At 45.0% G+C, this 142683-nt stretch overlaps 1 protein-coding gene across 1 annotated transcript; it reads left to right on the top strand.

The window, feature by feature from the left end:
- The first annotated feature begins 23019 nt into the window (after positions 1–23019).
- Positions 23020–103299, top strand: CATSPER3 (cation channel sperm associated 3). The gene is made up of 8 exons (XM_060238329.1): positions 23020–23130; positions 29169–29322; positions 49622–49861; positions 68377–68559; positions 69443–69583; positions 71569–71688; positions 81537–81694; positions 102687–103299. Exons 1-8 carry the CDS (start codon positions 23021–23023, stop codon positions 102802–102804), a joined length of 1224 nt encoding a protein of 407 aa, XP_060094312.1. The 5' UTR covers position 23020; the 3' UTR covers positions 102805–103299.
- Positions 103300–142683: the final 39384 nt, after the last annotated feature.

Below are 142683 nucleotides of genomic sequence, written 5' to 3'. Positions count from 1 at the left end.
GCGGGGCACTGTCTAGCGCAGGTCGGCCTCGTTTCCCGCCGGCTCCAGGTCCCAAGCCTCCTCCCCGAGCTCCTCCAGTGTTGTATTATCCTCGTCTCGCACCGCCGACAGCGCGGTGCTGCTTCGACCCGACTCTTTCGGTTTCCCTGCTCGCTGGGTTTTGGGCGGGGGACCCTTCGCAGTGGGCGCGGGGGCCTGGGCCCTCTCCGGGCAGGTAGAGGCCAGGTGGCTGGGGTCCCCGCCCAAAAGTCCAGCACCGGCCCCAGGGCCGACGGGGCCGGCGGGGCCACCACCGGGAACCCCAGGGCCTCCACCCCTGGGATCAAAAGTCAAAACCCGGGAGCTACACGCTACCTTTGACGGGAGCGGAGATAAGGTGGAATACTTCGTGATCCAAGCCAACAGATACATGCGCTACTGGGGAACGTCCTTCCCCGACGAGCATAGCCGAGTGGCGTACCTCGGTTCCCGGCTGGAGGGCAAGGCGCAGATGTGGTACGTAACCCTGTTCGAGACCCGGGGCCCAGAGGTAACTATGGTGGCCGGATTCCTACAGGCGCTGTTATCCCAGTTCGAAGACCCCCTGCGGGAGACCCTGGCCATCGCCGCGATCGAAGGGCTCCGCCAGGGGGGCAAATCCATCCGAGAATACTCCCTGGAGTTCAGGAACCACAGCCGCAAAATCAAAGGCTGGAGCGAGGCGATGAAAATCAGGGCGTATCGAAAGGGGCTGAACCCCGGGATCCTCGACCGGGCCCTGCAGCAGGTCCGGCCAGACACCCTGGTCGAGTGGATCCAACTGGCGGGAGAGATCGAAACCAACATGAAAGAGGTGGCGATCCAGCGCCAAGAACTACAGGGGAAGCCCAGCCGAGAGACCAAGAGTGCAGCCAAGCCGGAGGCGAAGAAGACGGGGGGAGCAACCCCAAAGCCCCCCTCCGGGGCGCGGAAGTGCTACCAATGCGGGGACCCCAACCACCTGGCCTCTACCTGCCCGGAGAGGGCCCGGGCCCCCGCGCCCACTGCGAAGGGTCCCCCGCCCAAAACCCAGCGAGCGGGGAAACCGAAAGAGTCGGGTCGAAGCAGCACCGCGCTGTCGGCGGTGCTAGACGAGGATAATACAGCACTGGAGGAGCTCGGGGAGGAGGCTTGGGACCTGGAGCCGGTGGGAAACAAGACCGACCTGCGCTAGACGGTGCCCCGCGGCAGGTCCGAAGGAAGCCGGCACCACTGAGGGTGAGAATAGCAGGGGAACTAATGTATATCCCATTGACTCTGTTGAACGTTGGGGGAAAAAGGTTTATCCACGCCCGGGGCTTAATAGACTCGGGGTGCATGCGGGAACTAATCACCCCGCGGCTGGTGGACCTAATGGGGATAGGGCGAGAGAAACTGCCCCGACCCCTTGAATTCGAACAGATGGATGGAACTAGGATGAGGGGAGAACCTTGCACGGAGCAGTCCCGGGAGATACTAATGGGGGTGGAGGACCACTGGGACATGGAAGTATTTGTAATAGCCCCCTCCTGCTCCTTTGACATAGTGTTAGGGGTGGGCTGGCTGGCTCAACACCAACCCGATATCCAGTGGGGCGAGCACACCATAGACTTTACGGATCGGAGGTGCGTCACTCACCTCTGGAAGGAGATCTGGGGCCCCCGACCTCCCCCCAAGAATGAGAAACTTTGTGTGACAATAGAGGTGGTGAAAACCGTCCCTAGGGAGTACCGAGACCTGAAGGGGGTGTTCAGCGAACGGGAGGCGGACGAGTTGCCCCCCCATCGGGCCACTGACTGTGCAATAGAGCTCCTGCCCGACCAGCCACTGCCAAAAGCCAAACTGTACTCGATGGGGTGGGCGGAAAAGGCTGAATTGAGAAAATTTCTGGACAAAAACCTCCAACGGGGGTTTATTCAACCCGCGACGGCCCCCCACGCCGCCCCGGTACTGTTTCGAAAGAAAAAGGATGGAAGTCTTAGACTTTGCACAGATTTTCGCGGGATAAACGGGATTTCTATGTCAAATGCCTACCCCTTCCCCCTAATCAAAGACTTGCTAAGCGCAGTATCGGAGGGGTCCATTTTTACCAAACTGGACCTGCGCAATGCCTATTTCCGAGTCAGGATAAGAGAAGGGGACGAGTGGAAAACGGCATTCAACACTCCTTTGGGGCAGTTTGAGTATCTAGTGATGCCGTTTGGCCTTCAAGGGGCCCCGGGAGTGTTCATGAACTTTATCAATGAGGTCCTTCGAAAATTTTTATATAAGGGGGTGGTGGTTTACCTGGATGACATCATTATTTATTCGAAGGACCTACCCTCCCACGTGAAACTGGTCCGGGAGGTGCTGAGCACCCTACTTCAAAACAAACTGTATGCCAAACTCTCAAAATGTGAGTTTCACAAAGAGGAACTTGACTACCTAGGGTTCCGAGTCTCGGGGAAGGGGTTGGCCATGGATCCGGCTAAGGTCCAGGCAGTGTTAGAGTGGGAACCCCCGAGGACACGTAGACATCTCCAATCTTTCATCGGATTCTCCAATTTTTATAGATCCTTCATACAGGGATTTGCTAAGGTGGCCCTTCCCCTCACCGATCTGCTGCAGACGAAAGGGAAGGGCCCAGAGGCAAAAAAGCCAAACGCTAAACTTAATTGGACCAGCCAGTGTCAAGAGGCGTTTGACAAACTAAAGCGCCTCTTCACGAGCGAACCCGTGTTAGTGCACCCTAACGAACTCAAACCCTTTGTGGTGCAATGTGACGCTTCCGACACGGCCGTCGGAGCCATACTCATGCAGAGAGACGAGGAGGGGCACCTAAGACCGTGCACCTACATCTCACGGAAATTCTCCGGTGAACAGAGAAATTGGTCGGTCTGGGACAAGTAAGCCTACGCCGTCACGTTTGCACTAAAAACATGGCGCTCCTGGTTAGAGGGAGCCCGAGTCCCATTCGAGATCTGGACAGACTACAAGAACCTAGAAGCCCTAACCGGGCGGCGGAAACTGACAGGGAAGCAAATCCGGTGGGCTGGGTTCTTCGCCAAATTTGATTTCACCCTCCGCCATATCCCCGGAGCCAAAAACTTTTTGGCTGACGCTCTGTCCCGGCAACCCCAACACGAAAGCGAGAAGGAGGAGGTTATAGACTCACTGATCTCCCTGCAGGCAGTGGCGGGGGCAGTGCAGACTCGATTGAAGTCAAAAACCCCAGCTGCGGGCCCGTGGGGGGGAAGCAGGCTGATTGCCGAGACTGAAGTGGAGGGGGAAGGGCGACCAGAGGGACTGACCAAGGGAGAAGGGGGGTTCTGGTACCACGAGGGGAAGCTCTATGTCCCCGAATCCCTCCGGGCGGAAGTGCTACATCACTGCCACACAAGCAGACTGGCTGGACACTTTGGCTACGTAAAAACTTTGCACATGGCCCACTGTCAGAACTTGTATCTTTACTGCTGGTTCCCTATAATGTGACCAATGCTGTAATGTATTCTTACTGTGCCTTAGAGCTGCTGTGTTACTGAACCAAACTGACTCCATGTTGTAACCCTTGCTTGACCCAAAGTGCTTGAATAGTAATTAACCTTGCCCCACTGGTATCCAAAATATTTGGGGCTGTAGAATGAGTTATGTTATGTCTCTGCACATTCTCACACTGGGACCCTTTGAAGCCGAGCAGCATGGCCTTCGGAGTAGGGAGGCATCCTCTCTACTGATAGTGATGGTGAGAAGACAGATGTGCCTGTAATGGTGTGAATTGTGGCTTTGTGAGATGTTTGCTTTACGTGTATAAAATTGTGCTGGTGCTGGCTCTCGCCATCACTGTTATCTTGCCTTTTCCAGTGCTTAGTTCTCTTCAATAAAATCCTAACTTTGTAACCAAGTATGGGATCCGTTTGAAGTTCTTAAGTTCTGACATTATAACAGTGATCCCATTGTTCGTGGCTTATCTGTACTGGAGGCTTGGCCCGATGGCGGCAAAAGTGCCAGACGACGGAGAGCCCACCACCCCAATAGAGGACCCGCCGCTCGACCCAAATGTGACGGGGGTTCGGCGCAAAATTAAGGTCCCGGCGCCTTTCTCGGTCGACGCCGCGTTCCCAGCCCCGCGAACCTGGAGCCCGCGGAAGTCCACGGCAGCAATCGACGCCGCGGAGCAGCGGTACCGAAGCATGTTGGGCGAAGGGGGAGCCGGAGACGGCGACGGCGACCAGGAGGAGGGCCCGGAGCCCCGAGGGGGAGACGACCAGATCCGGACCCTCCGCAACGACTTATTCGACTGGGTGCGGGAGATCCACGACGACGTGCATCGATCCCGCGTGACGATGGCCGAGGAGTTGCAGCAGAACCTGGGCGCGATCTACGACCAGCTCCGCACTTTGCAAACTGCGGTCCTGGGAGTCCCGATTGGAGGGCTACCACTGGGGCAACCGCCCGTAGCCCCGCCGGCTCCGCCGGCCCCGGCCCCGCCAGCTCCGGCCGCCCCGGCCCCGCCGGCTCCGGCCGCCCCGGCGCCGCCGGCTCCACCTGCCCCGGCACCACTGGCCCCGGCTGCCCCGGCGCCGCCGGCTCTGCCCGCTCCGGGGGCCCCGGCGCCACCCGCCCCGATCCTGCCGGCTCTACCGGGCCCAGCGCCGCCGCCGGGGGCGCCGCGAGCCCCGGGGGGGGCCGAGGGTCGAGGAAGGGAGTTGAAGATTACTTTCGATGGGAATCCGGAGGACGTGGAGTATTTTACCATACAGTGCGACACGTTCTTCACCCACTGGGGTGCGGACTACCCGACCGAAGCCAGCCGAGTGTACCACATCGCGTCCCGACTGAGAGGTGCGGCCCGCAAGTGGTACGTGGGGCTTTTCATGGGGAGAAAGCCCGAACTAGCTACGGTGGCGGGGTTCCGGCACGCGATGCTCCGCCAGTATGGCGATCCTCTACGGGAGGAGAAGGCTGTCGCCGCCCTTCAGCGCATAGAGCAAGGCAACCGCTCCACTCGCGAGTATGCCACCGAGTTCCTGGGGTACTGCGCGGCAGCGAGGGGATGGAACGAGGTCATGAAATATACCGCGTTCATCAATGGTCTGAACCCGAACATCCTCGACCGCTGCTACAGTCAAGGGAGACCCGACACGTTGGTCGGATGGATCCAACTGGCCGGAGAAGTGGAGACCAACCTCCAACATGTGGGGATGCGACGGCAGCAACTGGCGAAGAAGGCGGCCAAGCTCACACCGACTAAATCCGAAGGGAGGAAGGCCCCGGCGACCTCCACCCCGTCTCCCGCTCGCAAGTGCTTCAAATGCGGAGACCCAAATCATCTCGCTGCCAACTGCCCAGTGAAAGCGGGTTCCACCCCACCCACGGCGAAGACAACTACCCCGGGGCCGAAAAAGAAAAAGAGCGGCCGCTCGAAGGAGCCCAGCCGGGGCTCTGTCGCCACTTCCTTGGCGACTGACGAGGATTTTACCACCGACTTGGCTACAATGGAAGAATCGACCGAGGAATCGGACGACACCGAGTCGGCGGGAAACGACAGCGACCTGCTTTAATGGGTGCCGCAAAGCAGGTCCAACAACAGCCGGCACTCCTCACGGTGAGAGCAACAGGGGGTTTACTATTTATGGCCGTTACCCTCCTCAACCCTAACCTAAAGAGATTCATGCACGCCCGAGCGCTGATCGACTCCGGGTGTAACAGGGACCTGATTACCCCCCGCCTAGTTGAGGCGTTGGGATTAGCCACCTGCCCCCTACCACAACCGATGCAGTTCCAGCAGATGGACGGGGGGCCCATGAGAGGGGAACCATGTATTTTAGAGACTCAGGCAGTCCCGGTGGGAACCGAGGAGCATTGGGGGATTGAGACTTTCGTAATTGCCCCCTCTTGCTCTTTTGACGTGGTGGTAGGCTCGTCTTGGCTCGCCCGCCACCAACCAGACATAAGGTGGGAGGAACAAATCGTCCGGTTCCCGGATTGGAGGTGTGAGCATCACCACTGGCGCCCCGAATGGGGGCCGCACGCTCCCCCCCCCAAAACATGCGGGCTTGCCTCACTCTCGAGGAAGTCGCCTCAATCCCCAAGGAATACCAGGATCTAAGATTAGCGTTTAGCGAGAAGGAAGCGGACGAGCTACCGCCCCACCGCCCTACGGACTGTGCCATTGAGCTGATCCCAGGGCAACAGCTTCCCAAGGCGAAACTGTACTCCATGGGTTGGGCGGAGAAAGCTGAACTCCGAAAGTTTTTGGACAAGAATCTTAAGCGCGGCTTCATACGGCCGGCCACTGCCCCCCATGCCGCCCCCGTCCTCTTCCGAAAGAAAAAGGACGGGTCTCTTAGGCTTTGCACAGATTTTCGTGCTATAAACGGGATTTCCATGTCCAACGCCTACCCGATCCCGTTGATAAAGGATTTGTTGAACACCGTAGCAAAGGGAAAAGTATTTACAAAGCTTGATCTCCGAGACGCGTACTTCCGCGTCCGCATCAAAGAGGGGGACGAGTGGAAGACAGCATTCAACACCCCCCTGGGACAGTTTGAGTACCTAGTCATGCCCTTCGGACTGCAAGGAGCCCCTGGTGTATTCATGAACTTTATCAATGAAGTGCTACGGGAATTCCTGTTTAAGGGGGTGGTGGTGTACCTTGATGACATCATTATCTATTCACAAGATCTAAAGTCTCATGTGCCCCTGGTCCGAAAAGTGTTACGCACCCTTTGCAAACACAAACTGTATGCCAAATTGTCAAAATGCGAGTTCCACAAGACCGAATTGGACTATTTGGGTTTCCGGGTGTCGGGGGAGGGATTGGCCATGGACCCCGCAAAGGTCCAAGCGGTACTAGACTGGGAGCCCCCTCGAACCCGCAAACAATTACAAAGTTTTATCGGGTTCGCTAACTTTTACCGCGACTTCATTAAGGGGTTTGCCACAGTCATGCTCCCCCTCACGGAACTCCTCAAAACCAAAGGGAAGGGTGACGAGGCGAAAAAGCCAGGCGCACGCCTAACGTGGACGCCTGAATGCCAAAAAGCTTTCACTGAACTGAAACGCCTCTTCACCTCCGAACCCGTGTTGGCTCATCCCGATGAACTGAAACCCTTCGTGGTCCAATGCGACGCCTCCGACGCCGCAGTGGGAGCCATATTAATGCAGAGAGGGGAAAATGGGGTGCTCCGTCCATGTGCCTATATCTCAAGGAAATTTTCCAACGAACAGAGAAATTGGTCGGTCTGGGACAAGGAGGCGTTTGCAGTCATGTTTGCCCTAAAAACCTGGCTCTCCTGGCTTGAGGGAGCGAGAGTGCCCTTTGAAATCTGGACCGATCATAAAAACCTCGAAGCCCTCACCGGGCGTCGCAAGATGACTGCAAAACAAATCCGGTGGGCAGGTTTCTTTGCTAAATTTGACTTTGTGCTGAAACACATCCCGGGCTCAAAGAACTTTTTAGCAGACGCCCTCTCTCGCATGCCACAACACGACAGTCTCCGGGAGGAGGTAGTGGACTCATTAATTTCCCCCTCAGCCATCTCGGGGGGGGTCACTACCCGCTCCGGCAGGCAGACCAGCCCTCCGGATTCAGATCTGCTGCCTCGATTCCTCTCAGAATATAACCAGGAGGCCGACCGCCCCCCTAACTTGGTTAAAGCCGAAAACGGGCTCTGGCTGCACAATGAAAAAATCTATGTGCCCACTCCCCTCAGAAAGGATGTCTTGGAGCGCTGCCACTCAAGTCGCCTGGCCGGCCACTTTGGCTATGTCAAAACCCTCAACTTACTCACCCGCCAGTTCTGGTGGCCAAAAATTAAAAAAGATGTATCGGAGTTTGTCCTTTCATGTCCCACCTGCCTCATGGCGAAAAGAAGGGGGGGTAAACCCCCGGGCCACCTGGTTCCCCTCCCTACAGCCACCCGACCGTGGTCGGTAGTTTCCATGGATTTCATTGTCGAACTCCCACCTTCACAGGGCAAAACAGTCATCCTGGTCGTAGTTGACACGTTTTCAAAGCAAGCCCACTTCATCCCGTGCAAGAAACTACCCACGGCCAAAAAACTCGCCCAGCTCTTTTTCACCCACATTGTACGCCTACACTCGTTCCCAGACAAGGTCATTAGCGACCGCGGGACGCAGTTCGTTGCCAACTTCTGGCGGGAGTTTTGCAAACTCGCTGGCATCGAGCAGGGACTAAGCTCTGCCTACCACCCCCAGTCGGACGGACAGACGGAGAGGGTTAACGGTCTTCTGGAACAGTACCTCCGCTGCTTCATTAATTTCCAACAGTCCAACTGGGTGGATCTCCTCCCCTTTGCAGAATATGGCTACAACAATAGCCTCCATAGCTCAACCAAAACCTCCCCTTTTCAAATTATCAATGGTTACGAGGGCAAGCCGTTTCCCACTCTCGCCCTCCCCGCCAGCCCGGCCGAACCCACATCTTGTCAACAATGGTGGGAGAGCCTCCGTGAAGGCTGGAAGGGTATTCAGGAAAACCTGGAGGAAGCGAAAAAAGCCTACAAAAAGCAGTTTGACAAAAAACACTCCCAAGAGTGGGACCTGAAGGTGGGGGATACAGTTTTCCTGTCCACAAAAAACCTTCCCCTTCCCCAGCCCTGTCGTAAACTCGCACTGAAGTTTCTTGGGCCTTTCAAAATAAAAAGGGTAATAAACAAAGTGACCGTGGAACTCGAACTGCCCAAATCTCTAAGTAAGATCCATCCTGTTTTTCATTGCAGCTTGCTTCGGAAAGACCCTGGTGCTACGTCCTTCCATCCCAGTGTCACGGCCCGAGTCTCTGACACGAAGCTGCGGCTGCTATCGTCCTGGCAACGAGCCAGGACCTCTCGCAGACAGCCCAGGCGAAGCACAGGGAGTGGTCGTAAAACAGTCCAGTTGATTGATAACGTAAACAGGCAGGCTGGAGGGTGAGACGGAAGCTTGGTCAGGGAAGCCGAGAGTCAGGAGCCGGGGAGCCGAGCCGAAAGTCAGAAGCCGGGAAACAGAGCCGAGAGTCAGAAGCCGGGAAGCAAAGCCGAGATCAAACGATACCTAAGCCAGTCCGATAAGCAAAGCCAGAGTCCAGAATACCAGTCTATGGGTCAGGCCGGGTCAGGAATGCACAGGTTCTTTCCGAAGCAAGGGGTGCGAGACGCAGACACATCCAAGGGTGTTCGCTTGTTGCCAGCACAGTTTGGCCTGAGGCCAGGATCCCAGATATACTGCTGGCTAATTGGCTCGTTAGAACTCCGGGCTCAGATCTCTTCTAGCCCGCATGCGCGCCTCTCTACGCCTGTTCCTGAATTCCAGGCGTCTCCTCTCGCGCAGGCGGGCCCCAGGTGTTGGTGAGTCTGGGGGAGATGAGCTAGTACCTGGTGTGGCCAGATTGGTTTCAGGTGGCCCCTGCTGCTGGCTGGCTCCTTCAGGACTTACGTCCTCTGTTGCTGAAGGCATCTGCACAGCAGGGGCGGGGTCAGCAGCAGGCACCTGCTCTGAGTCAGCAGGGGCAGGCACGACACTATCCCCCCCCTCAGGCCCCCCCTCATCCAAGCCGCCTGGCTTATCTGGGTAGGCCTCATGAAACTGCCGGAGCAGGTCAGGGGTATGCAGGTGGGCAGCCGGTTCCCAGGAGCGATCCTCGGGAGGGTAGCCTTCCCAGTCCACCAGGTACTGGAGTTGACCTCGGTGCAGCCGGGAGTCTAGGATCTGGTGGACTTCAAACTCTTCCTCATCGTCCACCAGCACCGGTGGCGGAGGCGGTGGTGGAACGTCCCTGTTTGGGTCCGGCGCTGCCGCTGGTTGGAGGAGGGAGCGGTGGAATACGGGGTGTATCCGGAGGTGGGCCGGAAGGCGTAGGCGGAATGCCACGGGGTTGACTTGCGCCTCTATGGGGAAGGGCCCGATGAACCGATCGGTTAGCTTGGAGGACCGGCCAGGAGTCCGGAGGTACCGGGTCGAGAGCCAGACAGAATCTCCGACCTTGAGGGGGGCTCCGTCCTGGCGATGTCGGTCCGCGGCCAGTTTGTAAGCGTCCTTGGCGCGCTGGAGCTGAGTGCGCAGGAGGGCGTGGAGCGCGTGGAGTTCCTCAAGTCGGTCGGTGGCTGCGGGAACGTTGGCGGAGGGGCCGAGCGGAGGGAAGAATCGGGGGTGCAGTCCATAGTTGGCGGCAAACGGCGTGGTCCGCGTAGAGCTGTGGACTGCGTTGTTATACGCGAACTCTGCCAGGGGTAGCAGAGTGGCCCAGTTGTCTTGCTGATAGCTGGTATAGCAGCGCAAGTACTGCTCCAAGGTGGCGTTGGTCCGCTCGGTCTGCCCGTCGGTCTGGGGATGGTAGGCGGAAGACAGGTGTAGTTCTGTCCCCAAACCGTGCTGGAAGGCCTGCCAAAAGCGGGATGTGAATTGTGGGCCCCGATCCGAGATGACCTGCGTGGGTAACCCGTGCAGGCGGAAGACGTGGTTTAGGTACAGCTGGGCAGTCTCCGGCCCGGATGGTACTCTGGCACAGGGGACGAAGTGGGCCATTTTGGTGAACAGGTCCACCACAACGAAAATGCAGGTGTGGCCCTGGGATCGTGGCAGGTCTACGATAAAGTCCATGGACACCACGTCCCAGGGACCGGCGGGAGTCGGCAGGGGTTGCAGGAGACCGGAGGGCTTGGCCGGTACGTTCTTGGCTCGGCGGCAGACCTCGCAAGAAGCCACGTAGCGACTAACGTCCGCTCGGACGCGAGGCCACCAGAAGTCCCGGGTCAACAGATGGGCGGTCTTGTGCTGCCCGAAGTGCCCAGCCGGGGGGGCATCGTGGGCCAGCCGGAGGATGCGGGATCGGAGAGGCCCGGGAGGGACGTACAACTGCTCCCGATGGTAGAGCAGCCCATCCCGGGTGGATAGTTCTCCGGCAGGGTCTTGCTGCGGTTCCTGCAGGTGTTTCTGCGCCCACGGGTCGGTGTCTTGGCTGGCCTGTATCTCGGCCACCAGGGCGGGTGCGGTCAGAGTGGCGGCAAAGACCGAGGGTGGCAGAATACTAGCCCTGGGGGCTTCGGTGGCACTAGAGGTGTTATAGTCCGGCCGGCGGGACAGAGCGTCGGCTCTCTGGTTCTGGGAGTGCGGGACGTAGGTGATGGTAAAGTCAAATCGTGAGAAGAACAGGGACCACCGGATCTGCCGCTGGTTCAGCCGGCGGGTGGTCTGCAAATGTTCCAGGTTACGATGGTCGGTGAAGACTTGGACCGGATGCCTGGCCCCCTCAAGGTGGTGGCGCCAGACCTCAAAGGCCACCTTGATAGCCAGGAGCTCTCTCTCCCAAATGGTGTAATTGTGTTCGGCAGCCGAGAGCTGCCGGGAGTAGTAGGCGCAGGGCTGCCATGGCTGGCTAGGCTCGTCCCGCTGGGAGAGCACGGCTCCGAGGGCCACATTGGAGGCGTCCGCTTCCACCATGAAGGGCAAGCTCGGGTCAGGGTACCGCAGAAGGGGACTGGAGGAAAAACTCTGCTTGAGCTGGCGGAAGGCCCGGTCGGCTTCGGGGGTCCACTGAAAGGGCTCCTTCGGTCGGAGGAGTCTGGTCAAGGGCTTGGTGAGGTCGGCGTAGCCCGCGATGAATTGCCTGTAATAATTGGCGAAGCCCAGGAGGCGCTGGATGTCCTTCCGACTTCGAGGGGCCTGCCATTGAAGGATGGCGTCGACCTTCCGCGGATCCATCTGGGTTCCCTGGGGGGAAATGATGTGCCCCAGGAACTCAACGGACTGGAGGTGGAAAGCACATTTCTCCAGCTTGGCATACAGGCGATTGGCTCGGAGTCGCTGTAGCACCTGGCGGACGTGGTGGATGTGCTCCTGTTCGGATGCAGAGTAGACCAAAATGTCATCTAAATAAATGATCAGGAACCGGTCTAGCAGGTCACGGAAAACGTCATTCATAAAATGTTGGAAGACGGCGGGGGCATTGGTGAGCCCAAAGGGCATGACCAGATGTTCGTATTGGCCATACCTGGTGCCAAAAGCGGTCTTCCACTCATCCCCGGCTTTGATACGAACCAAGTTGTAGGCCCCGCGAAGGTCGAGCTTGGTGTAGATCGTGGCCCCTTTGACGCGGTCGAGGAGCTCAGGGATCAGTGGGAGCGGGTAGCGGTTCCGAATGGTAATCTTATTGAGGGCCCGGTAGTCGTTGCAGAGTCGCAGGTCCCCGGTCTTCTTCTTAACGAACAGGACAGGTGAAGACAGGGGCGAGGTGGAGGGTCTAATGAACCCTCGGGCCAAGTTCTTGTCCAAGTACTCCCGGAGGGCAGCCAGTTCCGGGTCTGCCATGGGGTACAGGCGGCCCGCGGGTAGCGGAGCGCCGGGCACCAGGTCGATGGCGCAATCGTAGGGCCGATGTGGGGGAAGCTGGTCTGCTTCCTTCTCATTGAAGACGTCCGCGAACTCCTGGTAGGGAGTTGGGAGTGTGGTGGCGGCCCCCAGGAGGCTGGTGGTGCGTGGGGAACCGGGTTGGTTGACAGGCGGCACCTGAGTCGAGTCGGGTGGTAGCGGGGAACAGGGTGCGAGGGTACTCGAAAAGCTCAGTTCACGTTGCACCCAGTCCACATGGGGGTTGTGGGCTTGCAGCCAGGACAGGCCCAAGATAACAGGGAAGCGTGGCATGCGGGCCAAATCGAAGGTCTGCTTCCCTTGGCGCTGTTGGACCCACAAAACGAGTGGTAGAGTTTCGTGGCGGACCGGCCCCGAGCGCAGCAGACGACCATCCACTGCCTCGACCAGTGTAGGAGTTCCCTTTTCCCGAACGGGGACGCCATGCTCCTTGGCAAAGTGGCTGTCCATGTAGCAGCAGGCAGCCCCTGAGTCCAACATGGCATGGACGAAGATCCACCGGTCGTCGGGAAGCTGCAGGCGGATCGGGACCAGGAACGGGGTGGGTGGTGGATGGACGGAGCTAGAGGACCTCAAGGAGTGCCCCAGGCCAGGAGATCCGGCTAGACCTGGGGCTGGCCTTTTACCGAGGCAGCGGAGCTCGGGGTGCGCTTTGATTTGGCCGGGCAGGAGCTTGCAAAATGCCCGTCCCCTCCACAATACAGGCACAGGTTGTGGGTGCGCCGTCGGTTCTTCTCCTCAGGGGTCAGGCGAGGGCGGGCGCCGCCCAGCTGCATGGGTTCTACAGCCGGCGGTAAAGCTGGGGTACCTGGAACGGGAGCCGCCGGGGGGGGGGCCTTGTTGGAGTAGTGCCCCTCTTCTGCCTCTGGCGCCGACCTTGCAGTCGCCCATCAATGCGTAGACACAGCAGGATCAGGTCCTGGAGGGCGGCTGGGCGGTCGGTGCGTGCCAGTTCGTCCAGGACGGCATCGGAGAGGCCTTCAGTGTACTGGTCCACCAAGGCAGCTTCATTCCAGGCCAGGTCTTGAGCCAGCAGCTGGAACTCTGTGGTATACTGAGACACAGAGTTCTGGCCTTGGTGCAGAGCCCGTATCTTGCGATTAGCTGTCTCAGCACGCACAGGGTTGGCATAGGCGGCCTGGAAGTGTGCCTTGAACCGTGTGTAGTCTGCTAGCAGCGGCGAGGGCTCTAGCAGCAGAGGAGTGGCCCACTTGGCCGCTGGCCCTTTAAGCAGGCTCAGGATAAAACAGACTTTTGTTTTGTCTATAGGGAAGTCACCCTGCCTTATCTCCATGTATAGTTCACACTGGGCGAGGAAGGCAGGGAACTCTTCCAAGTTTCCTGCGAATTTCTCAGGAATGCTCACCGGGCAGCGAGAGCGGGGAGCAGCGGCGGCAGCCAAGGCCACGGCATTGGACGCAGTCTGCTGCTGCAGAGTAATCACCGCTTGGGTTAATTGCTGCACCTGGTCTAGGAGCCCCGGCAAGGGGTCCATGCCTCCTGCCGCTTGGTCCGTCATGAGCGTGCCTGGTGAGTTTTGGGTGCTGGCAAGCTGTCACGGCCCGAGTCTCTGACACGAAGCTGCGGCTGCTATCGTCCTGGCAACGAGCCAGGACCTCTCGCAGACAGCCCAGGCGAAGCACAGGGAGTGGTCGTAAAACAGTCCAGTTGATTGATAACGTAAACAGGCAGGCTGGAGGGTGAGACGGAAGCTTGGTCAGGGAAGCCGAGAGTCAGGAGCCGGGGAGCCGAGCCGAAAGTCAGAAGCCGGGAAACAGAGCCGAGAGTCAGAAGCCGGGAAGCAAAGCCGAGATCAAACGATACCTAAGCCAGTCCGATAAGCAAAGCCAGAGTCCAGAATACCAGTCTATGGGTCAGGCCGGGTCAGGAATGCACAGGTTCTTTCCGAAGCAAGGGGTGCGAGACGCAGACACATCCAAGGGTGTTCGCTTGTTGCCAGCACAGTTTGGCCTGAGGCCAGGATCCCAGATATACTGCTGGCTAATTGGCTCGTTAGAACTCCGGGCTCAGATCTCTTCTAGCCCGCATGCGCGCCTCTCTACGCCTGTTCCTGAATTCCAGGCGTCTCCTCTCGCGCAGGCGGGCCCCAGGTGTTGGTGAGTCTGGGGGAGATGAGCTAGTACCTGGTGTGGCCAGATTGGTTTCAGGTGGCCCCTGCTGCTGGCTGGCTCCTTCAGGACTTACGTCCTCTGTTGCTGAAGGCATCTGCACAGCAGGGGCGGGGTCAGCAGCAGGCACCTGCTCTGAGTCAGCAGGGGCAGGCACGACACCCAGGGCCCCACCGCCCCCTCCGACGACAGTGAGGGGTCAGAGTCACCATGAGGTCCAGGAGATCCTGGACTCCAAAGTCAAAAGGGGGAAACTGTATTATTTGATCAGGTGGAAACACTTCCCCCCGAGCTGTGACGAGTGGGTCGAATCTCAGAACGTAGCCGCTCCGCAACTGCTGAAAAAGTTTCACCTACTGTACCCGCACAAGCCCAAGGCTGGCCCCGCGGGAGGGGGCGCTTAGGGGGGGCAGTATGTCAGAACTTGTATCTTTACTGCTGGTTCCCTATAATGTGACCAATGCTGTAATGTATTCTTACTGTGCCTTAGAGCTGCTGTGTTACTGAACCAAACTGACTCCATGTTGTAACCCTTGCTTGACCCAAAGTGCTTGAATAGTAATTAACCTTGCCCCACTGGTATCCAAAATATTTGGGGCTGTAGAATGAGTTATGTTATGTCTCTGCACATTCTCACACTGGGACCCTTTGAAGCCGAGCAGCATGGCCTTCGGAGTAGGGAGGCATCCTCTCTACTGATAGTGATGGTGAGAAGACAGATGTGCCTGTAATGGTGTGAATTGTGGCTTTGTGAGATGTTTGCTTTACGTGTATAAAATTGTGCTGGTGCTGGCTCTCGCCATCACTGTTATCTTGCCTTTTCCAGTGCTTAGTTCTCTTCAATAAAATCCTAACTTTGTAACCAAGTATGGGATCCGTTTGAAGTTCTTAAGTTCTGACACCCACAGACAGTTCTGGTGGCCACAAATGAAGAGAGACATTTCCCATTTTGTGCAAACATGTCCAACTTGCCTCATGGCAAAGCAAAGGGGGGGGAAGGTTCCGGGATTACTGCAACCCCTCCCCACCGCGACACGGCCGTGGTCAGTCATCTCCATGGACTTTATAGTGGAACTACCCCCGTCAAGGGGGAGAACCATAATTTGGGTGGTGGTTGACACATTCTCCAAACAGGCTCACTTCATCCCCTGCCGAAAGCTCCCCACCGCAAAAGAGCTAGCCCATCTATTTTTCGTTCACGTGGCCCACCTACACTCGATCCCTGACAAAGTCATTAGTGACCGCGGGCCACAGTTCGTTGCCAACTTCTGGCGGGTGTTTTGTAAACTAATGGGCATGGAGCAGGGCTTGAGCTCAGCGTATCACCCCCAGACAGACAGCCAGAGCGAGAGGGTTAATGGGCTCTTGGAACAATATTTAAGGTGCTATGTAAATTTCCAACAAAGCAACTGGGTGGATTTGCTTCCTTTTGCGGAGTACAGTTACAACAACAGCCTCCATGCCTCCATCAAGGTTTCCCCTTTTCAAGCGGTCCATGGGTACGAGGGGAAGCCCCTACCTACCCTACCAGGGGGCAGTGAACCCTCACTCTCCCCCGAGTGCCATGAATGGTGGAAAACATTAGAAAACTCTTGGAAGAGTATACAGGAGAACCTAGAAGAGGCAAAGAGAGACTACAAAGCCCAATTCGACAAAAAGCACAGCCCGGGGTGGGACTTTAAGGTAGGGGAGACGGTCTTCCTGTCCACTAAAAACTTACCGCTCCCCCAACCCTCCCGGAAATTGGCCTATAAGTTCCTGGGGCCATTTCGGATAAAACGAGTGATTAACAAGGTGACCGTGGAACTAGACTTGCCCAAGCTGTTTAGTAAGGTGCACCCTGTTTTTCATTGTAGTCTGATTCGTCGAGACCCGGGGGGGTCGAAATGGCATCCTCGGGGCCCCGAGCCGACCCCTATCAAGGTGCGGGGCCAACAACACCACGAAGTGAAGGAGATTCTCGATGCCAGACTGCACCGGGGTGCGCTGCAGTATTTAGTGAGGTGGCGTTACTTTCCCCCTAGTTGTGATGAATGGGTGAAAGCCACGGATCTGAACGCCCCGCTGCTCCTTAAGCAATTTTACCTACTGCACCCAGACAAACCCCGAGCGCGAGCTTAGGGGGGGCAGTATGTCAGCTTGTGTTCAAATTGATATTAACCAGAATGCCTAAATTGTTGTATTGCTTACTAACCCTGTGAACTGTAACTATAATTTAGCTGTGAGAGCAGGAGAAGTGGGGGGGGGGGGGGGGAAGAGGAGCTTGGCGCCAAGAGCTGTAAAGGTGTTTGAAGTGCAAACTATGTGGCCAGCTCTCAGCCGATGCAAGGCCGCCTGTGGGGGAGAGAGGACGGACGCGGCTAGCTATGCAAGATATCAGGGTGTGAACCTCGCACCTCTTAGAAGTAGAATGCAACGGTATTGTGAGAATGATTTAAACCCCCTAGCTTTGATCCTGGGCCATAAAGGCCAAGCTAGTTTGTGTGTACCTTATCACTTTCAAAGAACTCTCGTAGCAGTAACATGTATGTATCCAATAAATGAAACTTATTTTCAAATGAAAAGAGTCTGTCCATTGCTGGAGCGTCCATGAACCCTACGCTGACAGAAGGTATCACAAAACTCCCTTATTTTCCCAGTCCAGGAAATCATCTCATCAACATTTACTTTTGAGAGGTCATCTTGATTGTTTTAAATTTCTGGGTTGTATGCTCTTTCCTAATGTGTAGTTTTTTATATATATCTTCCTTTCTATACCTCTTCTGCCCATTGCCTCAATCTCCCCCATCTGAACTCATCAAGACAGGGATCTAAAAGCCACATATTGAAGCTTGTTGGACCAACAGCTTAGCAAACATTGCTAATATACTTGGCTTCATAAAAAATTGAAAAGGAATATTGACTGGATTGGCTGCTGAGAGAATCTAACTGCTGATAGAAGCTGAGAGAATCTAACTGCTGATAGAAGCTGAGAGAAGGGAAGAATAACACTAGCAGTTCTAGTTAGTCAAGCGAGGCAGCTGTGAGGAGACAAATCCATTGTTATAACTAAGAACAACATGAGAAAAATGTGTGCATGTAGGAAAATGTCATTTTAGCAAAATGTCCCAATTGAAGAGGTTCTGAGTTGGAATTCTAAATAAATATGATCCAAAGAGCTGCTTTGGCTCTGCCATTGGCCATTCACGGTGGAATTATTTTTTCTTCTTTGAGCAGCAAACCTCCCTGCCATATTTTAAACTATGTCAGAAAGTTGCCTCTTCTTTCCACAGGAGGTTTACTCTTGGATTGAAATAGCTGCAGTTTAAGAAATATAGTTCTAAATCATGCTTGGACATGAGGCTTGTTTTGATTTTTTGGATTCCAATATGTTTAGGAGTGGGATGGGATCTAATATCCCAGTCCTAACCATGTTTTACCTAGCACTTGTACTGCTTTAATGGGACTTTCAGTATAAAATGCTTAGCATCATCTTTCCCAGTTAACTGTACTTTTCTTGTGTAGTTATTCTATTCCAGTTGTCTTAATATTTCCAGTATGTTTCCTTTATTTGTGAATGTATATTAGTTTAGGCCAGGGGTGGCCACACAGAATAAACGTCAGATGTTTGAGAGCCACAGGAGAAGGAAGGAAGGAAGGAAGGAAGGAAGGAAGGAAGGAAGGAAGGAAGGAAGGAAGGAAGGAAGGAAGGAAGGAAGGAAGGAAGGAAGGAAGGAAGGAAGGAAGGAAGGAAGGAAAATAGAGGAGGAACGAGGGAGGGTATTATGTATGTGGACTCAAATGAGAACTGAATTGGGTGTTCCTGCCTGGTTTATTGGAGCCAGACGACGAGAGCTTGGGGACTTGGGAACAATGGGCAGCCGGATGCTAATCCCTGCTGCCCTGCTCCAATCACGGGCCCTCTTCTGGTTTGAATGGACCAATAGAGTGCTTGTGCAGGAACCCTAACGTGTGTGTGTGTATGTGTATAGTTGGCCCAGTCTTATGCTTAACCTTTTCTATGCTAAAATCAATAAAGAGCTGATGTTTCACTACTGCCTCGTCAATCCATAGAACCTACTTTTTTTATAGTGGTGATGAAGGTGGGATCCTGGTGAGTAGTCCCAACCTGGCATCACACTGCGCATTGCTGAATCTGCTTCCAGCACTGCGCACCGCATCACTACAGCTGACGAGATGACTGCTACGCTAGGACCAATTCCAGCATTCGATGTGGCCACCCAGAGAGATGGGAGACCTGGTTGGAGCAACTGGAGAACCACATCGAATACGACGAGATCACAGGCCACAAGAAAAAGGTGCTGCTCCTCAGCTCCTGTGGGATGGACATCCTGGAGCTGGCGCAAGGCCTCATGGTGCCTGTAACCCTCAAGGCAGCCACCTTTTATGAGATCATCATGGCCTTCACAGCTCACTTCTCTCCACAGCTGACAGTCCTGGCCCGACGCCTCAAGTTCTCCGAGCGCTGCCAGCAACCCAACGAGTCTGTGGCTGACTTCAGCACTGCCCTCCACTGTTTGCTGTGAGTTCCCGGTTCCAGACAAAGCACTGAGAGACCAGTTCATCTTCAGCCTGAGGGACGAGAAGCTGCGGCGGAAACTGGCCAGTAAGGATGACACTGACCTGGTCAAGGCCATCAAGGAGGCAACAGCTTATGAGAAATCACGGAAGGAGCAAGCTATGGCCTCCACACATCGAGCTGTCATTTCCTCATCCGAATCAGAGGAGTCGGGGGAAGATGACGCACTCAAGCTCCGGTATGTGGCTCAGAAGCAACTGCTGAGACAGCCGACTGAGACTTGTGACAGCAAACTGCAAATAACTGTGCTAATCGAGGGCAAGCCCTGCAAAACAGAGGTGGACTCTGGGGCCAGACAGACTATAATCTTGACCCGGACCCTCCAACAGCTGTGCCCAAGGGGGGAACCCCAGCTACTGCCCTCCCCGTTCATTGTCCAGGACTACCAAAAACGGGAGATCGCAATCAAGGGAGTGGGGTTTTTGCGGGTGAAGTACAGCAACTTCTCAGGGAAGCTGCCTCTGCTCGTAGTAGAAGGGGATTTGTGTAGCTTATGTAGATTTGTGGTTTCGGCCCCTGGCAATACAGGTCACCAGTATAAATCAGGTCCCACACAGCCAGGGGATTTCTGGCACATTTGTGGGAAGTTCCTGGTGGTTTTTGATGGCACCCTGGAAACATACACCGCCCCGCCCCCATGTCCTTTCAACTAAACCCAAATGTCCAGCCCATAAGGCTGAAGGCCCGGCATGTGCCCTTTGCCCTAAGACATAAGACTGAGGAGGAACTAGACCTCCTGGTGGCCCAGGGTGTGCTAGAACTCGTCACAAATGCCTGCTGGGAGACCCCCATTGTCACCCCGGACAAGCCCAATGGCTGTGTCTACCTCTGTGCGGACTACAAGTGTACTATAAATAAGGCACTGCAGGGCCACGCATACTTGGTGTCAGTGGTAAGCCATGTGCTTGCATCATTAGCAGGGGCTAAGATCTTCAGCAAATCAGACTTGGCCCAGTCCTACCAACAGCTTCCGGTGGATGCCACCATGGCTGAAGCACAAACGATTGTCACACACAGAGGTGCCTTCAAGGTCAAGCATCTCCAGTTTGGGGTCAGTGTGGCCCCGGGAATTTTTCAGAAACTAATGGACTCTCTTTTGAAATGTATTCCCGGGATCCAGCCATTTTTCGATGATGTGCTGATCACCACAGCCACAGAGGAGGAGTTCACCTCCCGCCTCTCCGCCATACTCCAGCATTTTGACTCGGTGGGGCTGAAGGTGAAAAGGGAAAAATGTTTCCTGGGGATCCCTAAGATAGAGTTCCTGGGGTATTCGGTGGATGCGAATGGCATCCATCCCTTGAAGGAGAAGGTGGAGATCATCTTTGACGTGCCAACCCCCACGAATAAGGTGGAGCTACAGGCTTTCTTGGACCTCCTCAAATTCTACCACACCTTCTTGCTCCAAAAGGTGGCGGTAGCAGAACCCCTACACCATTTATTGGACAAAAGGGCCCCGTGGGTTTGGGGCCGCAGGCAGGCTGCTGCCTTCCAAGTGGTAAAGGACCTCCTCACTTCCAACAGCATACTGGCGCACTTTGACGAGTGGCTGTCCGTCGTCCTAGCCTGCAACGCATCACCATATGCAGTGGGGCGGTTCTAGTACACATGCTGCCAGATGGCCTCGAGGTTCTGGTGGCATACTACTCTCAAACCTTACAAAAGCCAGAGCGCAACTATGCACAAATAGACAAAGAGGGTCTGGCTGTTGTAGCAGGAGTGAAGAAATTTCATGATTATTTGTACTGCTGACCCTTCACCATACACACGGACCATAAGCCCCTCTTAGGCCTATTTGCCCCCGACCACCAAACACCCCAGATGTTGTTGCCCCGGGTATTATGGTGGTCCATTTTTCTCATGGGGTACCAGTATGACCTCCAGTACTGGCCGGGGAAAGCAATGGGCCATGTGGACACTTTGAGTCGGCCCTCTGGGGACCCAGATCTGGCCCCTGCACACCAGATCATGTTAGAATCCCTGCCAGACCGCCCGGTACTTGTGAAGGACATAGCTCACTGTTCGGCTAGAGATAAAATCCTCTCCAGAGTTTTGAACTGGGTGTGGAGGGGATGGCCCACGGGCCGGGTGGGCTCAGAGTTTGCCGCATTCGTATCCTGCCGGGACGAACTGTCGGTGCAGAAGGACTGCTTGTTGTGGGGAAGTAGGGTGATGGTGCCCCCGGCCCTGCGACAGAGAGTCCTCAGCACGCTGCACGACACCCATCCGGGGATCATGCGGATGAAAACCATTGCCCATAGCTATGTTTGGTGGCCCAGGATTGATGACGCTATTGAGTTTTGGGTGGCAAGGTGCCAACCATCCCAGGAGACCCGGCTGGCACTGCCCAACAGTGGGAGTCCACACGTAGCCCTTGGTCCTGTCTTCACATGGACTTTGCGGGATCTTTCCAGGGACAGATATTTTTCCTCATAGTGGACTTCTACTCAAAATGGTTTGAGGTAGTCCCCGTAGCATCCATCTCCTCCCGAGCCACCATTGTGGCCCTTCACAGGGTTTTTGCCACCCATGGGCTGCCGGACACTCTTGTCTCAGACAATGGGAAGGCCTTCACATCAGGGGAATTCCAGGACTTTTGTGGCTAGAACTTGATTCGGCACATCGGAACTTCCATCTGGCCACTAATGACCAAGCAGAAAGGCTGATGCGGTCCACCAAAGAGTCGCTCCACTGCATCATCCAGGGGGACTGGGAGCCCCAGCTTGCAGTGTTCCTGCTGGCCCAGCATAGTATCCCTTGCACAGCCGCCGGTTGCAGCCCAGCCGAGCTCTTCATGGGCTGGCGGCTGTCAATACGTCTTGACCACATGCATCCTGACCAGGCCCCAGACCTGCAAGAGGTGCTCGACACAGTCTGAGTACCTAGGGGGTTTGATACGGGGGACTTGGTGTATGCAAAGAACAATGGGGGTGGCCCAGCATGGATTCCAGCCCAAGTCTCCAGGGTGCTTGTGTCGGTCTTGTATGATGTCACCACCGAGGGCGGGTTCACAATGCGGTGGCACATTGACCAGTTGAGGTCCTGTGAGGCGCCTGGGGACAAGATAGAGGAAGACAAAGGCCTGCAGGACCCGCCGGCCACCTCAGCTCCAACAGGCAGCAGCTGTCCGAAGCGGCAGCAGCTGTGATTCCGACCCCTGGCCTTCTGCAAAGAACTGGGGGTCTCTGGAAATATCAAACCACCGGCCAAGGTTCCTGAATCATCAGCCTCTCCACTCACCGCACCCGAAGCTGTAACCGTGCTGCTGCCCTCGCCAGCACCTAGGCGGTCAACACGTGAGCACTGCAAGTCTGCTTACTTGAACTAGGAGGGGAGGAATGTTATGTATGTGGATTCAAATGAGAACTGTATTGGGTGTTCCTGCCTGGCTCATTGGAGCCAGATGACCAGAGCTTGGGGACTTGGGAACAATGGGCAGCAGGATGCTAATCCCTGCTGTCCTGCTCCAATCACAGGCCCCCTGCTGGTTTGAATGGACCAATAGAGTGCTTGCACGGGAACCCTAATGTGTATATATAGATGGCCCTCTTGGCCCAGGCCCCAGTCTTATGCTTAACCTTTACTATGCTGAAATCAATAAAGAGCTCTACCACCTCGCCTCATTGATCCATAGAACCCACTATATTATAGAGAGAGAGGTGGAAATAATGCAATTTTAACTTTAAATGTGTTCTCCAAGCTGCCGGCTGGCTTGAAGAAGTGATTTAAAGAGACAAATGCCTTCTCCAAGCTGGCTGAAGGGGTAGTGGGGGCTTCGAGAGCCACACAATATGTGTGAAAGAGCCACATGTGGCTCCTGAGCTATAGTTTGGCCAGTTAGGTCTTGTGCTTCATTCTTGAGCTGTAGATATGACATCACAAAGTGCATGAGGTCACATAGGGCATTCCATTCTTTTTTCTACTGTGCTGTGTTGTTCCAACCTACAGAATATCATATATTGTGATTATGGAGGATTTGAGTTTTTTTGAAGGAAAACGACTTACTGAAAAGTTGCCTCTTGAGGCTTTTAAGTCTACCTCTGAAGTTAAAGAAAAACTTCTCCTAGGACGATACAGGTAATATAAGTTTTACTTTTAGTTTTACCTGTAGTTTACTGCTACCAGCCCCATGGTGCAGAGTGGTAAAGCTGCAGTACCTCAATTGGAGCCCTCTGCTCACAACCTGAGTTAGATCCCACCGGAAGCTGGTTCAGGCAGCTGGCTCCAGGTTGACTCAGCCTTCCATCCTTCTGAGGTCGGTAAAATGAGTACCCAGCTTTCTGGGGAGAAAGTGTAGATGACTGGGGAAGGCAATGGCAAACCACCCCATAAGCCAGTTTGGTGTGAGAGCCAGTTTGGTGTAGTGGTTAAGTGTGCGGACTCTTATCTGGGAGAACCGGGTTTGATTCCCCACTCCTCCACTTGCACCTGCTGGAATGGCCTTGGGTCAGCCATAGCTCTGGCAGAGGTTGTCCTTGAAAGAGCAGCTGCTGTGAGAGTCCTCTCCGCCCCACCTACCTCACAGGGTGTCTGTTGTGGGGGAGGAAGGTAAAGGAGATTGTGAGCCGCTCTGAGACTCTTCGGAGTGGAGGGCGGGATATAAATCCAATATCTTCTTCATCTTCTTCATAAAAAGTCTGCTGTGAAAACGTTGTGAAAGCAACGTCACCCCAGAGTAGAAAACAGCTGGTGCTTGCACAGGGGACTACCTTTACTGTTTTTTCTCAGAGTACTATTTAATGCACCGAAATGTATATCCAACTTAGTCTTAAGACAAGAGGCTGGACTACCAAGAATGGAACTGAAAATCTGGATGGTTTCAATTTACTAATGGCTAAGAACCCATCTGAAGCCTACAGGATTGATCCCTTTTTTTTTTAGCATCTACCCCTTATCCTGATTGATCTATTAGAATAATAGACAAACTGAGATCAACTGGATTATGGTGCTTGCACAGGGGACATTTCCTTTCCTTATGTAAAGTTAAATCTTTCGTTCACCAATGTTGGACTGACATTGAGGTTCAAACTGATGAAGCACTCTTACCCAGCATGTATAGCAAATTAAAATCTTGTTCTGGATTTGCTGCAGCCTCATATTTATCTAACATCATGTATGAAAAGTAAAGATGGGCCTTTTCCAGGGTGTATTTTGATGCCCTCCCTTCTAATGTATTGCAAGGAAGGTTTCTTTGCTGGCTTATCCATCAAAGATGCTGTATATGCTCAGAAAAGTCAGAAACTGTCAGAAACTCACTCACATTCTTTTACATTGTGAGCTCTATTCCAGAGAGAGACATCAGTTAATATTCCCATTACTCTCTAAATTTAAACCTCTGGATAATTATCTGAAATTTGCAGATGTCATGCTACTGAAATACTTATTGGAAGATACTAAGAAGTCTGTAATTCAGGTAGTAGCAAAATATTGTTTTTAGCCATAAATAAGTGGAAGTTTTTAACAAAGTAGAGATGGTTAATAATGCCATTTTTAGGTTTAACATTGGTGGAATTTGAATATGAGAATGTTTTTATGTAGTCAGAAATTGTGGTTTGTGACTTAGTATATTGAGATTTAGTATATTGTTATTGCTGGTCAATTGACCATAATAAATTGGAATTGGACTCTGGCCATGCCCTCAACACCACCCACAACCTTGCTGGTGCAGAGACCTATGCCTCAGTTGCACTGATAGACAGCCACTGTGCCTCACCGCTGACATCTGCATGTGATGGGGCGGTGCAACAGACCTGTGCCGTTCTGCCACTTACATCAACCTAAATGGAACTTTAGGTTGATGTCCCACATCCAAAGGGGGACATCACACTGGAGAGCTACTGCCATTCTGAGTAGGTGTGTGTGTGTGGGCGGGGGAGAGAAGCAATGCTCAGCTATTTCATGTTTTCCTAGGCTCAGAGCATTTAATATTTTAGTCTATATTTTTACTTTCTGCTGTAATCCTTGTGCTTTTTCTTGATGTTTTATTTTTAAAATTGCATTGTCGAATCCTGCTGTTCCCCCACCTTTCCATTTTAAACAAAATATTGCAAAAGTTTTAAGCATGTCTGTATTTTAAGTAAAAAAATCTTTAATTGTGTTTGTATCCTTTATAAAGTTTATATCTCTGCTACCTGGCATTACATTTTACACGTGTGGGCTAGGCCCACAAAGTCCTATTTATGTCAGATCCAGTCCTCATAACAAATGAGTTCAAGTGAATACCTGCTTTAGGTAGTTCTTACCCTACAGTGTATGTTTTGTTGCCTTTTTAATTAATTGGCTTGCACTGTTTTTCAGCTCTGCAGTCCTAGCCCACTGCATTGTTTTGTTTATTAGAGATCTATGCTGTTTATTTCATTCCCCCTCCCCCATTTTGTAATTTGTCTTGAGAATCAGTATGAAAGGTAGGTTATGAATGAAGTTGTTATTTTGTGATTTTCTTCCTTCACACATAACATGAAGCTAGTGTCAAAGCATCTCCATCCAGTCTTTGAATTGCCTTTCTCAGTTTAGATGGGGAAATTACCTATGAGGCAAAGCTGGAAAAAAGGTATAGCAGGCAGGATGTTTGCACCTGTGTATACTAGGGTCAATTTCAAGAGAGAAAAACTCCTTGTATAATTGAGACAAATTGTAAAAGAAAGTTGTTCTATGGAGAAATACTGGGTAAATGCAACACATACACACAAAGCAAGCAAGTAATTCACACAAGCAAGACCATAGTGAAACAAAGGAATTTAGAGACATAAAAGGGAGCTTGGGGGTAATATTTACCAATCTGGATGTGAAGAAGTACTAAAGGAGAGATCCTGAACAACCAGTGTATCATGATCCAGGGACCCAAATGATGAATTTGGGGGTGCAACTCTGTAGGCACACTTAGAGTAACACACTCTGAGCAGTGGTTGGGTAGCTGTCCCGGGTGGCAGGTGTGAAGTGTTTTGAACAAAAAGATGAGGATTCTCTCATCTTTGATCAGGAGGTTCTCAGACTCTTATCCAGGGCCGTAGCCAGGATTTTGAAAGTCGGGGGACTTTTTAAAAAGTCAGGGGGCATGCTTTCCCATCCACCGCTTCTCAGAAGCGGATAGGGGCAAAAGCTGGAGGCTCTGAAAGTGGCCAGGTTGAGGCAGCCAGCCCTAAAACTTAGTAGTCAAGAAGGGACTGCATCTCATGTGCAAGCAGGGGGTTTCCTTCTACCTCCCTCTCCCCCACTTTGCAGCCAGCAGCTCCATTCCACGTGGCTTCCTCCACTTCCTGCTCCTCCTCCTCTCTGCCTGCTGCTTTTGCTGCTGCAGGGCACTGTGCCCTGCTCAGCTCTTCTGGCTCCACCTGCCACTGATGATACTTTGCCATCTCAGCCATGGCAAAAAGAAAAAAAAGTAGACTGTGCCCTGCAGAGCCCCCAAGAGTCAGGGGGCCCTGCCTGGAAGTCAGGAGACAGTGCCCCCACAGACCCCCCCTGAGGCTACAGGCCTGCTCTTACTGGAAGGTGTGATGGCACCCTGTTGGGTATATCCATGTGCAGGATAGATGGCTGATCCCATCTGTTTTGATACTTCTAAAGATAATATGTTTCACTTTGATAATCCAGGAAAATAAACTTGTTTTTCAGAGAGGGTGACCAGAGATATTTGCACTACAAAGGGAGAGTGATCATGAAAGGACATAGGCAAATGTGTCATAGAGGAATGTTACTGGAGGAGATTTACACTTAAGAAAGATAAAAGGAACTTCCAAAGGGAGGAAGATGCTGGGACTTCATTGATGTAATACTCACCAGAAGAGGGGGTGGGGGACACGTAGACAAGGCTGAAGTCCTCTTTGCAGTCTCTTTCAGGGCTGGTGTTTCTAGGCTGTCCCATGTTTGTGCAAGGCTAACCACAGATTCATAAAAGGTGCCTTTTTCAGGGTACCTTGAGATGTTCTGCAGATGAAGATGCATGAACATTCAGGCATTGCAGGCTTCCTTCCATTATAGGGCATATCAGAGGGCATCACATTTTGGGCCAGAACACTTTGGGGTAAGGACTGCAGAACACAAAATTACAAACCCTTGATATGCGGCTCCTTACACACCAGTCCAGTAGTCTGCTATCACCCTTTTTGACTGTTCCCACTGTTAGAAAGCAAAGGGCAAATTCCCAGCCTTCTGGGGCTAAACAAGAAAATCCTCCCTGCAAGGTAGGCTTGCAGGAGGGCTGCCAGGTCTGACTCAGGAAATATCTGGGGACTGGTGCAGTATATTCAAAGAATGGCAAAGCTTTAATGTTTAATCAACTAGAGTCATTAGACTAAACAACATAGACATGGGTTTGGATCCTACTACTCTCTTCCTCTAAGATGGATCCTATGAATCCTGTTTGCTACATCTTTCTTTGATTTCTTTTGTTGCAGGAAGACTTGATAGACAAGAGTCAGAAAAGCCAAAATATTATCTTGTAATTTCTAGCTCTGAATAGTTGGGTGCTAACTATAGCAAACTGTGGTGGTGGTGTCAACTGGTGTGGCACAAAAAACCAAAGACTCCTGTGAGCCTAAGATCTACCCATAGTCTGCATCATTCACTATTATGGTATTGTTACTTTGCAACTAAGTACTTTGGAAGGGTGGATAATTCCACACATCTTTATATTGAATGTGATTGGATTGTCCCCACCTTCTCTGAGAGCCTGTCAGTTTTATGTCTGCTTGTCCTTATCGGAGCTTACTCCCAGTTGGGAGATGTGCACAGAGCAGCAACTCATGCAATGCAGATTATATTGGTTCTTCTGAAGCCACAGAAGTTGTACTTCTACATTCTGTAAATGTTTGTCAAAATTAATAAGGAATTGTGCCCCCTATTTTCACTTAGAAGAAGTGTGCCTCAGCTAGCAGAAGTTTGGGAAACTGGCACCCTGCTCCCTCAGAGACCTCCGTCTCTTTTCCCTTGCTGCCTATTATGCCTGGAAATAACTTTTATTCTGTAAAATGTAAATGTACATTGATAGTGCTGGATAAATTTTTAAAAAGACAACCTTGAAATGCTTGACTTTTCTGTGTCATATATTCTCACTTTGAGCCAGTCCTTTTAACCATGGGAACAGAAGCAGGTGGAAGGATCAACTATTCCCTCCCTGCCCCTCTCATGTGATTTCTCCCTACCTTCTTCCCATGGGCCATGGCCATGCTTAAGATTTATGCTGTGCTACTGCTAACTATGGTTTCAGCTAACCAGAATTTTCTTATGACCAAGAAAATGTTAAAATAGGGTTTGAAACTGATTTCAGGTTCTTTGGGAAGAGTAAGCTGTAGTTAAGACCAGCAACGGAGGGGGATTTATGTACGAGAGCAAAGGGCCATGGAGAGAAAGTGTGCATTATGTCAGCATGGCCTCTTCAAAGGCCACATTAGACATTATATAGAAAACCACATAATGGTTATTCAACATTTCCTTTTTAGAGGAAAACCTAATTTCAGAAGGAATGATAGAGAACAGAGAATTTATGTGCACTGAAACTTAATCCTTTCCTAATTCACTGTTTTTCTGGTACAAATGTATCCCTTTCCCAAGATGTTCATAATAGTCCCATCTCCTGCTACTACTTTACTTCATAGTTCCCTTCTTCCAAAATATTTTAATTAATATTACACAACCAGGCACTGGGTTATCATTACACGCAGTATGCACCATGTAGTTTGGTCCATCTGAGCAATGGAAACATGATATATTGACTTGTATCCTACCTCTCCACTAAACAACGTCTGAAGCCTTCCTCCAGCCTAAAGTAGGATATTGCTCATTATTCTCAATTTAACTTGAATTACATTCCCCAGTCACCTATTATTCCCCAACTGAACTTTTCCTCTTGGATCAAACCAATTGAATGGCAAGCCAACAAAAGATTTGTAGTTTAGAATCTCACCCCCATGTCCAAACCCCTTCCCAATTGATTTTTTTCTGAGAAACCTTAATTGTCCAGTTCAAAGTCTTTCCCAGCCTTTGGCTCACAGCATGAATTTACATTTCTTTAAATAATCAACTGCCAGCCTGGCTCAGATAACCCTTGGACTGTTCAGATAAATGATATTGTCTGCTTTATAGATTCAACTCTGCCATTATCTTTCTCTTCCCAGGAGAACAGACCCTGAGCTATGTGAATATATTAAAACAATATTAGGCCATCCACTGTTCAAGTCTCTTATGATCAGCACCATCGCACTCAATGCAATATTTTTGGTTATAGAGACTGATTTTAAAGTTCGATATGAGTCATTTTACTTCCTGGAGGTAACAAAAATCTCACACTTTTGAAATGTGTTAAGTTTCTCATTTTATTTGATTAATTTTAAAATACAAAATTGGTTTTCTCTTTTTCAGAGAGTTAGATGAGAAAACTGAGTAGCAAAATGTAAGATATATAAGACAAAATTCCCCTCTCTCTTGACAAATCATGATGTGGGTGTCTTATTTTTATATCTTTGTCAACTTTGTAATTAATCAGTTGAAAACAGTATCCAAAGATTATCTGTATGTGATACCAGGTTTTAAGGGCTACTTGAGCACAGAGCTGCAAAGTTCCTGCTGGGAATGGAGGTTCCCCTGGTTTGGGGGCCCCCACCCAGCCCATCAGTGTGGAGCAGGCCACCGGGAAGATCCACACCCCAAAGAGCTCCATCATTGCACAACATGCCCAGCACAATGACATCATCCAGAAGTGATGTCATCATGCTAGGCACATTGCGCAGGGGAAGTTCTAGCATTTGGGTAAAAACTCTATGGTACCACAGAGTTTTACCCAAATCCTAGAGTGTCCCGGTGTGATGTGCCAGCACAATGGTATCACTTCCAGGTGACATCATTGCATTGTACATGCAAAGCACATACAAGAAAGATCCCCCACCAAAGCCAAGGTAGGACTTGGCAATCCTACTTGAGCAAAGTGCTAGATATTTTAAGACACACTGTAGCAGTGACTAAGGGGTTCTCCAGACATGGTGGTGGTTCTGATCCCATACTGTTTCAGTTTATTCCATCTTTTGCACATTCTTGTGGATCATTACATTTCACCTTGCATTTTTCCCCTATTCTTCCTGTTTCTTTTGGAACACTTCTACCCCTCATCTTTATCTAGCATTGGGTTGAGTCACATTTGTTTGTCCTTTTGCTGGTTCCTCCCACTTTCTACTGACAGGACTGTGACTGTGGGACAAGCCCATCCTGTGATCTCTTTCCTCTCTTTAGTAATGAGGAATTTTTATCCCTTTTGTTGGCAGATTTTCAAGTTTTTTTTAAAAAAGTCTCCTCATAGCAATAATATCACTATAAGAAGGCACAGAAGTGATCATTTCTGTTTCTGTGTGCTTGTAGCAGTTTTCTTTCTCTGCCTCCCCCATTTTTTCTCTACAGCTGTTTGCTTCCTTGCACTTTCTGAAGGCATGTGAGCAGTTGTTGCTCTTTACAGCCATGCAACCTTCACTCTTTGCCTTTGTGCTTGGCTCTCCTGATATGCCCCCCATCCCCCCCAAAAGGATTTTTCCTTGCATAGGCCTTTTTAAATTGTTTGAAAAGTTAACTGATAGCAGTATACCTCTATAAGAGGTGCCTGTGTCTTAATATCCAGCAACCCCTCCCCTATGATGCTCCCTTTTTAACAGGGATTTGATTTTTTAAAATGTGTTTTGGGGGATATTTGTTATCACTTTCAATTCCGGTGGTGACTGCCACAGAGTGGCCCTGCTAGCCCAATCTGCTACAGATATTTACATAACTTAACATTATGTATCAGCTGCTTGAATGCAATTGAGCAGATGGGTGAGCAGTTGACTCTTTTTCTTTTGCCACCTTTTTGTCAAAGGGGAAACCTTTTTGAAACCAGTTTACAGCTCCAGACATCCAAATATTGGGTGAACCTTTGAGTGGAGGGCATTTTCTCACATTTTCTCACAACAGTGTGGTGATTCTGACACATGAGCACACCAAGCCCCTCTTCTAGTAGTATATTAATAGGACAACAAATGGGGTTGTAACACCACCAATAACGACAGCATCCTTGCTCAAAAATCCTCATTTTTAAAGGCAAAACTGTAAAAAAATAAACTGATGTGGCAACAGGAAAACTGCAGGAGGAAAGACGTGTGGAGCCTGTATGCTCAATGTGATTCTGATGCTAGTGGATCGACTATTAAGAAAAATAGAAATAATTCACTTGGGTGCAAAACCTCAAAACCCATTGAAAGCATTGGGGCTTATGAGTACCTTTGACTAATTAATTCCACTCGCTTCAACAGAATTGGTGATATGTAATTTTAGTTGAATAAGAGTACAATTGCACATAGCTTTTCATGGCATAATCAATCTATCTAATTCTCAATCTGTGGACACTTAAATCCTGAGATTGTAGCCATGAATAGATAAGACAGATCTTTCTGTATGCCCAAGGTTTACAGGAAAAAAATTGAAAACTTTTTTAAAAAGAAAAAAAGTCGGGGTATAAATGAAGTAAATATATAATAAATATAGCTGAAGTACCAAGGCAGATATAAGGTTGGTTAGTTGGTGGGTGGGAAGGAGAGAAGAAATAGCGTGGGGATGGGAATACAGGGGAAAATTAGGTAAATCCTGCAAATTTATGGGTTCCCCTCTGCACAACTGCCCAGCCAAGCAGCCAGCACCACACAACGTGACCTGATCTGATGGCCAATACCATGCATAATTTTCCTAGGTAAAAGCAGCCAGAGGAAGGGAAGGAAGAAAAACTGAAGATGGGTCAGGGAGATAAAGGTAGATTGGCTGGTGGGTGGGGAGGAGAGAAGAAATGGGGAAAGGGGAGAAAGTATGAGGGCTTTCAGTAAAGGGAAAAGGGAATAGTGCCAGAAGGGAAAATAAGATTCTCTGTCCAAGCCCTTGCAGGTCTCCCACTTCTTCAGTAATATTTACAATTACTATGTTTGAAGAATCTTAAGAAGATTATGTATACACTTGTGAACAGAAATGTATATAACTACATCTAAGGTCTGCAAATATGCTAGTAAACTGGAATAGAGGTGGGGGAAGGCAGCATGGTATAGCCTAATCATCTTCTTCATGGTCTCTGTGAAGATCACACACTGGGTTTTGGGCCTGCACCAGAACCCTTGTTGGTAGCTTCTAAAGCTGTAAATATGTACCTCTTACCTCAGCTCTGAGGAGCAGGCATCTACTGAGCATGCCTGGAGCTTAGGCAAACCCCACCCACCACTCAGTTCCTTCCTTATTGTCTTCACAGCCGGGCATCTTTCTTTGCCTCTCTGTGACAGCCTCTTTTCAACTCCTAAGTTCTGAAAAAGAAAATAGTAAAAGGAAAGGAAAGAGAGAGAGAGAGAGAGATATCCATTTAAATGTAGATCATGGTTCATTGTCCCTGATCATTTTCCCTCTCTCCCATCCCTGAGGGAGCAGGGTATGGAAGGTTCCTCTTTCTTTAAATGCTGCTCAGACTGTAATGCAAAAATCCCCCCCACAGATGGCCGCAGTTGTTGTCTCTTGTGCTTGGGGGAAAGTCATCACACTGATTCCTATCAGAAGTGTCTGAAGTTTAAACAGCAAGTGAAAAAGAACAAGGCAGCTCATCTCAAGATGTTCCTGTTAGAGAAATCTCTCACTCCTAATATGCCACAGGCTTCTTCTAGCCATAACATGCCACCTCCCCCAATAAAGAGCAGGGAGATTCAGCCTTATGTAAGATAATGCCATCCCCTTAAAAAAAATATCAAAACATGATAATCTGAAGATGTCATCTGACTTGAGAGCAAAATCTTCAAAGCCGAAGACCCTGACGTCTAACAATGGCTCAAAACGGGCTGATGCCTCCAGACATCAGCAACACCTAGGGTTGACCCAGTAATACTGACAGGAATTTCCACCCAATCCCCGTTAGAACACTGTTTGGAAACGCAATCTGCCATAGATACACAGCAAATGAACCTGATAACTCTTAAAAATAAAACGGAGACACAGGAGCAAGCAACAATATTTCACTCACCATCTGTGCACTCCAACCCACCACTTATTATTCTGGTGGAGGACGATTGTGCGTCTCTCAGATCTTTGACCCAGGCACCCAGGTCATTACAATCTAGATCAAAGTCCTGAGGACAAAGAGAGGACAGATCTCCATTTGGGTCAGGCTGTTCAGAATGATCTCTTATGTGTATTTTTTTTTTTGTCCAAAAACTTTTTTATTGAATTTAGTAAACATACAAATAAAGCAATCAATGACTGTATCTGCAATCATTCTTTGTGTATAAGCATAGCATACCAGCAGAAAACAATATATATATATATACACAAAATACAAACAAAACAACACATACATACATTTACACATACATACATACTTGGCAGCTGAATTAAAAAATAAGTACTCTGTCCATATGTTAATTACATCAAATTAATAATGTCATAATATCTACCAGGAATACATGTACGCATCTGATCTACAGGACTAAAAGAAAATTTAAGAAATGGAAGCCACTTGTACATCAGAGAATCTTTACCTTCTGAATTATTTATATTGCATAAACTATCTGCTATCTTGTCCATAGCATAAACCTCCCAGATTTTAGCATACCAGGCTTTAACTGGAGGAATATTGGGAGATTTCCAAAATTGGGCTAACACCATTTTAGCAGCAGCTAGTAACAGGGATATCAGGGATTTATTGAGAGAAGTAATAGAAATACCTTTCCAACAGTCAAGCAAAATGAGTTCCAATCTTAAGGGTAAACTATAGCCCGTGATAGCCTTGATTTTTGCCACAATTACTGCCCAAAACGACTGCACCCTCGGGCAAGACCACCAGCAGTGTATAAATGTGCCCACCTCTCCACAATTTTTCCAACATTTGGAGGATTGATTTATCGCCATATGGCTTAATCTCTGAGGTGTTAAATACCACCGGAACAAATTTTTTTGAGTTTGTAATTGTATATTCAATGATTTTGAAACAAACGAAGGAGATGACCAGATTTGTTGCCAAACATCCTCCTGAAAATTAATTGAACTATTCCTTTGCCAAATTTCTTGATAGGATAACAAATCAACAGCATCAATGTCTAGCAAACCCTTATAGATAAATGAAATCAGTCCCTTCCGCTTTAAAAAAGGAGATTGTAGCAAGGATTCAAAGAAAGTAAGAGGTCGATTGAAATTGTATTTCTTTGAGAGTGATGTCACCAAGTTGTTAGTTTGCAAGTATTCAAACCATGGGATTTTTGTCCCACCAGTTTTCTCTTCTAAAGATTTTTTGTCGAGCACTTTTCCATTGGACAAAATATCCACAAACCTATGAAGATTATATTTTTTCCAAATTGGAAAAGACTTGTAAAAAAACCCCGGTTGAAACCAAGAAACATCCATAAAATGAGATAGTGGAGACATAGGAGGGGCTAAAGAGAGGCGGCGTTTGTCCCAAATCTGAAAAATAGCTTTAAGGAAAAGGTTGGAGGAGATATTAGGAGGTCTCTTCTTTGGAAATTCCCATAATGTAGATTGAAACGATTTGTTATTTAGATAGGTATCTTCTAGGACCTTCCAGCCTGAATTTAAATCAGCATCATGGTATCTGACAAGGCCTCCTAAAATGGCAGCTTCATAAAATTTATGCAGATCTGGAAGAGCCAGACCACCTGAGGATTTAGAACGAATAAGAGTTGCATACCCTATTCTAGATAAGCCCTTGTTCCAAATGTATCTTAAGAACGAACGACGCCAACCCACAAATAAATCCTCAGGAATAAGAATAGGAATGGCTCAAAATAAAAACAGAAATTTGGGAAAAATAAAAGATTTAATAATCTGAATTTTTTCGTTCCAGGGAATGAGTGAAGAATTTTTATTCTTTTGCATAGTAAGAATGTCCTTAATCAATAAATGATGATTGACTTTAAAAATATCTCCCAATTTTAAAGGTATATTGATCCCCAAATATGTCCAATATCTATCCATTTTTTTGAAGTGATAATTTGAGTAGATGGAATCTTGGAGAGCATCTGAAATTGTGATGGGATAAAGAATGGTTTTAGATGGGTTTACTCGAAGACCTGATATAGAAGAAAATACAGATAATAAATCAAAGACAGCTGGTAAAGAAGTCTTAGGTTTTGTAACAAAAAGCACTAGGTCATCTGCAAACAAAGACACCTTAATTTGTTTCTTTCTAATAGGGATACCAGCAATAATAATGGTATTACGGATAGCATTAGCAAGAGGTTCAATTGCGATTGCAAAAAGCAGAGGAGACAAGGGGCAACCTTGCCTCGTCCCTCTGAAAAGATTAAATTCTTCAGAATCCAAATTATTAATAGAAAGAATAGCAGAAGGCGACTTATATAAAGAATGGATTATCTTCAGAAAATTCGGGCCAAAATTCATTTTCTGCAGTAAGGTTGTAAGATAAGGAACTTCAACGGAATCAAAGGCTTTTTCAAAATCAATAGACAAGATAAAAGAAGACTCAATATTAAATTTCCGGCAGTATTGAATAACATCAAGGACCATTCTAGTATTGTCCGTTAACTCACGGTATGGGATAAAGCCCGATTGGTCAGGATGAATGTAGTTCCCTATAAAAGTATTAAGCCTAGCCACCAGGGCTGCTGTAAAAATCTTGTAATCACAATTAAGGAGCGATATCGGCCTGTATGAACTAGGGTCTAGCAAGTCTTTGTCTTTCTTTGGTAGAAGAATGATTTTTGCCTGTGACCAAGTAACTGGAAAAGAACCAGACTGTACAAACTGATTACAGGCGTCCGCCAAGATGGGAGCCAACAAAGTATTAAAAAATTTATAAAATTCTGGTATAAAGCCATCTCGGCCTGGAGATTTATTGGATTTCATAGACTTGATAGTCTCCTGTATTTCAAGTGCAGTAAAAGGTTTGTCCAAAAGGGATTTAACCTCAGGAGAAACAGGCTTAATAACTGAGTGAGTGTCTAAAAAAGATGAAATAAGGTCTGATGCTGGATGCTGGGAGGAATATAGAGATGAATAGTATTTTTTAAAAACTCCTACAATATCCTTAGTGGAATGTTTCAAGGTACCGGATTTCGAACGAATGGAAGAAATAGCCATTGAGGATATTCTCTTTTTAACCTTCCATGATAGGAGTTTAAGGGATTGAGGAGTTCGAAACCAATATTTTTGTTTTATATAAGCCATTTGTTTTTGAATCTTGGAGACGTCAAAAGATTTTAATTTTTTCCTTTCTATAAGAAGTTTTGAATAAGTTTTTTTTGCTACCAATTTTTTTAAATTTCTCTTTCAATTTGGTAATGTTGGCAACCAAATCAGATCTAATTTTGTCTTTTTCTTTTTTATACGAAGAGGCAATAGCCAAAAATCTGCCACGAATTACAGCTTTAAACGAGTCCCAAACTATATGCTGAGGTACTCCACACTCAGTATTGAATTGAAAAAAATCTTTAATGTCTTTTTCAATGGAATCTGTAACCGATTTCATAGACAGAAGTTTACTATCCAATCTCCAATTAAAAGAAAAAGATCTTTCAGTGATTCCTGACATATAACCTTCCAACCATGCATGATCAGACCAAATCATTGGGCCAATGTCTACTTTAAAAAAAAGGTTAGAAATAGAATCCGAAACTAAAAGAAAATCTATTCTGGAATAAGTTTGATGACGAGAAGAAAAGAAGGTATAGTCTCTTTCTTTTGGATGCCTGCTTCTCCAAATGTCTGACAGATTATAGGATTGAAAAATTTGAGCTAAATCATTTTGGCCATTCGAATCTTTTGATTGAGCCCATTTATTGGCAGATAGAGGTAGCAGGCTTTTTTGAGATCTATCTAAAGAAGGATGGACAACATAGTTGAGATCTCCTCCCAAAATAATGGGCCCTTTATGAAAAGTTTGAAGTTGTGACAACGTATCTTTAATAAATGCAATTTGTCCATCATTTGGAGCATACACCGATGCCAGAGTATAAGGGCTACCATTAAAGACCCCATTGATAAAAATATACCGACCCCTAGGGTCAATTGAGGAATTTTCAAAAGTGAATTGGACTGATTTACCTATTAAGATGGCCACACCTCTTGCTTTGGAAGACCTGTAAGCTTGAAATTGATGAGCAAAAAATTTTGACTGGAAGACCTTGGGCTGGTTACCCTTAAGGTGAGTTTCTTGCAAAAAAACTATATCTGGTTTCTGACGAGAGATGGCAGAGGCAACCCGTTTTTTCTTAATTAAATTATTTAGTCCATTACAGTTTAGAGATAGAAATTTCAAGTGGCACTCTGCCATAATTGAAAGAGGAAATAACCAAGGTTATCAAAATTATTGCAATTCATAGCTTTGAACCCAGGTGCCACCAGGATAGCTAGAGGTGAATCCTGTAGATCAAATTTCAAAGGTATGAGGACAGATTTCAGATCAAAGGCTTTAAAAAACTTCCAACTAAATCCATAATAATTCAATACAGTTATGCTGCCCGTAACACAAACAAAAAACCATAACCAACACCAGTGGTCTAGCATTAACAGACACTAGCCACTAACTCACCCTCCAACTCTGTTAACCCAAACTTGGGAAAACAACAACTATTTACTTAAAAGGATAAATTTGAAGCGGAAGTCTTCGTTACTGAAGACACCACACAACTAGCAACAACTACCAAATGGAGCTAATTAAAAAAACTGAAGTTCTCCATTCTCCCTCTCTGCCAAAAATGCTTATATTTAACACTATCAACCCAGCAAAAATAAAATTTATAAATAGAATAACAGAGCCGAATGTATAGAAAGTTTATAATGAAAGGCCAAACAAAGCTGATCGAGTCAAGGCTAAAATGCCTAGAAAGCCACATATAATAAAACCTGTGCCTTTTACCAACTCAGGTTAGTGAATTAAAGATAATTACAGGCAAACTAATATACCATGTGTAACAGCATCAGATCTCGATCACAAAGTTATTGTAAGACTTAAGACACTATGATAAAAATACAATGAAACTTTAAACAGAACTATGAACACTATTAAATACTGGTCTCCCCAAACACTCTCCACCAACTATCCTTCAGCCACTTATAAGCCTATGTAGGGAGATATGATGGTGAGGGAAACAAGTTTCCAAACCTTCATAGTAGCATAAGGCACAAACTGACACACACATACATTCCCTACCCACCCTCTGTCTCACAGATTCATTTCCATTCAACAATTCACACAGGAAGGGAAAAGGTCCTGACAATTCATTAACTCATAGTAGAAAGAAATATATTGATATAAAACCCTAATCATACTATTCAAGTTTCTCACTCTGATCTACCCCCCCCTCACTCTCTCTCCCTCCCTCTCTCCCACTCCCTCACTCAACACCCAGCCTCCCCATTCCAGCTCCTACTCAAACCATATATTCCAAGTCACCCCATTCTTCCAATCATGCATACCCAATCAACCAAGAAGATTTCCTTTAATGAGTTGATTTGAATTAATAACTCCCTCACATTCATAACATTGTGTTCAAAAGATATAAATAACCAAAAAAAAGGAGGGGGAAACCCCCCAATTTCGTATATAAACATTGCTTCATAGGCACGAAACAATCATCAGCATATTTCTAAGCCGTGACAGAGTTACACGTAGGCAAAGCTTATAAGTCAGCAGTTCAATAGGCAAAGCTTATATGTCAGGAAAAAAAAAAAGGGACGTCAAGAATCCACAAAAAAAAGGGAAGATTTCTGCATAGCAACAGTTCCAGCGTTTAGCTTCTAGGAGAAACAGGCCGATCAGGACGGTTCATAGGCACACGACGCCATCTAGTGTCTGAAGTTATTGAGTGAGCATGAGAGGCTGCTTCTATAAGGCCGGTGGGAACAGGAAGATTCAAATCACTGAGCATGCTTAGGTCTGAGTCAAGGCCTCCAGCGACAAACGACCGATCCTGTACAGTAACTTGCAGCTTGTACGAAGCAACCCATCGATATCTGATGTTTTCCCTGTTCAGGATTTCTATAATTGGCTTCAAAATTTTCCGCCTTTGCAAGGTTTCAGAAGACAAATCCTGTAGAATTTGGATGTTGTAATCTCCTAGCAGAAGTGGATTTATAGCCCGGGCTTTTTGCAGCAGCTTGGATTTAACTGAGGCAGAAGAGAAACGGACTAAAATGTCCCTAGGCAACGAAGTTTTCTGTCTGAGCAAAGGGCCAATTCTATATGCAGCCTCCAGGGCACAAAGATCAGATTCAGAAAAACCCAATGCCTTTGATAACCAGGAGGCTATAAGAGATTTTAGGTCAGAGGGAGAGGCAGAGTTCTCGGGGAGCCCGCGAATTTTAACATTCCCCATTTTCAGTTGGTTCTCAAGTGCAATAATTTTATCAGTGGCCCATTCATCTCTTTTATAAAAATATTGAGTGTCCTCCTGCACTGCACAAGCCATGTTAAAAGCAGAATCTGCCGTCTCTGCCACCTTCTCTAAGGACGTTTTGAAACCCTCCAATTGAGCAAAAAGGGGCTGGATCATGGCAGATATTTTGTCAGTCATATTTTTTTCCAGTTTTTGAAAAGCCTCCATTACCTCAGAACGAAATGAAGCTAGGTCTGCTGCTGTGTTTTCCCCTTCTCCCGACGCCATCTTGCTTGCAGGGCTGCTTGCTTTTCCTGAGGCCTTAGCCTTGGGCTTTTTTGGAAAATAGTCTTTAACAGAGTTCCTTGAATTTCTTTTTGATCTGGGCTTTTGACCATCTACTGTTCCCATACTAATTAAAGAAAAAAAAGAAAACAAACAACAACGCTGGGCGCTTGCTTAAGTGGATTTGGCAGGGGTAAGTAAGGAGCTCTGTTTTCAGGCGTCCATTCCCTATGCGTGCGACGCCACGCCCCTTATGTGTATTACAGTGATTGCAGGCAGAGGGATCATCACTGCTATTTATCAGGGCACACTTTCAGTACAAACATGATTATTGGCAACCCTGCCATGGTTGATCTTGGTACCTGAGGTATTCAAGATCCCAATCCTGCTCTCAACACAGGCATTATGATTCTCATTATCACATAGTGTTATTCACACTCCCCTAGAAAGGTGACTCATCAAGTACATAATCACATAGGGGATGCTGGACACAGCCTTTCAGGGTCGGGAAGAGAGCTGGGAAAAAAAACATTAGTTCCTACCATGGACAAATCGGCACTTACTGGCAAGGGTCTTCTTTGCACTCACAGTCCACAAGACTGATGCTGACTCACACTCTAATGCAGAAGATGGGGCTGAGGCTTCTACTGAGCCCAACCTTGCTAAACAACGATCTCTCCCTTCTATTGAAAGTACCAAAAGTTTCATGGACTTGGTGCAAGGCATGGCCACCACTCTAGGATCCAGGCTCACAACAGATACTCCTTCGGTATCAGATGTTGTACATGACATTTTGCAAAATGTCTTACCCACTGCTGTGTTTTTGCCTTTACTGCCAGCTCATTTGGCAACTATTCAGGAAGCATGGAATAAGCCAGTTGGTTATTAAGCGTTATAAGGCCATGTATAGAGTCTAATGCAAAGATGCAAAATTCCTTCAGACACACGCTGAGCCCAATATGGTAGTTGTACATTCATCATCAAAAACCAAACGGGCAAAATACCTCACACCCCCTGACAGAGAAGGGTGAAAAATTGTCACTATGGCAAAGAAAATTTATTCATCCACATCTCCAGTGGCAAAATTGCAGACATACATGGTGTACTTAGCTGCATCTCACCTCCCCGATAAGACCCATAATCAAGCCTCTTCTCTTCTACAACAGTTGCAGAGGGTCACAAAACAACACATAACAACTGCAAGACATACTATCACATGTTTCTCTAGTACTATAGCAACAGCCAACACTCTACATAGACATGCATGGCTCAGATCTACCACTATACAACAAGACATTAAGCAATGCATTGGAGACCCTCCTTTTGATGGAAATGAACTCTTCCACACTATCACCAACGAGACTTTGAAAGCAGTGGAAGAGAGCTGAAAATGTGCCAAGAATTTAGGAGTGGCCCCTCAACCTGTTCAGTGTTCAAGTCAAGGACAATGGAAACCAACATTCTATAGTCATCCCTGATCCCCAACCCACACTGAATCATGGAAGTGATGCACTCCATAAAGTAACCATATCAGTCTATATATATATATATATATATATATATATATATATATATATATATATATATATATATATATATATATATATATATATATATATATATATATATATATATATATATATATATATATATATATATATATATATATAAACAAGCACCACAACAAGCCAACAGTCCTTTTGAATCCACAGATGGCCACAATACAGCCATCACCACCATTGCCACCACCACTCCACAAGTAGGGGCCTGTCTTTTTCCTTTTATCACCAAATGAGAAGACATCACCACCGATCAATGGGTCCTCATCATTATTCAAATGGGCTATGTGATAGAGTTCGACTCCCTGCCTCAGATGCTGCACTTTGTGTTCACACCCCCATCACAACCACTTTGGTCAGAGATACAGGACCTTCTGCTGAAGGGGGCCATCAAGAAAGTACCACAAACCCAGCAACACCAGGGTTATTATCCACGGTACTTCCTAGTGCCAAAAAGAAATGGGGGGAAATGACCCATTCTCAGTCTTCGGGGTGTGAACAAACATATAAAGAAACAGAAGTTCTGGATAGTGACATTGCACTCTATTCTCCCACTGGTTCCATCAGGTGCCTGGATGGCATCCATAGACTGGAAAGACGCTTGTTTTCACATAACTATACAATCCAAATATCAGCATTACTAACACTTTGCAGTAGGACAGTCTCACTATCAGTTCAGGGCACTGCCATTCGGAATTTCAACAGCACCACGGGCTTTTACAAAGTGCATGACAGTGGTGGCAGCAGTCTTAAGGGTTCAAAGTGTATTGGTGTTCCCATAAATCGACAATTGGCTGCTCGTTGCCCCTTCACTGGACTGCATCTGAACAGACATTGCATTTACTCTCAACCTTTTTCCATCTTTGGGTCTCTGTGTGAATGCAAAGAAATAATCTTTAATATTGACACAGAGGATTCAATTTATCAGAGGACTCCTTGACTTGACAATGAGCAAGGCTTTCCTGCCCATGGACAGAGCCTCAGTGTTGTGAACAGTAGCAACAGAATGTATCACAAGGCATGCACAGACAGCCAAAATGATACGGCGGTTAGTGGGACTCATGGCAGCCACCACAGCAGTTGTGCCTCTTACAAAGCTCCACACAAGACCCCTACAATTATGGTTCCTAAAAAAATTACAACCCTGCAACAGTACCTCCTTATCTCAAGGTAACCATCCCACCTGCAGTACGCACAGCATTTCAATGGTGGGCCTCTCTTACCAATCTTCTTCCAGGAATATCATTTTGCCCAAGGACAGCAGAAGTGACTGTGTACACAGATGCATCCCTGTGGGATTAGGGAGCCCACTGTGGGGAATTGTTGGTCCAAGGGTAAGGGACAGAAACACAAAAACAGCCACACATCATTGCCCTTGAGCTGCTAGTGGTGTGGAATGTGCGTCGCTCCTTCCTTCCAGTACTTCAAAACAAATCTGTTCAGTTTGCCACAGACAACACGATGATGGTGAACTACAACCTCAAACAAGAGGGTACAACCTCATCAACCTTACATCAGTTGGCCATACATCTCTGGGACTGGTGTCTCTGACACAGTATCCAACCAACAGCCATATACATCCCTGGCATCAACAATCTTTAGGCAGATGCTCTAAGCCGGACACTGGTCACACAACCCTTCACTTGCAAAGGTATTCCAGTTGGGCTATCCAATGATAAATGCTTTTGCAACTGCAAGCAATACCAGTTGTCCAGTTTTCTACTCAAGGGGTCAATCAGCTTGAGGTTCTCTGGGAGATGTGTTTCTCCGTTGATGGATGGGACAGCTATATTACATGTTTCTTCCATTCCCTCTAATCCTGTGAGTACTACAAAAGGTAATCTCCAACCAGATAACCTCCATATTGATTGCACCATGGTGGCTGAGACAACCTTGCTTTCTGCTCCTTCTTCAACTATCCAGGGATCGATATATATGTCTCCTTGTCCATGTAGATCTACTGTTGCAACAAGAGGGCTGTCTCCTGCATCACAACCCAGGATTTTTCAAGGTCACAGCATGGAAGATTCAACCATGACCCTTCCACCAGATGTATCAGACATCTTATTGAACCTGGTGGTCATATCACCTTAAGTGGTCTTGGTTTGTTATGTATGTAATGACTGAGGGATTTGATTCTTCTTCAGCCTCCCTCTTTTCAATCCTTGTCTACCTTCCTACTCTACATAAGTCAGGACTTAGGTTCTCTACAATTAAAGTCCATATGGCAGCGATTTCGGCGTACCATAATTGTGTTATTGGTCACCCAATTTTTTCTCACCCCACACTTAGGGCCTTCCTATGGGGCATTCTACATCTTCAGCCACTGCAAAGACCATTTGAACCATCTTGGAGCTTCTCGCTTGTTCTCACTTATTTAATAGGGAAGTCCTTTGAGCCACTAGCAACAACTTCAATGTACCTGGTATCATGGAAAGTAGCACTTCTGGTAGCATTTACATCAGCCAGAAGGGCTAGTGAACTCTGCTCCTTAAGGTCAGATCCACCATACAGTTTTCCACCACGTCCATGTAGTACTTTGGCTGGAGCTTGCATTTCTTCCTAAAGTTGTTTCCCCTTTTCACAGTTCTCTGACTATAATATTCCCATCATTTTTCTTGGCACCACACGACAATGGACAGAGGGCCTTCTGCCTGCTGGATGTCCATCAGGCTTTTGTATTTTATCTCTCCAGAACCTCATCATTCAGAAAAGACAAAAAATTGTTCATCTGTTACTTTAACCCAAGAAAGGATCTTGTCATTTTCAGACAATGTCTTTCCAATTGGGTGTCCTCTGCCATTGTACTGTGTTACCAATTGACCAATGAACCTTTACCCTGCAAACCTAAGGTGCACTCAGTAAGAGTCGTGACAACATCATCATCATTCATGGTGGGGGTTTCTATGGAGGACATTTGCGCAGCGGCCACATGGAACTCTCCATCTACCTTTGCACAGCCTTGGATCTAAAGGCTTGGAAAGACACTAAGTTTGGACAAACCATCCTTCAATTGATATTCCACTGATGCTTCTTCTAATGTGTTATAGTTTTTCCCACTGTTACTACAGACAACCAAATATTAATAGTCAAACGTAAGTAATATAACATTAGTGTGGTTGAATATGTAAATCAAAGTAGTTTCTCTGCCTCATTCACAATTAGTGGGCATGATGTTGTTCTGACTATGTATTACACATTTGAGTACTTATTTGTTCATGTTATGCAATAAATGTTTTCCATAGAGTAATTGATATCTACCAACCACATTTTTCTTCCTGGGTATAGCTACATCAGTTCTGGTAGATGCCAACACCCATCATCCTGGTCCAATTTAGGTCACTAATCACCCAGTGTGTGACCTGCACAGAGACCACAACTGTAACTGATGATCTTCAAGTGGTCATCTGTGCAGTCACACACTCCCACCCAGCCTTCTCCATTGCTGGCATCTCCCACTAACTTGCTTTATGGTTAGTGGGAGATGGCAGTGTTTGGAAGGAACTGAGTGGTGGGTGGGTTTGCCTCAGCTCCAGGCATGCTCAGTAGATGCCTGCTCCTCAGAGCTGATGTAAGCCCCACCCAGAAGAGGTGTATGTCTACAGCTTTTGAAGATACCAATGAGGTTCTGGCACAGGTGCAAAACCCAGTGTGACTTGAACAGATGACCACTCAAAGATCATCATGTAAATACAACAAAGTAAGTCTGTAGTGCCTTCTCTCATGGAGATGTAAGGAAAAAGGCATATCACTAGAAGGGAAAAAGGCTATAGACTTTTTTTCATATGAGATCTGGGAATTCAGAGAACTTGCCAAGCCTATAGTTACAATGCTCTAGCAATATGTTAATATTCTTAGGGCCTTTAAAAAACAACAACAGGGTGCTGTGATGCCACTCATGCCACTACTGATGATGACAGTACCCTCCCCTGAAAAGCCTCATTATTAAAACCACAGTTTGCCAGACCTGAGCAAGGTTGTTAATGATAGGATGTTTTGGAGGCCATTAATTTATAGGGTCGCCATAAGTCAGAAGTGACTTGATGGTACATAACATACATACATGTGTGCATCTGTATTTCAGAAGAGACAATTGGGAGGACTAAATTTTTCACTCACACAAGGCATTTCTGTCAGTGGATCAGAACACTCCTCCCTCCTTCCACGAAGCACACTGATCTCACCCAGGGGACCATCAGGAACGGCATGAGAGGCATTTCAAGAGTATGATGCAAAAAGGGGGAATTGGTGGAAATTATCCCACCCCTTCCTTTAGCAAAAAACTTAGTCTAGAGACTACTGAAGAGCAGGACAAGTTTGGTTAAATTAAGAGGGCACTGTGAAAGATATTAAACAGTAGCAATAAGGCAGCTCTTTCTGGCAACCTTTTGATTTGACAATTATTTTGTACAGTAGTATCCTGTATTGTTGCTCCTTGCCACACCTACTACAGATTTTGCATTTGTGGAATTTCTGCTGCACCATCAGACTTGAACAGAACTTACTGGCACATTTTTGAATTTGAAATGAAAGTGTTCATATTGTTAATAATCTCTGTCTCATGATTTAATTTTCCTCTTGAGAAACACTTATCTTCCACACACCTTGAATGTTTTAATTTACACAAAGTCAGCTACTGTACACAAACCTCTGGGCCTTAATTATATATCCTTGAGACATGGAAGCCAAAAGAGAAGTCTGGCTAATGTCAAGAAGTCCATTCATAGCTTATTTTTTTTAAAAAAAGTCAAGCATTTGAGAGGGAGAGGATTAACAAGTTCTACACTCTATTTACAATGTGGACATTATTGGAAATGGATAGATATTTTCACCTTTCCTTACTATATTTCCCAAAGAAGCTCACTAGCAAATTCTTGTTTTAATATAAATTTTTAATTTAAGTTGTGTTTTTGCTATACTTCTTTTTGCTGAGCTTCCTATAGACTTCCACCATGTCACAGTTAATGGTGCCATGACTCCTACTTTAAGAACATAAGAGAAGCCATGTTGGATCAGGCCAACAGCCCATCAAGTCCAACACTCTGTGTCACACAGTGGCAAAAAATTTTGTATAAACACATACACTGTGGCTAATAGCCACTGATGGACCTGTGCTCCATATTTTTATCTAAACCCTTCTTGAAGGTGGCTATACTTGTGGCCGCCACCACCTCCTGTGGCAGTGAATTCCACATGTTAATCACCCTTTGGGTGAAGAAGTACTTCCTTTTATCCGTTTTAACCTGTCTGCTCAGCAATTTCATCGAATGCCCACGAGTTCTTGTATTGTGAGAAAGGGAGAAAAGTACTTCTTTCTCTACTTTCTCCATCCCATGCATTATCTTGTAAACCTCTATCATGTCACCCTGCAGTCGACGTTTCTCCAAGCTAAAGAGTCCCAAGCGTTTCAACCTTTCTTCATAGGGAAAGTGCTCCAGCCCTTTAATCATTCTAGTTGTCCTTCTCTGGACTTTCTCCAATGCTATAATATCCTTTTTGAGGTGCGGCGACCAGAACTGCTCCAAATGAGACCGCGCCATCGATTTATACAGGGGCATTATGATACTGGCTGATTTGTTTTCAATTCCCTTCCTAATAATTCCCAGCATGGCGTTGGCCTTTTTTATTGCAAACGCACACTGTCTTGACATTTTCAGTGAGTTATCTACCACGACCCCAAGATCTCTCTCTTGGTCAGTCTCTGCCAGTTCACACCCCATCAACTTGTATTTGTAGCTGGGATTCTTGGCCCCAATGTGCATTACTTTGCACTTGGCCACATTGAACCGCATCTGCCACGTTGACGCCCACTCACCCAGCCTCAACAGATCCCTTTGGAGTTCCTCACAATCCTCTCTGGTTCTCACCACCCTGAACAATTTAGTGTCATCCGCAAACTTGGCCACTTCACTGCTCACTCCCAACTCTAAATCATTTATGAACAAGTTAAAGAGCATGGGACCCAGTACCGAGCCCTGCGGCACCCCACTGCTTACCATCCTCCACTGCTACTTTATACTTTATAACCACAGAAATCATTGTCCATGAAAGCATAATGTCAGTGAGTCCATCATGAAGGAATCACTGAGTAGGGCACCTTTCCTTGGTCATTAAAACAGTCAGCTGTCTACTCACTCAATTAAGACCCAGGTGTTATAGTGGACCTAGTGTTAGAACTGGAGAAGCAAGTTAATGCAGCTGCAAAAAAAAAAAAAAAAACAGCTTTCTTCTACCATGTTTAGCTTAGAAGATAGCTCCCTGCCTTGACTAGGTCAATCTAGCCACATGGATCTATGCCATAGTAACTTTGAGGTTAGACTATTGTATAGAGTTTGACCTTAAACATGGACACTCCAGTTGGTAGAGATTTGCATGTGCCTATCCATTTGGCCCTCTGAAGCATCTAGTTACCAACAGCCATCGGAGCATACACCTAGTGATGTGCCACTATGCTTGCCTGCCTGACCCTCAGGGGGGTTTTCTTTCCCTCTTTTGGTATCACTGCCACCAATTGGCCATTTTAGGGATTACCTGCCAAGAGGGCCAGTGCTCCCAGCTTCCTTTCCCCATGTTCCCATATTAAGGATAGCCAAAATAGTAGAAATTCAGCTGTTGGCTGTGAGGCATTTGTGAGCTTTTTTTTGCAGATAAAGTCCTGTCAGTCTGATGTGACCTACCCACCAATATTGATACAGTATGTGAACTGGGGGCCCCTTGGCTGCCTTTGGATTCAGTCTTCCACAACTTCAATCTGCTTTCCTCTACTGATGTTGACAGGATTCTGAATGGCTCCTTGATCCATGCCCCTTTAAGGCCTTGAGCAGTCCTCTAATGTATCTATGAGAACGCCTCCTCTGGTATGCCCTTGGGAGAGCAATACACTCACTGGATAGCAATCTACTGGTGGTCCCTGGCCCAAAAGACATCTGGCTGTCCTCAACCAGGGCGACTAGGGCCTTTTTGGCCCTGACCTCAACCTGATGGAACTCGCTGCTGAACACTATCAGGGCCCTGTGGGACCTTATGTAATTCTGCAGGGCCTGTGAGGCAGAGAGGTTCCATCAGGCTTTCAGTTGAGGGCAGTCTCTATATTGGCTGGCACCCCCCTTTACTCTCCAAACTTACTTGTTCCTTCTCCCCCCTACCTGCAAGGAGGTTGGCAGTCCAGAATGAGAAGAACTATAAACTTGCCATCTGACTTTTAAAGATTATTGTATTGTACTATTTATAATCTTGTTTTTATGACTTTGATGTTTTTATTATATCTTGTTTGTAGCCCAGAGCCCTGCAGTAGCAGGGATTGGGCAATTCATTAAGAATTATGACAACAACAGGCCTGGCCTTTTGCATGCATCTGCCACTAGCCAGCAACTGGATATCATTGTTTTGCCACACTTCACTCCCAGGGAATTAGCAAACCTGGCAATGGACCAGTGCTCCTGGGAATTTGTCTGCAAAAAGGACACAGTCAGGTCAGGGGAACTCTAACTGACCTGTATTACAGGTAACATGCATTTTAGTGCAGAAGTGGGAATTTGAACATGACTTTCTCCTGTGAAAATCCAGCAGTCTAGCAGCCTCACCATTCTTCTTCTCTGTTGGGACTATGTTGTCTCAATGGACTGATGCTTTCTCAGCCAGTTGTTGCAGAGCATTAGCTGTGGAGTCTGCCTTTTATTGGATGTTTTTAGAATTTTAGTTCTGTTTAGTACCTGCACCCAGATGACTGGAAAAGTAAGTGTATGTTGGGTTGGAGGGACTGGTTGTCTCAACCTTATGTTACTAATCAACATGTTGTTTTCTTCCATAATGGGCAATGATCCTGCAAAAGCATTCTAACCTCTGGGAGGAAAGGGCATTAAAGCAATTTTAGAGTATAGCCTGCAGCAGGAAGCAGAGTGCAAAATAAGCACTTGGGGATGGAAGAGAAGCCTTGGTGTCTGGCCAGGGGCCTCATCCCCCAGTTTGTTCTTTGTAAAGTGCAATGTTTTAACACTGTGGTTCCATAACCTAGAAGAACCTGAGAGCCAGTCTGATGTAGTGGTTAAGTGTGTGGACTCTTATTTGGGAGAACTGGGTTTGATTCTCCACTCCTCCATTTACAGCTGCTGGAATGGCCTTGGGTTAGCCATAGCTATCACAGGAGATGTCCTTGAAAGGGCAACTGCTGTGAGAGCTCTCTCAGCCCCATCCACCTTACAAGGTGTCTGTTGTGGGGTGAGAAGATGGAGGAGATTGTAAACCGCTCTGAGTCTCTGATTCAGAGAGAAGGGCCGGGTATAAATCTGCAGTCTTCTTGTTCTTCTTTATTAGGTTGGCAACGGTCTCAGTGCTTCAAGAAATAACCAATCTAATGCAACCAATCTATGCCTTACATTCCTTGTGTTTCTTTTTCAGATAGCAGATCTGATTATTTTAGCCATCTACACTACAGAGTTTCTACTAAACCTTTACCTGGACCCCATAGATTGCTGGAAGGATGGCTATAAGCGATATGATGCATTTGTCCTTTTCTTAGCTTACATGTTATATGTTATTGACAGAAGCAATCCACAAAAGTACAGATTCTGGAACCTGGTGAAAGGATTCCAAGCACTCCGAATTCTCAAACTTGTCTACTATAGCACAGGAATGACGGTAAAGTGATGTCATTTGGAAAAGACACTTTAGATGAAGCTCTGTTTTTTCTTTTCTGAATTAACTAACATTTTCTGCACTGACCCTGTTTTTTCCTGTTCAGGATTATAATCCCATTTCCTTTCTTTTAAGGAGTGAGTCATATATATAGAAATAACATGTGATAGAGCTCTTTCTGGACTGTGCTTCTTCTGATTGTAGGTCAGGATGATGGGTTTGAATTTTTTAAAAAAGACCGTCAGCACACAGAAGACTGGCATGCCAAGCACAAGGACTTTAGTCTAGTTTCTTCTTAACATGTCATATGTTCACCACAGGAAAAATGTGTTAGTGTGGACTCAGAGAAACATTACTTTTGTACATTTGAGCTGGTCTCAGGGTTCATCAGGAGGATGAAAAGAACAAATGCTCTTTTTAAAAGACCTAATGGAACCAGCTTCCCAGAACCATACCCTCATATCACTTATATAAAGGTTAAAAAAAAAAGTGGCAAGTGCACACCCCTGCCAGACACCTCTGGTAGAGGGAACTGAGTTTGTGATTATCCGTTAATAGAAGAGTAACCTTGAATGGAGGACTTAGACACCTTATAAGATATGGCAGCCTCTGACTTGGATAAATTCTCTGCCAGTTAACATCAGAGCCCTGTAGGACCTTACAATTCCTCAGGGTCTACAACTCAGAGATGTTCCACCAAGCATACAGTTGAGGAGAGCAGCTGTTTTTAACAGTTTAATTGTTCTTAATAACTATCTGATTCACAATCTGCTTTCATCCCTCTTCCCCCATCACTAAGGTAAATTGGATTGCTAGAATTGTATGATGGTGTCATATAGTTATTGGGTTTTGGAATTGTATTTTAAATTATTTAAAAGATTTTATGTGTTTTATATGAATTTGTTGTGAGCTGCCCTGAGCCTACTCATGGGAGGGTGGGAGAGCCGGTTTGGTGTAATGGTTAAGTGAGTGGACTCTTATCAGGGAGAACTGGGTTTGATTCCCCACTCCTCCACTTGCCACCTGTGTGTGTGGGAAAGTGCATGCCTTAACTTGGGTGGGTGGAAGACAGCAACGGTGGGGGGGGGCACTCACCCAGAGCCTCTTTCTAGAGCTCATTGTATTTTTTGTCACAACGGGCCTTACTCCTAGTAGATGTAATAAAAGCCTAATGGGTGGCTCGATCCCCAATTTTTATTGGAAGTTGTGACTACCACAGGAGTGGCCTTGCACTCTGCCTGTCACCACTCACCCTGTCATCGGATAGCCTCGCTGTGACCCGCCTACTGCTGGCCCTGTCAGGCCAGAACCCCATCAGAGGGCCACTCACCTTTGAACAAGACAGTTCTCTGCTGACAGGTTCTCCTGGAGCAATACTGATTACTACTGCCTTCGCTCAGGGCCTGTTGTGCTGCTGCAAAGCAAACAGTAGAGCAAACAGTAAACTGTGAGAGACTCAGGCCCAGGAATGTTAACAGTCTTACCTCAGAGACAGCCAACTCTTCTCTGTGTCCTCTCCAATAACCAGCTTTAGAAAGGGCTGCAAAGCTACTGTGGCTTCACAAAAGGCTCCCCAGCACACAAAACCTCCAAAGGCCACACAAATAGCCAAATATATATATACACACACACACAGTGGCTAATAGCCACTGATGGACCTCTGCTCCATATTTTTATCTAAACCCCTCTTTTTTTTTAACGTTTATCATTCTTTATTTCTTCAACTATTATCAACTTATAATCTTCAGTAATTCGAAGAAGAACATAATATGTAACTATGTATACAAAAGGAGTATGAATGTGGCCTTAAACAAATAAAGAAAAGAAATATATATATAAAATCTCATAGTTGGGATTGAAAGCCCCAAAAAAGAAGGAAAAACACAAACAAAAAAGAACATGTTATAAGCTTCCAGACATAGTTATAAGTACATTAGTCGCTTTCTCCTCCCACCAATTAGTGTTCTTCATCCAATTATAAAATTTTTCCCAGTTTTTAGAAATATCACCTTCCGGCACCCCCTTCAACCGATTTGATAGTGCATCCATTTCAGCGGCGTGTAAGATTTTATCAATGATCTTCGCCCGGGATGGAGAAGTTTCTTGTCTCCAATAGCTGGCGAACATGATTCTTGCCGCCGTTAAGATATAAACAGTTAAATACTCATCTTCCTGTGGGACCTCCTTTCTAACCATTGATAATAGCATCACCTCTGGTTTCATCTGTATATTTATATTTAAAATTTCCTTTAACAGTCCATGGATTTTAACCCAAAATTTTTTTGCAGTCTTACACAACCACCAAATATGATAAAATGTACCTATTTTTTCTCTGCACTTCCAACACATGGGTGATACTTTTTTAAATTAAATTTAGATAATTGTATTGGGGTGATGTGCCACCTGTGAAATAATTTGAAAAAATTCTCTCTGTAATTGACAGGTTTGAGGATCTTGTAGTTTACTTTCCAAAAAAGGGACCACTGATCTAAGTTAATATTTTTCCCTAGATTTTTACCCCAGCTAATCATAGTTTCTTTGACGGTTTCATCTTCTAACTTTATTTGGATCATATAGTTATATAGCTTTTTAATAACTTTATCTTTATCCAAATAGAGTATCTTATCCAAGTCAAAATTGTCTTTGGTAAAACCTCTTATTCTATCCTTATTGTATTTGGCTCTAATCTGGTTCATCTCCCACCAATGTATCTTTAACCCGGCAGCTTCGAGGTCTTCCTTCCCTTTCAGGTTATCTGTTTCATCCAACAGATCTTTGTACCTAGCACATCTGTTAAAGTTCCATATTTGCGGTTGTATTGATGCCTCTTCTGGTGATATCCACCTTGGTGTTTTATAATACAGCTTCTTTTTTATCTTTATCCACACCTCGTAGAGTGCCTTACGAACCAGGTGATTGGTAAAATATTTTTGGCTTTTATCTGTATACCATAAATTGGCATGCCATCCTGCCTGTAGGTCGCAGCCTTCTACGGCTAGAATTCTTTTGTTATCTAGTGTAATCCAATCTTTGAGCCAAAGTGCTATACAGGCAAGATGGTAAATTTCCCAATCGGGAAGGGCGAGTCCACCATTTTCACGATTGTCTGTCAGGATCTTCAACTTAATCCTAGGCTTCTTTCTTTGCCACACAAATAGACGGATCAGTCGATCAATCTTAGCAAATAAAGACATCTTAACAGCAAAACCGATCATTTGGAAGAAAAACATCATTTTGGGTAAGATACTCATTTTGATCACCGCGATTCTTCCCATGAAGGATAGCTTCAACTTGGTCCATCTTTTCGTATCTTGTTCAATCTCTTTTATCAAGGGTATAAAGTTGTTGTCATAGATGTTACTACATCTGTTTGTCATGATTATACCCAGATATTTAACTTTTTTCTCTACTTTAAATTCTGTTTTTCTTTCCAGGTCAGCCATGTCTTGTGTTGTCATATTTTTAGTGATTATTTTTGATTTTTGTTTGTTCATCTTTAAGCCCGCCACTTTCCCGTATTCCTTTATCTCATTTAGCATCTCATCGACCGATTCTAGAGGATTCTGGAGGATTGTGACCATATCATCCGCGTAGGCTAGAACCTTATATGCTTCACCCTTGATCTTTAACCCAGTTATTTTGTTGTTGATTCTGATAGCTTCGTTTAGTACCTCCAAAGATAGAATGAATAATAGCGGAGATAAAGGGCAGCCTTGTCTCGTACCTTTCCCCAACTTAATCTCCTCTGTCAGGTCTCCATTGATGATTATTTTAGCCACTTGATTACTATATATAGTTCTAATATTTCCTAAAAAGCCATCCCCAACGTCCATAAACTTTAAAAGCAACAGCATAAACTCCCAGTTTACGTTATCGAAGGCTTTCTCAGCATCAAGAAAAAATAGCGCCACTTGTTTGTCCCTGTGTAATTCATAGTACTCTAAAATAACTGATAGAATGCGAACATTGGTTCTTATGTGTCTTTTTGGGAGAAAACCCGTTTGATCTGCGTGTATTATATTAATGAGAACCTTCTTAAATCGTTGAGCCGGTATCGTGGCATAATTTTTGTAATCGACGTTAAGTAGGGAAATCGGCCTATAGTTCTTGACCTCATCTAGGTCTTTCTCTGTTTTGGGGATGAGAACGACATTTGCCTGTTTCCAGGAGTCTGGCATACTTGTTGAGAGCCATATCTCATCTATCAACTTTTAAAATTGATTTATAAGAACTTCCTTAAAAGTAATGTAATACTCAGCTAATATGCCATCCGGACTGGGTGCTTTATTCTTCTTTAGCTTGTCCCAAGCTTCTTCCAGTTCGAACGTCGAAATTGGGCTATTGAGAATCGATCTTTGTTCCTCCGTGAGTTTTGGTGGTATTTTATTCCGTAAGTATTCTTCTTGTAAAGTTCTGTCTACTTCTACAGGGCTATAAAGATTCTTATAAAAATCACTTACAATTTTCTTCATTTCCTCTAATAGAGATCTATGGGTTCCATCTTTGACTTTTAAGACCTTTATGATCTTCTTTTCACGCTCTTTCCTGATTTTATATGCTAACCATTTCCCTGGTTTGTTAGCATTCTCAAAGTATTGTTGTTTGGAGTACCGTATTTTTCTTTCCATCTCCTCTTGGAATACTAAATGGATCTTATGTTGTAACAGCTTGATTTCATTTTTAATTTCTTCCAGTGTTGGGTCCGTCCTTAGTTCCTTTTCTTTTCTTTTCAATGAATCAGTCAATTCTGTTAGAGCTTTGTTATCTTCACATCTCTTAGCGACGTTATAGCTTATGGTTAACCCTCTAAAATACACCTTACTTGCGTCCCATATAGTACTATAGGGAATCTCCCTATGGACATTTATCTTAAAAAAATAAGTCATCTCTCGGTCGATATATTCAATAAATTTCTTATCATTCACTATACTCGCGTGCATTTTCCAGCCAGTTTTTCTTTTCCCTCCTCTCATGCTTAACAAAATAGGATTATGATCCGCTATGGTTCGTGGGAGAATTTCTGTCTCCTGAATCAGTTTCATCGAACCTGCAGTTAACCAAGCCATATCAATGCGGGACCAAGAGGAGTGTCTATTCGAGAAAAAAGTAAATTCTTTTTTACCTGGATTTAACGTACGCCAAACATCCACTAAAAGAAGATCGTCAGCCATCCTATAAAAAGTTTCTGGTAGTATATTGCTGTGTGTCAAACCATGTTTTCTTTTACCCGTTCTGGGACTTCTGTCTATCTCTGGGCATATGACTGCGTTGAAGTCTCCAATTAAACAAATGTGTTCAAAATTGCAGTTGCTTATTTCAGAGTATAAGTTTTTATAAAACATTGTCTGCTTCTCATTAGGGGCATAGACATTTACTAATAAAAACTTTTGGTTTTCTTTTGTGACTTCAATACCTTGGAATCTGGCATCATTAGCAGAGAATACTAATTCTGCTTGTATGCCTTCCTTTATGTATGTAACTAAGCCTCTTTTTTTTTTTATCTAGTTCTGAGGTTACAATTGGTTTACCTAAACCCTTCTTCACTAAACGAAACTCATCTTTCTTCTTAATATGAGTCTCTTGAAGACAAACAATGTCAACGTTCAACTTTTTTATTTGAAGAAATACACGGTTTCTCTTCTGTGGGGAATTTAACCCATTAACATTCAAGGATAGAATCTTCAATTGGTTAATCATGATAAACTAATAAACTAAGAAAGTATTATCGGTCTCCTTGTTGAGTTTTTTTTTTCTTCTGAAGTCTTGTTTCTCTTTGTATCAACTCTTCTTCTTGTGAGACTTCCCCTTCTTCTTGCTCCTTCGGGTAGGGTAGGTCACTTTGGTCCTTAATCTCCCTCTGAGCTAGTTTGCCCTCTGTCTCTTGTGGATCCCTACGACCTGCCCTTGTAGACCAGTGTCTAGCTTGGTTTTTGAGAAAATCCTCTAGTTTAAAGATTGAATCAATCCTAAATCTGCTATTTGCGTAAGTAAACAGCAAGCCTTCAGGGGTCAGCCACCTATATGTTATCCCTTTCTCTTGTAATAAAACTGCTAATTTCATGTAATCTTTCCTTTTAGATCTTATTAGCCAGGGGATTTCTTTCATAACTTTGATCTTAGTTCCCTTAATCATAACCGGTTGTTCTTTAGCTTCTCGCCATACTCTCTCTTTCATGCTCTTTCGAACAAATTTTAAGTGGACCTCTCTGGGTAAGCCATTATTTTTCGCATATTGAGTGTATACCCTATAAGCAAAATCTATTTCCTTTTCCAACTCTTCCTTTTTGACATCCACTAAATCTGTCAGAGCCTCGACAATTACTTTAATTAGATTCTCATTTTTTTCCTCTGGTATATTAAGGAATCTAAGAATGTATTCCGCCTGAGCCATCTCAATCTGAGCTATTTTCCCCGTACATTCCTGTTGTTTTTGTTCCACTTCATCTACCCGCTTTTCAGTTAATTTGAGTTTACCCTCAATTGATTTTGTGATCTTAACTACCTCTGAAATATCTTTCTTGGTGTCTATAAACTTGTTATCCAATCCTTCCATCTTGTCCGCTAGTGCCTCCATCTGGGAGGTTAGTATTGACTCCATCTGATTCAGGGCCTCCAGGAAGGATTGTTGAATATCTTTAATAGCCTCCTGTGAGATACCCGCACTAACTGATTTTGGTTGTCCTGGAGAAAGTTTTGACTTGGTTTGTTGTGACATTTTCAATAGCTCTGGTAATAATTTACTATAGCTGGTGCGTCTATCTATTTCTCTTTGACACTTGACACTTGATAATTAGCTTAATTTTACACAGAGAGGAGAAACTAAAAAGAGAGACAACAGAATTATAAATAATCTTGGGTGATTGCCACCAAAGTAAGTCTGATCTAAGAGAGAGTCAGCTACTCAGGATCTCATCTCTAAAGGTTGTAGTTACTTATGGTTACATATAATATCCTTATACATACATTTACCATCTTTTCCCTGGTTAGACACTTTCCCCTTAATCAGAATTCAATTCAATTATATCCTAGTTAATTATACCTTAAATGAATTTGGGTTCAAAATATCCAAAATGATGCAGAAGATAAAGAGTGGGGAAAATAAAAAAAAGAGAAAGAAGATAGAAGGGAGAGAAGAGCAAAAGTAGTGAGGGAAACCTTAAAAAAAATGAAAAAAAAAAAACCCAGAGGATTAGGCAGAGCCCCGCGATCAGTCTTTGTAAATAAGTCTTTATAAATAAGACTTGGAGAGACGTTGCTGGATCCTCTGCTGCCCTCTATGCCAAACCGCCAAGCTCAGTTCAACTCTAGTTTCCAGTCACAGCTGTCCCCTCCCAACAGAGGTTTGCTCTTATCAGCCACCAAGTTCTTAGCAGCAGCAAGTTTTAACTCTTTGTATCACGTGCTCCAATAGTTCCAGTTTGTTTCAGTTAGTCAGAGGTCAGAATTGTTTCGGCTCTCAGAGCGTTCTCAATACAATTCTGTGAGTACAGGTCTACCTTCAACTCTGGGCCCGCTTCCCCCCTCAAACAGACATTACAGGCAGTCCCAGAAAGCAGGAAAAAAAGAAAAAAGAAACGTCTTGCCGCCTTGGAGCGATCTCCGCGCCTTCCACTGCGCCGTTTCAGACTTGGCTTTCTCTCCACTCTCCACTCCCACAGCTCCACTAATCCACTTGCTCCTCTGAAGTAAAGAGGAAGATACACCAGATACATCAAGTATCCTTGATCTATGTCAACAAGGTCATGGATGTTGTGAAGGCTACCATTATCACTATAGTTTAGATCCATTTCCCTCCTGACTTTTGAAATATTTCCCCGGGGGAATTAAAATGGCTATTCAGGAATATTATTAATGCTTCCCTTTCTGAAGCATCTCAAAGTAATCCAAATCACATTATATATGCAGAGTCCTTTGCACAGTACACTCCCAGTTATTAACAATGATATAATAGGTCTGGAGGTACAGCATGCATAATGTCAACATGTAATGGCCCCTTTAGGTGGCACATTATCTGGCAGCAATGAGCACAGGTTTTACAGGAAATGTGGCTTTGAAAGGATGTTGCCTTGCCCATAATGATAGAATTAAGAGGAAGAAAAACTTTAGCTGTATATAATTTCAGCATGTAAAATGAGAGTGCATATGTTCAATAAAATCTGTAGCTGCGGTGCCTCTCTCGTGTGCCAAATTTTGTTGATCTAGCATGGAATGACAGACATGCATGAAAGCTATAACACAGATAGTCTAAATCGAGTTGACTGGTTTTTCCTAGTGACCTCGAAGACTTTGTTTTCTGCTGAGAGTCAATGTGTATAGTGGCTGCTCAATCTAAGTCTCTGCTTGTCATTAATTGGCTTGGGAGTTCACCAGAAGTGGGACATTTATAGGTACAAAGCTCTTATAATGATCAATTTTGAGCTTTTATCCCACTACTTTTGATCCTGGACTTCAGTTATCACCAAGTTTTTATATGCTAATTATCCAGCATTTCTAGGAAAAAGGTTGAGAAGAGGGTATATAAAACTACCAGCAGTTTATAGAAGATAAATCGGGCATTTCTATTTATCTTTGCTAATAATCCTAGAAGAAAGGGCCAGTCCATATAAAATTGGGAAGAGAGCGAGCTGATTGAATACAGAGTATAATTAACTTGTGAAATACTTTTACAAATATATCTTTGAGCAATACCACTTTATATATGTAGATCTGAATGCATAGAATTAAATAACTTGAATATTGAGGGTTTTTTTTAAAAATTATACACTCAAACTGTACACATCCTTGAGTAGCAGACCACCCATAATATAGATCCCCACATGTTCAAAGTTCCCCTTTCGGAGCAATGTCTCCCAACAAGGCTTGTTTCAGTGTCCTTAGCATTCTCCCCCAATAGGTGTTGTGTTGACCATGCCCAGATAAAATATTAGACTTTGAAAGACTTTTGGCTCAAAATAGACAATTCTCTTATGTACTTTGGGGAAGCATCCCCCCCCCAAAGAAACATATTTTGTAATCAGTTTTTTTCAGAAGATGTGGGTGGTTGTACCTGTATGTACATTATAATTTATTAATTGAAGTCTAAATTACACCTTGGGTGGGAAACTGTGCTGAAGGCTGAAAACATGTAATGGTGACTTGGTATGGTTCCCTTTGTTAATTAACAAAAAAACCCCTTTTTACAACTTTCTGCCTTCCACCTTAGAGCAATAAATTCCCACCTTGAGGAAATAATTTCCTTGTTGTACTCCACACAGAGAAGTTTTGTTAGCCACAATCCTGGTTATGATGTAAATTCCATGCATCTGGCTTTTGGTTCGAAAGTATGCATTTAGAATGTCAAGTTGTTCTGAAAATTGCCTCTTTCGAACAAGTATTGGGGTTAATTGCAATGTAGTTTACACGTTTCTGAGATCCAGAAACACAAGGCCTCCCTTAATAAGAGATGCCTCTAGGAACACTTGTGAGTCTTTGGAAGCCTAGAGGAATGCTGAGATGGGCCATGGAAATGGCTCTTGGATATAAATAAAGAAAGGGTGCTTGCTGGCATGTTACTGTCTCCAGCATTTTATAGTTCTCCTGTTGACTTCATCTTAAGGGAATCTAAGTATCTAAAGTCTTGATTGACTGATGCACCATTACATAGGTTCATAAAAAATGTCCCATGCTGTTTAGTGTAAATGGATTTGTTCCTCCTCCTCATTCTCAGCATCGTCAAGAGCTTGATCATGCAAAATGCTGAGTCCATTTTTGATTGTTATTTATCAATTGCACAGAACTTTTAGAAAACCATCTTTTCCACCCTCACATAATATATTGTAATGGTGATATAAGAACCCCCATATCAGTGGGTGGTAGGGTTGCCAAGTCCAATTTAAGAAATATCTGGGGACTTTGGGGATGGAGCCAGGAGACATTAGGGTTGAGCAAAGATCAAGACTGTGACAAGCATAACTGAACTCCAAAGGGAGTTCTGGCCATCACATTTAAAGGGACAGCACATCTTTTCAATCCCTTCCTTCCATAGGAAGTAACGAAGGATAGGGGCACCTTCTTTTGGGGCTCATAGAATTGGACCCCCTGGTCCAATCGTTTTGAAACTTGAGAGATATTTTGGGGAGAGGCACTAGATGCTGTACTTAAAATTTGGTGCCTCTACCTTAAAAATCAGCTCCCCCCCGGAGCCCCAGATACCCGCGGATCAATTCTCCATTATTTTCTATGGGAATAAATCTCCATAGGGAATAACAGAGTTCCCAGAAGACATTTCCTTCCCCTCTCCCTGCTTTCTGACGACCCTGAAGTGGGGGGAGGGCCTCCAAACCGGGGGATCCCCTGCCCCCATCTGGGGATTGGCAACCCTAGTGGGTGAGGCTCTGTTATTGCCCCTATAAGCACTGTTCATACATGTGCTTTGTGGAGGGCATAGCCAGGCTGCACCGTGGTGCAGGCAACCCTCAATAACACTTGTCACATGGAACACTATGACCTGTATGTTCTAAGCCAGGCTTGGCAAACAAAATGGAGCTGACAGCACTTTGGTCAAGCTGCACCAGGTCCAAACATGCTGTGACCCTTAGGCTCAGCAAATACCAGCACTGAGCAAGTGAAGATAAGTATGCATAAACCTCTTTGTCTCTGGCTAAGGTGGCCCTGGAGTAAACTGACACCTGGCTAATCCCATCATTCCCCAACTTCTATGGAATGCACCAACTTGGGAAAAGGTCTTTTCCTTATGACAATCTATCTCTGCTTTGCAACCTGTGTCGTCTGTCAATAACACCTCAGAATATATCTATAGCAATATTGCTTGTCAATATCTCAAGCTCCAGTTCCTGATTCCCCCGCCTCCATTCCAGAAACTTCCTGCCTCACCCAGTTAACCTAATCACCCAACCCATCCTCCATTCTTCTCCCGTCACTTTTTTGGAAATGGGCTATCAGCACTTAGAAGTACCTTTGTCTGTCTTGGCAGCACTCATTTGCTCATCTTTGCATACATTGTCTCACAATCCCATAATCTAATCATATATTGTTCTTTAGAACATCCTAACCACCTATGCCTTAGGAAACGTTTTTGCCTACTTAAGGAGGCACTCTGGACATTGTGAGGAAAAGCCCCTTATAGAACATCGTAGTCACCAGCTTGGTTGCCAGAGCACCTGGAGAAGTAACTCACACACACTTCTGGCCAGAGATTGTTGGTATGCCTAACCAGGCGCGGAAGGGAGTTGTGCAGTACCAGCAGCCATAACGCTACTAAAGCACTCGAAACTGGTAAAAGTGTGCCAGCCAGGAGAATAGATGGCTTCCCGTCGTTCTGTATGACATCCATCTCGGCCATGGAGTGGAGGAAGTTGCGCCGCCAGGAGCTATCCAGGCAAACGGTTTGCAGCACTGGCCATGGAATCCACTGTGAGAGGCTAACACCACACGCAGCTATCTTCCTACCATGCCAGACTCAATTCCGGCAAAGCGAACGGCTCATGTACTCACCAGATGTCACCTTTACATGCAACAATCAACTCATCCCAGGCGTGGACAACTGTCCAACCGCCACTGTCTTTGTCCAGCGAAACCCTAGACAAAAGACTGGTGCCAATAGAAGATTGAAGAAGAGAAAGACCATCTCCACCCTGAGCCAAGTGTCTTTGTATAGACTGGGTGTTGCCTTAGATAGCAATTTGACCATCTAATGTCACCACCTCTTTTTAGTTCAAACCACTCCCATGTACCTCCACCCCAGTAATTCCCCCCATTCTTCTCTCCAACTGTCATCCTGGAGCATCCCCACCCGGGTCCATTGCAACCTGAAAGTCCAACCAGGTAACCAGGACCCAAGCTTGTTCATTGGTCAGTTATGGGCACCCAATTAGGTGCCACCAATTAACTTACTATTGGCTACTGCAGAAGACCAGCCCTTATGGTCACTGCGGAGCCTCCCCTTTTTCTGAGGTCATGCACCAGCTGACCACTTTCCTCCTCCCTTGTACCTCCCATCCTCTAAGTGCTCAAGGTAGTCCTTATAACCTGTGGACTAGCTACCCACAGGTGTGCTTCTAGCAGTATCCCAATTCCGCTGTCTAGATCCATCCCCGATTCTAAGGCCAAGTTTCGGGTCCCCTTTCCCTCATCCTCGCTCGTCGCCATTGGAGCCTTCCTTGAAGACTACAATCGGCAATTATCACCCTGTTCATCTACCCATGTGTTTCTCTATGTCTCTCTGATTTTCTTAGGACTGTATGTATGATTTTATGAGTATTTTATCTTGTGTGTGAGATCTATATTTTCTAGAATAAATTTTAATTGCTTTTACTTAATTAGTGTCCCTGGCATATTTGAGCAATAGTTTCTGGACGTGGAGCCTCTATACATAGACTCTTATCCCTTTTAAAGTCAAGTGCCCACCTGTCAATTCCCCTAACCTCGTTTTGAGGGCATTTTGGCTTACAACATGCTCAGTGTTGTGTGTTCCTGAATCCAACCAGACCCCCAAGATGCTAGGCATCTTGTCCCTCTCCTCCACAAACTTCAAATCTTCCATACACCCCAAAATCTTACCCCTTAGTTGCTCCATTAAAACCTATTTTTCTGGTGTTCTTGTGTGTGTGTGTGTGTTAATTTAATTCAGTGTGTGTATGTGTTTATCTTATTTTATTTTAATAAATTCCCTTTCTTTATTAAATTGGTTTAGTTATGTCAATTTCTCTCTGTCTCCCCCTCCCTCCCTCTCTCTCTGACTGATTTCCCACTCACCTTATGCCACTCACATTTCCCACTCACATTCGTCTTCTCAGGGCTTCCTTCTGATTTCACACTATCTGCCCCAGGGCTGCAGCAAGTGCTGGCGTTTTCACGCAGCAAACATAACTGTTTTTTAGTGGTTTCTGTATGCTGTGCAAAACACCAATGCTTGCTGCAGCCCCAGGGCAGAAGGCAAATGTGAGAGCGGTGTAAGGTGAGTGGAAATTGGTCTCTCTTTCTCTCTTTGAACTAGTACTGGTAAACACTTGATGGGAATCCTGCTCCTAAAGAGCTCTACCTAGATCTGCCTCTGCTTATTCCCCCATAAAAAGAGGAGACCCCCAGCATTTCTGGTAATAGCTGTTGCACAGCTTGTCATGTGTGTGCTGGAGATCTCTAGGAATTACTCATCTTCAAATGGCAAAGATCAGTTCCTCTGGAGAAAATGTCTGCTTTGGAAAATGAATTTCATGGTGTTATACCGCACTGAGATCCTCTCCTCCCTAAATCCTGCCCTTTCCAGGTGCCACCTCTGAGTTTCCAGGAGTTTCCCAACCTGCAGTTGGCAACCCTTTGCACATCTGAGTGTTTGGGCTGTTTAGCTGCTGTTCTGTGTTCTGGAGTGAGGTGACTATTTAACTGTTATTAAGATGTGTGCTGGTGTTTATGTATTATACTATCTGCTATATTTGGATATAATATCTTTCATGTCTGGTAGTGGTAGAGCCCTGTGGCACAGAATGGTAAAGCTGCAGTACTGCAGTCTGAGCTTTCTGCTCATGTCGGTAAAATGAGTACCCAGTTTGCTGGAGGGAAAGTGTAGATGACTGGGGAAGGCAATGGCAAATCACCCCGTAAAAAGTTTGTCGTGAAAATGTCGTGATGCGATGTCACGTAGGGTGGCCAGATCGTCCCGGTCACCCAGGAAAGTCCCGCTTCTGGCCGCAAATTCCCGCCTCCCGGGCTGGCTATATCGGGACCATTAGAGATCCTGGTTTAGCCAGTGAGAGGAGCTGGCGGGCCGCGCGCGGGGGCGGGGAAGGCGGCGAGTGAGGGAGGGACCGTCCCTGAGCGTGCGCATGGTGATTGGCGGCGGTGTGGCGGGCTCTGCGCATGCGCGGGGCCAGGAGAGTGGGCGGCGTAGGGCCCGCCACGCCGCCGCCAATCGCTGTGCGCACGCGCAGGGATGCTCCCTCCCTCACTCGTCGCCTTCCCCGCCCGCGCGCGCGAACCGCCGGCTCCTCTCGCTGGCGTAGGGCCCCGACGGCGGTGGCAGAGGGGGAGGCGGCGGAGAGGCCGGCGCTGGAGGCCCGCGGGGGGAGGCGGTGGAGGCGGCAGCGGCAGTGGTGGCTGGAGCGGGAGGCGGGCCAGCGGCGCCTGCGGCGGCGGCGTGGCGGGAGGCCCCGGGTTGGTGGGCTCAGCCGCCTCCTCCTCAGCTGCCGCCAGCCCCACCAGCAGCGCCGCCAGCAGCACCAGCCGCCGCTGCGCCTCCTGGCCAGCCCGCCCGCTTAGAGGGGAGGCCGCCACCCGCACCCTGGAAGAAGGTAAGCAGGCAGGGGGGGCGGCTGGCGGGAGGGGCCTTCCTTCCTTCCTTCCTCCCTCCCTCCCTTCCTTCCCTCCTTCCTTCCTTCCTCCTTCCTCCCTCCCTCCCTCCTTCCTTCCTTCCTTCCCTCCCTCCCTCCCTCCTTCCTTCCCTCCCTCCTGCCTTCCTTCCCTCCCTCCCTCCTTCCTTCCTTTCTTCCTTCCTCCCTCCTTCCCTCCTTCCTTCCTTCCTTCCTTCCTTCCCTCCCTCCCTCCCTCCTTCTTCCTTCCTTCCTTCCCTCCCTCCTTCCCTCCCTCCCTCCCTTCCTTCCCTCCCTCCCTCCCTCCTTCCTTCCTCTCTCCCTCCTTCCTTCCTTTCTTCCTTCCTCCCTCCTTCCCTCTTTCCTTCCCTCCCTCCTTCCTTCCTTCCTTCCTTCCTGAAGCAGCCTGTCGGTCACTTCCGGGTTCCTGTCCTGCATCTTGATCTGTGTTATTAGTGACAGGCTGCTTCGGCGTGCCGCTGCGCCGGCCCCCTGGGTCCCACAACGATGGGACCGATGCCACAGGGACGGGCTCGAAACACTTTATAACCCCTCAAAAGAACAGCAGTCTAGCTCGCTTCCCCCGAGCCCTGCCGCCATAAGCCTCAAGGGGGCTCATTTTGCGGCATCTCCCGGCGGGAGGGTGGCACCTGCACGGGACACATATCAAATGAAAGAGGGGGCGCAGGGCTATCAGAAACAGCTGGCGGAGGGAGTCGGGAGACCACCCCACTGGGGGATCCACACCCCGAAAGTGATGAAGGTGGCGCAGATAGAGCCAACAGAGCAAACAGGACAAAATAAATAGGCTGCATTATGCAGCACAGTCTCACTGGAATCTCACTGGAATCTGACTGGCTTTTCAGCGTGGAACCCGTTCTCTCTAGTCTTCTCACTTTGAAAAAAGTAAAAAAAGAGTTTTATTTAACTTTATTTCCCCCTTTCCCTCTCTATAAATAATCTTGGTGTTTCCGGTGGTGATATTTGGGGGATTTTTGGGGACGTCACAGGAAGTGCTGTGAAGTCACTTCCTGTTTCCGGCAGTGGCATTTGGGGGAAATGATGTCATTTGGGGAAAATGATGTCTCAGGAAGTGATGTCACTTCCTGCTTCCGGCAGGTGGCGCGGGGGAAATGATGTCACCGGAAGTGATGTCACTTCCTGTTTCCGGCGGTGGCATGACGTCACCGGAAGTGACGTCACTTCCTGTTTCCGGCAGCGCGCGCGCAGAGCGTGCGCGCACACACATTCCTTCCCCCCTCAAGCTGTCCCTGGCTGGCCTGCAGATATTATGGCCACCCTACCCCAGAGTTGGAAACGCCTGGTGCTTGCACCTTTATCTTTACTTTTTTAGTGGTAATGATGAGACTCTGCGGGCCTTAAGCATTTTTTCTCTCAGATACAACCACCAACAGAGAACAGTAACGCTACCCATTTCAGCCACCTCCCCAAAACTGCTGAAGAGGTTCAATCAACCCCACTTAAAAGGCACAATGTCCCCTCTGACATACACAGCAATATCCCTGCCTATGACTTCCCTCCCATAGTCATCGGAAAATCTCCTCCCACGGTCAGCTCTGCCCTTCTCTATTTCTGCTCCTTATGCCTCTTTGAACATCAATACCATATGTCTTCCCTGCTTCTCTCAGATCGCTTTTCAAAATCCACCTTCTATGCGAAATCTCTGATATAACCCTTTAGTTCTTCCCCACCAAACAAAGCTTAAAGATATGCAATTGAACCAAATATATATTCTTCTCCTGCTTAGATTTGATCACCGTGTTCAGCAGGGCAGGAACCTGTCTTTTTTTAAACTGGTCTGTAAAACATCCATGCTGATGGTGTTATATAAAGACATCAAATTTAAATATCGGTTGAAATATTCAGTCAAAGTTCTGCATGTTTTGTTGAGTCATATTCAGAATCTTTACCAACAAACAGTAAAACAGATTTTGTGATGGCTCTTGAAATATCAGTAAAAGCTATCTGAAAGACCCTTGTTCCAACCAGGGGAGGAAGCTAGCTATTGACCCACATATATGGTTCTTATATTCATAATTGCAGTAACATGAGGAGACAGTATGGGACAATGGCTCTCTTATGCTGCTGGAGTGGGGGATAAGGGGACCTTAAAATCTATACCCTGATCTGGATGGCCAAGACTAGCCTAATCTCAGATTTTGGAAGTTAAGTAGGTTAGTATTGGGATGAGAGACCACCAAGGAAATCCAAGGCAATGACAAACTATCTTTGATTCCCTCTTGTCTTGAAATCCCTGTGGGGTTACCATAGGTTGGCTTGACTTGATGGTACTTTCCACCACCATCACCACCAAATGATCAATTGAATGGTGATATCTTGGATCCAAAGTGTCTTATTTTATAGTGGCTTGGAACCAAAGACACCTAGTGCAAATGAAAAGTACTTTTCAAGGTGGGCTTCCAGTTTCCATCATCTCCTCCTACAGCTCCCCTCTCTCATGCTGCATCACAGACCTCTTTGGAAAGTCCCCTGACCTTCTGAAGTGGCTCTTTAGTAGAAAGAGGGCCAGGTGAAGGAAGGGGGAGCAGGAAATCCCTGTTGTAGCAAGTGTTACAATAGAAAAGGAAGACATTTCCTTCTTGGGTAGCCTTAGTTCCATGATAAAGCCAAGTGCTGTTGACTGAATGCATCAGTAGTGTTTATTGTGAAGCAGATGTGGTCTTGTTGGTTTTTGACACTACAGTAACTCCTGCTTAATGTGCCCCTAGAGAAAGCACTGCAAAGCCCAGGGTCATTGGGTAAGAACTTTAAATAAAATGAACTCTTATAAAGTCCTACAAATTACATCAGAATGTACACTAGACTCTCTGAGGATTGGATGGGAATACTGATTAGGGAATACTGCTTGAGTCAGACTGTTGGTCATGGATCTTGGCCAAAATCACAAACATTTCTATTAACTCTAAACTACAGAAGACTCTGCACTGCTTGAGTGTTACAATACTCCAGAGACTGGCTAAAGAATAGGCTGGCTGCCCTTTTTTGACTACAGAAAGCCTACAAATGCCAAAGGATTTCTTATACAATCTGCTGTTTCTTTTAAGATACAGTGTCTGTGTCTGCCAACACCATCTCATACTTCAAATCCAAAATGGTCTGTTCAGGTGTCACTTCCTGGTTAATGGGTTTGTGCAAAGCCAGGATCGTATGCTCATCTGTATCCCCAAGGCATTTGTTTTGTTTTGGTAGATCAAGGATATTACCACCTTGTCAGTTGCCATGCCTTGTGTAAGGATGCATATCAGTGATTCCAGATACAGGTTTCCTTGGGAGGTGGTGGGCTCTCCTTCTTTGCAAGTTTTAAAGCAGAGGCTAGATGGCCATCTGACAGCAGTGCTCAGGGCTTTTTTTTGCACAGTTCCGGCTGGCTTGGTCTCAGGGGGTGTGGCCTAATATGCAAATGAGTTCCCGCTGGGCTTTTTCTACAAAAAAAGCCCTGGTAGTGCTGATTCTGTGAGCTTAGGCAGATCATGAGAAGGAGGGCAGGAAGGATTGCATCAATGCTTAATTCTTGTGGCCCTTTCTTACACCCCCAGGGAAATGCTGATTGCCACTTCGGGATCAGGAAGCAGTTTTCTCCAGGCCAGTTTGGCCAAAAATCCTGGAGGTTTTTTTTTTTTTTGCCATCTTCTGGGCATGAAGCTGGGATCACTGCAGGTATGAGGAGAGCTACTTGTGAATTTCCTGCATTGTGCAGGGGGTTGGGCTAGATGACCCTGGAGATCCCTTCCAACTCTATGATTCTGTTATTTCCTTACTGATTCATATATCGCATTTTGTTTTCAGGAACCCCTCATTGAGTACAAAATGTATGCGTCTGGTGTCAGAAATAATACCTGTGTGTGTATGTGGCAGCTTCTTGCTGCTAAATACGTAGGATCAGTGTCTGAGAAAAGGTCAGAGGAAAGTCACAGTTAACTACAAATGGAGATAATTACTATATGATAAGCATGTTTATTTAGTTCTCTGGCTTCAGTTTCAAAGTCCCAAAGGCAGTGTTTGAAGTAGACCTTAAGACCTGCTGGTTTGTATTCCTCCATAGTTATGCATGGTCTACCACTGGCAGCTGATAACTCTCTGCTTGAGAGGGTGTAAGACTTAACCAGTTCTACTTGCTGCATCATTTATTTTTAAATTTAATTGTATTTACTTGCGATTTTTTTTATACTTCAGGTTCTGATGACAGCCCTGCGCAAGACTGTGAAGAATGTGATCTATGTCCTTGTCTTGTTGTTCCTGTTAATTTTTATCTTTGCAATTCTGGGTCACGGTTTGTATGGAGATCCTGACACTGGAGACGCGAAGAACTGGGGGGACCTGCCATCTGCCTTTTTCACTCTTTTCAGTTTAGTTACGGTAATTTTTGAAAGCCTTTCTGTCCTCAGTCAGTTCTCTCATACAAGATGCACTAAGCAAAATCTTGACTTGGAATGAGAAACATGGTATTTAAACTATGCAATGGTGGTTAACTTGGCAGGAACCTTTTCTGTCATTGAAAACTGGATATTTGTCTGTGCTGCCCCCCCACCCCCCGCAGATCTTTTTATTAGGATCCCATTTCTGTCCCCAGTTAGAGCTACACGTCAAGATTTTGTACCAATAAAATCAGTACTTCACTAATGAAGTTCTAACTTCCTCTCGATGTTTGTCACAATGGGTGGACAGATATTGCAAGCAGCAATGTTCTGTCTCATTTTGTCAATTGCCTCTGAATCTTTCTTTTCTGATCTTTGTGTAAGAGAGTGTGATATACAGAAATCGCACTAGGAACAGGCAGCAGGGGAAAAAATAAAGAACAAATGCAAAAGACAAAACCAAAAAAATGAAAATAAATGAAATGGAGTAAGGGAAATAGTATGTAGTGGTAAAAATAGTGATTAGTAATTGCTAATTATAATTAGTAGTAGCCAGGGCTTTTTTTGTAGAAAAAGCCTACCATGAACTCATTTGCATATTAGGCCACACCCCCTGGCATAACCATTGTTTCACACAGGACTTTTTTTGTAGAAAAAGCCCAGCTGGAATGAATTTGCATATTAGGCCACACTCCCTGATGCCAAATTAGCTGGAACTGCATTCCTGTGTGTTCCTGCTCAAAAAAAGCCATGGTAACAGCAGTTATTTAGATCAGGAGGCATTGGAATCACTGGAAGTATTCATGAGGAAAACGTATTGAGTTAAGCTGATTTTTGATTGATAGAGTCTTTAGAACTTAATGACCAATCTGATGAACTTTCAGGTTGATGGCTGGACAGACTTGCAGGAAGAACTGGATAACAAGGGTCTCACTTCAAGCCGGGCATTCACAATAGTCTTTATTCTCCTAGGATTTTTTGTATTTTTCAATATGTTTATTGGAGTTGTCATTATGGATATTCAGGTAAGTTGCCTTTTTCTGATCGTAGTACACATTATTGGAAAACTGGCTTTGGGGGGATATTTTTGTATTTTTATGCATATATGTGTGTGCATGTGAGTGTGTGTGTGCACCTGGAAGCCTTGGTGACCTCTGGTGATGGTCCCCTACTGGGGGCCTGGAGGATATTCAGAGAGGTGGCTGAATAAAGCCTGCACCTGACTCCAGGCTCTGGAATTCCAAGGAGGTCTCCCATCCAAGTACTTGCAGGAGCCAACCCTGCTAGGCTTCTGATGAGATCAGGCTTGCCTGGGCTATCCAGACCAGGGCTGATAACTGGGTTTTGATGAGTGCAAAAAACTGTGTGTGTGCAAGAGAGAGGGAGAGAGTGATTAGAATTCTGTTGTTATAAAAGCAAAATGGAAACTCTGATGGGACCAGCGTGAAATATACGTAGTTCATGTGCTCCATTCATGTTTGTTTTGTTGAGGGCAGAAGAGCTGGTATGGTATTGCAGTTAGAGTGCGAGACTAGGATCTGGAAGACCCAAGTTCAGATTCCCACTCTGCCATGAGGCTTGCTGGGTGACCTTGGGCAGTCAGTGAACCTCAGCCTAACCCACTTAACAGGGTGGTTGCTGAGAGAATAAAAATTGAGGTGGGAAGAGCAATGTTGTAAACTGCTGTGGCTGTTTTCATTGGCCGGATTAGAAAAATCTAAATGAATTTATTTCCAAGGTTTGCTGAGCTTCCCTTGTTTGAAAGAGTTGCCCTTGTCTTTGTACCTATGTGGCAAACCTGATTTAGGTTGCTACCAAAAGAAAAAGCACTTGAGCCACTTCTTGGAATATATTCATACTGTCGCTTTTTGCTGCTACTTTAAAATATGACATTGTGACCAACCATGCTGTTCTGATATTGTCCCTGTAGCTTTAGTCTGGCTTATTTATTTATTTATTTTGATTTGTATCCCATCCTCCCCACAAGCAGGCTCAGGGTGGGTTCCATCATAAAAATTCACAACAATAAAAACAAATTGACAAATTAAAATACATCTAAAATCAGGAATTACTTCAGTACTAAACTGATGCCTCAACAGACAGCCAACTGGGTCTCAGATGGTTGGATCTGAAGTCTCTGGAGGGGAGGCCTAATATAAGTGGATGCCCACTGCCCCAACTAAAAGCCCATTGGAAGAGCTCCATCTTTCAGGTTCTGTGGAACTGTAATAGGTCCTGCAGGGCCCTCATCTCTAATGGAAGCTCATTCCGTCATGTTGGGGCCAGGGCCAAAAAGCCCTGGCCATAGTGGAGCAAAGTCAGAAGTCCCTGGGACCACCAGAAGATGAAGACTGGTGGATCATAAGGTCCTATGGAGCACATATGGGGAGAGGTGGTCCTGAAGGTATGCTGGTTCCTAGCTGTATAGGACTAAGTACCAGCACCTTGAAATGGATCCAGTCCTCAATAGGTTTAGTCACTAACATTAAAATGCAGAATAATTAGGCTATTGAGACCGAGAATCAGCCTGGCCATTTGGATTGTTAGTTCATACCTTTCTGTAAGGTGGGAGGAAGATGTGAAACTGGGTTGCCCAAACTGAAGGGTGGATGTGAATTATCCAGTAAAGGAGGGAGTTTTGAATAAAAACCGAATAATTTGAGTTTCTCTTTTTAAGTGTTGTTAAAGCAGTCAATCCCTCATCTTTCTTCTTACATGTAGAGGAAATACAGAATGAACTGGGGATGTAATTTACAGAAGTAAATCCCAGTATTTGAATGGCAGAACTGTCTGATCTTGCCACCCATCTGCCCCTTTAATCCAGGAATGGATTATAGAAACATGCAGGCTTCACATTTACTTAACACTTTCTATATATAGTATGGAGATGGTTGAAGGGTGGGGAGAGAAAGAACACAGCTGCTGCTGGATGCTCTTACTGATCTGAGAGTTCTCCCAAGATTATGGCAAGTATCTCTGTCTCAAAACTATTTAACTACCTTGAGTATAGGATACGACTGAAGAATATGAGAGAAAACTTCAAGCAGAGATGCGGGCTACTCTTCATACAAAGAAACAGGCTATATTAAGAAGGCAACAAGAAGAAATCAGTGCATTGATAAATCAGCAGGTTAGATTTTCTCTTCTAGTCCCAGTTGCTGACACGAAGTGCTGCGGCAGCATTTCACAAGAGCTTATTTGAAATTTTCTTTCTTATTTTTATACATATTCTTTTTCTTCTCTATTACTGTGGGTAGGTAGGACTTATATGTTCTTGTCTGCTGTTTAATTATCTTATATTCATTCATTTGATTTGTTAGGCCACCCTTCCTGCAAGCTGGGCTCCGGGTGGCTTACATCAAAATCAAATACAAACATGTGAGATTAATATCATACTAAAATACATTAAAATAATTCCTCCAGCAGACATAAGTTCAGCCTGTATCCAAGATGATGGTGAATTCAATATCCACAAATCCCCTGGGTGGAGGGGATATAGAGGGAAAAAAGGGGAGGGAGGTGGGAGTATAAGAGTGCCAAACCATTGCTGCCCTCAACTAAATGCCTGGTGGAACATCTCTACCTTGCAAGCCCTACAGAAAGGTAGTAAATCCCGTAGGGCATGGATGTTCTCTAGCAGAGAGTTCCACCAGATGGGAGCCGGGGCTGAGAAGACCCTGGCCCTAGATGAGGACAGCTGGATCTCTATTGGGCCAGAGACCACCAGAAGGTTCTTGTTGGAGTGTAACACTTTTCAGGAACATATTGAGAGAGGCGGTCCCAAAGATATGTAGGTCCCTGACTGCTAATGGCCTTAAAGGTCAGCACCAAAACCTTGAATTGGATCCAGTGCTCCACTGGAGGCCAGTGCAGCTTGAGCAGTAATAGTTGGATGCGTGCTCTCTGAGGGTTTCCCTTAAGGACCTGCATGGACACATTCTGGATCAGCTGGAAATTCCAGGTCAGGCACAAGGGTAGGCCAGCATAGAGAGAATTACATTAGTCTATCCTGGAGGTGACTGTTGCATGGATTACAGTGGCTAGGTTGGGGGGGTGGAGAGATAGAAAGGGAGCCAGTTGTCCAACCTGGCATAGCTGGAAGAATGCCAGCTTGGCAACTTTCGCAACCTGAGGCTCCATAGACAAGGTGGCACCAGGATCACACCCAGACTCTTGATGGTCGGATCTGCTGATAAGGGCACTCCATCAAGGGCCGGGAGACTACTGAACCCCACCCAGACAGAGCACCTCCATCTTCCCAGATTCAGTTTCAGCTAGCTGTGCTTTAACCAGCCAACCATAGCCTTCAGACCCTCAACTAAGTTTGCAGGAACAGTGTTCAGTCAGCTGCCCATCAACAGAAATAGCTGTGTGTCATCAGCATATTGATGACACCTCAGCCTGAAACTCTGTACCAACTGGGCAAAGGGGCGCATGTAGATTTTAAATAACAATGGGAAGAGAAGTGCCCCTTGGGGAACCCCACATTAAAGTAGGAACCTTGGAGACACCAACCCTCCTAATGCCATGCTCTGTCTCTGACCATGGAGAAATGGAGTAAGCTATTGCAAGACTACCCCATGAATCCCCACATCAGTGTGGGGGGGTGTATTTTATGCTTAGGAAGTTAACGACTGTTGGAGTTTAATTCTCTGACTTCCCTTTTGTGTTTTTTCTTCTCAGCTGCTGCTTTGATAAGGCTGACCTTGAGAACAGCAATTGCATTGTCTGAGATTTAACTTTTATATTAATGTATAATTATTTTAATGTATAATTGGTTAGGATTACATAGAATGAACCTATTTTAAAGTTGATCTGTAATCTATTTAACTTTTTAAAACCCCTTTTAACCCATTCAATGTGATCAAATGTATCTTCCCATGGTTTCTATTTTAACCATTTCTAATGGTTTTTTCCTTAACTATTCTTAACTGTTCCCAATTGTTCTATTTTCTTTTAACTATTATTTTAACTATTTTAGGATATTCAATAGTAGGGCTTAATTTAAATTCAAATTCATTAGTAAAACAGGAATAGAATTTATATTAAGTTTTGGACTGAAGATCCAAAACTGTATTTCAGCATTTGCATACTAACCATATTAAACTGCATTCATTGGCTGTATCTGTTTAAGGATATTTTATTATAAGGGAAGAGGGAGCAGCAGAGGTTGCTTTGTAGAAAAATAGGTGGTGGAGCTCATCCAGGGATTGTTATGCAGCTGCACCTACTATTCAATGGATAAGGTAGGGAGGAGGAAGGTTCAGGAGATGATGATGATATTGGATTTATATCCCGCCCTCCACTCTGAAGAGTCCCAGAGCGGCTCACAATCTCCTTTACCTTCCTCCCCCACAACAGACACCCTGTGAGGTGGGTGGGACTGAGAGGGCTCTCACAGCAGCTGCCCTTTCAAGGACAACCTCTGCCAGAGCTATGGCTGACCCAAGGCCATTCCAGCAGGTGCAAGTGGAGGAGTGAGGAATCAAGCCCAGTTCTCCCAGATAAGAGTCCGCACACTTAACCACTACACCAAACTGGCTGTGCTCCTGTGAGCTTCTGCTGAATCTGAGGCCTGGGGAGCAGTAGGTAAGGTGGGAAAAGGGAGGAAAAGGCAAGGGTTTGGGGATAGAAAGGGGTACAAGAGGAAGAACAAGAGGAACGGGGGAGTGGAAAGAGGAAAAGTAATCATAATTAAAGCAAAAGGGAGGCTATCCTTTTGATTCTATAAACTCTTATAAACTAGAAGATTTCTTTAGTTTGGGCGTAAAAACCTCTAATAGATCCCAGGCTTTACATGATGAACAGCTAGATAATATCCTGGATAATGATAAGGAAATATCCTGCCTTAATGAGGACTCTGTATTAAATTCTGTCTTCAGCATCAGACCTATGCTATCTGAGGGTGCCCATTTACCAGGAGGAAGATATATAGACTCTAAACAGAAGTCATTAATCTTCTTGTTTCACAAACATTTTTGATTGCTGAGATGCTTTAGAAAATCTGCAAGAAGATTCATTGGCTTGGGGAGTGATCAGTTCTATAAATTAACTCTAGTCCAATAAATAATTGTCCTAATAAGTGAATCTGCTTCTTGTGCTAATAAAGACGCATTAGCAGGCTCAGGCTCTTCAGTCTTTCCATTTCTTCCATGGCCTGTGTGACTGGACCCTTGTAAAGTTTTTCCAACTATTTTCCCATACTAGGGCAGAGTAATACCTGGGGTAATAAATGGCAGGTAAAGGAAAATCCAGGGCTTCTGTTAAATCTTCTGTTAAATAGAAAAAAAAATCAAGCTTTTTACTCCAAAGGAGCTTGGCAATCTACTAAAATGTTTAAGATCTATAATTCTTGGATCAAACTATAGATCTTAAACATTTCAGTAGATTGCCAAGCTCCTTTGGAGTAAAAAGCTTGAAATTTTCTTTCTTTACTTCCAAGATTCCAGCAATGGTTTGGTCCTTAAAGGATTCTCCTTGGAGATATTTTTGCAACCTAATTCTAGTCTTTCTTGTTCCTTCAGAGTCAACCTTGAGGAGCACACAAGAAAAAAGCAAACTCTTTTGCTTCTCACCAAGTAGAATTTTTGGTCCATAATAAATTTGCAAGCTGTCCACTATCGATTAAATCCTAATCTGAATCTATAAACCACCCTGCTTTAGAGGAGAAAGCAATTCATGGGAAGGATAAGCTATCATCAAGTGTTTATAATAATTCCCTTTTATCAAAAGATGACCAACTGAATTCTGTGGATTCTAATCTTCTCCATTTTTTTCACTCTCTTCCCTCAGAGGAACAGGATAATATAAAGTGATTTCAAAAATTACAGGAGAACATATTGCAACTGCGGCAAGAACAAGAACTCTCTCTTAACCTACTAGGACCAGTTTTAGAAGTTTCAACTAAGCAATGATGGGAATGAGAACCAGCCCTCTCTCAAGATAGTGGAGGAATTACTCCCCACCTAGTGAAGAAAGAGTCCCAGGATTATAGTACCCTGAGGATGAAACCTCCTATTCATCTTCAGTCTTCTGTGCAGTCCCACATTGGTGCATGCCAACCACTGGAGGATTCCTGTCCTTTCCGCTGGAGCTGGAGGCATGTTTTCCTATTGAAGTGGTCACATACTCCTGGGAATGGCCCCCTTCCCTTCCTCAGTTCTCTTTTTGCTGTCTTCAAGCAAGGACAATTACCAGCTTCTCTTTGTTTTTTTCTTCAGCCATGTCTTATTCAAAATGTGTTCCCAGTGTAAGACTAAGATGATCTGCTCTGATGGGCATTCTTTATCCTTCCTATGCCTTAGTGAAGGGCAGAACACATGAGTTTTGCCTCCAGTTTATTCCCAAGATGAGCTCTGATAGAGCCGTGAGATTCAAGACTAGCCTTTGGGGAAAAGCTCTTTTGTGTCCGGAGAGCTTGGCTACAAAGTCTTCCACTTTAGTGGAGTGACAGCATACCATTGATAGTAAGTCTCCAGTCTTGACTGATCTTCCTTCTTATCTGCTGTCAGTCATTTTGGTTTAGTTCAGTCCAGCCTCAGCCCCTACTAGGAACTGTGTGGTATCACCCGGACGATCTTGCTCTGCTTCTGAGCCACCACTTTCCTCAGCTCCACTGTGCTCATAAAGTGAGATAGAGCCTTCCTCCAAGTTGATTCTTCAGACCCAATAATATCTTATTCTGGCATCGCAGCCCACCCAGCCAATTCCATGGCCCTCTGTGGCCCCTTTTCAACCTTGGCAGTAGTACCCTTTTTATTATCCTTCCCTCTTTCTGAACAAATGAGGTGAACCTGTGTCTGCTGGAACTGAACAGAATTTTTGAGATTGCTGTTCTTACCCTCCTGCCTCTACCTGGGCAACAACTCCACTTCCTATGGAGAAGGGAGTCCCTGTGTTCTCTGAATTGGACAAGGAGAATGCTGTCTCCCTGTTGGAACAGAGCTCTGGTTTAACCTCCAATCCCTCACTAAATGACACAGTGGGGAATATGGAGCTGGTCTCACCTAATGAGGACCTACGACTATACACAGAACAGATAATTAGAATGGCTAAGACTTTAGAAATTCAAGTCACTGCATCAGTTCTAAGACCAAAAGACAAAATTTTGGGGAAGCTCTATTCCTTTCCCATGTTAGTGATTGCCTTTCCCATGTTAGAAGGGATCTTGGACATTCCCAACATCATATGGCAAAAAAAAAATCTACTGTCCCTGCTACTTTGAAGAGGGTAGAAAACTCCTTATAAAGGGTTGTCCCTTCCTTTTCATGTACCCAGCTGTATCATCCCTCATTGCAGAGGAAATGCAGGCTTGCTATTGACCAGGTGTACACTCTTCCCCTGACAGGGAAGGACATAAAATCAATGTTATTAGATGTTAACCTTAGAATCAGCCAACCTTTTCAGGATTCTTGAATCATTTAAGTCTCTATATGTCAAGGATATTCTACGGGATCAGGACATGAAGGTATGCAGTCTCTTTAAATGTGATGGTCAGAATTCCCTTTGGAGTTCAATTATGCTTGTCACAACCTGGCTCCTGGCTCCACCCCCAAAATCTCCTGGCTCCACCCCCAAAGTCCCCAGATATTTCTTGAATTGGACTTGGCAACCCTAGATTGAGTAGAAGAGTTTTGGAGAGAAAACTAGCCCAGAGTGGGTGGGACTTGGGAGGAAAGCATAAATAGGCTTGGCTGGAAAGGGAAGTTGTTCTTTCTGTTGAGGCTGGACTGGAGGAGGTTGCAGCTGTAGAGAGATTCCTCACCCTAAGGAGGTGGTGAGTATTTGGCAATAGAGGAAAGGAACTTATATATAGTCATGTTAGGGCTATATAGATATATAGATTTAGATATATATAGATATGCACCAACCTTTACTGTTTCTTATTTCACTGTTGCACTATCCACTTGTTGTTCTAGAGCACTTATATTAAACTTCTTGTTGTTAAACTGCCTCATGTCTCTTTGGTAGTTAAAGGGTATCTGTTAATAAGGAAGACAGGGGTTGGGTGGATACTCTGGGCCCTCCCAGACAGACCCTTATCATAGTGGTGGAAGCCAGTAGAAGGCTTTTTCTGGTTCCCTGCTGTGTTTCAAACAGAAACATCGTCATTTTCGCACTCACCTTAATCAGCAGCAACGACCCTCTTCACCGCGCAGGATCTGTGTGGATTTCGCACTAATTGCCGCGGAGCACCCAGAAGAACCGGAAAGTCCCGGCGCTTTTGCGGCGCAAACGGAAACTGCCAAAAACCAGTTTCCGTTTGCGCCACAAAAGCGCTGGGACTTTCCGGCTCTTCTGGGTGCTCCGCAGCAATTAGTGCGAAATCCGCGCAGATCCTGCGCGGTGAAGAGGGTCGTCGCTGCTGATTAAGGTGAGTGCGAAAACGACCCAAGAATATCACAATTCTGAGGGAGCTTATGTCTTTCCTGATGACACACAATAAGCACTTCTCTGTTGCTTTTAAGCCCTACACTGCTACCCAGCTGTATTGCATCGTGTGCCTACTGGCTGCCACAGTCCTACTTCTTCAAGCAGTCATCCTCATTACTGAAACTGGGTCAGTGTTGTACTTCTAGATGGGCACTGTGCCTTCAGGCTTGAAGGTCTTTCCTACTCTTCTGATGGCATTTCTGAGTCTGATGATGAAGAGGGTGGACTGACTGGCAACTGGTTCTCTGTTGTCAACCCAGGGTTAGGAAGCTGAGGGGCTAGTGTCCTGAGAATCTATATCTGAGCCTTCAGAGACTGCTTTCTCCTGCAGTACCTCTGCCACTGGCTGTGGCCTTTGGTCAGATATGCTGACCCCCTCTTTCTCAGAGGAGTCCTCTGAATCCCTTTGCTCTGTTGAGCTTGGCTGATTCATGACACCTTATAAAGAGTTAATTAAAATAAGCAAACAGAAGGCTCTGGCTAGATAATGCTGTTAATTTATATTTGCAGTTAATAATAATGACAACATAACCTTTTAGTTAACACTTCCATCAATTCACAATTTAAAATTCCTTCTGCATTACCCCAAATGTCTGGGGAAATAATTTTACAGTGCTATTTTCAGATGATGAAATTATCATTATATCTTTCTCTACTGTTTCTCTTGATACAGTTCCCTCTTGGCTTGACATTCCTAATGACGAAGTTGAGTTTTCCATCTAGACATTTCAATCAGGCAAAGCTCTTGGGCCTGACAATCCCTAATTAATTATTTAAGGCAAACCCTTGATGGCGGACCTAGGTTTTAGTACTGGTCTTTACCTCTATCATTTCCTCTTGCCTAATTCCCAGATCTTGGAGACATGTTATTATTTTTAATAACCAGGGCTGGCTCACCTACTAGGCAAACTAGGCGGTTGTCTAGGGCGCTGGGAGGTAGGGGATGCTGAATTGGGCTCCCCCCCTCCCGGTGTCCATGGCAAACGCCTAGTTTGCCTCCCTCCCTGCCGCAAGCCTGCTGCTGCCTCAAGCCCCCCACCCTCCTTCTCTTTGTGGCACTGCCAGGCAGCGCTGTGCCACACCACGCTGCACTGAGACTGGTCCTTACTGGCTTCAATGTGGCTGGCATGGCTTCTACTTCTTTGAAGAGCCCGCAATGCAAGAGGAGACTTTGCTTCCCCTCACTTCTGGTTTCGGGAAGGTGGGGGAGTGAAGTCTCTTCTCGCATCACAGGCTCTTCAAAGAAGTAGAAGCTGCGCCAGCTGCATCGAAGCCAGTAAGGACCAGCCTCGGTGCAGCACGGCATGGTGCAGGGAAGCGGCGACAGAGGGCGGGGGGGGTGACAACAGAGCGCAGCATTGCTTTGCAGTGCTGCGAAGGGAGGGAGGGTTGGGGTGGGGGGCAGCAGGCAGGGAGCCTGCCTGGGGCACCATGTGCCCACGGGCCAGTGCTGTTAATAACAATAAAATTATTCCAATTTTCAAAAAAAGGAAGCTGATCAGACCTGTGCTGTTATTGCCCAGTTAGTTTGCTTTTCTCATTAGGTAAATTATATTATTCCTTTTTATTTCTTAAGCTTTGGGACTGGGTTGAGTCCGAGGCCATTTTAGGGAATGAGCAAATTGAGTTCAGGAGGGGGCTGTTCAACCTTAGTCTATTGTCTGATCTTATATCTTCTAGCAGATAAATACACAGCTAGCAAGGGGAAGGGATTGTATACAGGTTTTATGGATGTTTTATGAGTACCCAGCTTGCTGGGGGGAAAGTGTAGATGACTGGGGAAGGCAATGACAAACCACCCCGTAAAAAGTCTGCCGTGAAAACATTGTGAAAGCAACGTCACCCCAGAGTCGGAAACGATTGGTGCTTGCACAGGGGACCTTTCCTTTCCTTTATAGATGTTAAGGGAACATTTGACTCTTGTCAGCCATGTTAATCTATGGGGAAAGTTAGGGAAAACCTGACATACAGCCTTTTCTGTGGTGGCATTTACATTGTCAGCTTTCGATGCTCAGGTATTTGCACAACACCTGATCTTCGATTTAAGTATAGGCTAAAACCTTGTTCACCTAGACCAGGGGTCCTCAAACTACGGCCTGCGGGCCAGATGCGGCCCGCTGAGGACGTTTATGTGGCCCGCCGGGTTATGGCAAAATCAGACCGGAAGTGACGTTCGACCTAAACTCGCGTTAGCAACGCACATTTTCGGCACTGGGCTGAGGCGGCGGAGACAGAGTGTGAGGTGATACCGAGGTGAGGTGAGTTCCCAGGCCGGGGTGTGTGGTGTGGGGAAGGGAGAGAGATGCAGAAGACGGAGAACTGACAGCCTGCGGCCTTGTACAGTAGCGGCAGTACGGCCCTCCAACAGTCTGAGGAACAGTGAACTGGCCCCCTATTTAAAAAGTTTGAGGACCTCTGACCTAGACATTTGTTTGATTTTTTTAAAAAATGGACTTTAGATTCTTATCTTAGTGACTAACTTATTTTATCTGTTGTTGATAAGTTAATGCATTTTAAGGACAACTGATGAACTTTAATTGTGTTTAATGTTAGTGTTAAAGTGAGGGCATCTCAAAATAATTAGGCTGAGAAGCAGGGCTTAAAATATTTCACAAAAGTAAACTAACAAATACTGCAATGGCTGCCCAGCACTTTTGAATAATATTAACAGACTTCTATTATGTTAAATAAATAAAAATAAACTTTTTATTTATACCCCGCCCTCCCCGCCTAGGCAGGCTCAGGGTGGCTAACAAGACATGGTAAAACCATGATACAAATAAAACAATATAATTAAGAATTTAAACCCACCTCCTTATGTAGTGGGGTAGTTTGAAAGGGGGGATTGTAGTGGGCCTGAGATGGGCCTGGATTAAAGTGATATAAAATATGTGAAAGGGGAAGGGGACGTTGGCCTCTCCCCCGCTTAGCCCCAACTTCCAAGTGGCAGTAGAGTGAACCGGGAAAAAGAGGAACTTGGTTTGCTGAGTAGCAGCTAGCAAAAAGAGGAACTAGAACCAGCTACATTTACTGGCATAAGCATTTAGGAAGATGTCTCAAGAGCAAGTTAAAAGTGCAGAACAGCAGAAACATGTCTATGATAACGGATATTGCCTAAGATGCTAGTGGCCAATATACCATATATGGAATATGCTATGCTAACCCACCCTTGTTTCCTTTAGTAAAATGACACTTCTGATGTTGTATGGGAAAGGGAATTGTCTTTATTGAAATATTCTGGTCATTTACTGTAATCAATAAATCTGGAGTATAAAAGCTGTAACCCCCTGTTGACCAGGGCTCTCAGCTATTCAGGACATTGGTCCACTGAGACCCCATGCACGTTAAAATAAACTTTGGCTGTTTTCCTGATCTGCCTGTGGTTTGGTCTCTGCCTGATCCACCAAGCAGCCTGGGTTTGCTGCTACATTTCCAGCAGTAGTCATTGATCAGAGGCGGAAGTAACTGCACATGTTCATTAGTTCTGAGGAGCCAAATTTAGCATCACCTTAGCTATGTTTAAAACTGTGTGTTTTTCCTCACCAGAAATCGAGTGAATATAAAACCTTCAATGAATTAGTAGAAGACTTTAAAAAAACCCTGCATCATTCAGATCCTATGATCTTAGAAGAATTTTGTGCCAGTATACCATTTATTGATCTGTATTTGACGTCTCTGGATCGTCAGGATGCCACAGTTTTTAAGTAGGTAACTCTTCTTAAACCAACAGGGTAAGAACTAGCTCATGCTCACAATGCCTGTTAAGTACTTAACACTCATTGATTTTGTGCAATTCATATTGAGACATACTTTTTGAAAAGTTCAAAATGGCATGTGTTTCAAAAACTACCACTTCTGAATGTGGGTGTGAAATGGATTTTTTTAAATGTTTTCCAGCATTAAAATCTTTCCTTGCACCTGGAAAATGAGGATCTCAAACTAGACCTCTCCTTGATGTGCTAGGTTTTATTTATTTATTTCCATTGATTTATATTCCGCCCCTCCCGTGAATGGCTTGGGGCGGCTTCCAACATAGTACATTAAGATCATATAGAATAAATATAATAAAATACTATTAAAATAATAAAATATACCATAAATCAGGCGTCAAAGCTTTACAGGCTATAGGCAGCAGTAATGGTCATGTGACATATCAACTTAGATGGTTGTTATTTCCAGTAACATTAGTAGGGAGCTAGATCACTCTTGCTGGTGGCCTTGAGGTAGTAACCAAAAGCCATCTGGAAAAGGTTTTGATACACAATTTTTTGAAGAAGAAAAGCTAGTTTTTATACCTTGCTTTTCTCTACCTTAAGTAGTCTCAAAGTGGCTTACAATCTCTTTCCCTTCCTCTCCCCACAAAATTTACCTTGTGAGGAAGGTGGGGCTGAGCAGTTCTGAAAGAGAATTGTTGCTGGCCCTATGTCCCCTAGCAAGCTTCATGAGGAGGAACAGGGAATCAAACTCAGGTCTGTATGTCAAGTCTGCTGTATTTTTGGGAATATATTTTCTAACTCTGGTTCAGAAGCAAGGGATTCTGGGTCCATACTGAACACCGAATGCTGCTAGCTAACTCTCCTTCCCCCCCCCTCCTCCTAGCTATGCCTTTGTTGGGTAGTTTACTTTGAAATGCTGATATGGGAATGAGATGTTGGAGCCTTCTCAGACCAAAAGGGCTGTGGGAGTACTGAGCGCCGCGTCTTTGGTGTGAGAATGAGAGATTAACATCCTAGTGTGAAAACCTGTTGTTTAGTGTACCCTGCCCGTAGGAATCCTTTGATCTACACCTTAAAAATGCTTGGTTCATGTTTGGTACCTTAGTCCTTCAATTGTTATCATGGTCTATTTTTCGGCGTTCAATAAACTAGAAGCTTGTTCTCAACCAAGGACTCGTTATTGAATCCAGCTGACTTGACATTTTGAAGGACTCCCTTTATTGGAGTTCAACCTTTCCGGCAACTGAAAAGGCGATGTCCGATCAGCCTCCGGACAACGGGGAACTCCCAGCCAGAGCGGAGGGGGCCGAGACACCCTGGCACATCCACACTGCCAGAAGGACCGCGGCTTCCCCTCCCCAGTTCCAGTTGGTGGGCACCCCCCGGCAATACCAGCCGAGGACCTCGACCACGTTGATGGACCAGGCACCGATCCGCCGAGAGGCGATCATGACCCGCCACACCAAGCGGGTTCAACTGGCCGAAGCCACGGCTACCAACCCGGGAGAGCCGGAGGAAGGAGCCGAGGCGACCGCGACCCAAGCCCCGGGCGGTGGGAGCGAAAGCGTAGAGTGCGGGGAGGACGACGAAGGGGGGCTGAAACCCAAGGACCCGCACGACGAGGACTTCCAGATGTTCCGGTCAATGGTGCGCCGTGAGGTCGACGGGGCAGTGAGGGACCTCAAGGACCAACTACAGACCCTGACCGCCCAACTGGGGAGAGCGTTGGGAGTAACCGGGACTCGCCAACAGCAGCCGGGGCCAGGGGGGCCACGCGGCCGACGGAGTCAACCCCCACCCGCCGCTGTGGCGGCCACCCAGGCGCCGGCGGCGCCCCAAGCGCCGGCGGGCCCCGCCCCGGTCAGACAGCGAGACCTTGGGGGGAGCCGGGAGCTGGATGCAACATTCGACGGGGATCCGGAGGAGGTGAACTATTTTGCAATCCAAGCGAATAGTTACATGTACTATTGGGGAGATCTGTTCCCCGATGAAGTGAGCCGAGTGGACTATTTGGGCTCGAAGTTGCGGGGGGCCGCCAAGAAGTGGTATGTGAGCCTGTGTGAGACCAACAGTCCGATCCTGCACTTCGTGAACACATTCGTGCAAGCTCTACTGACCCAATACGAGGACCCCCTGCAAGAGGCCAGGGCGCTTTCGGCGCTACGAAATATGAAGCAAGGGGCCCGATCCATCCGGGAGTATGCGGCGGATTTCCAGGCTAACGCCGCCCGGGCCCGGAATTGGAACGAAGTAATGAAGATTGAACACTTCACCAACGGGCTGAACCCCAGCATCCTGGACCGGGCGCTAACCCAGGCCCACCCAGACACGCTAGTGGGGTGGATCCAGCTCGCGGGAGAGGTGGAGACCAACCTGAAGCGGGTGGCAATGCTGCGGCAGGCACTGACTGCCGGAAGAGGCGCACCCAAAACCCCACCCGGAAAGGTCGAGCCTCCCAAAACCAAGAAGCCGCCAGTGGCCGCCCCGGCAGGGCCCCGCCGCTGCTTCCGTTGCGGCGACCCCAAACACCTCGCCTCCAACTGCCCCCAGCCGCCCGCAGGAGCCACCCCGACGCCGGGGCTGAACAGGCAAGGCACCCCGGGTCCGAAGAAAACCACGGGCCGCCCTAAGGACGCGGCGAAAAGCAGCACTCTGATGGTGCAAGAGGAGTTGCAGGAGGAAGAAGTCCGTCTCTCCGCAGAGTTAGCTGACCTCGCGTGGGAGGAGGAGCCGGCGGGAAACGGCGCCGACCTGCTTTGAACGGTGCCAGCCAGCAGGTCGAGCGGGAGGAGGCACCATTAACGGTAAAAACCACGGGAAGACTGTACTTTGTAATGGTGAAGCTGCTAAACCCAAAACTGAAAAGGTTCCTGCAGATCCGCGCCCTCATAGACTCGGGGTGCAACCGGGAACTAATTTCCCCCAAGGTGGTGGAGGCCCTGGGACTAGAGCGGTTGCAACTTCCCCACCCCATGCGGTTTGCACAAATGGACGAGTCAGTGATGGGGGGGGAGCCCTGCACGCAGGAAACAGAACCATGCCCCCTGGGGATTGAGAGCCATTGGGCCAGGGAAACGTTTGTCATCGCCCCGGCTTGTGGCTACCCCGTGGTGTTGGGAGTGGGATGGTTGGAGAAACACGAGCCCCTTATCCGCTGGAAAGCACAAACCATCCGGTTCCCCGACCCTGATTGCAGCGGGCACTCGTGGGACATGGCGTGGGGACCGCGGGCGCCCGCCGCCCGAGAGAGGGCGTGCGTCCTAGTAGAGGAGGTGCACCAGGTCCCGAGTGTATATCAGGACCTCATGGAAGTGTTTAGTGAGCGGGAAGCCAACCAACTACCCCCCCACCGGAACACGGACTGTGCCATAGAACTGATCCCCGGGGAAACCCTCCCCCGGGCCAAACTTTACCAAATGGGGTGGGCTGAGAAGAAGGAGCTGCGCAAGTTCCTAGACCTGAACCTGGAGAGGGGTTTCATCAGGCCCGCCACGGCGCCCCACGCGGCCCCGGTGCTGTTTAGAAAGAAGAAGGACAATACGCTTAGACTTTGCACTGATTTTCGCGGGATAAACGCGATTTCCATGTCCAACGCTTACCCCATCCCCCTCATTAAAGACCTGCTGAGCACGGTGGCGGGGGGGAAGATCTTTACGAAGCTTGATCTGAGAGACGCGTACTTCCGAGTGCGCATCAAAGAGGGGGATGAGTGGAAAACGGCGTTCAACACCCCGATGGGACAATTTGAGTACCTAGTCATGCCATTCGGGCTGCAGGGGGCGCCTGGGGTATTCATGAATTTTATAAATGATGTACTGAGAAAATTTCTGTACAAAGGGGTGGTGGTGTACCTGGATGACATCATTATTTATTCCCAGGACGAACAGTCCCATGTAAAACTAGTGAGGGAGGTGCTAACCACCCTGCTGGAGCACCAACTGTATGCCAAGCTGTCTAAATGCGAGTTTCACCGCACCGAATTAGACTACCTCGGGTTCCGGGTGTCCAAAGATGGACTAGCCATGGACCCCGCGAAGGTGCAGGCAGTCGTAGAATGGGCCCCCCCGAGGACACGTAGACAGCTCCAATCTTTCATCGGATTCTCCAATTTTTACAGAGGATTCATTGAGGGGTTCGCTCAAATCGCCCTGCCCCTGACGGACCTCCTCAAAACAAAGGGGAAGGGGGAAGACGCAAAGCGACCGGGGTCGAAGCTTAACTGGACACCCGCTTGCCAGGCGGCTTTCGACCGGCTCAAGCAACTGTTCACTAGCGAGCCAGTCCTGAGTCACCCAGACGAGCTCAAGGGCTTCGTGGTCCAGTGCGACGCCTCCGATGTCGCCGTAGGAGCCATTCTCATGCAGAGGGATGGGGAGGGGAAATTGCGACCCTGTGCCTACATCTCAAGGAAATTCTCAGATGAGCAGAGGAACTGGTCAGTGTGGGACAAGGAAGCCTTCGCAGTCATGTTTGCGCTAAAGACATGGAGATCGTGGCTGGAGGGGGCTAGCGTGCCATTTGAAATATGGACGGATCACAAAAACCTGGAGGCACTCACGGGGAAAAGAAAGCTCAGTGAGAAACAGATCAGATGGGCGGGGTTCTTTTCCAAGTTCGATTTCATTCTGAAACACATCCCGGGGACACGTAACTTCTTGGCTGATGCCCTGTCCAGGCTCCCGCAGCACGAAAGCCAGAGGGAAGAGGTGGTCGACTCCTTAATTTCCCCCACACAAGTGGCGGCCATGGTCACCACCCGCTCGCAAAAGAGGAGGGAGCTGGATGGAATCAGTCGGGAACGCATCGCTCTAGAGGCCGAGAGGGAGGGAGGCGGGCGGCCTGAGGGGGTGCAGAAGGGGAAGGATGGACTATGGTATAAAGGGGAGAAACTGTACATCCCGATGAATCTGAGAAAAGAAATCTTGCAGCTTTGCCACTCATCTAAATTGGCGGGCCACTTTGGCTATGTAAAGACGCTGCACCTAGTAAACCGGCAGTTCTGGTGGCCGTCCCTCCGAAGGGACGTGTCGGAATTCGCGACCAGCTGCCCAGTGTGCATAATGGCGAAGAAGAGAGGGGGGAAGCCCCCCGGTCTCCTGCAGCCGCTAGAAACAGCCAAACGCCCCTGGGCCATGGTGTCAATGGATTTTATAGTAGAGCTCCCCTCTTCACGGGGGAAGACGGTCATTTTGGTGGTAGTGGACACGTTTTCCAAGCAAGCCCATTTCATTCCCTGTGCCCAACTACCCACAGCCAGGAAGCTGGCCATCCTATTCTTCGATCACGTGGCCAAACACCATACAATCCCAGACAAAGTAATTAGTGACAGGGGGCCTCAGTTCGTTGCCACCTTCTGGCGGGAGTTCTGCAAACTATTAGGGATGGAGCAGGGGTTAAGTTCAGCATACCACCCCCAGACAGATGGACAGACGGAGAGAGTGAACGGGGTGCTAGAACAGTATTTACGATGCTTTGTGGGCCAACGCCAGTCTGACTGGATAGACCTCCTCCCGTTTGCAGAGTACGCCTACAACAACAGCGCCCACAGTTCCACCAAAGCCTCCCCCTTCGCCACGGTGTTGGGATATGAGGGAAAGCCAATCCCGCTGCTGCCGGGGGGGGAGAGCCCAGAAACGGGTTCTGCGTTTGAGCAATGGTGGCAAGGACCTAGCCAATACTGGCCCTCCATCCAGGAGAACTTAAAAGCAGCAAAGGAGGCTTACAAGAAGCAATATGATAAGTCTCATGTGCCAGTCTGGGAACTAAAGGTTGGGGACTCAGTGTACCTGTCAACGAAAAATCTACCTCTCTCCCAACCATCCAGAAAGTTGGCCTTTAAGTTCATAGGGCCTTTCAAGATCAAACGAGTGATTAACCCAGTAACTGTGGAGTTAGATTTGCCTCCGGCCCTTGGTAAAGTTCACCCTGTGTTTCATTGCAGCCTGCTGCGTCGAAGCCCAACCTCGACCAATTGGCATCAAACGGAATCAACGCCCCTCCCGGGTCGGGGGAGTGCAGAGCCCCCCCCAGGCTTCAAAGCACGAAAGCATGATCAAGAACAACCTCGAGCCCGCACCGTAGGGGGGGCTTAGGGGGGGCAGTATGTCAAGTCTGCTGTATTTTTGGGAATATATTTTCTAACTCTGGTTCAGAAGCAAGGGATTCTGGGTCCATACTGAACACCGAATGCTGCTAGCTAACTCTCCTTCCCCCCCCCCTCCTCCTAGCTATGCCTTTGTTGGGTAGTTTACTTTGAAATGCTGATATGGGAATGAGATGTTGGAGCCTTCTCAGACCAAAAGGGCTGTGGGAGTACTGAGCGCCGCGGCTTTGGTGTGAGAATGAGAGATTAACATCCTAGTGTGAAAACCTGTTGTTTAGTGTACCCCGCCCGTAGGAATCCTTTGATCTACACCTTAAAAATGCTTGGTTCATGTTTGGTACCTTAGTCCTTCAATTGTTATCATGGTCTATTTTTCGGCGTTCAATAAACTAGAAGCTTGTTCTCAACCAAGGACTCGTTATTGAATCCAGCTGACTTGACACTGTATAGTAGAGCCTGTCACTCTTAACAACTACACCATACTGGGAACGTTGAATTGTGTGATTTTCCTACCTGTGTTGTGATGTGATTAGACTCCTGAGAAGATTGTACTTTTTTCTGTTGCTTAACTCAGCTCTCAGAAAGTAGTTAAACAGAGAAAGCTACTTGAATGTTTTTAATGAGGAAGTAATTTCCCGTTGCTTAGCTATTTATTAATGTATGGTATAATAGATAGAATGTTGGATTAGGATCTGGGAAACCCAGGTTCAAATCCCTATTCTGCCATGAAAGCTTGCTGGGTGGACCTTGGACCACTGACACTCTGTCTACCCAGTCTAAGTTTGTAGAAAAAGCCCAGCAGGAACTCATTAGTATTGGAGGCCACACCTCTGACATCACCATCATTTGCATACTAGGCCACACCTCTGACATCACCAAAAGTGCTTGTACACAGTACAATTCTGGTTACCACACCTCAAAATGATATTCTAGCACTGGAAAAAGTCCACAAATATATAGCCATACATATATAGCCATCCCAGAAAAAACAAAAACAAATTCCAACACACTACTCGATCACAAGAGCCAGCATGGTGTAGTGCAGGAAGGAAGGAAGGAAGGAAGGAAGGAAGGAAGGAAAGAAAGAAAGAAAGAAAGAAAGAAAGAAAGAAAGAAAGAAAGAAAGAAAGAAAGAAAGAAAGAAAGAAAGAAAATAGGAGAAAAGACTGTCAGAGAGAGAGAGAGGAAGGAAGGAGAGAGAGGGGGGTGAGAAATAAGGCAAAACAGGGAAAAAGAAATATTGACAGAAAGACTGACAGAAAGAAAGGAAGAGTGGGGACTGGAAATAAAGCAAATAGTCTTTCTTTTTCTCTGTCTAAATGAAAAATGAATGAATGAAAGGTGGGGAGAGTTAGAAAGAGAGAGAGAGAGAGAGAGAGAGAGAGAGAGAGAGATGGGGATAAGGAGAGAGATGGAGATAAGGCAAACAAGAAAAAAAGAAAGAAAGAAAGAAAGAAAGAAAGAAAGAAAGAAAGAAAGAAAGAAAGAAAGAAAGAAAGAAAGAAAGAAAGAAAGAAAGAAAGAAAGAAAGTGGAGGAGTAGAAAATAAAGCAAATAGAGAAAAAGAAAGACTGACAGAAGAAAAAAATGATTGAATTAATGAAAGGGAAGAGAGAGTTGGAAAGACAGGAAGGAAGGAAGGAAGGAAGGAAAGAAGGAAGGAAGGAAAGAAAGAAAGAAAGAAAGAAAGAAAGAAAGAAAGAAAGAAAGAAAGAAAGAAAGAAAGAAAGAGGGGGAGGGAGCAACTTACCTGAACTCAGCGCAGCTTGGCCTCCTGAACCCTGTCGTCATCGGGAGGCTGCCGCGCAGGCACGGCTGGGCCTCCTGACCTCCGACGGGCAGCACAAGGTCAGGAGGCTACCGCACAAGTGTGACTGGGCCTCCTGACCCCTGCCAGGCAGCACGATGTTGAGAGGCTGCCACACAAGTGTGGCTGAGCCCCCTGAAGCTCTCTGGGCTTTGCTGGAACGCTGGCCAAGGCAGCCAGAACGCTGCTCATGCCAGCCAGAATGGCATTCCGGTGTGTTCTGGCTCAAAAAAAGCCCTGGTTGTAAGGATAAAATGGCGGAGAGAAGAACAATGTTAGTCATTTGGGGTCTGAAGGCAGGGTATAAATGAAATAAATAAATACTAAATAGATAGGAATGGAACCTTTCCTTATCTCAGGTTAAGAAGCTTCTATTTGCAGCACAGTTTGGCCCACTGCAGGATGTTTGGGTTCCCCCCACAATTACATTGACCCTTCCCCCCCCCCCGCAAAAAAGCATTATTTTTGCCGCTGCTCATTTAAAATATGTGTGAACAGTCCTGTATGGAAATCTCTAATGCTGTTTGTTTATTATCACCAGGGCATCTTTTCTTGAATTTTATTTTACTTTTTTACATTAAATCAACTTGAGTCTTTTGTGTTAGTTAGTTTCTATTGGTGAAAATTATGGGAGATCTTTGAATAGATTGAGCAGATTGAAAAGCTGCAGTTAGAGAACAAGAAGCAAAGATCTGTGAGACTCATGGGGGGGGTAAAAATCTCATCCTCTCCCCCTCACTCACTGAGCCACCCACTTGCTGGATAACACTCTTTCCCTGCTCACCTACATGCATTACTGCCATTTCAATGGCTCAGGGAGCAGTGGCAATGATAGCTCCCATTCCTCCTTTCCCTGCTGCTTGTGTAGCAGGAAAAGTCCTGTGTTGTCCAATTAATAGTAAATCATACTCACAAACGAGGTCTGAGGCAAGGTCAGGAAAACAGCTTCTTTATTTAACGTGCATAAGCGCTCTATACACGGGCTTCAGACCCGAGGGTCTGAGCAATGATCACAGTTACCTGCCATCCCTTATAGGGGGCCTCCACCCACGCACTACCTTAAAACACTCATGTTCTCCTTCTTGTGGGAAGGAGCCTTCGTCATATTTTCACCACAATTCAAGTTGTTTTTCAACCTTCTGGGTTCTTCTTGGGACCCTTCTTAGGGCTTCTGTAAATCCTAGTTCCTCTTTCTCTAGAAACATTCTACCCACACGCCCACGATTTCTTGCTCCATCTCCTGCACCTGTCCTGCTTCTTCTTAGGCTCTGTTCTACCGTTTTCAGCTTGTGGTTTTAACAAGGTCAATGACCTGGCATAGTTCCCTTTTGCAAGCTAACACTCCTTTGTTTCAAGCTGCTATAGAAGATTATTTCTCAAAGCACTGTTATTTAATTCTAGCATCGCCAAGCCATACATATTGATTAGGTATTGGTATTGATTCTGGCCTGATGCCACACTTGCAGTACTTCCAGTTCACACAGTGGCAAGGGAGGCAGCAGCATTTCCTCTTCCTCAGCTCAACTCCTTCTTCCTTATTTGCTAGGTGTGCTGCCACTGCCTCAGCCCCAGTTCTCCCACTTAGGAGATCTGTTAAACTCATAAGAGGATTCTTCCCGTCCCTCCTTACCTGGACACCCACTCGCTGGCTCCTGATGTTCCTTGTATACACAACTGCCACCTCTGCAGCTCAAATAGGGCAGCAGTTCCCATTCCTCCTTCCATGCCCACCCATCTGCCCACTGGCTCTTCCTCCCTTTCTCTCCTCCTCTTGCCTGCAATCTTTGTCTGACAAGCAGTTGCTCCCACTTTTCTTCCAGCTGGCATGCATGGCCATTCCCCCCTCCCAAATTTCAAGGCTTTATTGAAGCTTCAAAAATACACTGCTCAGTCAAAATAAACATTTGAACGTCATCGGCATTTGCAAAAGAAAAAAAAAAAGCACAATGTTGTTATGATTGAAATATAGTTGGAGATATTCATTCTGGTTGAAAAATAGTACTCTCATACCGAGCAGTTAATAAATCACATGAACAGCGTCGATACAGGTCAAATATTCATCATGTCATACCAAACATTCTAAAAAGGAAAACCAGGTAGTTTCAAAGCAAGAGTTAGGGTTAGCAGAGTTGGAGTTGAGGATAGAGTCAAATAGTTTGTCAAGAATGCAGAATTCCTGCAATATGAGAAACCAATCTGATGTTGTTAAAGGTTTGGATGTTTTCCAAGAGGAAGCTATAAGGAGTCTGGCTGCTGCACAGATATATTCTAGGAGGTGTATTTTAGAAAGTTTGTGTGGAAGCATTGACCACATGTTTAAAAGAAAAAATTCTGGCTCAAGAAGGATTTGGATGTGCAGAATTTGAACGTTTGAATAAGAGACCAAAATTGATAAACTTGGGGACAAGCCCACCAGCAGTGGAGGTAGGTTCCTGGAATATTGCATCATTTTGAGCATGAGAGAAGGGGAAAATATGCATATGGAAAGACTTTGGATGGAGGGGGTTAGATACCATCTAGCGACAGTTTTTAAAAATTGGGTTCTCAGTTTTATATTGGAAGATTTTTTTAAAAAAATTGAGTTCCAAAGACTTTGCCAATGGTGAAGGGAAACTGTCTTTCTTAGGTCCTTGGACCAGAGTTTTGTATAGCTTGGCATAGCGGTGTCAGGTGCTTGTAAAATAATTTTATAGAGAATCAAGATTAAATTTCTGCTTGCTACATTAGATTTTTTAAAAAGAGTTTCGAAAGGTGTCAGTGGGCGAGATAATCTATTTCTAAAAGTAGGGGATGAGAACAGATGATTTAGCTGGAGATATTGGAACCATTGAAGTTTGAACTTGCCTTTGCCTTCCAAAGTTATTTTATCATGAAGTTTGCCATTTTTTGAGATGTCTGTAAGACGAAATAAGTTATAGTCATGCCGTGTGTTAAAGTTTGAATTGTTATGTGCTGGTAAAAACCAATTCTGGTCTATCAATGAGGCTAGAGGAGATATGCCAGGTGCAATTTTTTCTGGTGCCTATCCCAGATTTTCAAAATGCTAAGTAGAAATGGATTAGATGAATGGAGTTTGGTCTAAGTTCGGGAGAGTTCCATATAATGTTTCTAAGAAGTAGTTTAGCAAAAGTCCCTTCTATGATTGACCAATCGGGGTGTGAGTTGTGGTTCAGTAAGTTTACTGGAGAAACGAAATATGTGGCATTGTGATAGAACACTAGATCAGGGAAGCCATAGCCTCCGTCTTGAGGAAGTTTACATAGTGTAAAATAGCTTATTCTAGGATGTTTATTGTCCCAAAAGAATTGTAAAAGCATTTTTTGACATTGAAGAAGTGTTTGCCTGGGAATCTTGAGTGGCAAAGATCTAAAGAGGAAGATAAATTTGGGATGGATGAAGGATCTTGCATGGTCTATTTTTTCTCACCATGAAAAATGTAATTTTTTTTCCAGGATTTCAGTTTGTTTTGAACTGACTCTTGTATTGGTGTTAAGTTGACTGAGCATAGGTCACTAAGCTGAAGAGGAATTAAAAGACCTAAATACTTCCATGTCTTTGTGATCCATTTGTAGTTGTATTGAGCACTGAGGTCAGATTTTGTTATACTGTGAAGAAATATGGGGTATAATTCTGTCTTTTTGTTATTTAGGTGAAGTCCAGATAAAGTTGTCTGTTAGTGGGTTAGCATGTTGTAGTGATTGTGTAGGTTTAGTTAGGTAGAGAACTACATCATCTGCGAATAAGGATAGTTTAAAAGTGTTTGAGGAGGAGGCGGCGACGCGGAAGATGGCGGACGCTTGAAGCAGCGGCTCCCGGCTCACAGTCCCTTCCCACTTCTCCCGCTCCCGTTCCCAACTATTTCTTTCACCTGGCATGGGCAAACAAACTGCAGGGAACACCAAGGCAGCCAAGAAAACTCCCGCGAAAGCCGCACCGACGCAGCAGGTACTAAACTTTCTTCCAACGAGCCCCGGGCCCTTACCTCTCTCTGAAATGGCGTCCAGCCCTTTCCCCCGGCCCCGCTCAGGAAGAGGGCTCTTTATTAACGACCCAAACATTTCAAGTGGCGATTTCACGCTTGGAGGACTCAATAGGGGTCACAATAGGGGAGAAGATCAGCAAAGCTATTACCCCCTTGCAATTAGAACTTAAAAAAATTAATGAAACGCTTTCAGCAGTCACTCAAACTGCAGACTCAGCGCTGGAAATGGCTACGGTGGCCCACGAGGCTGTACAAGCCCTGCAAAGCTCAGACCTATGGCTCCATGAGAAGGTGCTTTACCTGGATAACAGATTAAGGGCTGCTAACCTGAAATTTAGAGGCCTGCCAGAACAGGCGGAAGAGAACCAGGAGGTAAAAATCTTCATTGCCTCATGGCTTGCTTCAGCCCTCCACCTCCAAGATGGAGTCGCCCCTCTCATTGATTCTGCCTACCGTCTGGGGGCATTACAGCCCAAGTCAAAAGACTTTTCAAGAGACATACTTGCCACGGTTCCAGACTCCAGGACCAGAACCCTGATTTTACAGAGAGCCCGATCTGAAGAGGGTCTACTCTACAAGGGCAAAAAGATCCTGGTTCTAGCTGATCTTTCACCAGAAACCCTGCAGCATAGGAAAGAAATGAAGCCGATTCTAAATTCACTATTTGAACACAAAATACGCTTCCGCTGGGCTTCTCCTATCCAGATACTGGTTGTTCACCAGGGCCTTCGGCTAACAGCTTCTGATTTCACCTCCGGCTGTGATCTCCTTAAACAACTAAACATTGGCCGTTTTCCCACTCACGTTTTACTGGCGCCACGACCATCCTGACGCCGGCGAATCTGCCTGGATTTCGCAACAGAAGCGCCGGCGCTCCCAGAAGCGCCGGCGCTTTCCGTCGCTAAGCCAGCGCAAACGTTTTCCTGCATCTTTGCGATTTCCGTTTGCGCTGGCTTAGCGACGGAAGTAGCCGGCGCTTCTGGGAGCGCCGGAGCTTCTGATGCGAAATCCAGGCAGATTCGCCGGCGTCAGGATGGTCGTGGCGCCAGTAAAACGTGAGTGGGAAAACGGCCATTGACTCTCCTTCATCTCCTGACTCAAGTGGGGCTACTTCATCTCGTTCAACCAACCCACCGTTTTCTTTCAAGCCAAGAAGACGACGCTGACTTCTTCACGGACGTTCAGTTCACCTCCTGTTACTTCCATCTCCTGCTACTGAACAGTTGTATTTGCACTACCCATGCCATCTTGTTCTGGTTTAAGGGAGCGGGGTTTTTCTTTCCTCTTATTATGTCACATTGTTAAGGGAACAGCCGGGATGTTCCTTCTTTTTGCTCCCTCCATATTAGATTGTATATTTCTTATATACTGAGTAAAGTTGCATTGTTTCCTGGTTGGAAACAATGAACAGTTTAGTAAGATTTATGTTGTTAATATTGTTGATTTGTTTTTTCAAGGGGAAAAGGTACCTTTTACTGGTGTCTATTTATGGCCCTTTTCAGACGGTGCTTTTTGACCAGCACTGGTACATTCTGGTATACTCTGGCCATGACCCTCGAACTCAGTGGATCCCTTTAGCGGTGTTTGGGTTTTTGGAAATTTTTACATTTATACTGAAAAGTGGTTTGTGTTTGTTCAATTTGGTTCAGACAAATATGGTTGTTGTTGTGAACCTAGACTTTTGCAGTCAGGTCACCAATCCGGGTACTCCCACCCCAATGTTCTCTCTTTGTTTATTCTGTGTTGCGAGAACAAGGGAAATCTGGTCATTGTTACCTGTTTCTTCTACTTCTTCTCATCATTGTTATACAGAGCCCCAGTTCGGGTTCTACAGGCGTTATATGGATCTTAACAATGTTTTTTTTAACTTTAATGTATCTAAATTATGTCTGACTTAAAGTTAATTTCTCTCAACTGCAGAGGCCTTAACAACATTATTAAAGCCAAGCGGCTTTCTTCTGCTTTGACCAAACTACAACCTGATCTTCTTTTCCTACAAGAAACCCACATTAAGTCGGCAAGCTCCACCATACTTCGATCCAAGTGGTTCCATACACAGTATGTAGCTCCTGGTTCTTCTAAATCACGCGGAGTCGCCATCCTATTTTCAAAAAATACCCGGTTTGTTTTGTCGGCTCAAGAAGTCGATCCCCAAGGACGTTATATCTTTATAAAAGGTACACTTAATGACTCTCCTTTCACTCTGGTTTCTTTATATGCTCCCAATTCCTCACAGATTACCTTTATAAAAGACATGCTTTCTAAACTTGCCCTTTTCCAAGAAGGGGCAGTCATTATAGGGGGGGACTTCAACCAAATCATAGACCCCAAGTGGGACAGATCATTTAAGCCACATTCTCCCCCAACTTCTTTCCCAGCACCTATGCAATCTGTCCTTCATAATTTTAACCTATGTGACGTTTGGAGATTGCATAACCCGGGGGTTAAGGACTACACCTACTTTTCGGCATTACACAATACCTTTACAAGGATTGATTATTTTCTTATTTCTCCCTCCTTATTGAACCAAGTTTCTCACACCAATATTGGCCTCAGGACACTTTCCGACCACGCTTGGTTGGAGTGCAAACTGCATGTTGGTTCTCAGGACAGGCCTTCATTTAATTGGACATTAAATAAATCACTCCTTCTGAACCAAGAATTTTGTACACAATTAGAGCAAGAGATCAATCTTTATTTCAAAAACAATCTGGATTGTGGGGTTTCCAAAGAAATTGTGTGGGACGCAATGAAAGCTGTTCTGCGAGGCAAGTGTATCTCCCTGCATTCGGCCTACAAAAAAAGAAAATCAGAACTGAAACAACTTATTTTAGACAATATTAAACACTTGGAACAAAAACACAAGCAAACCTGCTCTAATAAAGTTTACCAAAAACTTGTTCTCGAAAGACAGAAACTAGACTTATTGGAAACATCTAATATTCGAAAAAATCTACTATTCGTGAAACAAAAATACTGGTATAACCACCCCCCGTTCGTTGAAGCTACTTTCATGGAAACTCAGGAAAGAGCTAGGTGAGAGACAGATTAAATGTCTTAGAGACAACTCTGGCAAAATACACTCATCAAACAAAAAAAAAATCTTGGACACCTTCCATCAGTTTTTCCAACAGCTATATACCTCGTCCAATCCTCCTTCTCACCTAATAGACCACTTTTTTCAAAACCAGAAGATCCTTACCCAACTCTCCCACGAACACCAAGCCTTTTTAGATTCTCCGATTTCTTCTCTTGAAGTCGTTGACGCCATTAAGGCCTCCAAAATCAATAAAACCCCAGGTAGAGATGGACTACCTTCAGAATTTTATAAAAAATTCAATCTTTCCCTGGTACCTCACCTTACCACTGTTTGCAATCTTGTTCTGGACTCTGGCTGTATGCCTCCCTCCTGGTCCCAGGCGAAAATAGTTATGATTCCCAAAAAAGACAAAGACCCATTAAATGTTAAATCTTACCGCCCCATTTCTTTACTAAATAATGATTATAAAATATTTACTTCCATTTTGACTGCTAGATTGAACACAATTATAGGGCTCTATATGCACACTAACCAATCAGGATTTATTCCGAATCGCGATATCACAGACAATACTAGACAAACAATTAACTTAATTCAATATTGCACTTTTCAGCCATACGACTCCTGCATTCTTGCCTTAGATATAGAGAAGGACTTCGATAGTGTAGAACCTCTCTTCCTTAAAAAAGTCTTACATCATATGGGTTTCGGACCTAGGTTCAGAACGGTTATAGATTCTTTGTATTCCTGTCCATCCACGTTTATACAAATTAATGGTCAACAGTCCCCTTCACTTATCCTAGAAAGAGGCACTCGTCAAGGGTGCCCCCTATCACCACTGCTATTCGCTATTGTCATTGAGCCCTTTGCAAATTTGATACGGCTTTCTTCAGAGATTTCTGGTATCTCTGTCCAAAATTCTACTTTTAAAATAAGTTTATTTGCCGACGATATAGTCTTATATGTTACAAATCCACTACAGTCTATTAAAGCCGTTTCCTCTCTCCTGTCTGATTACAGTAAACTTTCAGGTCTTACAGTTAACCACTCGAAATCAATTCTCTACCCGATTAAAATTTCCAATACTTCTAAAAAAGACATAGTTGCAAACTACCCCTTTCATTGGGTCTCTGATTCCTGGTCCTATTTGGGGCTGAAAATCCCCTTAAATATAGCTGGCCTATTAAAAACTAACTACACGGCCACGGCTTCTGAGATTACTACCACGCTAAAGCAATGGGATAAGTTGCAACTATCCTGGATGGAAAGAATCCATGTAATTAAATCCTTCATTTTCCCCAAGTTTTTATATCTTTTTCGGGCTCTTCCTATTGAGATCTCTCAACCTATCTTAAAATCCTGGCAACAAATACTGACCTCCTTTATTTGGAAATATAAAAAGCCTAGAATCAAAGTTTATGTCGATCAAGACAAAAAGGTGGCCTAGCAGTTCCCGACATTGCAAAGTATTATAAAGCTACTATTTTATCCCAGATGACCAAAATACTGTACCAACATCCCCCGCCGCCGTGGACGCCCATAGAGGAAGCTCACTTTACCCCACTGAAATACTACGAACTACTATGGCTTAAGAAAAATGAACGACCACCGTGGCAATTCATGAACCCATTCCTCAGGGCGCTCTTGTCAGTATGGGATTCGGAGCGTCTTTTTCTGGCCCCAGGACTCTCTACTATCTCATCTTTTATAGGACAAAAATATTTCCTCCCTGCCCAACTACCCTTTTCTTTCAAGGTCTGGAGAGACTCCTCAAAAGTTTTTTTCTTTAATCTTCTTTCATCTTCTAAACAACTTCTACCTAAAAATGACCTAGACCAAGTTTTGACTAAGCCAGCACCTTGGTTTGAATACTTTCAAATCAGGCACTTCCTTCAGGACCCTAAAGTGATCTCTTCATTTTCTCGCCCTTCATCTGACTACGAACATCTGGTTCTTCATTTTCACGAAGAGAGAACGCCTAAAAGTCTCATTTCACGGCTGTATCGAATCCTATTGTCTAAACTCGAAGCAACCTTACCCTCTTACACCACTCAATGGCATAAAGACTGTGGCATCATCCTTTCCCCCGACCAATGGGACTCTATATGGGCTAGTGATGCCCTACAATCTATTATTATAAATATATCTCAACAAAACTTTAAATTGATTGCACGTTGGTACCTTACTCCTAACCAGTTCTCCCATATGACCCAGTTAGGCTCTTCAGACTGCTGGAGAAACTGTGGGCTCAAAGCCTCTTATTTTCACTGCTGGTGGGACTGCCCCAAAATCAGACCATTCTGGACCTCAATTTGTGCCCATCTCTCCTCCCTAACTGGGGTCTTGATCCCAGATGACCCAACAAGGATACTTCTCAATCATTGGTCTGATACCCGTCTCTCATCTTCTAAAAAATCCTTGATAGTTAAACTCCTGACAGCTGCTAAAACCACGATCGCGCAGTCCTGGAAAAACTCATTGAATTTGACACTTGACAACTGGCTACTTAAAGTCTGGGAACACATTGTAATGGATAAAATTCAGGCAGCCATAGACCACAAAGACCCATACCAAGCCTACGCTAAATATCTGGCAACTTGGCTTCCCATTCTAGAAAAGCTTGACACCAACCCATTTTATGCTAACTCTTATTCTAAAAATAAAATGTATAAGGATTTCCTTTTGCTATATATTTTTTTTAACAAGTTAATTTCAAGTTATTTAAAGTGTATTATATCTTTCTTTTTCCTTTCCCTGATCTTATTTTATTTTTAAATACTGTGTTATAATAACTATAATTATTATTACCTTCAGTTTGTATTTTGTTTATTTTGTTTTTAAATGTTGTTTTTGCTCTGTATTCTGTCTATTAAGCTTACGATGTTATTTCTGTTAACCTTCACGGTAAACTTCTTGCGTTATGGATTGTAAGCTACTTTTATGCCTCAATAAAATGTTTAAATGTAAAAAAAAAAGTGTTTGAGATGTTAACTCCCACGATATTTGGATGACAGCGAATCATTAAAGCAAGAGGTTTGATGGCAATATTGAAAAGGAGGAGAGAGGGGGCAACCCTGGCAAGTGCCTCTAGTAGGGGAAAAGTAGTCAGAAAATGCATCATTAATTTTGAGTTTAACCTTTGGAGACTTGTAGATTGACATAATTGCTGTTAGGAATTTTTCGCCAAAGTCCATTTTTTGTAGAAGTTTAAACAGGTATCTGAATTCAATGGAATCAAATACCTTTTCCAAGTCTAATGAGAGTAAGACAGATTCTATTTTGTGTGTGAGACAGTAGTGAATAATATTTAAAGTTTTGCAAATGTTATTTGTAATGTTTCTTGTGGGGATGAATCCAGCCTGGTCACTGTGGATATATTGGGATATGAAGGAATTCAATCAATGGGTAAAGATGGAGGAAAAGATTTTGAAGTCCTGATTGAGGAGGCTGATCAGTCTATAATCTTTTACATCTGCAAGATCGTGACCAGGTTTTGGAAGAACAACCGTTGTTGATTCAGACCATGACGTAGGGAGAGTACCTGTGGATAAGACGTCATTGCAAGCTCTCATTAGATATATAGAAAAGATTATGGGGGAAGGCCTTATAGAATTCACTTGGGAGACCATCAGTCTCTGGGACTTTGCCATTTTTTTAAATGTTTAATAGCACTTTCTATTTCTTGTTCAGTAATGGGCACGTTGAGTAATTTTTTGTGATCCAAACTCAATTGTGGAAGATTTTTAATTAAATTTAGGATTTAATTAATTGAAACATGTTGATTTGTACAATGAGTTATAATAGTTAAAACTGATTTAAAATTTCTGTTGTGTTTGTGTATTTATTGCCATTGAATTAGTTGAATAGGTTTGGAGGGAGTCTTTTGGTTAAGAATTCAAGCTAAATTTCGGATAGAGTAGGGGTTCCTTATTAAATGCTTAAATTTAGTCTTATAAGATTTTTTTTGATAGCAGCTAATTCAAGTGCCTCTAGGGCTTTTCGTTGGATATTAAGTTTCTGTAGTGTTTTGGGGCAGCAAGTTTGTGGAGAGTTTCAAGGCAATGAATTTTGGACAGGATTTGTGATTTTAATTCATTCTTTTGTTTATTATAAAAGGATGCAATTGATATGATTTGACCTCTTATAACTGGTTTCATTGCATCCCAGAGCATAGCATTTGAAATTTCGTTATTGTCATTGTCATGGAAGTAATGCTGTAAGGCTGCTTCTATCTCAGTTTTAATCAGTTCATAAGAAAAGAGAGCAGGATTTAGAGTCCAATGCTTTGGATGTTTGATTAAATCAGGCCATAGAATTTTTGCTTGGACCCAGGCATGATCTGAGTAAATTTTAGACCCTATTTCAGATGACAGAGTCTTAGTTAAAAATATAGGAGAGCCTAAAAGGTTATCTATTCTCGTGTGTACTTGGAAGCATGCTGAAAAATATGAATAATCTCTGACAGATGGATTACAAGATCTCCAAATGTCAAAAAGTTTAAATTTGTTTAGAATATCCAATGCTTTGGATGTTTGATTAAAGCAGGCCATAGAATTTTTGCTTGGACCCAGGCATGGTCTGATTTGATGTTGGATGTGATATAGGTGTTAGTGTTGTGATGAATGGCTAGTTTGCCTTTTGGAAGCCACTTGTATTCGATGTTTGCAGCGATCAATGTAGTGGTGTTGGGCTTGAGGGAACGACGCAGTTGAAGAAGTTCAGTTGGTAAATCTGGGAATGCTAGAATTGTTGCTGAGTTAAAAGGCAGACTTTTTCTGGATCTAGCCTCCTGCAGAATAGTGTTGTGTATGCTGTGATCAGCGAACTCCGCCGTAATGTCTCTGGGGCCCCTCCTTGTTGGTAGCTGGGTTGGACTGATTCGGTATGCCTTAAGGATTAATGGAGTAGTGCCCTCTTCGAATTGCATGACTGAGGCTAGCCATGAAGACACAAATGAAATGAGGCTGGTGTTTCCTTCTGTGGATTCATCAAACCCACAAAATTTTATAGATCTCTTGTGGAGCCTTTGTTTCACTAGCAGGATTTCTTTGGTAACCCATTCCTCATGTTTTTGAAAGGACTGAATGTTTTCCTGGTTAGTAATGCTATTTTGAGAGCAGTATCTGCTGTTTCGGTCACTTTTTGCAAGAATGACTGGATGGTATTTAATTGTTCAGACAGTGGTTTTAGTAGTTGATGAATTTGGGCAATTTCATTGAGTATGTCTGCTTTAAAAGATGTAAGAATGTCAGACATACCTTTTTCCGGTTGTGAAGTCTGAGTAAATTCCATGTCCTCGGCCTCAGTGGCCATGTTTGTAGAAGGGCCAATGACTATGCAGTTTTCTTTGAAGTGTTGTCTGCTGAGAGATAGGGCCATATGGCTGATTTTATGGTGAGTCTAGACGGACTTTTGGTCCTAATTTTTTGCTCATGATTTAAGGAGAACAAGTTCATTAGTAGGTGATTTTTTTGGTGGTAAGGTCCAGGGATACTGGAGCTCAGCTATTCTGCATCCATCATCTTGGTAGCCAACCATGCATGGCCAGTCCTTCATCTGCTGCCTCTGTTACAAGGAAGGTAGATGAGGCAAGCCAACAGAGGCAAATTCTTTGTGCAAGCATGGACAATATTACTGTGTCTGGGTGGAATTTAACCCCTTCCCCATCGTTCTTTGAAAGTTTCAGATTTTTCTGCAAACCTGGGAGATCCCCTGAGTTTTCTTTTTTCATGGCCCAAATCCAATGATTAGACTATTGAAAGATGGGATCATGCTGACTGCTGGCTATATTGATTGAATCTGATTGCTAGAATTTATATATGAAGGTGTCTGGAATTTTTGAAACCATGTTGTCATTCTACACATGCCTTATATGTTCTGTGAGAGAATACTAAGGCATAGAACTACAAGTTGTACACAAAAGCATGAAATAGTGTCCCAGTTAATTTTTTCCCATAAGCACAGAGAAATAAGGGTAAAGAATGTTTTCCGCTCTGTTACAACACAATGAGACTATATTGAATATTTTCACTCCTTGTTGTCTTACAGGCTTCAAGAACTCTACTATGAAATTGTTGCCACTTTGACTACCCTGCTGAAAGAGTCAGAGGCAACATCTTGGCGATCTCTGCAATCTCTTCGATCAAAAACCCAGCAACCAGAATAAATAAAAGTATTGTTAAAATAGTCTCCTCTCCATTTTGTCCCTCTCACTCTTAATAGTAAAGCCAGAGGTTAATGACAAAACTCCATGGATATCAGTAAATCTAGGATTCTTTTGAGTTTGTTCATATCTTGGGAAATCTAAACATAATTTGACTAGTTTGCTAATGTATCTGTGTATATTGTATCTTGTAAATTGATCTCAAGGCCATGTGGTAACTGTTAAGCAGTAAACTCTTATGAGTTCCGAAGTCAATCTGTGTGAGCATCAAGGTGTTTCTCTTCTTGTTTATTAGTAAGAGCATGGACCCTGTAATCATGTGGAATTCCACCCCCTGGTGCTGTCGATGGGAGCATGTAACATGCTTGCATCTTGGACATTACATGTACAGTAAGGTTACATATGAACAGTTGCTTTGCATGCTTGATTGTGGGTTGCTGGGCATGTGGCAATGACTGAATCTTTTAAAGTAGTCCTGTGTTTGCTTTAGTACATTTCCACTGATGAATAATTCCCATGGTGATGTGATGCACATCAGGACAAAAAAAATCCCAACTTAAATATAAGCTAATGGGGTCTCGCTGGGACTGGGAGGAGAAAAGATCTTGGAGTTGTAGTGGATAGCTCAATGAAAGTCTCAACCCAGTGTGCTGTGGCAGTGAAAAGGGCAAACTCTTTGTTAGGGATTATTAGGAAAGGGACTGAAAATAAAAATGGTTGATATTATAATATCCTTATATAGATCTATGGAGTGGCCTCATTAGAAATACTGTGTATAGTTCTGGTCCCCGTATCTTAAAAAAGACACTGCATTATATCCTTGTTCCTTTGCAATCTTGTTTGTTTTTTTGTATTGGAAAACTCCAATAAAATGTTAATTACCAGCAGAAAGACACTGCAGAGCTGGAATAAGTACAGAGGAGGGCAACCATAGCGATTAGGCAGTTGGAGCACCTTTTTTCTGCCTTTATCAAAATACTAAAACTCAAGGACATCCAATGGAGCTGACAGGCAGTAGAACGGTGGCTCAGTGGTAGAGCATCTGCTTGGGAAGCAGAAGGTCCCAGGTTCAATCCCCGGCATCTCCAACTAAAAGGGTCCAGGCAGATAGGTGTGAAAAACCTCAGCTTGAGACCCTGGAGAGCCGCTGTCAGTCTGAGAAGACAATACTGACTTTGATGGACCAGGGGTCTGATTCAGTATAAGGCAGCTTCATATGTTCATATGTTCATTCAGGGTGGACAAAAAGAAATGTTGCTTTACACAGATCCAGGTGGGTATTTGTTTGGTCTGAAGCAGGAGAACAATGTTAGAATCCAAAGGCCCCTTTAAGACCAACAAAGTTTTATTCAGGGTGTGAGCTGTCATGTGCATGCATTGTTTGTCTGAGTGCCATTGAACTCTAACTTTGCTGTACACAGACAGTGATTCAAATGTGGAATTCACTGCCAGATGTAGTGATGGCCACGGGAATAAACAACTTTAAAAGGGAATGAGATAGATTTCTGGAGGATAGGTCTATCAATGGCTACTAGCCATGGTGTCTGAGGGGAACCTCCACATTCAGAGGCACTAAACCTCTGAATCCCAGAGCCAGGAGGCAACTTCGAGGAAGGCCTTGGCTTCTATCCCCTGTCTGTCTGTCTCTCTTATACAATAGCATCAGTCTTGGGTTTTCAGTCTTCTCCCATCTCTGATGTCATCCATAAGGATCTTTCTGCTCAGTCTTGAAAGTGTCAATAAAGATTTCATGCTTCTGTAATAATAGCTTATCACTCTGTAAGATCCTATGTCTTCCAGGATATACTGAACACTTTTAGATTTGTTTATAAAATGGTATTCTGGAGTGTGTTTATTGGAGATTGGTAGAAACTTCTGTATTAATGCATTGTACATGCTAGTGTCTACACTGTATCTATTTCAAGTGAATTTTTCATCCAAAAAGTAAAAATATATTCAGTAGTCCCATGGATTTGTCCAAAGAGAGAGTGCTTGAGAAGATGTTATGCAACTTCCCAGCTCTCACAGAGGGCAGTGTTAAAGCTGGGAGAAACTCAGCCGAAACACATGCTTCTGTTCAATCAATAGTTTATTACGATCTGAGATTAGACACCAAACTAATCAAATGACACAGACATTACTAGATGTCAGAATATACTGAATATAAAAACATACTTGTGGGGGAGTGGCTTTGACCCATTTCTGGGTTGGAAGCTATTGCCGAACTCTTACTTAGCCTGCTTAATAAATAAATAAATATTATTATCCCCTATAACATCAAAATTTAAAGTTTAAAAGATGGCTCCGAAGGGGGGAAAGAAAGGCAAAAACAATGAAGAAAAAATTGCAGCGTTTAACATACCTTTTTCTGGCCCCAGACATACCATCCACCTCCTCCACAACACTGGGGAGGGGTGAGTCAACGGCTGAAGAGACTCCTCTCACTGCAAATTTTTTAAAGCAGGCACTAACCAAACAGGCAAGAACTGAGAAATGATATAATAGAAATGCTACAACCTGTGACCCAACGCCTGGATGAATTAGAAGAGCTTCATAAACAGACATGCCAAAAAGCAGAGACAGCTTTTCAGAAAGTTACTGAGCTCGAGAAAAAAATATTTGAGACAACTTCAGGTCCTTGGGCGAGGCAATGTATTATTACTTTGGACTATCGAAGCCGTGAGTTGTGCCTAAAGTTCAGAGGGTTCACATCAAACTCCAAGGCTGGAACAGAGCTGACTATATTTATGGCAAACTGGCTTGCAGCTACGCTGGGTCTTGAAGCTCGAATTGCACCCCTCCTGCAGCGAGCTTATCGCATTGGCAAGGTATGTGAGGAATCCACTTCATTATCATATACCAGAGATATATTGGCAGAATTCAAGGATTTTCGAACACAACACAGGATTCTTGCTGAGGCCAGAGAGAGGGGCGGTTTGGACTATCAGGGGTTAAAGATCCAGGTGTATCCCCTCATCTCCCTCCTGAGTTCTTAAAGATCAGAAGAGATCTTAAAGGCACGACAGCTAAACCGCGGGATTTAGGAATGAAATATTGTTGGCTCCAAACGGGCAAACTGTGTGCAACAAGGGTCAACGTATTATACTGCCCATGATTCTACCTCTGGTGAATTATTGCTGACTGCTTTAAATCTGCCCGCATCGAGAGCAAACAAGAGGAAGGAGCACTCTCCTCTTACTCCAGTTAAAGCAAGTCGTGTATGCACTTCTGATGATCATGGAGATTTTGAGGAGAGTGTTGACTCCTTTTAATAAATGAGGTTTTGGGTACAATTTTTAATGGAAGCATAACTCTCTGATATTAGAGAGTGGTGGGACTGTTGTAAGTGTCTGGGCATGTTCCCCCAAGATATAATCAGCCCATGGAAGGTGGAGTTTTGTTCTCCTCCAGTCCTTAATTTTTAAGGTCTCCCAGGGCTGGGCTATATTATATTATTATTTGTAGAATAACTTAGCTCAAACTTGATTTGAAATATATAATGTAAAGCTAATATAATGAACTAAGATTAACTAGTGAATTTTATAAATCTTATTATTTAATCTTTGAGAGAAGAATGAAGATGAAAAAAACATGAAGATATAATGTTTATGTGATATTAAGTTTGTATAGTATAAAAGATTTTGTTGGAGTTGTTAATTTTTAAATATTCCTTTAATAAAATAAGAAAATGCAAAAAACAAACCAAAACCAAAACATACTTGCCAAGATAAAATTTGTTCTGGTCATGGGGGGGCTTGACAAAAGATATACATATACATGCATTTACTAAAATAAAATCTGTTAAAACAAGAGCATATTCTTCTGCCCGACTGAATATGCCCAAGCACAATATTTCACTACCTTTATAGTAATTTCATTACAGCAATCAGTCAGAAGCAGTGAGACATAAAATTGATTGAATCCACCTGGATAATAATATAATATAATAGATTTTATTTATATCCCGCCCTCCCCGCCTAGGCGGCTCAGGGCGGCTAACAACAATTCAACATTAACATAAATAGGTAAAACATTGAATTTAACAATTAAAATTAAACATATAAAAACCAGTTAATTAAATTAAAATACATAGTTTAAGTTACATTATATATATCTGGCAGCAATAAAGCTGTTCTGGCGCTGGTTCTGCCAGTTTAGATAATATTATAGATGGCGGTTCTTTGTTCCTAGCAACTCAGGAGTCGATATTGTTATAAGCTTGTCTAAAAAGGGCAGTTTTGCAGGCCCTGCGGAACTGGTCGAGGTTCCGCAGGGCCCGCACTTCCTCGGAAGCTGGTTCCACAGTGCAGGAGCCGCAACTGAAAAGGCCCGTGCTCTGGTGTTTTGGAGTTTGGCCTCTCTCGGCCCAGGGATGGTCATTTTGTTTTTACCCACTGACCTCAGTGCCCTCTGGGGTTCATATGGGGGAAGACGGTCCCTTAGGTAGGCTGGTCCTCGGCCATATAGGGCTTTAAAGGTAATAACCAACACTTTGTACTGGACTCGGTAGGTAATTGGCAGCCAGTGCAGTCCGCGCAGCCCCGGCCATATGTGCTCCCATTTCGAGAGCCCCAATAGTAGCCTGGCCGACGCGTTCTGCACCGGCTGCAACTTCCGGGTCCAGCACAGAGGTAGCCCCAAGTAGAGGGCATTACAGTAGTCCAATCTTGAGGTGACCGTTGCATGGATCACTGTTGCGAGGTCGCGACGTTCCAGGAAGGGGGCCAACTGCCTTGCCCACTTCAGATGGAAGAATGCTGACTTGGCAGTGGCTGCTATCTGGGCCTCCATTGATAATGAAGGCTCCAGTAAAACACCCAAACTCTTTACCTGGCGCACTGGTTTCAATGGTGCGCCGTCGAAAGTTGGGAGAGCTATTTCCCCTCCCCGGGCGCCGCGGCCCACACAAAGGACCTCTGTCTTCGCTGGATTCAACTTCAGCCCACTCAGTCTGAGCCACGTCGCTAGAGCCTGCAAAGCCCAATCTAGGTTCCCTGGGGCGGAGCCAGGCCGGCCATCCATTAGTAGATAGAGCTGGGTGTCATCTGTGTATTGATGGCAACCCAGCCCAAACCTCCGGACAATCTGGGCAAGGGGGCGCATATAAATGTTAAACAGCATTGGGGAGAGAACTGCTCCCTCGGGCACCCCACAATCAAGTGTGTGCCTCTGGGATCGTTCACCCCCAATAGCCACCCTTTATCCCCGATCAGAGAAGAAGGAGGAAAGCCATTGCAAGGCCAACCCCCCAACCCCTATGTCGGCGAGGCGGCGCTTTAGCAACTGATGGTCGACTGTGTCAAATGCCGCTGACAGGTCTAATAGCATCAGTACCGCAGCGCCGCCCCGATCCAGATGCCGCTGAAGGTCATCCATCAAGGCGACCAGCACCGTCTCCGTCCCATGGCCCGGTCGGAACCCAGACTGGCACGGGTCAAGAACAGAAGCGTCATCTAGGAACCTCTGTAGCTGCAACGCCACTGCCCTCTCAATGATTTTACCTAAAAATGGTAAATTGGACACCGGACGGTAATTCGCCAATTCGGCCGGGTCTGCTGTACATTTTTTTAGGAGAGGACGAACCAACGCCTCTTTCAAAGGTGTTGGGAAATGCCCCTCTGCGAGGGATCTATTTATGATGTCCCGTAAAGGACATCTAAGCTCCCTCTGGCAAGATTTAAACAAAATCACATGTTGTTGGGCGAGCAGCGGAGAGGATCCCATCAACTTCCTCCAGGTTGAGCGGATCGAAGTGATCCAGGACCAAACCCGAAGACAGGCACGGAGCCTCAATTTCACTCACTGTTTCTAAGGTGGTAGGCAGGTCTTGGCAGAGCAATGAGATTTTATCTGCAAAATATTTCGCAAATGCCTCACAGCCAATCTCCAATTCTCTAATATTTGGTTTGCCTTTTGGCAATATTGTAAGGTCCCCAATTATTCTAAACAATTGTGCTGGGCGCGAATTTGCAGATGCAATCTTGGTTGCAAAGTAGTTTTTCTTTGCAGCCTTGACTGCCATCTCATAAGACTTCATAAACGTTCTGTAGGATGTTCTCATTGCTTTGTCCCGAGTATGTCTCCACTGCCTCTCTAGTCATCTGAGCCCTTGTTTGAGCTGGCGCAATTCCAAGGTGTACCATGGGGCCAGCCTCAGACGAGGGCGCAGAGGGCGCCAGGGTGCTATTTCGTCGATGGCCCTGGTTAGCCGGTCTTGCCAGGTCTCCACTTGGCCATCGAGGGAATTGCTAGTGGGCCAAGGATCCCTCAGGGCCGTTTGGAACCATTCCGGGTCCATCAGGCTCTGGGGGCGAGCCAAAATAGGCTCTCCGCCCATACAGGGTTGGGGTGGCGTCCCCACACGGGCCTTAAGGGCTAGGTGATCCGACCATGGTACCGCTTCTACCGCGATATCACTCACCGAAATCCCGGACGCAAAGATCAGGTCTAGTGTGTGACCGGCCTGATGCGTGGGAGTCGTAACAAGTTGAGAGAGCCCCAGTGTCGCCATGGAAGACACTAGGTCCATCGCCTGAGTGGAGGCCGTGTCGTCAGCATGGACGTTAAAGTCACCCAAGACCATAAGCCTCGGGAACCTCAACGCCCAGCCCGCCACTGCCTCTAATAGTGATGGTAAGGCGCTGGTTGGTGCGTTAGGCGGACGGTACACCAACCAGACTGCCAACCCCTCTCCGGCATCCCACGCCAGACCGGCACATTCAATACCATCAATCCTTGGGTCCGGGAGGGCCCGAAAGGAGTAATCCTCCCGTATGAGTAACGCCACTCCTCCCCCCCGCCCGCTGATCCGTGATTGGTGAAAGACCGAGTATCCCGGGGGGGGCCATTTGGGAGAGTGCTACTGTCTCCCCGTCCCTCACCCAGGTCTCGGTCACACAAGCCAGGTCCACGTCCTGCTGGAGCAAAAACTCCCTCAGGATCGCAGTCTTGTTGTTTATGGACCTGGCGATGGATATTTGGACATCATCATTAGATTTATAAACTTAGGGGAAGGTATTTGTGAATTTCCTACACATGTTTCAACTGAGTTTCTTCCAATTTTAATACTGCCCTCTGTGAGAGCTGGGAAGTTGCATAACATCAGGATCAGCATTGCTGTCAGATGACCATCTAGCCTTTGTTTAAAAACCTCAAAGGAAGGAGAACCTACTACCTCCCAAGGAAGCCTGTTCCACTGAGGAACCACTCTAACTATCAGAAAGTTCTTCCTAATGTTCAGCTGGAAACTATGATTTAATTTCAACCCGTTAGTTCTGGTCCTACCTTCTGGAGCAACAGAAAACAATTCTGCACCATCCTTGACAGCCCTTCAAGTACTTGAAGATGGTGATCATATCACCTCTCAGTTGCCTCCTCTCCAAGCTAAACATAACCAGCTCCTTCAACCTTTTTTCATAGGACTTCGTCTCCAGACCCTTCACTATCTTTGTTGCCCTCCTCTGGACCCGTTCCAGCTTGTCTATATCCTTCTTAAAATGTGGTGCCCAAAACCAAACACAATACTCCAGGTGAGATCTTACCAGAGCAGAGTAAAGCAATACCATCACTTCAAGTGATTTGGACACTATACTTCTTTTAATACAACCCAAAACTGCATTTGCCTTTTTAGCCACTGCATCACACTGTTGTCTCATGTTCAGTGTATGGTCCACTAAGACCCCTAGATCCTTTTTGCACAAAGTATTGCCAAGACAAGTCTGCCCCATCTTATAACTATGTTTGAAATAATATACTTAGCCATTTTGGAAAAGAGGGAAAAGATTATCTTTTGATTAAATCTATAGTTCCATAGCCACAGAACAATACCCATTCAAATAGAAGTTGTATCAGATGTTAAGCATATGTCATCCTTGAATTAACCCCTAAGTGTGATAAACAGCAAGGAAACACCATAGGTCTTGCAGGATGGAAAACTTTTTGAGAATTTCATGGATGGAATTTAGCAGCCCCTCCCAAAGAAAAAAGGTTATAATATTTTATGTTGCATTTTCTGACTCACATATAATTGCTATATTATAGCTGTGAAGCACTTTATGATCGCATGTAGTGGACTGGCATATAATGTTACAAAAAGAACCACTTGAAAAATGTCTTCTTTAATACTGAGTGGTTAGGCTGGGCTACTCTGTGGCTTTTTAGTAGTAAAATAAATTGGAAACAGACATGTGCAGTATCTGATTCTAAATTCAGAAATGTTTGAGAAATGATGCCCATAAAGTAAACATTGACACTTTCTAACGGATATCAGCTGAATATTTTAAAATGTAACAGAACAAGTTCATTTTTATGCTACACATGTCATTCAGAATGCAACTCATCTAGTCAGACTTGGTTTTGTCTTACACAGGGAAATAATTTGGAGCTGGGCATTCTGTTGTCAGGGAATAAAAATCCCTCTCTCTACTCTGTCTGTCTGGATGGGCTCTTCTATGTATAGGGACAGTTTCAATAGTGGCTAGCAGTGTCAGTTTAAGCAGAGTTATACCATTCTAAATCTGTTGGGCTTAGAAGAGTGTAACTCTGTTTAGGACAGAACTCTAAACTTTATTGAAGATATAGTCTGGTCTATCAGTAGAATTGTTTAGACTGTATTTTATCATAAGATGGGATATCTTTTTTTTTGTTTTTGATATGTGCATGTGTCTGCACCTGGAAGTCATGGTGACCAACCCCCTACTGGGCGCCTGGAGGATATTCAGAGAGGTGGCTGAATAAAGCCTTCCTCTCCTCCTGACTTGGTATTTCAAGGAGGTTTCATATCTAAGTACTTGCCAGAGTCAACCCTGCTTAGCTTCCAAAATCTGATGAGATCAGGCTTGCCTGGGCTATACAAGTCAGGGCAGATATCCCAAATGTTAAAGAGCCTGCCTAGGTGGGGAGGGCGGGATACAAATAAAATTTAATAATAATAATAATAATAAAAAGAAATATCAGGCTATCTAATTTTTTAATTCAATCCCTTGCTGATTTTTTTTTTTTTAAAATGGTTCCCAATCTAGAGATATTCAAGTGCAGGGCAGATTGCATTGTCACAGTTGTACGAGAAGTGGTTTCAGTGTCATTCATTGCAGCTTTCTGAGTTTCTGTGTATGTGTGTGTTAAAAAAAAAAATGGCCATCAAGTTACAGCCAATTTACAGCAATACCATAGAGTTTTCAAAGCAAGATATGGCCAGAGCTGGTTTGCCATCGCTTGCCTTTGTATAGTGACTCTGGACTTCCTTGGTGGTCTCCCATCGAAATACTAACCAGGGCCAACCCCTGCTTAGCTTGAGATCTGATGAGATTGGGCTACTCCAAGCTACCCATGTCAAGGTATGCATAAAAGAATGGTATAAACTGTAAGAGCTGCTAATGAGGATCATTTGTCCAATTGCAGCAAGAGCAGCCCTAAGCTGGTAAAGAACACAGAGGCCATGGTCAGACTCACCATTTAATCCATCAGCGGGGCACTTGTTTTTGTCCATCCTTATTTGAAACACAGTTGCCTGATCAGACATCCCAACTGTAATCCATCTTGCTGCATGCCTGTCCCATTATTGATTGATCAGATGGCCTAGTCTGGTGCATTCTCTTTTTTAAAATAATAAGCCTTGGTGCATGCACATAAACAATGTTGGTTTTGTGCGCACGTGCTTCCAGGAGCATGGACTAAACAATGATTGTGTTACTCACAAAGCTCAGTCTAAAAAAAACTTGGGAAAAAGCGTTTGCAGTTGCTCAGAATGCATCTCTTGTGGTGTATGAGGTCCCTGCGAGTCCCTGCCGCCTTCTCCAATAATGCAGTTAGGTATATATCGCTAAGATTAAAAACAAAATGGCGCTGATCCAGGATTGATAGTGATGCAAGTTGCGATGGCTTGATGATGCTGGAGCAATCAGACAGGGAAAATCCGTTCATGGCCTGTCATCAGATGTTTAGGACCAGACTTTATGTGCAGTCAAATAAGTCCAGAACTAAATAAATTTTATTTAAATATATAAATAAATTTTATTTTTTTAAAAATGAAAAAAAAAACACCAAATGTAGGTTCTGATTTTTCTGGGAACCCACATAAAGAAGCATGGTTTCATATGCAGAATTGCAGATCTCCCTGCTGGAGTGGGCAGATACCATTGCTTTGTAGTATGTTTAACTTTAAAGCTTTTATGCGTGAATTTTCATATTCAATTGTGTACTATCTACCATTATTCTCCAGGTAGACATTTATGGCGGCAAACAGAAGCCCCTCATAAAAATCCTAGAGAGAAACCAGTAATACATGTCCCTACTAAATTTGGTTTTCATGTTGTCATTTGCAGTAATTTCATGTTTTATGAAGAATACTTCCTCAGACTTCTGCAGCATAATGAAAACACATGTGACCCTAGAAGACAATGTGACCATTCTCATGAAAAGATTAGATCAAAACCTCCTTCCCCTCCTTGACAATGATATGAGCTACATTTCAATGAAACAAGTGTAGAACTTCTCGCTTAACTATAGCTATTTTTCATTTTCAGTCCCAGATGTTTTTAGCTATCTGAAATAATTTCATATTGAATCACTTTTAAAACATAGGTTTTTATTATCTGAAATAATAATGTTATAGCACAAATGAAACATTTTGATTAATTAAAATATTATTTGCTTGGACTAATATTTGAGAGGGGAAAAGTACTAATGGTAATTAAATTTGCCAGTTCAGTGTAGTGGTTAAGTGCACGGACTCTAATCTGGAAGCACTGGGTTTGATTCCCCACTCCTTCACATGCAGCTGCTGATATGACTGACCATAACTCTCTCAGAGCTGTTCCTCTCAAGAGCAGTTCTGAGAGAGCTCTATCAGTCCCACCTCCCTCACAGGGTGTCTGCTGTGGGGTGGGGAAAGGAAAGGAGATTGTAAAGTACTCTGAGTGAAGGGTGGGCTATAAATCCAACCCCTTCTTCTCTTCTTCTAAATTAACTATTATATTATCTAGTTATTTATATTGGCTGTTATTAATTTCAGTATACTTTTGACTGCAGTGAGCTGGACATTGTTGGGGCTTAGGTCAGAATTCACATTTGGTTGCCTCATATGTCTTGGACCTTACTCTTGGTTGCTGGAGTTCCATATAACAGGGGGAGTCCCATACAACCATGGTCTCTGATTGACCAATTTTAGATAGACCATTAAACTGTCTGTGTCTGGTAGTTGCTGAGATTCCTGAAATGAATGCTGGGCTTGGTGGACCTCAGTGTAAGCCAGCAAGGCATTTCCTTTGTTCTTCAGCAAAAATATCTACTCAGGAGTACTTAATACAAATTTGTTTTGCTTTGACTGTTAGGAAACCCTGTAGATGCATTCTGGCTTTTACAATTTTAAATTAATCAGAGCTCTGTGCAGATTTTAATTTATTTTAAAAGAGGAAAGTGTATAAGACTGAAGTCAGCCCACTCCTGTAACAGGACAAATACCATTTGTTTCATACAATACAACCCTGAAAAAAGCCCTAATGTTTGGAATATTCATCCCTTGAATCTAAATTCTCTCTTGTTGTTAGGGTCACTGTAAGTATGCTGCTGCTGCTGCTGCTTCTTCTTCTTCTTCTTCTTCTTCTTCTTCTTCTTCTTCTTCTTCTTCTTCTTCTTCTTCTTCTTCTTCTTCTTCTTCTTCTTCTTCTTCTTCTTCTTCTTTCTGTGTAGTAATGCTTATGGTCATTGTTTAGCAATCAAGATTGTTTCAGTAGGTAGACAGTAGTATAGGAGTCATGTAAAGACTTTTAAATGATATTTTTACCCGAGGATTGCAATGCTAATAAAATAGTAGGGTTAAGAGGGATATTTTTCAGTATGGTAAAGAATCAAATAAACTTGTTAAAAAAAAATTCTGAATGGGAGTTTGATAGAGGAAGAGATCCTTTGTGGTAGAGGAAGGAAGTGGTTGCTGTGGGGACAAAAACAAAGAAAATGGCTGCCATTTGAGCCAGAAAGTTCAAATCCACCCCTGTCACGCAGCAGCTATCCTGACTTTACTGTGATCAAGAGAAAAATAGGTTTCAGGAAGATGAGAGAAAAGCCAGGAAAATCTCTGGAGGTTTGAGGAAGTGGGGAGGGGGGCATTCCCAAAAACATTGAACTCAGGGCAGGATGTCTTCCTCGTGGAAGACATCCAAGACCAATTTTGCAACTTCTATTTCAGTGCACTATTCTGTGTTGAAGGAGTGCCTCTAAATTTAAATTATGGTCACTTTATATCCATACAGCTAGTCGTTCCAATCTGTCTTCCATAAGCAGGTTGGGTGAAAAAGAACACTTGAACTGTGTACATAAGAAATAGCAAATCTGTTTCTTAGAACAGAACCTAAAGATCTAGATGAAACTGAAAATATTTCGTTTTGAACCTGCTTGATCTGGTTTATCTTCAAAGACTCTTAAAGTCATGTACCAAGTAGTTAGATATGAGCTGTCAAAAGCACTCCCTATAGTTCAGATATGTAGAAAAATCATAATAGGATTCAAACCATAATGGAAGTAATGATTGGATCCTGTGATCTAAGTAGGTGTTGATCATTGCTGATGTCCATCTGCCTCCCATAGCAGCAGTTTCCAATCTAAGAGTCATGGGTTCTTCATGGAGCAGCCTTATAGATCAGGAAGCTGCAGTGGAGAGAGGGGAGAGGACATAGCTTCTCCCTTCTGCTGCTTGAGTGAGTCTCCACGAGGGTTGCCAACTACCAATTGGGAAATTCCTGGTGATCTGATAGGAGGAGCCTGAGGAGGGCATAGTTTGTGTAGGGGAGGGACTTCAGCAGGGTATAATGTCATACAGCTCTTGAGCCATTTTCTCCAAGGTAGCTGACTTCTGTTGTCTGGAGACTTGTGGCAATTCCAGGCCCCATCTGGAGATTGGCAACTTTATATAAAAGATGGCTTCTCTCCCTCTCTCTGCTGTGCCCTCCAGATCCACATGCCGGGGGGGGGGGGACATATAGCTATTTGGCCTGGGCTTCAGACTTAAAGGGGAACTCAAATTTAGATGTTTCTGTTTTGGCATTTGGTAATATTCACAACTTGTTTTTATTCATATCTTTATCAGATCAAAATGTGACACTCTCATTTTTTGTTTGGCTAGGACTCAGGAGCCTCAAAACCTGAATGTGGCTTGGGGATCTTTATTTGTTTTCAATGGACATTTCCCCCCCCCCCCTTTAAAGTGCTCATAACAAAGCAGAGAATCCAGTTTCAAATTGCAAAACTAAGAGGAGTTCAAAGTTAACTCCCCCCCCCCTTTCCCTTCCTGGCATGGCCTTGAGGCAAAGTGAGGATGTTTAATCCTGTGAATTGCATTTTATGGTCAGAATGAGATGTGGAATCTTATCAGTTTGAATAATACTAGAGAAACCCAAAATACATAGCCAAGCAGACCCTTCTTTCAGATGGGGAGCTTGAATACACAGAGGTTGCAGATTCAGTTGGTGTGCTATTTTGATAGTTTTCAAAAGCTGAATTTAATGTTGATATGAGTATTTCACACTGGTACCTCACCAATCAATTGCAATAGCATGACAAGATTAAAAACAGAAAGCAACACGTTCAAATTCTGAATGATTAAGTGTGCTGATTTCAGTGCACACTTTATTATATTTTTCAATGTATTTAGAACCTAATTCAGAAGGCTATGAATGTTGGGTTTTTCAACCAGCTACAATCAGTATATGGCTGCATCAGAATTTTAGTTCTAATTATGCCTCAGTGCCTCTGGACTAATGATTTTTGAAATCTCTCTGATTCTATTAGGGCATATAGCTTACTTCTAAATTTGTCCCCAAATTGCACATATATTGTTAGCAATAGTGTGCTAACTTAGAGAAAGCTGATTAAAAAAGAGCTTGCTTCTCAATGTGTCTAGCTAGGTCCTGAAGAACTACATTAAAATAACTCTTAACATTGCTGATCACAGCATGTTTTTCCTCCGCAGAAATGTGTAGATACAGGAAGATTTCAAACAGACATAGCTTGGATTCAGGATACATAGGCTTCCATTCTCATGTGCAATATTTTCTGTTTTTATTCTTCCATGACTATTGCTCTGCAGAGAAAAAAATGGTATGTCAGAACTAGTCCAAAGTCAAAGATTTATGGTTCGTTCATTATATACACACAAACTTGAGGATAGAAGATGTTGATATATTAGGAGATAAACATAGACATAGACGGGGAAGGACGGTGGCTCAGTGGTAGAGCATCTGCTTGGGAAGCAGAAGGTCCCAAGTTCAATCCCTGGCATCTCCAAAAAAGGGTCCAGGCAAATAGGTGTGAAAAACCTCAGCTTGAGACCCTGGAGAGCCGCTGCCAGTCTGAGAAGACAATGCTAACTTTGATGGACCAAAGGTCTGATTCAGTATAAGGCAGCTTCATATGTTCATATGACCTCCAGCTCACTGTATTTCTTTCAGAGGGAAAATTTCTCTGAGAGGTAATCTATTCAATGCTTTCTCCACTGAGATGGCAGTATCTGTAATGGGTTCCCTACCTCATATCATTAAGTATTCCTTGTTTAGTGACTGCCTTTTCCACCCGAATGGTGGCCTTTGTAGGCAGGGAGACTTACCATATGATGGTCCTGATTTATGCAGAGAATTTTGTCTGACAGTGCAACCAGGTGGTGGTGATGAGGTGACTTGGGTTGTCAAATCTGGATTAGGAAATTCCGGGAGAGATGGAGATGGGGTCTAGGAAGGAACCTTAGCAAAGTGTAATACCATAGAATCCACACTACAAAACAGCCATTTTGTCCAGGGGAACTGACCTCTGTAGTCTGGAAATCAGTTGTAATTCTAGGACATCTCCAGGCCCTACCTGGAGGTTGTCAACCCTAGGTGGCTGGAATACTTGGTGGGTTGTGGTGGTGCTAGTCCCTGTGAAGAAAGTATATTTTGACCAGCTGTAAGGGTGACCCTAGGAAGATAGTTCCCATCTCTTACTTTGTTTACTTCTACATGTGCACTCCAGAGCTGGATGTGACAAAATGAAGACCAGTTTGAAATCAGGAGATATGAGAGGAAAACCAGCATTTGGAAGGGGAAAAAAACACTGGAAAAAGTATTAACTCTGTTCTTGCATATGCATTTCCAGCTGTATGGCCATCTGTTAAGAGAGTCTGTGCACATCAGAAGACTCAAATCCAGTTTTACTAGTCTATTGCACAGCAGGTTCTTGTACTTATAAAACTGTCCTTAATTACTTCCAAAGTTACTGAGCAAGGTAATGTTGATTTCATCAGCCATACTTTCCACCTTACCTTTAAAGATGTTGAGGTTTTCTCCAAACATTGCATTTGCATGTCCATTTTATGCAGGAAAAATGGTCTAGGAGGCTGTGGGTGATTTTTAGTTCTTTTTTTTTTTTTTTGCTGTTTAATGTTTTAAAATATGTTCTGTTTCAAATTTTGTTACCTATCCCAAGCCCTCAGAGTTAAAACATAAATGAAAAAAATTAATATGAACTTAGCAAACCTGCTTTTAAGGATACTCCATGTTTTTTAGAGATAAGATATATCCAGCATGTCCAGTTCTCACAAGCATATGTTGGTCACACATGTGATAGAAAGAGAGCATAGCAGATCACTGTGAATTGTGCAGTCTCAGCAAATACATTGTCACTGAGAAGCTCTTCCCTTACAGATTTGATGCTAAAACACCCCCACTTCTAGATGGGAAGAAGCTACCTTGCATGTCACCAGATAGAAAAAATGGGGCCATTGCTCCCACATGCCTCATTGGCCCACTATGTCCTGTGACAAAGAGTTATCTACATTGGGCTAAGAGTTGGCGGAACAGGGGACTTCTAGGCTTGCTGCAGATCCATTGTCGGTTGAAGATAATAGTTTCCATAGTGTGTCTCATCTCAACACAGTAGTTTCCAAACCATGTCTGTTTATATTGTTTTAATGTACTTTCTACAAGTTCATGATCTGTATGGCGTTCTTACCTAATAGTACATGTAGTTATCTGCTTCCTCATAGTTATCTCGTGTATTTATGAATAAACAGGAATAGTGACCATGGAATTAAGTTTTTAAGTGACTGTTTTAAAAATACAATGGGAAAGCATGTCACCAACTCTGTCACCTCTTGGAAGTGGTATGAGGTAAGCGCCCTTTGCTAACTGAAAAGGAAACCATCCATTTTCCACGGTCACATGTTTCAGGTAGTGGGCTTTGGGGAAGTCATAGTTCCTTTTCAGCAACTGCAGAGAGTAAAAAAATTCCCACAACCTCTGAGTGCCAAGTAATTTCCCATTCTTCAAAGCTGAGTCATTTCTAATATCACTTGCTCTCTACTGTAAGGGAGCTCCTAGCAGTGGTTTCAGGTGTCTGTACAAATCTGGCATCTGCTTTCATTAACCATTCAGCATGCTAACAGAATGACAGGTGTTATCTGCTTACTTACTGATGCCAGTACCTAGTAGGCCCTTCAGACATATTATATGACTTAGTGTCAGAGATCTGTTGCTATCCCAGTCAAAAGGGTATGAAAATAAATCAGAACACTGGTATTCTGTAAGACATATTCACTCACTGCAACAGTCTGTGTTGCTATGTCAGTTTTACATGAGAGCTTATGCAGATGACTGAAGGCATCGTGTAATTCCTAGATGGTTGATCCAACTGGAATACACTTATTGCATATCTACGAACCCAGTCACAAAGAGTTTTTTCCCCTTTAAAGTTGCTGAGGAGGAACAATTTGAAAAACATTCATTTTAAAAGGCTATCTAATACACCACAGCCTTCACAAATGGGAAAAGATTTATTAGATGTCTAGTAACTCTGCGCTTTAGCTCATCCCTGAACATACAAAATGTAATCTATCATGCTGTACTCCAGTCTAATAAGAAACACTACAAAGTCGTATAAAGCCCTTTATCTCAAACATCCTTAGGCAGTGAGTACATTTTTATGAGTTACTGATAGATCTAGTGATGTGACACAAAAAAAGCAATGTTCGCAGCAACTTTATAAGGATAACGCATCCTGCTGGAAGAAGAATAAAATGGCTACCAATAGGATAGAAGTGTGTGTGAAATAGCTGTCAATGTAATACAAGGCAGAAAGCTACTTTGGATTTTCTAAGGAGCATCAAAATCAGGAAGAAGTAAGTTCTGTTTCCTGCTTTGTACATCTTCTGTCACATACACAAAGGAAGATTCCACACCAGGTGTGGCCAAACTGTGGCTCAGGAGCAACTTGAGGCTCTTTCACATATATTGTGCAGCTCCTGGAGGTTGAGGCTTATTCTAGAGTAACTGTGCATAGCATTGGGACCTCAGTCAGCCTCTGAGAGCTGACCCATAGGTAGGCATCTATTTTCACCATGTGTGAAGCGGGGAAGGAGGGGGAAATAGGCTTGCAAGCTCTTCTCCTCCACCACAGAGGTCACCCAGACAGAGCAGGGAAAGACAACACAACAGCTGGGGGAGAAAAGTGAGCACATAGGATAGAGAGGCTGCGAGTTGCATCATCAAGTCCAGTATTGAGAGTTTTAATAAAAATGATTGTGCAGTATTTTTTCATGTATTGTGGCTCTCAAACAGTTGACATTTATTTTTTGTAGCTTTTACATTATGCCAGTTTGGCCACCCCTGTTTCACGCCTTCCCTGGGGAAGACACTAGGAAACAGATACAGTCTTTTGTTTTGAGCATTATATCAGACTAATGAAAACAGAAAAAGCAGCTCATGCTTTCCTTTCCAGCTAGTCCTTAGTTTCTTTTGGTTTAGCTCAATCAAATTCCCATTGGTGATGGAAGGTGCAGTCAAGTTCCAGCTGACTTATGGCAATGTGATGGTTTCAAGGCAAGAGACAAACAGAGGTGGTTTGCTGTTGCCTACCTCTACATAGCAACCCTGAACTTCCTTGGCGGTCTCTCATCCAAATACTAACCAGGGCCGCCCTGCTTAGCTTCCGAGATCTGGCAAGATTTAGCTAGCCAAAATCATCCAGATCAGGGTCCTTACCCTACCAAAAATAGGATTTTTCCAGCCCGAATTCAACCCCCAGTAGTCCACAGGACCAAAAACATAAAAGAAGCTCTTTTACCCAGCCATTTGGATTCAGGAACCCTTGGGATCAAGGAATGGACTGCTGTCCCCACTGATGGTCTTTCCCTTCTATCATTTTTTTTTAAAAAAACCAACAGAAATGTGCAACACTGCTGTCAATTTTTTTTAAGTTTCATAAAGGGAAATTTGGGGGGTTGTGAGGAAAGAGTAAGGGAAAGAATACAAAAGAGAAAAATAGATTACAATTATTTCTACTTTAAAAGAAGCAGAAAAAGTATGTAGTTCATTATACCTGCAAGTATTCAGAATTATTACATAAGTATTACCTTTAAATTCTACATAGATCCCAGTATACCATCTCAGGCTCATTCACTTGTTCATCTTCCAACATTATATATGCCATTAAATGCCAACAATGCCCTTCAGTTCTCTACCTAGGGCAAACAGGACAAACCCTGCGCCAAAGGATAAATGGACACAAATCTGACATTAGGAATTACAGAACTGAGAAACCTGTTGGAGAACACTTTAACCTTCCTGAGTATTCAATGGGTGACCTCAGAGTAGCTGTTTTACTGCAAAGGAACTTCAAGAAAAGAATGGAAAGAGAAATTGCTGAATTACAAATTATCATGAAACTTGGAACAAACACCTCCCCAGGACTGAACAGGGATATTGGTTTTTTAGCTCATTACATATGCTAAACCAACCCTCATTGAGTATAGCTGTGCATCTACTGTGTTCCAATGTATTTCTCTTTTAGAACAGTGTATTGGAATCATGGTTTTTTTGTGTTGACATGCTCAAATGAGGGACGTGGGCTGTTTGTCTCATTACATATACTACCCACCTTCCACTATACTTTAATGCACCCTGTTTTTCTAATGGCTAACATATTATTTCTCTTTTAGAACAGTATATCAGAATATTTTTGTTTTTTGTTTTTTTGTGTTGACATACTCAAATGGGGGATATTGGTTGTTTGTCTTATTGCATATTGCATATACCCATCTTCCACTCTATTTTAATGTCTTCCTTTTTTCTAATGGCAAACTATAATAGATGTTATAACATCTTGAGAAACCATGGCCTCTATTTAAACTAACAAAGCCAGAATGTTACCTAGATTTATGGCACTTCACACCTACAATAGTGCTTTTTATCACCTTCCAGTGTTGTTTCAGCCCTGCTTTGTTCTAACACTAACAAACGCAGATCCCTGTGATTCTTTTAATCTGCTAAAAACATTCCCCTGATTCTACAGACCAACTCACTGCTCACTTATATTAAGAATTGCTGCTTGCCATTCCCATTTTGTCTGATGAAGTCTGCTTAAGAGCATGTGAAAGCTTACATTTTGAATAAAACTTAGTTGGCCTTAAAGGTGCACTTGTCTACTGCTTTGTTCTTTTAATTCTACAAACATTTTGTAACCTTTGGTATCTATACAATCCTAGTGTTTTGCAAAGTATTTAATAACAAACTCCAAATTTATATCTATTATATTACAAAACCAGATTGAAATATCAATCTCTTAAAAAAGGAAAGGAAAGGAAAGGAAAGGAAAGGAAAGGAAAGGAAAGGAAAGGAAAGGAAAGGAAAGGAAAGGAAAGGAAAGGAAAGGAAAGGAAAGGAAAAGAGCAAGAAATTCTGGTCTTCAATACAAGCTTATTAACCACCAATATAGAGCAGCTCCTGCTTTGTTCCTTTGTCTTAGTTAAAAGCAAGAAAGTTTCAAGGCTAAAGATAAGGGGAATCAAGAGAAGACTCTAAGCTGAAAAGTTCAGTTATAATGTACATGCTCTATGAGCTTTTAACAGACCCTGTTTGGAAAATTAGCTCATTTTAATGAACATGGAATGTATATTTTAAAAGGGAACCAATAAAGAAACAGAGCAAAAGGAGATGATCATTCCTAATTGTCTTTACAACTTTCACGCTAGATATAGAAGGAATTTTCCACTTAGTAAGGGAGTTTACTTCAGTCACTGTAGATTCTTCATGCTATGTTCCCTGGAAATTAAGAGAATAGTGGATTAATTCATTGGTGAATATCTTGCTGCATAGTGATTTAATCCAAAATATTTATCTTCATCAGCTATTCAGAAAGGAGCAAAGGTGTTCAAGGTAAATGTATATTTCCCCCTTTTTTCTTCCACAATTTTTTTTATGTGTGTGTGTATATGAGTATATGTATGTTTAATTTTAACTAAAGTACTCCTAATCATGAAGTAATATTGAAAATATATATATAATAGATTTGGTTATTAAAGAACTGTAAAAGATATATTGAACAGCTTATCCTTTTAGCCTTCTAATAAGATGTATTTTGAATTTTAAAAGATTTTACAGGTTGATTTTTCAAAATGTTAAGCGAGTGCATACACAAAAACTATGGGGGGAGGAGGGAAAGCACATTCAAAAACAAAACTAGACAAAGTAGCTCTAAAGTTATGAGATCGATTTTCAGATTAAGAAATTTACTTTCAAAACTTTCAGGTTCATTAAAATTATGGGCTGTATATGTATCCATATACATATTTAAATTTTTTACATTTCCATAGTTGTTTATAATTAAGTGCCATTTTGTCCACTTAATATTTATTTTCAGAAATTTAGCTTCCCATTATTGCTTTTAATGTTTAATAACCTTGTTAAGCCTAAATCATTAAAGGCCCCCATTTTAACATCTATTATTAAACCTTCATTATGACTTTAAGATTCACAAATCCATAAACAAAACTGTTGTGTCCTAGGCTCAAATGGGAGAACTGTTACTTTTGGAGGGAAGCTGAAAAAGCCAAAGCTTGTACTCCACACCAGGGTTCGAGAGAAGGCCTAAGCGTGCCCAATCAGGGGAAGGATTGAAACATAAGTAGCCAATCAACATCTAGGCTCATACTGTACCCTGATAGGCCCTTAGGGCCCTGTAAATAGCCAATCCATGTACATAGTTAAGGACCAATCAGAAGGGGGCAAGAATTGTATAAAGGAGCAGGAAGTTTGAATAGAGCTCAGTCTATGTGTGTGTTCCTGAAGTAAAGCTTGCTGAAATCACTCTCCGACTCTGGTCTCTTACTGCGCTGACCCCAGTACTTTACACTGGCGACGAAGGTGGGATGCCAGTAAGAACCAGCAACAGAACCAGGAACACGGAAAGGTGGCTAAATCCAAGCCATCTGGGTCCGCACCTCCGCTCTGCGCACACCCCAGCTCGCAAACCGCCCAGACACGCTGCCAAGAATGGAGGCTCCAGCCAACCTCCTACAGCCCTTTAGCATCGATCGCCCCGAGCTGTGGGACTCGTGGGTTGAAGGCTTCCAGTCATACCTGACCTTCCGGAAGATTACAGAGACTACCATGCAGAGAGCTCTGCTTATCAGTACGTGTGGCACGGAGACCGTGGACTTAGCCAGGGCTCTTCTCCAACCCAGGAAGCTCTCAGAGACGCCGGTGGACGACATCATCAGCGCTCTGGAGAAGTATTTCCAGCCCCAGCCAACCAAGCTCACCCGGCACTGGGACTTCCGACAAAGGACACAGAAGGCAGGCGAAACCACGATGGCGTTCTTGACAAGCCTGCGCCGGGTGGCAAGCCGATGCAGTTTCGCAGACCTCAACGAAGCCCTTCTCGACCAGTTTGTATGGGGCTTGAGGGACGAAAAACTAGTACAGAAACTCCTGTCCCTCTCCGAGTGCGACCTAACAAAGGCAATAGATGTGGCCACCAGCTGGGAGAAGGGCAGATCAGCAGAGCCACGGCTGACAAGACAGGCTGCGGCACACCAGATCAACCCTGAACCATCTACAGAGGACTCAGACGAGGACAAAGCTCTACAAACCGGCTATCGTTCAGCAGGAAGGAAGACCACCCATGTCCCACAGGGCATGAGACACAAGACACCACCTGCATGTGCAAGCTGCGGGGGCCAGCACGAGCGAAAGACCTGCCGATTCCGGAATGCCACCTGTCGACTCTGCAACAAGGAAGGCCACATCACCTGTGCCTGCAGATCCACATCCCGAGCACGCGTCCCGCAAAGATCTGCGCACTCCGAAGGCCAGCCAGACTTAGAGACCGACGCTCTCCACGCCCACCCATACCCGGTACAGTACCTACCCTCGCCAGTCAGGCCCTCCAAAATCCGGGTCAATGTAGGGATCGGGGGGGTGCCCTGCCAAATGGAGGTGGACTCTGGGTCAGCATCATCTATTATAGCGGCAGAGACATTTTTTAAAATCCCCACCAGGCTGAGGCCTCGTCTCAGGGACCCGGGGTTTACCTTAGTGGACTTCCAGAAGAATAAGGTGCCTATCTTGGGAGTGGGCCTGGTCCCAGTCCAATACAAGGGGTTCAAGGGCCAGCTAAGTGCTAGTGGTCAAGAACCACCTTACAAACCTTTTGGGTCTCGACTGGTTCAAGCCCCTGGGAATAGAGATCAGGGGGGTCAATAAGACTGTCGGAGTGGACTTTAACAAGGTTTGTGAAGAGTTCCCAGCCGTTTTCGATGGCACCTTGGGCTGCTACACGGGTCCCCCGGTTACACTACACCTCGACCCCACAGTGCGGCCTATTAGGCTTAAAGTGCGGCAAGTTCCATTCGCGCTCAAGCCTAAAATTGAGGAGGAACTGGATAAACTGATTGCACAGGGAATACTAGAGCCTGTCACCCACGCAACCTGGGAAACTCCCATCGTGACTCCAGTCAAGCCCAGTGGGGAAGTGCGGATTTGTGCAGACTATAAGTGCACCCTCAACAAGGCTCTTCAGGCCCACGCATACCCTGTGCCCATCGTCAGCCACGTTTTAGCCACCCTAGCCGGCGCAAAATTTTTTGGCAAGTTGGACTTGGCCCAAGCTTACCAACAGCTGCCGGTGGATGAGGCCACGGCCAACGCCCAAACAATTGTGACCCACCGGGGGGCCTTAGAGTAAAGCGGTTGCAATATGGCATGAGTGTGGCTCCGGGGTTGTTCCAGAAACTCATGAACTCTCTTTTAAAAGGACTTCCCGGAGTCACTCCATTCTTCGATGATGTGCTGATCGCGGCAGCCTCGCCTGAAGAATTCGCCGCCCACCTTAGAGGAGTCCTACAACGTTTTGAAACAGCCAGCCTCAAGGTCAAACGGGAGAAGTGCCTCCTGGGTGTGGATCGGGTGGAATTTCTGGGGTTCTCCATCGATGCCCAGGGGGTCCACCCCTCCGACGCCAAGCTGCGTGCCATCAGAGATGCTCCAGCGCCCACCAACAAGCAAGAACTCCAGGCCTTCCTCGGCCTCCTAAACTTTTATCATGCTTTTCTCCCCCACAAGGCAGCGGTGGCCGAACCCCTGCACCGGCTGCTAGACAAGAACCGACCCTGGGTGTGGGGCCGCCAGCATGCTAAAGCCTTCCAGGATATCAAGGGCCTCCTGATGTCCAACTCCGTCCTTGCCCATTTCGACGAGACCCTGCCCTTGGTCCTTGCATGCGACGCATCCCCTTATGGCGTGGGGGCAGTTCTGGGCCACCAACTCCCTGATGGGACCGAAGTCCCTATCGCGTACTACTCGCGGACCCTCTCGTCGGCGGAGCGGAACTACGCCCAAATCGACAAAGAAGGGTTGGCAGTCATGGCCGGCGTCAAAAAATTTCATGATTACATCTACGGCCGGCCCTTTACCCTCTATACGGACCACAAACCCCTCTTGGGCCTCTTTGCATCGGACCGGCAGACCCTTCAGGTGTTGTCCCCATGGGTCTTCCGTTGGTCCATTTTTCTAGCCGGCTACACCTACACCCTAGTGCATCGCCCGGGCAAGGCAATGGGCCATGCTGACGCCCTGAGCCGCTTGCCCTTGCCTGACGTGGATCCTGATCCAGCCCTGGCTCATCAGATCCTACTGATGGACATGCTTCCGGACAGGCCATTGCTCGCCCGCGACGTTGCTGCCTGCTCCGCTCGTGATCCAGTCCTCTCCCGTGTCTTGGACTGGGTGGGGAGGGGGTGGCCCAAGGGCTCGACTGGGCCGGAATTTACTCCGTTTGCAGCCCGGAAAGACGAACTATCCACCCACAAAGGCTGCCTACTATGGGGCAACAGAGTCGTCATCCCCAAACCCTTGCAAGACCAAGTGCTGAGAGCCCTGCACGAGGCACACCCGGGCATAGTCCGCATGAAGGCTCTCGCACGGAGCTATGTCTGGTGGCCCGGCCTCGATGCAAAAATTGAGGCTTGGGTTAAAAGGTGCCCGACATGCCAGGTGTCAAGGCCTGACCCCCCACGTGGCCCAGTGCAATCATGGGAATCCACCAAAACCCCCTGGTCAAGACTGCATATGGACTTTGCTGGCCCCTTCCATGGGCGGACTCTACTCATACTAGTGGATTCATACTCCAAGTGGTTGGAGGTGGTCCAGGTGCCCTCGCCATCGTCACAGGCGACCATCACAGCTCTGAGGGCCATCTTTGCAACCCACGGGTTGCCGGAGACCATCGTCACCGACAACGGCACAGCATTCACGTCCGCAGTGTTCCAGGACTTCTTGGCCAGGAACCTCATCAGGCACATTCGCTCTGCCCCGTTTCATCCAGCCACCAACGGCCAGGCAGAGCGGATGGTGTGCACGGCAAAGGAGGCCTTGAACCGTCTGGGCCCCTCAGACTGGCCAAAAGACATGGCGTGTTTCCTAATGGCCTACCGGACCACACCCACCGCCTCCACAGGTCGCAGTCCAGCCGAACTCCTCATGGGCCGCTGCATCACCACCCTGCTGGACAAGCTGCACCCTGACCGAGCCCCAGACAGGCGACCGGCGCCGGAACACCTTAAAGCCCCCAGAGGGTTCTACCCAGGTGAGACAGTGTGGGCATGGAACTATGCCACCACTGGCCCCGCCTGGCTCCCTGGAAAGGTGGACCACGTCACCGGACCCGTCTCCTATGCAGTGGCCTTGGAGGGTGGACATCTCCTGAGGCGACACATCGACCAACTCCCTAACTAGTAGTTAGGCTTACACACACTATTTCTCTGTTAGCAAATCTTGTACAATCTTATACCTGCTAGAGTCTAAGTTTGCTTAAGCATAGTAGCTATGATTCTATCAGCCCAATCTTTGTTAAAGTTCTTTAACCAAGCTTTCGGCTAACCTCCCTAGAATAGCCCATTGGCTTTCTAAGAGGGCAGCAACACAATGGGAAATTTCTAAGGCTTATATAGACTCTACCATGAGAACTTATCACTGTTTACTGTGCTGCTCCTGTTTTGTAATGTCTGTTTTTATGGTATTGTTTTAACTCGGATGTTTTATTGTTGTGAGCTGCCCTGAGCCCGCTTGCGGGATAGACCGGGGTATAAATCTAAAAATAAATTAAATTAAATTATCTCTGATAAATATCTCTCTTCTAGGTCAATCTGACAATTTTCTCACCAGCTGCAAATACAGATGGGGAACCATACTGGCTAATGAATCTCAGGCTGGACTCAAATAAGATCTGATGAGAACTTTTTCTCTTATCTGAATTTTCCCACCTCCATTTAACAAGCATCATTCTGGCCAAATTACTTTTTTCACATCTACGATTATCCTTAGATAAACCCTGTCTGACCCAGATTCTCTTCTAGCAGCTAAATATACAGGCTTATAGGCATCAAGTGATTTTTAAGTGGTTCACAGTGTAAAATGACTTAGACCTTTCATGGATTGTTTCCGTAAGGGGACTAGCTCTAATTTTTTCCGCAACAACCTGAAAGTCGTAGAAGTGTACATTAGTTGCTCTCTTGGGGTTGAGATTTTTCTAAGGATGGTGAGGGAGTTCTGATTGTTGTATTTTTTACTGAAAGTGGTCTTACTGCTTGTCTTGTTCTTATGCTGTTTGATATTTGGACTCCTTGAACTGGTTCAGATAGTCTTGAGCAGGAGTGTCAAACATGCAGCCCGAGGGCCAGATCAGGTCCCCAGAAGGCTCCTATCAGGCCCACGAGTAACTCACTGTCATCTGCTTCCCTCCCCCTCTCTTGTTTCCTTCAATGTCCAAGCTTGCTTTGCTGGCTTGCTCAATCACACAGAATCTACAGAGCAAAGCCTCTATTTTCTCCATTGGCTGACCAGCAAATGAAATAATTTATGTAAAAAAACTCGCAATGCCCATCCATTCCATATTTTCCTTTGGGTTTTAGGCTCAAAGCATTGACCATGAGACTTCTGTAATGGATGTCAATAAATCAAAAGTAGATTTGCAACTCACAGATAAATACCTGAACAACATCTGAGCAACATACTCAAGATTGCTACAGCACAGACATTGTCTCCAGATTTTGATGCAATAATTCAGAGCAAGAGATGTCAGTTGTCAGAGACTGTTATAAAAACAAAATATTGCAAGAATGCTAATGTATTAAGCATCTTTTATTTTAAGTTTTTTTTTTTTTTTAAAAACCCCTTTAACTATGTTTGGCTGTGTCCTTCATAAAGTTTATATCTCCACTACCTGGCATTACATTTTATGGCACACATGGCCTGGCTCCACAAGGTCTCATTTACGTCCAATCCGGCCTTCATAACAAATGAATTTGACACCCCTGGTCTTGAGTCTTCTACATGCTTATCTTTGGGGCTCCAGGAATAATTTAGAAAGTTACTTTTGCTGTTTGGATGCTGAGATAATACAGTCAAATTCAATAAATGTAGTTTAGACTCACAAAGTTATTGGGGTCTAAGAATTCAATGGTGGGGAGAAAAATGAACCCTTTCTCATCCTCAGCTACCCAGATTTTAAGGCAGGTAGTGGATTTGTGGTTTGATTTATGCTTGTGATGGGAGTGGGTGTGTGTCTCCTAGATGGTTTTTAATGCGCTCTCTCCCTTGCAAGTGGTGTCTAGTGTGGGAGCTAGAGAATATTGCTTGCCAAAATATTTCACTTTCAAGAAAAAATTCAGGAAATAAAAAAGAGGTTGTGCCAGAAGCTCAAGGTTGCTTTTATTCCTGTCTAATGCTCATTCTGAGATTCTTTCAAGATTATGGTTACAATCAGGGGCCATTTTGTAGAAAAACAGATGGTGGAGCTCATCCAGGAATTGTTATGCAGCTGCACCTACTATTCAATGGACAGGGTAGGTAGGTGAGGAGGAGGAGGGGAACCCTCAGAAAGATTCAGGAGCTGTGCTCCTATGAGCTCCTGCTGAATTCAAGGCCTAGTTATGTTTGTATTTTATGTTTGTATGTTTTGAGTGTGTATCAGTGTGAGTGGGGGGACACCAGAAGTTAGCCTTTCTAGGGTGCCAGTTAGTCTGGGGCTGGCCCTTGTTCTGTTCTATGTGTCCTCCTAGCTCTGTCTTTATAGGAACAAGTCATGAATGTTTGGCTAACAGTTGGAGTAGGTGGAACTCAAAACAGTCTGACCAGTAAGGCCACCAGGAAAAGGGTCCAGTGTGTTGATGGCTTGGGGGGCTATTCCCTACCAGAGGCATCCTGAGCCCAAGCAAGGGGCAGGCCTTGCCCCACACACAGCAACAAAGGAGGATTGCAGGGGAAGCAGGCACCTGGCCAAGCCCGGTACAGCATAGGATGAGGAAGGAGTACTCCCTGTTGACTTCAGTGGTGTTTGGTAGGAGTCCTTAGATCAAAGTGGTTTTATAAGTATAAGAATACTTAGTAATTCACTTTTTGATTGGCTGAATAGTTGCATTTGTAATGGCATCTTGAGTCCCAATGAGAATGGTGGATTATAAATGAAGCTAATAATAATAAGTCTAAATGTCATCTTATCTCCAGCTGTTAAAGATACATCTGCAGCTTTTTCCTGGCTCTCATTGAGAGGAACTGTGTGAGGAACTTTTTGCATTATTACACAGGCTAATAATGATAAGCATTCTTCAGCTTCTTACCTAAATGGGATGGAGATAGTAGATATACCTAAATTCTGTCTTCCAAACAAGATAGGAAAGTAAAATTTATACAAGCCTTTAGCAATGTAAGGATCTTTGGGTATTTACTTAAACCACCATAAACAAAATTTAACTTGAGCTCAGTTCCTGCTGACTTACAAAAATTTATGTTAGGATATATTCTGTTAGTCTTAAATGTACTATTGGGCTCCTATTTTAGTTTTGAACTTTGTATTCTGGTTGACCTTGAAAATTGGTGAGGAAAGCAAATAGTCACACAAATATGAAAACCTTTTTTGCTTTTATTCAGTGAAAACTGGCACTTCAGGGTGGCCTAGCCAGTAAGGAAATCTGAATGAATACACAAGAAATGTTCCTTTTTCTTTTTGCTAATGTGAGAAGCAATTTGTTTAACCAGTGCTGTATATTAAGAACAGGCTGGCTAATAATCCTGGATCCTGCAGAATCCCAAGGAGGATAAAATTAAGACCAAGATTCTAAGCAATGGATGTTGCTTCCTGTCGAAATGCTGAAGCTGCTCCATTAAGCAATGGTGCACAAAAAACAGGTGTTGTGTTGGACATTCTAGTCAGTGAGACTTTGAGAACTGCTTAAGAGATCACACACTTGAGGGTAAGCAGAAGAAGGCAGATGCAATCCATGTTCCTCACAGGAACCTCCCACAATGATTTTCATTCCACCAGATATTGTTTGAAGAAGCTCAACTATCACTTACTCCTTACACTTAGCAGTGACCTTGTGTATCCCTATGGCATGGAAGCAGGCAGCCTGTGTGAAGTGTGTGAGGAAATTAGGCAGAGGTGGCAGAAATTTTACTAGCCATGTGCCAGATGAAAACAGAGGCTTGGTAAAGTGGAAGAAGTCCTTGAAAGGTGGGAAATAGTTAATCGTTTTTTAACACCGATGAGCCACAGACAGGAACAACAGCTGTGCAATTAATGGGCAACAGCAGGTGGAACAGGTGAATTCCACACCAGTGTCACATGTCCAGTGTGCCATTAAAGGCAGCTGGACCATATTTTTCTAGCCAGAATTGACCCTCTCTAAGGCGATTTGTCTGACTGGTCATTGTCCAAATCACTCAAAGAAGGAAAAGGAGGCAGAGGCAAGTAACTTTTGACAACCAGACTGAGATGGAATAGAGTGCAGAGCACATGGGTCAGTGTATGGAATGAGAGCTGATCTGGGAATGCTCATGTGTAATTTAGCTGGTTAAAGGTTAAACATTCTTTAATTGCCCTTGGCCTTCTGTCAGTCATCTTGCAAGCTAATTGCAGCTGAACTAAATTGTAATAGTCATATGGGAAGGGGATTCTCTTCCCTACTAACAAGCCTCTATTGATGACGAGGGAGCTGTTTTGACTGGCCAGTCCATTTTGTTTTACTGGGTATAAACTGGTTACTTTGAGGTAAACATTCTCATTGGCAACCCATATGCTGGGTGATATTATTTTCCTGGAGGCATAAATTGCGAATGTTTAATGACAGGTATATACTAAAACTTGATTTCTCAAGCTTACTGACTGCTAACTTTGCTATATTCTTTGCTAACATTTTTACAAATACATTGATGATCCAATGGACACAACCCTAGCTATATTTAGGAACCCTATAGTCTCAGCTAAGGCAATTACTTAACTATTCAAATATAAAGTAATATTACTCACCATTTCAATAATGAATAAAGCCAGCAGAATTCTCTTTTGATGAGTTCTGTGTAGCTGGATCCAAAAAGTCATGTAATATTTCTTATTGTATATGTATAAAGTGTCCTCAAAGTGCAGCCAATTTGTGGTAATCTCATAGGATTACCTCAGGCTTGCCCCAGGACAGACAAAGATTGGACCACTGGGGAAGCTGGTAGGGTTGCCAGTTCCAGGTTGGTAAGAAATTCCTGGAGATTTTTTGGTGGAGTCTAAAGAAGAAAGAGTTTGGAGAGGGGAGAGCCTGCAGTTCAATATACTGCCAAAGAGTCCACCCTCCACAGCATTCATTTTCTTCAGGCAGGGAGACATCTCTTGTCTGCAGTTCAGTTGTGATACTAGGAGATCTTCAGGCTTCACCTGGAGGTTGGCTACCCTACCCCTGGCTGCTTGCTCCTGTTCAGCAGCAGCCCCCTTGACAGCCAGTATGGCATAGGAGTGAACACTTCAGATCAGGGGCTGCCAGACCCAGGTTCTTGCTGTGGAAACTGACTGACTGATTTTGGACCAATCATAGACTTTCAGCCTAACCTACCTCACTGGATTGCTATGCAGTTTAAAAGGGGGAGAGGAGAATGATGTAAGTTGCTTTGGTTCTCACTATGGAATAAGACTGTCATTTTCCTAGGTAGAGGCTACAGGGAGAGGGGGAGAGATGGAAAGCTGAAATCAGAGGGGCAGATAAAGGTAGGTTGATGGTTCACTGTGAAGGAAATAGACTTGCCAACTCCAGGTTGGGAAATTCCTGGAGATTTGAAAGGTGGAGCCTGGAGAGGGTTGAGGAGGGGTAGGACCTCAGACAGGTACAATGTCATAGACTCCATCCTCTAAACCAGCCATTTCCTCCTGAGGAACCACTGTTGCCAGGTGCTGGAGATCACTCAGAATTACAACTGCTCTCTAGAGGGCAGAGATCAGCTCTCCTGCAGAAAATGGCTGCTTTGCAGGGTATACTCTGCTGAGACTGCTTCCCTCCTGCTTTGGCCCCCACTGTGGAGAAAGACTGTACTTTTCCTAGGTAGAGGCTGCAGGGAGGGGGAAGGAGATGGGAAGCTGAAGTCAGATAAATTCCCCTAAAACAGCTGCCTTCAGGCGTGCACTCTATGGTATACCATAACACAACCAGGCCAGGCAAAAAACTCTCAGCTCATGCCACATGTGCACACTGATACTAAATGCTGCAAGGCTGAATATGACAAGGAAAGGTGGCAACAATGCACTGCAAACAAAAGGAATGCTGAGCTTCAGTGTCTGTGTGTCCATCAACATGTCCCCCCTGCACACACACCCCCCATAATTATTCTTCATTATCTCCATTTTGGGCCTGTTTCAGGGCTTTGAGTCGCTACAGACATGAGGACACACAAACACACACACACATGGGGGGAGAGCTGGCATCTGTTTCAGCTGCATGGTGGGTGGGAAGACAGCAAGAGTGGGGGAGTGAGTGAATGCCAATGTTTGGTTTCTGGCTAAACATTAGGAAGAACTTCCTGACAGATCAGTACCTCAGTGGAACAGGCTTCCTTGGGAGGTGGTTGGCTCTCCTTCCTTGGAGGTTTTTAAGCAGAGGCTAGATAACCATCTGACAGCAATGCTGATTCTGTGAATTAGTCAGATAATGAGAAGGAGAGTGGGAAGGGTTGCATCAATGCTTAGTTCTGATGGTTCTTTCTTACTTTCCGCTGTCCAAGAGTTTTTGCTGTCCAAGGCAGAACCCTGCACTGACGTCCCCTCACCAGTGTCCGGAAGTGATGTCATCATGACAGCACACAGCATGCCCCCTGCCCAGCAGCCCTGTCCCACCTCCCCCCTGACTGTGTTGCGCCTCGGATCCCAACCCATGTCTTCGCCTCCCCCCTGTGCGATCACAGCACACCGCGCCTGGCCCCATTGGCTGCGACGCAGTATGCATCTTATCCTTCTTCTTCTAAGAGCTCTGGAGGACACTTCTCCTCCCTCCTTTCCGGAACTGGAAGGGAGGGGGAGCCAAGCCTCCTCCAGCGCATTTTTAGATGCATGCCGCTTTGCAGCCAGTGGGGCAGAGACGCAGCAGGCTCTGATCATGCGGGGGTGGGGAGGTGGAGCGGAAGGGACAAGAAGGGAAGGGAGGGGGTGGCGGTGGGGTTTGAGGACCCCAGAAAGAACACTGGGTGCCTTGCCCTGTCCAACATGCTTCGAGTTTGGAGCATGCTGGGCAGGGGAAGCTGCATTCTTTCTCAGCTCTGAGGGATTGGGGGAGCTTCTCCAACCCCTCAGAGCCGAGAAAGGCTCAGAGACGACATGAGCAGGTAGGGGGTGTTTGCACCTGCCTGTGCTGCTGTGGGAGCCATCGCCCCAGACCATCGTCTAGTTCGCTGGCTCTGTTTCTTACACATCCAGGGAAATACTGACTGACACTTTGAGGTGAATCAGCAATTTTCCCCCAGTCCAGTTGGCAAGGGATCCTGGAGGTTTTTGCCATCTTCAGGGCAAGGAGCAGGGGTCACTGGGGATGTATGTGTGTGTGTGGGAGGGAGGGAGATATTTGTGAATTTCCTGCATTGTGCAGGGGGTTGGACTAGAGGACTCTGGAGGTCCCTTGCAACTCTGTGATTCTATGATTCAAGGGTTGGAGTGGGTGGGAAGACAAGAAGTATAGGGGGTTAGTGAATGCCATGGGTGGGGGAGTAGTGGGGTGCCAAGGGTGCAGGGGTAGTTAAGAGGAAGAGGTGGGTGACAGGCAGGAAGACACCAAGGGTTGGGTGGAATGAATGCCTTCACTTGGGTAGGGGTGTGTGGGAAGACAGCAAGGGTGGGAGGCACTCACCCAGAGCCTCTTTATAGAGCCCATTGTATTTTTCTTCACAACAGACCTTATTCCTAGTATCTGCATATTAAGTTGCTGCCAAAGACATGGCTACACTGTCTGGTAGAAAAGTTGGCAACTTTACTGTAACTTTAGGAAATCAAAATGCCCCACAGATGAAAAGAATGAATTTATCTAGTTGATAAACTGCTAGACTCGATTGTCTGACCTCAAATTCCAGCTCAAACGCTAACCTTTAAGATGTCCCTGAGTTTCATGGGAATAATGACTTCCTTTACATTATTATAGTGAAGAAAAAGAAAAGGTTTCTTGCATTAAGTAATAAATTATCTGACAATCTGTTATCTGTGATCACCATGTCTTGTTAAGTTAAAATGGAATTATTTCTTCAGAATCAAGAAGGAATTCTGTATTCATCTGATTTAATTAGGCCAATGATTTTTCATTTGTTTTGAGGCTAGCAGGAAAGGCAGATTACATCTCTGGATAATATAGCTGAAATGCTATTTCACTTTTCATGATTCAATTTTTAATATAAACCCTTCACTTCAATTATCCTAGGATCCCCTTCTCTAAAAATGTCACCATCTGACTCTTCTAAATTTTCTGAGCAACTCATATTGCTACGGGAACTCTCTTTTCACTAATATTTGAGGGAAGGCTAGACAGTTATTTGTCATGGATACTTTATGAATAAAGGTGCATGGAATAAACAAGCCCTAGAGTAATTTCTCTCTGTGATTCTCTTATTTGCAACATGTTTTGATGTGAGATAATTTCACACAATTAGTTTACTGACACTTGAATAAAACTGTCTCACATATGGTTACCCAAAGAAACTATCACTTGATGACTGTGGTCATCAGCTGATTTGGAAATAATATTGCTTAGAATGGCTGAGGTTCATGACCTATTTAGAGAACCTTTTAATAAGAAATTGTCGGAAGACCCAGCCTATTCTTCTACCAAGGCATGCTATTCTTGCCTTATACTTGGTCTATCAAGGTCAGTATTATCTACTTCAACTGGCATCAGTCCTCCAGGGTCTTAGACAGAGATCTTTCACATCACTTTATACCTGATAGTGACTTGATGGTCTTGGGGAAATCGCTCATCCTCTGTACAAAGATGCAGGTAACCAATTAATAATATATAACTGCTACAGAATAAACCTGACCTGGATAGCCCGATCTTGTCAATCATTGAACTTAAGTAGATTGGCCCTAGTTAGTATTTGGATGGGAGACCACAAGTAATACTATAGTTGTTACATAAAGGCAGGTAATGGCAAAACCATCTCTGAACGTCTCTTGCCTTCAAAACCCTATGGAGACCCCATAAGTCAGTTGTGATGTGACAGCAAAAAAGGAAGGAAGGAAGGAAGGAAGGAAGGAAGGAAGGAAGGAAGGAAGGAAGGAAGGAAGGAAGGAAGGAAGGAAGAAAGAAAGAAAGAAAGAAAGAAAGAAAGGAAGGAAGGAAGGAAGGAAGGAAGGAAGGAAGGAAGGAAGGAAGGAAGGAAGGAAGAAAGAAAGAAAGAAAGAAAGAAAGAAAGAAAGAAAGAAAGAAAGAAAGAAAGAAAGAAAGGAAGGAAGGAAGGAAGGAAGGAAGGAAGGAAGGAAGGAAGGAAGAAAGAAAGAAAGAAAGAAAGAAAGAAAGAAAGAAAGAAAGAAAGAAAGAAAGAAAGAAAGAAAGAAAGAAGTGCCCAGTAAAAAACTGGAGGAAACCCTTGTTCCTGAGTTTGTTCCCCCTCCCCCCGAGATCACCCCCATTTTTCCAATGGAAAATTTAGGGGCTACTGGAAAAAACCTATGGATTTTGTTTTTCTTTTAGAATGAGTGGAATACTTCTTAAGGTAAGTTTTTTCACCCTCAAAATATCAAGTACGAAAACAGTCTGAGGAACTTCTGTTTTCCAATGGAAAGATCGAGAAATTTGGGGGAGCACTGGGAGTGGAACCTCTCTTATATTTACACATGTTAAAAAAATTTTTTTGTTTAAATGTAAATAATTCTGGTAATACTATTATGCAATAATGTGTTTAATGATAACACATTATTAAAGAATTCAGTGTTATAGTTTAGCTTTATAACATGCTGATTGTCCTACCTACTGTGACCCTGAAAGAGTTTCTGTCCAAATAATACTTTCTTTTGTTTGCTACAGAATTTGTTTTCTACCTTCAATTTTTATTTTTGCCTACCCCATAGATCAAGAGTGTCGAACTCATTTGTTATGGGGGCCGGATTTGACATAAATGAGACCTTGTCGGGCCGGGCCATGTGTATCATAAAATGTAATGCCAGATAGTGGACATATAAACTTTATAAAGGGCACGGACACACAATTAAAGATTTTTTTTTTACTTGCAATATTTTGTTTTACAGTCTCTGATAAACATCACCTCTTGCTATGGCTTATTGCATCAAAAACTGCAGACAATGTTTGTGCTGTACCAGTCTTGAATATGTGCTGTTCAGGTGTGCACATCTGTAAGTTGCAAACCTACTTTTGATTCATTGACATTCATTACAGACATCTCATGGTCAATGCTTTGAGTCTAAGACCCAGAGGAACATGAAGCAGCTGGGCATTGTGAGCTTTTGTACAGAAGTTGCTTCATGTACCAGTCAAGAACAAGTAAAGGCATCATGGCACAGACTGAGGGCTATGTGCTTGTCTACAAAATTATAATCTTCCCCAGAAAAATGACTACAACTAAAAAAAAAAATACAATTCCCCCCCCCCCCCAAAAAAAAACTACAAGAACAGAGAGGCAGCCATGTACAGTGCTCAGTGCCAGCCTACTATCTGGGAAGTCTAAATTTAAGACCCCCAATCAATAGAAAACCTGAAAGAAAAATTAAGGAAAATTTGCTGGGTAATCCTGTGGTGGAACACACTCTCAGCCTAATGCTGATATTTCTCTTCTAAATAATTCACATGCTTTCCTATTGAGAAAGACTGGAGGGCATCAGTACAGTGAAAAAGAGGAGAGGAACCCAGTGACACCCATAACAAGCACAACAAAACTCTCTTTCTCTGTAGCAAGGCAAAAAGCTCATACCTTCACTAAAACGTTGCTAGTCTTAAATGCACTCTTTGTAGCTCTCCTGATGGTGGGGACTGCAAAGGAAACTTTGGCCCTCAGCCATTCATTAGAAGGAAGAGAGGCTTGTCTCAGTAGCGCTGCAAGGTGATTAATTGATCCTGGCAAACTTAATCACCCAGCAGAGCTATAGAGCCAAGCTCCCTCATTGGCTGAGGCTGCTCCTCCCTCCTCCTCCCTTTGGGAAAAGGGAGAGGGGAGAGGGAAAGACTGCTTTGCCGCTCTGGCTTATCCCGGGAGAAACACAAAATGGCAACCAAAAAAAGCGGGCAAGGGAAAATAAAGCAGAGGACAGCCAGTTGCTGGAGGGCCTGATTGGAGCCCTCTGCAGGCCTGATCCGGTCCGCAGGCCGCATGTTTGACACCCCTACCATAGATGGCAAAAATTAAATATGCATGTTCTATGGTAGCACAGAGGGCAGCAGTTTGCAACTCTTTCTCAAGTATTGAATATAATTATAATTTTTTCTTATAAAAAAGGAGATTTTTATACTTCTAGATTCCATACCTATGGTAACTAAAACAAATGTATATGTTAGCTAAATTCTGTGATGCAATTTATGTTATTCAACCAATTAAATGAGTTTAGGTTTAATAGGGAAATAAACATTGCGTATATTTCAATTTCCCCCCTCAAAAGGCAACCCCACCAAAACACCAAAAACAAATACACACTCATATGCACACGTGAACAAAACAAAACCAACCAACAAAAAAACTTTTCCCACCCTGTGGCATCGAAATTTCCAAAAATTTTACATTCTAAATATAGTCTCTGCATGGTTAAAATGGTAAGTTAAACTGGACACCAAACTCAACAGAAAATGGTCGTGATGAAAGATGGCATAATTAAGTGACATGCTCAGATTTTGCAAGTGCATAGGTAATGCAGTTCTAAAGTGGCATGGTAAGAAAAGAAGTAATGCTTGAGTGTTATGTAATTTATGTAGCAGTGAACATTACCTGCTCATTACTGTGTATATGCAAAATTGCATTGTCATTTTAGTGTCTTTAATGACATTTAAAATTTAACATATCCAGTCTGGATGGCATCTAGCAACAAGAGCCTAATACTCAAAGTGGGGAATGAGCATTAGAAGCTGCAGGTCAGAAACTTTGTGACTGTGATAAGAGTTCAATGTGATTCCAGCATGAGGGGGGTCCCTTCAGTTTTAGACTCGCTGTTGTTTTAGTCCCAGTGAACTACAAAAACCAGGGGAGCCTGTCTTGTTTAGTCTTTAGCAGGGCTCAGATTGAATAGAGGCCTGAGGAAATTGTTTCCTTGTTAAAATAAAGGCATTAGTTTAATATGTACCAGGAGAGGATAGGGAGTTCTCTTGTTAAATGTTTACCAATCAAATCCTGATGAGGACTTGCTTGAAGTAATTCACTTTAGCTGCTGCCATTTTGGGTGAACTTTCTAGCAGGGCTGTATATCACGGAGATTACTATGGTCGGAAGGTAAAGTGGGATTAAAAATCAGATCTTGCCTTCTAAATACTAGCTTAAAACAATTTTGAATACAAAAGACATTCTTCCGTATCGATGGAATGTTTGTAAAACATTGTGTTCGAACTGGCAACTCTGCTGTTTCAAGGACATATACCAGGTATATCGGACTTTCAGCTATCACAATGAATTAAAGTATTAAAAACAATAATACACTGAAATTAAGACTTTGTGGTAATGACATACAATTCTTTGTTAAGTCAAATGCATACACACATGTATATTCAGTTTTAATTTGCACCTATGGAAAGAAGCTGTGAGTGGCTGCAGGGAGAATGAGAAGAAAGAACTCTGTTGTGCTGTTTCTTTTGCAGAAGGGAGCTCTGGGCGGCTAGAGAAAAGGAAGGTAAGTGATTACAATATAATGAGGCCCTAATTTATTATCCAGTTTAGGGTTGCCAGCTCTGGGTTGGGAGATTCCGGGAGATTTGGGGGTAGATACTGTGATGTCAGGGCTGGGAAGAGGGCTGACTTCAGTGGGGTGTAATGCTATACTGCCCACTTTCCAAAGGAAAATGTAGCAACCCTATTGAAGTATTCAAGATCTCAGAAGCGAAGCAGGGCCAACTCTGGCAAGTACTTGGATGGGAGACCTCCTTGGAATATCAGCAGTCATGAGGACAAGGGCAGGCCTTATTCAGTCACCTCCCTGAATATCCACAAGGCACCCAGTAGGGGTCAGTCACCAGAGGTTGTTATCATTTCCAGGTGCATACACGCTCACACACACACATATAAACTACAAAAAAAAGCGTTTTGAACTGAATCAGTTACCTCTCTCCCATAGTTTAGAGGGTTCTTTTAGCTAAGATGCCATGAACATCCTTCTAGGGGGCAAGTGGGTAATGCACAGAGGAAAGAATACAAGGGAAACCAGTAGAATGTAAAATGAGAGATAGCCTTCACTTCAAATATTTCTGTGAGTCTTGAACAGTGTTGAACTATACTATCACTTTCACTGAAATCAGAAATGTGCACAGTCTTTGTGGAGTGTGTTAAACCCTTTCACAGTTTCTCTTCTTTCTGACATCAATAATGTTGACAGAATGGAATCAAATGAGAAGTCAATTTTCATGTAAACTTTATAGGTATGTTAGGAAAAGTGAATTAGTACAGCTGGTTTCTACAAAGACTTTACATCTGAGCCTTTGTGCACTCTGGATGCTTCTGGGAAGTTTACTAAGTCATACCCTCAGTTTATCAAGGGAACTGGGCAGGCATGTGGGGCCTTGCCATTGGTCAGTGTGAATGGTGGTGGTAACATTCTAACCCTCACAGGTGGCTGTGTATTTTAAAGGATAATTGTTAGTTATTTTGTGCCTCCATTAACCAGGTAACACATTTTTGTTTTTTTAAAATATTTTTATTGTGGGAGCCAAGTACCATATTAAGGGGATTGGGGATTGTTCCCTCCTGCATGAGAAAGGAAGATGGGGGAATGCCTTTTCTAAGTAGGCTTCCCAAACCTCCCGTCCTGGTGGGGGACCCCAGGATTAGCCCCCTTCTCTCCCGCTTTCCCAAAAACTGGAAGCAGGGTGGGGGGTATGGCGTCTGGGAGCGATTCCGTTGTGAGCAGTTGCTTAAGGTGGAGAGCTCAGTTTCTCTGCACGATAAGAGCCAAGCCGAGTCCAGGAACACCTTAAGAGACCACCAAGATTTTTAGGGTTATAAACAGCTTTCAAGTTTCAAAGCCCCCTTCGTCTGATCTTCTGAAGGGAACTTTGGTTGCAGTCACACACACAAAGGTAGGAGGGCCTCCTGGAGTGGGGCGGGGGGGGGGAGCGGTAAGTTAACTGCATACTGCCTAGCCCTTGTATGATTGCCGCCCCCCCATGCTTTCTGGCTCCTCTCTTTCACTTCCCAATCCCGGCGTTTACACAGAGAACCTGCTGGGATAAGGCTGCTGGCCTAATTAGAACCTGCTGTTCTAAGCAGTGTTACTGGGTGAACTTGCCTTCTGAGCTTAGGGTTGCCAATCCCCAGGTAGGGACAGGGGATCCCCTGATTTGGAGGTCCTTCCCCCACTTCAGGGTCATCAGAAAGCAGAAGGGGGGGGGGAAATGTCTGCTGGCCACTCCATTATTCCCTATGAAGATCAATTCCCATAGAATAATGGATAATTGATCTGTGGGTATCAGGGCTCTGGGGGGCTGTTTTTTGAGATAGAGGCACCAAATTTGTATCATAGCATCCAGTGCCTCTTCCCAAAATACCCTCCAAGTTTCAAAATAATTGGACCAGGGGGTCCAATTCTACGACCCCAAAAGAAGGTGCCCCTATCTTTCATTATTTCCAAAGGAGGGAAGGCATTTAAAAGGTGTGCAGTTCCTTTAAATATGATGGAAAGAACTTCCTTTGGAGTTCAAATATGCTTATCACGCCCTTGCTGCTGGCTCCACCCCAATGTCTCCTGGCTCCACCCCCAAAGTCCCCAGATATTTCTTGAATTGGACTTGGCAACCCTATTTCTAAGGCATAATTTTGCATATAATTTCACTGTAAAGCTCATATGATTAGTGGACTGTTAATCAAGTAATATCATCAGTTTTAATTGATTTTAATGTTTAAGGTTGCTGCTGAATTGTTTTCAGATGCTCTCTTTTTTATGATTTGTAAGTTACTATATAGGCCCATTTTTGGTGATTGGAAGTTGCAAGTTGAAATGATTAAATATGTTGGGGTGCTCACATCTATGTTTGTCAGAAAATAATTACTTATTTATTGTTCAGACAACAACCCCAAGGGGCTGAGTATTAGGTTTTTGCAGAACTATGTTGATATTGAAGTTAAAAGGAGTGTTGACAAAGTACAAACTTTAAAA

This window comes from Heteronotia binoei, chromosome 5 (assembly GCF_032191835.1).
Source record: "Heteronotia binoei isolate CCM8104 ecotype False Entrance Well chromosome 5, APGP_CSIRO_Hbin_v1, whole genome shotgun sequence".
Classification (NCBI taxonomy): domain Eukaryota; kingdom Metazoa; phylum Chordata; class Lepidosauria; order Squamata; family Gekkonidae; genus Heteronotia; species Heteronotia binoei.
Note: the sequence above shows the minus strand (reverse complement) of the source record. Positions and strands in the feature narration are given on the sequence as shown.

What these genes read in the sequence shown, in the direction of transcription:
- CATSPER3 (XM_060238329.1), top strand. Translation starts at nt 23,021, where the DNA reads ATGGAGGATTTGAGTTTTTTTGAAGGAAAACGACTTACTGAAAAGTTG. An exon ending in CTCTTTTCAGTTTAGTTACG is followed by an intron (nt 68,560 to 69,442) that starts GTAATTTTTGAA and finishes ATGAACTTTCAG; the next exon opens with GTTGATGGCTGGACAGACTT. An exon ending in CAGGATGCCACAGTTTTTAA is followed by an intron (nt 81,695 to 102,686) that starts GTAGGTAACTCT and finishes GTTGTCTTACAG; the next exon opens with GCTTCAAGAACTCTACTATG.